Source organism: Salvia splendens, chromosome 1 (assembly GCF_004379255.2).
Source record: "Salvia splendens isolate huo1 chromosome 1, SspV2, whole genome shotgun sequence".
Classification (NCBI taxonomy): domain Eukaryota; kingdom Viridiplantae; phylum Streptophyta; class Magnoliopsida; order Lamiales; family Lamiaceae; genus Salvia; species Salvia splendens.
Genome location: NC_056032.1, coordinates 3776529 through 3920707, shown reverse-complemented (window position 1 = coordinate 3920707; position 144179 = coordinate 3776529). Strand labels below are relative to the sequence as shown.

At 35.7% G+C, this 144179-nt stretch overlaps 11 protein-coding genes, 1 long non-coding RNA gene and 1 other non-coding gene across 17 annotated transcripts in view; 7 read left to right on the top strand and 6 right to left on the bottom strand.

Annotated features, from left to right (window-relative positions):
• Positions 1 to 519, top strand: part of LOC121803975 (ethylene-responsive transcription factor 13-like) — an 893-nt gene extending 374 nt beyond the window's left edge. Inside the window, exon 1 of the mRNA XM_042203538.1 lies at positions 1 to 519. This exon is cut by the window's left edge and continues 374 nt beyond it. Within this exon, the coding sequence (XP_042059472.1) occupies positions 1 to 331 (331 nt within the window). The 3' untranslated portion in view covers positions 332 to 519.
• A 25066-nt stretch (positions 520 to 25585) lies between these two features.
• Positions 25586 to 26299, top strand: LOC121804809 (ethylene-responsive transcription factor 13-like). The gene has a single exon (XM_042204493.1). The coding sequence runs from the start codon at positions 25613 to 25615 to the stop codon at positions 26117 to 26119; it is 507 nt and encodes a 168-aa protein (XP_042060427.1). The 5' UTR covers positions 25586 to 25612; the 3' UTR covers positions 26120 to 26299.
• Positions 26300 to 43506: 17207 nt separating this feature from the next.
• LOC121805011 (ethylene-responsive transcription factor 13-like) lies at positions 43507 to 44165 on the top strand. Its single transcript, XM_042204761.1, has one exon. It carries the CDS (start codon positions 43529 to 43531, stop codon positions 44018 to 44020), a length of 492 nt encoding a protein of 163 aa, XP_042060695.1. The 5' UTR covers positions 43507 to 43528; the 3' UTR covers positions 44021 to 44165.
• Positions 44166 to 58036: 13871 nt separating this feature from the next.
• Positions 58037 to 63305, bottom strand: LOC121808952 (COP9 signalosome complex subunit 7-like). Of its 2 annotated transcripts, none has more exons than XM_042209515.1 (9): positions 62968 to 63305; positions 62028 to 62103; positions 61627 to 61715; positions 61012 to 61101; positions 59665 to 59709; positions 59488 to 59558; positions 59208 to 59346; positions 58726 to 58834; positions 58037 to 58402 (listed from the first exon to the last, which is right to left on the bottom strand). In XM_042209515.1, exons 1-8 carry the CDS (start codon positions 63124 to 63126, stop codon positions 58760 to 58762), a joined length of 744 nt encoding a protein of 247 aa, XP_042065449.1. In that variant the 5' UTR covers positions 63127 to 63305; the 3' UTR covers positions 58037 to 58402; positions 58726 to 58759. The 2 variants fall into 2 exon arrangements, with proteins under 2 accessions (XP_042065449.1, XP_042065443.1); XM_042209509.1 differs by having other exon boundaries at positions 58726 to 58814; positions 62968 to 63301.
• A 187-nt stretch (positions 63306 to 63492) lies between these two features.
• On the top strand, positions 63493 to 73839 carry LOC121808963. The gene is made up of 4 exons (XR_006052236.1): positions 63493 to 63683; positions 63940 to 64068; positions 71604 to 71731; positions 71832 to 73839. It is a non-coding gene; the product is annotated as an uncharacterized LOC121808963 (long non-coding RNA).
• A 2537-nt stretch (positions 73840 to 76376) lies between these two features.
• Positions 76377 to 80430, top strand: LOC121808944 (nitrate regulatory gene2 protein-like). The gene is made up of 4 exons (XM_042209502.1): positions 76377 to 77825; positions 78014 to 78198; positions 78834 to 79057; positions 79418 to 80430. Exons 1-4 carry the CDS (start codon positions 76523 to 76525, stop codon positions 80190 to 80192), a joined length of 2487 nt encoding a protein of 828 aa, XP_042065436.1. The 5' UTR covers positions 76377 to 76522; the 3' UTR covers positions 80193 to 80430.
• Positions 80431 to 84892: 4462 nt separating this feature from the next.
• Positions 84893 to 87748, bottom strand: LOC121808928 (serine/threonine-protein kinase D6PKL2-like). 3 transcript variants are annotated; one of them, XM_042209486.1, is made up of 4 exons: positions 87501 to 87748; positions 86126 to 87108; positions 85806 to 85982; positions 84893 to 85733 (listed from the first exon to the last, which is right to left on the bottom strand). In XM_042209486.1, exons 2-4 carry the CDS (start codon positions 86677 to 86679, stop codon positions 84938 to 84940), a joined length of 1527 nt encoding a protein of 508 aa, XP_042065420.1. In that variant the 5' UTR covers positions 86680 to 87108; positions 87501 to 87748; the 3' UTR covers positions 84893 to 84937. The 3 variants fall into 3 exon arrangements, with proteins under 3 accessions (XP_042065420.1, XP_042065424.1, XP_042065428.1); XM_042209490.1 differs by having other exon boundaries at positions 86126 to 87105; positions 87501 to 87603; XM_042209494.1 differs by lacking the exon at positions 85806 to 85982.
• Positions 87749 to 90642: 2894 nt separating this feature from the next.
• On the top strand, positions 90643 to 99667 carry LOC121808922 (protein VASCULAR ASSOCIATED DEATH 1, chloroplastic-like). Its single transcript, XM_042209481.1, has 18 exons — positions 90643 to 90994; positions 91494 to 91553; positions 92118 to 92168; positions 92313 to 92378; positions 92788 to 92883; positions 92979 to 93080; positions 93747 to 93847; positions 94591 to 94775; positions 94954 to 94994; positions 95106 to 95193; positions 96140 to 96226; positions 96321 to 96375; positions 97426 to 97492; positions 97690 to 97789; positions 98419 to 98480; positions 98577 to 98616; positions 98773 to 99062; positions 99290 to 99667. Exons 1-18 carry the CDS (start codon positions 90815 to 90817, stop codon positions 99515 to 99517), a joined length of 1899 nt encoding a protein of 632 aa, XP_042065415.1. The 5' UTR covers positions 90643 to 90814; the 3' UTR covers positions 99518 to 99667.
• Positions 99668 to 103080: 3413 nt separating this feature from the next.
• On the bottom strand, positions 103081 to 105321 carry LOC121757701. The gene has a single exon (XM_042153208.1). The coding sequence runs from the start codon at positions 105319 to 105321 to the stop codon at positions 103081 to 103083; it is 2241 nt and encodes a 746-aa protein (XP_042009142.1).
• On the top strand, positions 104828 to 104934 carry LOC121757968. Its single transcript, XR_006041286.1, has one exon. It is a non-coding gene; the product is annotated as a small nucleolar RNA R71 (small nucleolar RNA).
• A 5482-nt stretch (positions 105322 to 110803) lies between the features above and the next one.
• LOC121804460 (phospholipase A(1) DAD1, chloroplastic-like) lies at positions 110804 to 112122 on the bottom strand. Its single transcript, XM_042204018.1, has one exon. It carries the CDS (start codon positions 112088 to 112090, stop codon positions 110804 to 110806), a length of 1287 nt encoding a protein of 428 aa, XP_042059952.1. The 5' UTR covers positions 112091 to 112122.
• A 15198-nt stretch (positions 112123 to 127320) lies between these two features.
• Positions 127321 to 128709, bottom strand: LOC121803266 (phospholipase A(1) DAD1, chloroplastic-like). Its single transcript, XM_042202952.1, has one exon. It carries the CDS (start codon positions 128647 to 128649, stop codon positions 127447 to 127449), a length of 1203 nt encoding a protein of 400 aa, XP_042058886.1. The 5' UTR covers positions 128650 to 128709; the 3' UTR covers positions 127321 to 127446.
• Positions 128710 to 130657: 1948 nt separating this feature from the next.
• LOC121794125 (pentatricopeptide repeat-containing protein At5g43790-like) lies at positions 130658 to 133619 on the bottom strand. Of its 2 annotated transcripts, none has more exons than XM_042192164.1 (2): positions 133382 to 133619; positions 130658 to 132625 (listed from the first exon to the last, which is right to left on the bottom strand). In XM_042192164.1, exons 1-2 carry the CDS (start codon positions 133404 to 133406, stop codon positions 130686 to 130688), a joined length of 1965 nt encoding a protein of 654 aa, XP_042048098.1. In that variant the 5' UTR covers positions 133407 to 133619; the 3' UTR covers positions 130658 to 130685. The 2 variants fall into 2 exon arrangements, with proteins under 2 accessions (XP_042048098.1, XP_042048090.1); XM_042192156.1 differs by having other exon boundaries at positions 133495 to 133617.
• Positions 133620 to 144179: the final 10560 nt, after the last annotated feature.

Here is a 144179-nt window from a genome sequence, read left to right as displayed (position 1 = left end):
CGCGGTATCGGAGGCGCCTCGGAGCCTCGGAGCGGCGGCGGAGTGGAAGCGGTACAGAGGCGTGAGGCGGCGGCCATGGGGGAAGTTCGCGGCGGAGATGAGGAATCCGGATAAGAAAGGGTCGAGGATGTGGCTGGGGACGTACGAGACGCCGGAGGAGGCGGCCATGGCTTATGACAGAGCCGCCTTCAAGCTGCGCGGATCCAGGGCTCGGGTCAATTTCCCCCACCTTATCGGGTCGGGCGTTTCGGAGCCGACCCGGATTACGAAGCGGCGTCGTATTCCGACCGATTCGGACTCATTGAAGAAGAAAATTAAAACTGAAGCCTGATTTGGGCCTTTTTTAAATGAATAGTTTTAGGAAATGCTTGTTGTAAGTATTAGATCAAACAAATGTTTGAAAAACGAAATTATGAATCCTTTTTGAACCAGTCTATATCTTTTGGATTGGTTTTACACTTTTGGAGGCTGTACAAAAGCATTTTTCTTATCTAAAATGGCTAATTCTGTAAAAGTAAATGTTTGGAAGAATTTATGATAATCATTGTCTGTTATATAAGGATTTATGATAATCAACGTATGAATAAGTTAATAAATATAAATGAGGTTATGGACATGGTCGCATAACCAAATAAACCGTAGGTCAAATAACATGAATGTCATTTTTAGATCGTTTTAGTTCATAGGGGATAAAACACTAAAATCATTTTACGATCGTTTTAGTTTATAGTGTGATCCTAAGCATTTGTTAACCCACTCGTATAAACTAAACAATCTATAAATAACCCCCGTCTTTTATAAAAACGACATTTATATTTTGATTATTTGGTTATGCATTGCGATTTAGTTATCCAACTTATATAAGATTTTTCCTAGTTAGTTGCATATTAATGAAAGTTTAAGGTAAACATAGCATTGAAACATTTCATTAAAAAAGAAATATTTGTCCAATTAAATAAATCATACTCCAGTATTTACTTAAACCAAAATCAACTAGCTAGGCACAACTCCCTTGAAATAAAAGATTAGGAACCATATATTTTGCGAAGATCCTCATAGATTTTTCACCTTTTCAATGTCACGTTTACAGCCTGTAGAGTTATTTGTGTATGCTATACTCTACTTTATAATTGACAAACAAATACAAATTATAATTCCAATTAATAAGACTAAACTTTTTTTATTCTGTATTAACATGTACTAGAAGTTCGTGACCCACATGGCACAAAATTATCGCTACTTTGTCCTGCGCAAGATGGATCCAAACTCAAATTTTAAAATCAAGTTTAAATAATTAAACAAACAGGACAAAAAACAAACCAATAAATGAAACCTAACGCGATTAACAATAAATTAGGAGTAGTATTCTTTCAAGAAAACAAAAATAGTTTAATAGTATATAATTTTAAAATTTATGCACCCACTCTTACCATATACATCAGAAGACATTTTCTATTACTATAACGCTACTAGCTAATTAATGTATGTATATATAAACATACAAGTACTCAAATATTTTTGATGTTTCTCTGTAGTATATATGTAATTAAAATCTTTAGCTTTTGTCGAATAAGGACTTGATAAATATAATCTATACATATATAAAAGTTGAGTTTTGGGACGTTTTGAATAGCTATTTTATGCAAGGGATGTAAATGCAATTGAGAAAATTATTAAATTTAAAGTCAGTAACTATCATATTTAACATATTAAATAAAATTAAATTACTTACAATCATTGTTTATTGATTAATGGACGTTTTTAAGTTTTGGGGATATTTACATGATTGCCATTTGAATTAAAAATATAATTTAATTTAAATTGATTTTTGTTATTGAAATTATGGATCTTAATCGGACAGTTTCATATATCAACCTTTTCATGCCTAATAAAAATTAATGATGGTAACTGCAATAGACACGTTTTCAACTTTTCATGCCTAATAAAAATTAATAATTTACATGTTTTGGGGATATTTACATGATTGCCATTTTGAATTAAAAATATAATTTAATTTAAATTGATTTTTGTTATTGAAATTATGGATCTTAATCGGACAGTTTCATATATCAACCTTGCCTAATAAAAATTAATGATGGTAACTGCAATAGACACGTTTTCAACTTTTCATGCCTAATAAAAATTAATGATGGTAACTGTAATTTAATTAATCTAATTATAGCCTTTAATAGAGAATTAACCGCTCGCTGTGGCTTTCAATTCAAATCTTGATGGACAATGAATGATTGTTATTAAAACGTATATTATGAAATACGTTTTTTTATAGCTGAGTAGAGTGACAATTTTATAAGATTCTTGTGATAAATGAGGGAAATGAACAGGTTTTGGGAGTCAAAATGTTTTAATATAGGATCATTATAAATATATGGTTTTGATACCTACAAATCGGATCACTCATTATATTGTATTTTATGCAAAATTGTGATGTGGTGTTTCTATTTTTACCATTGGGAGAAGCTTTACATCAGGTCATGATTCTTCGTATTGATTTGCGTTATTCAAAAAAAAGATGAGCTTTAACATTAATCTTCTTAAACAAGGACTTAAAGGGGAAGAAGAAGGAATGTATTGTGAGCTTCAATCTAAATCTTCTTCAACAAGGATTAAGAGAGAAAGAAAAAAGGATGTATTGTGTGTGGTTGCAACAATTGCACCGATAATGGCTAGGAGGCGATTTCTGAGGGGAAAGTTTTTCACCAAGTAAAAAAGATAAAGAGAAGATAGAGAAGCGGTGGCCGACTCATTCGAGAGCACTAACCGTGATGTAATTTGTCTTGCTGCGGAAAGAGGGTTTTTCTCGACTAGATTTATAGTTTGGTTTATTTTATAATTTTGATTGTAATTTCCATTACATTTGGGGTTGTTTTTTTTCTTTGATAACAATAGTTAGAGTACCGCTTGTACATGGTTCAAGAATTTATCCTAATATATCTTACAATTCTTAGAGATGGATAATTGTAACATCCTAAACTTGAAACATGCATAATATTTATCTTCATCTTTACGCAATTTATTATTTTTGTATATTTATAGCGCTATAATTATATTAAGTGGTGTCACACAAAAAATTATTTTTTATCACTTATGATGAATTAATAAGTGGTGCATAATATGTATATTTGCGATGGGATAATTAAACCTATCAAAATCGAGTTGATCGAACAATTAGTTGTTCAAATAAAATAAAATAGTCTATTACCAAATGTTACTTTACTAATAATACTATTGTTGAAATTAGGCTTTAGCACTTAATTATTCAGGGATACAACTGATTTTATATAAAGAATCTAATTATCTTATCTATAGGTGATCATGCGGAGTGAAATATATATTATATTAAGTATATTTTTACAAAAAGAAAATTTGCAGTATTGAGAATTGTAAAGTAGGGTGTATGATATTTTTAAAAATTACTACTACTAATTTTGGAAAGAAAAAGTTATATAGAAAATTTTATTGGTAGCGAATTTTGAGGGCTGATTCTAGCGATGTTTTTCTTATTTATTCACTATATTAATTTAAATTGGGCGCTGATTTAGGGTTGGGATGTATTGATCAATTACTTTAAATATGTTATATGCTTTGTGTAAAATTATGGGGTGATTGAGAAATTATTTAAAGTTTATTGTGCATTGAGTGCAACTTACCGCCTATATTAGTTTTTTAACCATAAAAAATGCGCCCATGAGGCCATGAATATAACTTATGTTCCAATTAGTTATGCTTTACAATACTAATAAAGAACTTGAATTATATTTGATTACTTTTACATATAATATAGTGTATAACAAAGTTTTCCAAAATTTATGGAGTAGTTGATTCCTCTTTTATTTAATTCTTTAATATAATAGGTTTTTATCTCTTAGTATGATTTAATAATAGAATACTGTAGTATGCATTAATTGTTTCATATATATTATTACATTTATTATATACATTTTTGTTTATCATTTTTATAAATAATATTATTTCTAATTATATACAACTTTGAGAATCCATAAGTATTGATGTTTTTAAATATTTCAACCAAGGTTTGAGTGATCAACAAAGTAAAATTGAACAGGGGCGGAGGGAGAATTTTATTGATATTTGGCTCATTTGTTGGTCATGATGAGTATATTTTAAAGTTAAGGGTTTAGGATTTAGGTTTCAAGGTTTGGGTTTTTAGTGTATAGGGTCACTATATTGCAATGAAATGAAGCTCGATTATGAAGTGTCTCACCAGTGCAATCTTAAATTATTGCAACGTAAACTTGCTCCTGCAATTATACCTCAACGGTTAATTCATATTTTCACAGAATTAAAATTCTTTTTAATTTTAAGTCTGGTATTTAAATGTCAACACAAATATGTGTTCAAATTTTAATGTGATCGTATTGACATTTTTAATAAAAGTTAGTATTTAAACGCACTCTCTTGTGACCATGTGGGGTTAATGTGATTGAAAAAGTATAATCATAAGTAAGAGGATGTCGAATATTCTTTTGTTTATCATTTCACAAATTTTATTTCGCATAATGAAATAAATATGAAGAAATTAAAATGACCCGTGCATCGCACGGGCGTGATACTAGTATAGTATAATAGGGGAGTGATCAATTGCTAACTCATCATTTAATTGCTAACTATAACTAATTTAAGACCATAGTATTTTAGAAATCTTGTGGTTTACAATTTGCCATGTGTAATTTTATTTTTCATTTTTTAATATTAAAAAGATAATAGCAACTATCAAATTTAGGATTTAGAAACACAATGTCAGTGTATGAAATACATCAACACAAAGACATGACAATGTCAATACAATTTCATATTGACATTGTACAAACATTGTATTGACATATTATATGTCGTGTATTCATATAGAGCTGTTAATGAAATTTATGAAAAAATTTGAATTTTTTTTCAAATTTTGACATCGGAACATTTGCAAGTGAGATCTCGTTAGAATTCTTATGAAATTATCCTTAATTTGATATATGTTGTGCGAAAAAATAATTTAAATCGAGAAAGTTATATGTGTTTTAAAGTTATGAGATATTTTTCAAAAGTTGGTTACAACTAATTTGTTGTAAATTGACCTTAATATCTTTGTTGACGTGTTTTGTTGGTTGTATTGACATTCTGGGGCTGATGATCTAGGCCCTTGATTTAATCTAATAGCTATTATTTAATTATAGTTAGCAATTAAGTATTGAGTTAGCAATATAACACTCCCCTAGTATAATAAATATCGAAGACTTATTATAAGAAAAATTGTTATAAAAAAAAGAAATAAAGAATTTGTTTGGCCATAATTAAATGCAACCAACTCAAAATTGATGTTGTAATCATTCAATTATCAGAAATTTATAAGTTAATTTTTCTACTATTGGGACTTCCTCCGCATAATATCATGATAGTACAATTTGTTTGGATCGAATTATGCCTGACTTATTTTATTTTCCTTTTTATAATCTATTCCAAACACGTCATACTTAGTAATATAGTAGTATTGTCTACAAAAATAAATTTAGAATGAACCTCATTATCATGCCTAATACTATAAAAAATGCAATTTTACATGCCACATGGTAATTATAAAATTATTGTTGCTAAAGTAGACCGTTAAATGATCGGCGGATTTACCAATTTCTTATCTTTTATTTGATAGTGACACCAAAGTTGTATATTCAGGAAAGATACCTACCCTGGATTATATTTCTAAAATAAGTAATCTATGAATATTGCTAGAATATCAAATATAATGTGACGTCAGTTATTCTATATATGTTTCAGAATTTGAAATCTAGATTATCTTGAATTCAACAATATAGTTTTACAATATTAATTTTGAAATTATTATTTTTATTCTAGTAGTATTATATTTTCCAGTAATGTTTAAGTTCAAATTTTATTTTATTTTGTCATTAAATTTCATAAATAAGTCTTTGGATCCATATCTAGGTAGCTTGGTTAGGAAATTAGGGTTAGAAGTAAAAATAAAACCAATTATTATGATAATAATTTATACCAGTTTTTTATTCATAGTTTCATTAAAGAGAAAAAGATAACCATACCCCCAGATACGCCTGTACTGCACTATATAAAACATAAAGCATTGTTTAAAGAAATGATAAATAAATGGATCAATTATTGAATACCAAATAGTAGTATATATCAAAATCCTTAAAAAAATTTGGACGAGTACATAGATAATTGTATCGTCCCACCAACTATGTGAATATGTGCTTCAGATTAACAAATACAGTTCTAGTATGTGGAGTAGTATATACTACTCCCTACTCCCTCTATCCCAAAAAAATACATAGACTAGTTTTACTATTTCCCAAAATTAGACAAAGTTTAAATATGGAAAGTTTTTAATCAATTACAAACCATTAATAATGTGGATTCCATAATCCACTAACACTACTTCCACTATTTTTTCCCTCTCTCTTTCTTACTTCATCCGTCCCGCAAGAATATACACTTTTGGTTGAGCACATATTTTAATGCATAATTGATACAGTAAGAGAGAAGTAGAAAGAAAAAGTAATTAAATATTATTATTGGAGAATTGGTGGTCCACCTCATTAGAGAGAAAATAGTTTCCAAATTTAGAAAGAGAATATTTTTTTTGGGATGAATGGAGTATTATAAAAGAAAACTTAAAAAAATAAACGTGATAATATATTATAGTAAAATAATACTTGTATATAATGATGGATCTATATCAGTAAAAAAGTCATTGTGAGCGTTAATAGTAAGAGATAATGTGGCGATCTTCACTGATAATAGATGATGAATAACGAATCAAGTAAATTTCAACCCTCTTGATCAGGGGCGGAGCCACGGTGGGGCCAGGGGGGCCCTTGGGCCCCTCAGCCATTTGTGTATTTTCAATATAACATATATATGCAGTAGTAAAGATATATAAAGTTAGCGAAGGTGGACCAAGTTCCAGTCTTCTGTTCATGTGGTGCAGAGGTCGAATCCTTCCGGGCGCATTATTGGAAATTCTGATTCTTCTATTCTCTATTCATTTTTGTTTTATTGGATTTATAATATTATTAGTTTTGTTTAAATAATATAACTTATGGTTATATATAATAAAGAATTATTTAGCTCTACAAATGTAAAAATATGCTTGTAGTAGTATAATATAACTTTAGTAAAATCGATTTTAAAGCTATGCTCGTAGTTCATTTGTGGCTATTCTTATTTTCTCAAATTAGTCATTTTTGTTGATTTTCTCATATTCATTAATGTTTTATGGACTCTCACATTCTTAACTTTTATTAATTTTTTTTAACTAGTAATTTTCATATAAATTTCTAATCATAAGATTGATTTTATAATTGAAGTATAGAATAAAATATATTTTAATGTGATGCTCTATATTATAAAAAATCTAAAATAGAAAATAACTCTTTGATCTAATAAATATGTAAATATATCATATAATATTTGTAAAATTGATGTTATGCTTTAAAAAAAATCTATTCAGACTAGTTAATTTTCTCATCATTTATTTTTTTCACATGTGGCTTTATATATTGCTCATGTCTGCGTTGTTTATGTGTCGTTGGCACTTAAAAAATTCAATGGTAGTTTGGGCCCCCCACTATTAAAATTCTGGCTCCGCCACTGCTCTTGATATTGAAGTAGGGTTATTGCACCATTGAGTCACAGCTTTAAAAGGTCGAGTTTAATTGAGTTCTCTCAATAAATAGAACAAGATTAATCACGAGTGCTTTACATTTTTCTCGAAACTTTGTAAATACAAAGTCAAAGAGCTAGATGATAATAAGTTAATAAGTCCATCCACTATCATACTCCATTTAGGCCTGTCAAATCGGGTACCCGCAGATATTCGATCCGAAAATTTCGGATACTCGATCCCGAATTTCCCAAAATCTAATACCCGATATTCGAACCGAAAATAATTTTCGGGTACCCAGATACCCGACTCGGGTATCCAGTCCCGAAAAATCGGGTATCCAGACCTGATTTTGGATTTTTATTTTTATTTTTATTTTATTTTAATTTTTTTAACAAAATTAACTACAAATTTTAGAAATACAAACATGTAGTGGTTCGAATTTGATACAAACTTGAATTAGTTCGAATTTAAGAGAAAAAAACTACTCCAAATTTTAGAAATAAAAAAATCATAAGTTATAGCATCCATCATTCATCAATAATAAACATCACAATTCACATATTAACCATAAATGTGACTTAATAGTGAAAGATTTTGGGAATACATTTAATTTTTTAATTTTTTAAATAATAGAATAAATACATAATTTATTAAATTAATTTTTTTTAAATCGGGTAATTCGGGTATACCCGATCGGGTATCGGGTTATCCGATACCCGATAATCCAAAAATCCTATACCCGAACCCGATCCCGAAACCCGTAAAATTAGTTATCGGATATCCAATTACCCGATATTTCGGGTTCGGATATCAGGTATCCAATACCCGATATCCATTTTGACACCCCTACTTCCATTGATCACTTTTAGTTTTATCTAAATTTCTCACTTTTATTTATTTTATTTTTTATATGTATGTTTTAATAATATAAGTATAAATTAATATAATTATCTTAGTAAAATAAAAAGTAATAAAATTGAAACACAGCATGTTTTATTAAAGAACATGAAAAACAATGTTTTACCCATTCGAGATTTAGGAGAAGTTTTTTATGAAGATTTTGAATACTGGCGAAATGTTTTTGTACTCTCTACACGGAATATGAAACTGGCGAAACGTTCGATCTAAGTTTGATTATTGGCAGAAGTTTGGTTTCTTCTACGTTCGAGAGTCACTGCTTCCCTATTTTGGAGAGCTTCACGGAAAAATGAACTCTACTCGGTGGCCTAATCACATATATCAATCTACAAATACTGCTTCGTAGAGAATATAATAATAGTAGGTTCCATCAATATGTAGATGTTGTTCACGTTGGAGATATAGTTATAAAAAACACTAATCGGGCGTAATACAACCCGAGAGAAGACAAATAAAACAGAAACGAAAATTACAGTAGAAATTCGAAACTGTAAAGATGAACTTAGCCGAGTCGAGGAAGACCTCTTTCCGCAAGACGAGATACGCCCCGGTAGTGTTCTCGGTTTTGGCGTGTCGTCCTCAAAGATAAAACGGCTACGTCTCGTTCGTTGCAACACCGCAGTTGAAACGAGCTCCGGCGAACTAGAAGTGGAAGAGGGCAGAGCTTCGAAAAAGACTTATGCAGAGAGGAAGTATGCTTGTGATGTTTCTGTGTGTGTAATGCACTGGAATGACTAGCCTATTTATAGGCCAAGCCACCATGCAGGGTCAACCAAGCCATTAAGGCTCATTATGGCTCATTCATAACCGTCGTCGGTTACAAGCTTGTGGCAGGAGTGTGCCTTTCGTGTGTGGAGCGTGTGGATTTCTCACGTGACAGCTTTGACTGTGCCACGCTTGACGATGTGTCAAGCCACTTGGATTGCTGACTCAGCGGTGGTCTAAAAGATTAAGTTTGGCCCAAGCACCAAGATCAGGATCGGGATCGGGCGGGCGGCGGCGGCGCGCGCGTGTGGGCTCTTTCACCCATCTTGATCCACTATAATTATTAAGTAACATAAAGTCACTTAATTTAAACACATTAAAAGATGTGTTACTTCTCCAATGTGGGATAATTAACACTAGTTAATTATTCCATAAGCTCAAACTTCAAGCTTTAATTAAAAGCTAATTATGCCCAACTTTAATTCACTATTTCTCACTCACCGCAAATCGGATTAGAGAAAGTGAATATACTACATTTATCTACCTAAAATGTAGATCGACGCTATATCATTTAATTTCACAAAATTAAATGTCTCGTCACATTTATTGTTTGGTCAAAATCCATTGACCGGGCATGTTTAATCCATGATTTTACAGTTCATTCCTCTACATCTCTAAGTTTATATAGTAATACATATACTCGTATCATAATTTGACAGATTTATAGAAATATATTAGTAGTGCTTAGTTTATACTCCTATATCAAAGTTTATAAACAAAAGAAAATATGTATTGAATTACCAAACAATGCTTAGGAAATAGAATAGGTAAGGATGTAAATAGTCTATCGGTAATTTATAAGAACTCATTTTTTATAATAGTAGTAAATTGGATTATAATTTTAAATTAAATGTAAATGAGGTATTCTAAATTTGTTATCTTTGTATTCGTATACAACTATTTATAATAGAGAAATGTTTTGGAGATGGCAATGCCATAATGAGGGTTAAATAGTAATGTTACATTATATTCTACTTTTAATAAATTTGTATTTTATAAAGTTACTTTTTTGCCCCTACAGCTAGAAAATGGAAAATTTGAATAAGGGGTATTAATTACGTATGATATAAATAAGATGGTTTCATTATGGGAAATATATATGGAAGATATGGATTAATATTCAAATACATTCCTATATAAGTTCGAAGATTATTTGTCTAAGGGAGTAATTTTTATACGTAGTTGATTTTTTTTTAATTTGCTGGAAAAATAAATTAATGAATGTATAAGTAAAAGTTTATCAATTTTTAGCTATTTTTCCATTAATATGAAAAAATAATAAAACAAATAATTTTAAATATAAAAAAACAAAATGCTTTAATAATTTTACAAAAAATATAAATTTAATATTTGCTCTTTCCGACATATTAATTTTGGTCCGTCCACTGCAATTAGTATCCTTTTTATTTGCGGAAATTTGTTCACACTTTTTTTCTCTTTCTCACTCCTACTTTATCTATTAATTTTTGAAACGTTGCATCAAACATTGATAAAAAATAATCATATATTTTTAACCCGTCTGCTTAATATTTTAAAGCTCTAAAGTTAATTGTGTTCTTAGTTCAATCAATATATTAAGAGCTAAATTCAAATTTAAAATATATACTATATTAGTACTGATCGAGTTTATGATTCTGATTTGAATTCTTTACTTTCCAAAATTTTAATTTTTTTAAGGACTTAGTTTTTAGATTGTTAAAGTCGACCCTAGATCAAAAAATAATCACATGTTCTTAACTCATCCATTTAGTAGTATAAAGCTATGCAGTTAGTACTATTTTATCTTTTGTACCAAGATATTAGAGATTTTAGGTCAATTCACTATATATCATGAAACAAATTATAAATTGATATACTACATAATAACACTGATTGTAATGGTTTCGATTTTAAGAATATCATGATTTGTTTTTAATTATTTCCTTTTCAAATTCTTAAATTCTTAATTTTTGGAACGTTACAGTCAAACTTAAACTAAAAAATTATTATGTGATAATTTAAAGCGATATATTTCATACTTTATCTCTTTTGTAATAAAATATTAGTGTTATTAGATCAATTCACTATATCATGAAAAAAAATATAATTTGATAATACTAGTATATTAATACTAATTGAGTTTACGGTATTGATTTTGAGAATTTTATAATTTTATTTTAAATTCTTTACTTTCTAAAATTTAAATTTCTTTAAATTTTTAATTTTTAGAACATTACAATTAAACTTCAACCATAGAAATAAGCACATGTTCCAAACTCATCTATTTTATATTTTAAATTAATATATTAAATATTTTCTCATATGCTTTATAAAATATTAGAGTTCTTAGTTCAATTCATTATGATGAAATAAATTAAAATTTGATATAAGTATGATATATTGGTATAAATTAAGTTTGTGATTTTGATTTTAGGAATTTCATAGATTTTGTTGTAATTCTTTACAATCCCAAATTTAATTTCATTTAATTCTTCATTTTTGAAACGCTATAGTCATATCTTAATACAAAAATATATTCATATCTTATTAACTCATTTATTATTTACTATTTTTTAAATTTAAAAAATTGAGTTATTAACACCATAAGAGCATCCACAACCGTGCTCTTGCCAGCGGCACGGTTGTGGGCCCGGCCCCACTTTTTCTGCCTGCTCTCTGGCAAGAGCACAACACCCACAGCTGTGCTCTTCCGCAAGGACGAGCACAATTAATTTAAAATTCAATTAAACAATAACATTTCCATAATAATAAAATTCATTAAAAAACCTAAATAAAATTACAAATGATAAATAAAATAAAAACGACATAATTAAAAGCCTAAAAATTAAAAATTACATAATTAAAATACTAAAAATTAAAAAAACCACTACTCGTTGCTGAATTTCATCCACATGTGGTTGATTAGGTCTTCTTGTAACTGAATGTGGGTTCGGGTATCGCGCATTGTGTGCCTTGTCTCGATCCTCTGGCCAACCGTCGTATGCTCACCTCGGCGTGGGGGAGTGATAGGAGGGAAAAGATGAGACTATGACTCTGTGTGTGTGTGTCAGCTGGCCAGGAGGGTACCTAGACCTAGCTGTGTCGTTGGGTCTGTGTCTATCTTCCCTATCAACAAAAAAATACCTCAACCCACTTCTACTGGCTAGTATAGTGGAGTAAGGGTCGAATCCCACAGAGATGGATGTAGGCGAGATACACTTGTGATGACATTCTGGGAGCGGTTGGTTAGCTACCACGCTTTTTTGGGGTTGAGTTTTACCTAGTCGGAAAATGAAATGGAACCTATACCCCTCCTGACCAGTAGGTCAGGGTGGGCTCTAAATGCTGCGTGCTAAGAGAAATTAAAGTGCGTGTGTAAATTAGGGTACGAGTGTGTATGTGAGAAGCTACTAGACAAAACTTACTAAAAATGACTAGACAAAAGGTAAACAGAATCAAAGGACATGCTGGCAGACTGCCTCCTGGGTGTGCAGAAAAGCTGAAAAAGTGCAAGTACAAAAGCAAAAAGCAACAAAAGCAACACAAGTGGTCCCATTCTTTGATTGTGACATTATCTTCTTCACCAAGCTAAACAACAAGATCTAAAAAAACTCCATTGATGAATGATCAAGCTTGAAAATTCGTAAATGCAATATTTAACTTGAAATCGAGAACGAAAGCTAAGAAAACTGAGATCTACGCAAACTGGTCAGCGAGACAAGGTGACAGAAGCAAGCAGAAACGATTCCCATGCATTTTTTAGAAACTTAACTCGATTAAAACTTGTAAACACTCCAAGAAAACCTAGATCTAACTAAGCAAAGCAGATTCAAGCACTTAAACCACGGAAATCAACGTAAAACTACCAGATCTAGCTACTTGGCAGAAAGAAATAATAAGCAAGCTGAAACACAAAATAAAACCACAATAAACTTCATTGCATTCAAGATTATCACCCAAAAGATATTCTAACTAAGTAGCTACTGGAATCCAAATCAAAGGCAAGCAAAAACAAGTACTTAAACTAAGAAATCTTAAAAACAAAGCAAGTAAAAGATTGTTTGGCTCATCGGAAACTGAAACTGGAGGAATTTCTGGAACTACGGCGGCTGGAATGAATCAGGCATGATGCTCCTGGCCGGCAGGTGGCCGGAATCTTCAAGTCAGGCTGCTGGATTTAGATGGAACTAAGAGCTAATGGAGCTATTCTCCTCAAAAGTGATGATAAGTCCTAAGGAAAGTGGTGTGTAGCTTCCTCTTTTCTTTATGTTCAGCTCCTATTTATAGGGTGGCTTGCCCTAATTTCTAGGGCTTTCTCTTCATGTGGAATGACAATTTTGCCCTTCTTTAGATAGGTGATTATTCCAAGCAAGTCCTTCCTTCTCGTGTCCAGTTCTGTAGCATCCATCCTGACCAGTTTGCGTATTTTCTGCTCATACTGACCAGTTTGCACACTCTTCGCAGCTTTTTCACTCGAATTCCTTCTGAACCTTCCCTCCTGATTTAGTACTTCAACCTGCACACTTTAACAACTATTTTGCAGATATTATCCAATAAAGCACCTTATACTGACCAGTAACCAAGGCCTAGAATGCGACTTATCAGGGAGACCTCGCTGTTGAGCTTCCGGCTTCATCCTCGTCGTAGAAGCTAGCCGCCCTCGGTCCTTCGTCGGCTATAATCATGTTGTGTAAGATAATACACGTGAACATGATGTCGGCGATATTATTCACGTACCACAGCCGAGCCGGGGCCTTCACAATGTTGAATCGGGCTTGAAGGACCCCGAAGGCTCTTTCGACGTCTTTCCGCGCGGACTCTTGACGCTGCGCAAAAAGAACCCGTCTCGGGTCGTGCGGGTTGTGGAGCGTCTTCACGAACGTCGACCACCTTGGGTAGATACCATCGCCGAGATAGTAACCCATGTGGTATGTATTTCCGTTGATGGTGAAGTCGATCGTCGGTGCTACACCATTCATCACATCATTGAAGAGTAGTGAAAAATATAGCACGTTCAAGTCGTTGTTGGCTCCGGTAACGCCGAAATATGCATGCCAAATCCATAGGCGGTAGTCGGCGACCGCCTCAAGGATAAGTGTTGGGCCGCCGCCTTTGTGACAGCTTAAGTGTTGCCCCCTCCAAGCATTCGGGCAATTCTTCCACCTCCAATGCATGCAGTCAATGCTGCCAAGCATTCCGAGAAAGCCATGGACTGATTCGTGAAGACGAAGCAACCGTTGCCCGTTGGCAATCATCGGTGCTGGGTGCCCGAAGGAATTCATCCCCGAAAGCTGAACGAACACCCTCGCAAAAATTCTTTATACAAAGGATTCCAATGGACTCACCGATATGCAAATACTCGTAGAAGATGTCGGCCGTTTGCCCAGTAGCGAGTTGTCGGATGGCACACGTACACTTCTGCAACGGCGTGATACTTTGCCGACCGGCTGCATCTGGACCTGTTTGGAAGAATTCAACACGTGCGGACAATGTGTTGACAATTCGCATGAACAAGCGCTTTGACATGCGAAAACGGCGCCTGAAGTAATATGCCGGAAACCGCGGCTGGTCGGCAAAGTAGTCGTCAACGAGCCTTTCGTGGGCTCCCTCCCGGTCACGATGGATGTAGCAGCGATTTGATCTAGTTCGTTGAGGAGGAGGAGCGGGGGTATTCACCGCGACATATGCTTCGTAAGCGGCACGATGTTGTTCGTAGTATTCTTGTTCTTCGCGCTCCGCTTCCGCCATAATATGGGTGAAATCCATTTGAGGTTTTGAGTGAGGGATGAATGTGTTGATAGTTTGTATGAGAATTATGAATGAGAGATGAATGAGAGATGATTTGATGTGATAAATGGATGATGAATGTGTGTATTTATAGATGATTTTGGGGAAAAAATAAAAAAAAAATCAAAAAAATTCAAAAAAACGGGCAAAAAAACTGCCATATTTTTGGGATTTGGAAAATAATTTTTTATATTTGTTATCATTATTTAAAATTAATTAACGAATTTTAAAAAAAATTATTCAAAGGCAACGGCTATGCCGTTGCCCAATCGTGTGCCGCCACGTCGACTGCTCGCTGGCACGGACGGCGGCCTTCTTCCCCACCACCGTTGCGGATGCTCTAATGTTCAATTTCAAAGTCAAACATATTATAAAATTAAAATTGTTACTTATTTTATAGCACAATTAAGAAAACATGTCATATTATGTAAAACTAACAATATTATAATCACAAAATAAACAATAAAATACAAAATACGGAGTATATCTTATATCTAAAAATGAATATACAGTGACAAATTGAACTTTCAAATACATACCAACAGATTAAAACAATTAAATAATATAAAAATTAAAATACAAACTAACTAATGGAATATAAAAAGTATAAAAAATATAAAGAAAATCAAACTTATACAAAGCACATTACGAATATAATTAAGATATAAAAAATAATATAGTAATAAAATATACTAGCTTCCTAATACTACTACTTAAAAAAAATATAAAAATCTGCCTAATATTTGTAAAAATAAAGTCTAATCTAATGCACAAATGAAAACGGAATATTACAATTTAGCTAAAATCAATATGGATATATATCTAATTTGATTTGGTATGTATAATTCAATTAGGGTATATTAGTCCATATTTGAATTAATCTTATGTCAAAGAGACATAGGAGTATTATGGCATGGAGACATTATGTCTCTAAATCACTACTCTTTATAATATCATCGGACCTTTTTTTTTGAAGTAACTAAATATCATCATGACTTAATAATGTAGGTCTGAAAAAGTTCAACCAATATATTATAGGGTTAACTAACTTTTAACTTAAAAAGTTAAACCAAAACAACTTAAAGTCATCCGCAACGCTGTTTCTTATCCGTCTCTTTAACCGTCTCATCTCTTAACTATTCACGGGCCTCACTATACTTTTCACCTCATCTCTTAACTAAGAGACAACACTTGCAACCATCCATCTCTTAACCATCTCATCCCTTAACTATTCATTCAATTTCATTTTTTATTTTTATTTTCAACAAATTCAATTAATAAAAACACACTTCATTAAATAAAATAAAATTTCAACTTAAAATTCTAAGAAAATAAAAAACCACATTAATAAAATCCTAAAAAAATAAAAAATACATAATTTAAAATCTTCCTCTCACTCTCTCTAAATTCAAAATCTCAAAACTCAAAGAAGCTGAAGAAGATATCATCAGTTGCGACGTCTTATTCCGTGGGATCAAAGCTCGAGGTAACAAAAATTCGCAGCGATAGACTTGGGGAGGTGAAAGATTTTATTTCGAATTTGGGAGAGAGCTCCGACGAACTTTTAATCTGTGGATTCCAATGATACTTGAAAATTCAGGGCGTTTGATTTTTTTTATTCGACACATTTGCTCAAATGGATCCATGAATAAATTAAATTTGGGAGAAGAATAATGTTTTGAGATGAAGAATGTAGAGTGTTTGAGTGAGAATAGAGAGTTTTTTTTATGGTGAATTAATTTGTGGGAATGATTTGATATTTATAGAAGTGATTGAGGGCTTAAAAAATAAAATAAATAAAAATTTGCAAAAAATGGCTATAAACTGCTAGTATATTTTTTGGGATTTTTTTTTTTAATTTTCAAATTTTTCCTGAATTTTTTAAAAAAATAAAAAAAAAAATCGGATAAAAACGACGCTCACTCGCGGGCCGACGAGTGGGCGTCAGGACGAACCGGAGCTCGCCACGTGGCGCTGGCGCGTGGCGAGCTGTCTCGCCAGCCGTCCCTCCGGGACGAGCCGCTCTCCAAGACGAGACCGAGACGGAAGGCTGCAACGCCGTCTCTTATCCGTCTCGTCTCGCCTCGCTGAGATGAGACCGAAACGGATAAGAGATGCGTTGCGGATACTCTAATTAGCTAGCGAGACGAGACCGGGACGGATAAGAGACGCGTTGCGGATGCTCTAATTAGCCCAAATTTCCTGGAAAGTGAATATTGTGACTGAAGAGATCAACTTTCAGGTATTTCTGAAATTAAGTTTCTAGGATTTTTCCTTTTCAGCCTCACGTTTACAACCTGTGTGTGTGTATTTAGGTTAATAAATAAATAAGGCCACTTATTTTATATATAAACCAGGCTAGAAGTGCGTGCATGACTCATAATGCATATTTAAGTATTTTTCTTTAGATCTTCTTTGGCAATATCTGTCGATAGATACCCAGATTCAATATACTAATCTTGTCCACTTCAAACTCCACGTGATCAACATTTAATTAAGTAACATTCTCCAATGAAGCTTCATCGAAATTAGTTGAAATTATTTAATGTACTATAATTATATAGTTCGAAAAACACAAATTGAATTAACTAAATAATCATGATGAAACTCAATGCGATTAATTAACATCAAATATATATCTCAATGTATCTTTAGATTCTAAATATATTTCTGATATTTCTCTTATGTACACCCATGTATAGAGCAAAAGAAATCGGATACATATACCTCAATCAAATTTAGAAATAATAATTCAATTTGTATCAATTTTTGGTATAAAGTGAGCTCTTCCAATGTCTGGATCGTCCTTTCAGACTGCCCATCCATCTGCGGATGGAATGCAGTACTGAAGTTCAACCGAGTGCCTAGCTCTTACTGCAGGCTTATCCAAAATCTAGAAGTAAACTTTGAATCAGGGTCTGAAGTGATCGTTATCGGTACTCCATGTAAGCGTATGATCTCCTGCACAGAGATCTGGGCTAACTTGTTCGATCCATACGTGATACGGATTGGTATAAAGTGAGCACTTTTGGTGAGGCGATCTATAATCACTCAAATGGCAGTATTCCCTCGTCAGGACTTTGGTAGTGCCGTCATGAAATCCATAGCGAGGTGTTCCCATTTCCATTCTGGAATTTCCAGGGGCTGCAACTTCCTATAGGGTCATTGATGTAGAGCCTTCACTTGCTGGCATGCCAGACATCTTTCTACAAACGATGCTATGCTCCTCTTCATGCCGTCCAACAGAATTGTTTCTTCATTTCCCGATACATCTTTGCGTTCCCATGGTGAGCAGTGTATGGCGTTTCGTGTGCTTCACTCATGATCTCATTTCTGAGTGCCTCGTCATTGGGCACACACAGTCTTCCTTCAAAAGTGAGGGCGTTATCCGCTTCTTCGCGGTAACCTTCTTCCTTCCCCATCCTCACTCTCAAACGGATTTTCCCCAATGCTTCATCACGCCTTTGAGCTTCGACGATCCTGACCCTTAGATCTGGCTCTATCACCAAGGTGACGATCCCACTTTCCACCATTTCAGGTGTCCTTACAACCTCTAACCGCATCTTAGCAAACTCACGTATCAGGTCTTCATTCTGTGTGAGGAAAGTGGCCAATTGGGGTATAGTCTTTCTGCTCAAGGTGTCTGCCACTACATTCGCCTTGCCTGGGTGATAATTTATACCGCAGTCATAATCCTTTACTAATTCGAGCCATCTGCGTTGCCGCATGTTCAAATCTTTCTGCTCAAAGAAGTACTTGAGGCTTTTGTAGTCCGTGAAGATCTCACATCGAACTCCGTAGAGATGGTGTCTCCAAATCTTCAAGGCATGTACCACTGCAGCTAATTCTAGGTCGTGCGTTGGGTAGTTTAACTCGTGCGGCCTGAGTTGGCGTGATGCATACGCAATCACCTTACCATTTTGCATTAGCACGCATCCGAGTCCGACCTTTGATGCATCTGTATACACCACGTAACTTATCCCCGGTTCCGGCACTGCTAGAACTGGTGTTGTGGTCAACTTTTCCTTTAACAGCTGGAAACTTGTTTCACATTCTGGTGTCCAATTGACCTTAATTCCTTTCTTGAGTTGTTGAGTCATTGGCCTTGCTATTTTGGAAAATCCCTCAATAAATCTTCGGTAGTATCCGGCCAATCCTAAGAAACTCCGAATTTCATTGGGTGTCGTTGGTGACTGCTAACGTTGTACTGATTCTACCTTTACAGGTTCCACTCGAATCCCTTCTGCCGTCACTATGTGTCCAAGGAGGTTTACCTCGTTAAGCCAGAACTCACATTTGCTAAACTTAGCATAGAGCTTCTCGGCTCTTAACGTCTCCAAGGTGATCCTCAGATGTTCCTCGTGTCCCTTCTCGTTCTTCGAGTAGATGAGCACATCATTTATAAAGACTAGGATGAACTTGTCCAAGTACGGGTAGAAGACGCGGTTCATTAAGTCCATGAACACAGTTGGGGCATTTGTAAGCCCAAAAGACATTACATTGAACTCGTAATGGCCATATCTGGTGAGGAATGCAGTCTTGGGTATATCATCCAGTCGGACTTTCAGCTGATGATAACCTGATCTCAAGTCCATCTTTGAGAATACTCCGGCTCCTTGAAGCTGATCAAATAGGTCATCAATACTCGGTAGAGGGTACTTGTTCTTGAGTGTTAACTTGTTCAACTCTCGGTAGTCGATACATATTCTCAGTGTCCCATCTTTCTTCTTCACGAAGAGTACTGGTGCGCTCCATGGTGATACACTGGGTTGGATGAAACCCAGGTCCAGTAGTTCCTGCAGTTGTATCTTGAGTTCTTCTAACTCTTTAGGCGTCATTTTGTATGGTGCCTTTGATACTGGGGCTGACCCTGGCTCCAGATCGATTGTGAACTCCAGTTGCCTATCTGGCGGCAGTCCTGGCAATGCTTCGGGAAATACATCGGGAAATTCTCGTACCACTGCTACGTTCTCTATCTTACGATCTTCCTATTCTTCTCCGTTGAGATAGACGAGATATGCAGGACATTCATTCCTCATCATGGTGGTTGCTTGTAGTGCAGAAATTATGGACTTCCGTTGTCTCATGGAGATACTGTGGAAGATTACGAGTTCCATCCCTGGGTATTGCAAAGCTATCTGTCTCTCTTTGGAACGGATAGTAGCATAGTTCTCAGCTAACCAATCCATTCATAATATGATGTCGACGCTCCACATCAACATCACATGTAAATTATGAGCCACTAAGTTCAGATTTCCCATAGTGAATTTTACGTTCGAGCAAGTTCGTGAGATGTCTATAAGGCCTCCTACGAGTGAGGACACCCTCATCTTATTTTCAATGTGATCCGTAGGTAAGTCTAAAGTATCCATGCAAGGTGCTGATATGAAAGAGTGTGATGCACCAGTATCAAACAAAATGGCAATAGGTACGTTGAGGAGAATTCACATACCTGCCAGATTGCCCTGCTCCTGGTTCCCTTGCTCAATCTTAGGCTGCTTCTGCCTTAGTGCAAAAGCTTTGGCCTGAGTAAGAAGCCTCTGGCATAGCTGCCGCTGGTGCTGTGGTGCTTGGGGTGGGGCTGTCTTTCCTCTTGGCTCAGCTTGAATTGCCCGCAGTTGCAGATGCTGCCCCTGATAGTTCTGTCTCCCTCCCGTCCCAGTAATCTTGCTCGGGCATTCCCTAGAGAAATGTACGCTTCTGCCACAGTTGAAACACCTATCAGTCCCAGCCCTACACTCCCCATGATGGTTCTTCGAGCATTTTGCACATGGAGGGGCCTGAGGTCGGTGCTCCATAGTCTGATTTAGGGCCGGTTGTCGCCCACCATTCTGTGGTGGCCTCGGGGTAAACTGTGTTTTCTTAGTCTCAGTTGGGGTACGATCTCCATCCCACTTCCTTTTCTCTCGGAAGTTCTGTTGTTGCTACGGTGGTGGTGCGACAGTAACTGGCACAATCGACTTATCCTTAGGCATGGCTGCCTCGACATCCAGTGCTCGACTCAGTGATTCAGGGTATGTCAATCCTCCATGACTGGCCAAGGTCATCCTTATTTAGTGCCTCAGACTGGCACAAAACTTCTCAGCCATCTTTTCATCAGTATCGACTTGGTCAGGTGCATAGCGGGACATGTCACAAAATATTCTGTCATACTCAGTTACAGACATTCTCCCTTGTTTTAGATTGTAGAACTCTACTTCCTTCGTGCCTCCCACCAGAAATCGGCAGATCCCACCAACTGGAAGGTCACGCAAGTAAGACGCTCTTTGTCATTGCATTGTAGGAAGTTGAAGATGCGCTCTATGGCGCGAACCCAATTCTCAACAGTAGTTGGGTCCCCTAGACCATTAAACACCGGGGGATTTTGCTTTAGGAAGAGTTCTTCCACGCGTCGCTCTTGTGGTGGAGGAGGCGACAGAGGTGGTATCTCGTCCCTTACTCCGTTTCCTAGTGGTACATTTCCAGGTATCTCCGCGTACCTCCTTGGTCGTCCTACGCATCTTCTTGGTGGCATTCTAACCACAGGATAAAAGTTAACAAAAGTATTCATACTTATCATTACGTCACGATTGTATACTTTTGGATTCATTTCGTGCATCACCTTTGTATACATATATATATAGGGAAAATAAGCATAGAAACAACATGTTCGTACAACATCACATGTATTCATGGATTCAAGGAAAATTGCCTCTAAGGAGGACTTAATATTTGGTACATGCGAAGGCAAAATAAGGAAACTCCTACATAGTTCGATACATAAAAGAAGAAAAGCATAACGCTAATCTACTATATCAAACATATCCAAGACCCGTCTGATCAATCCTGCTCGGAATCGCTGCTGATCCACACCGGGTCACCGTATCTAGTCCCCTGGTAGAGTACCTTAATCGAAGACAGCAGCTCCTCGGGGTACTCTGGCACCACAACGGGCTGCGGTGGCTCTGGGGCCGCCACTGGTGCTATGGGAATGTGGGGTCTGGTGACAAAGTCCCTGTCTTCGTGCTCTACAAAGAGATACAACCCCCTATAGAAAACTAGGTCCACGGGGTGGAGGGGCTGTTGTAGCTCCTCGGGGTGGGGCTCCACTGGAGGTGGGGGTATCTCGGGTGAAGGTCTGGCAGGCGGTGGGGGAACAAACTCTATCCCCAGGTCTGTGAGGTCGCCGATCTGTGGCTCCTCCTCATTGGGATCATCCTCTCCCATCATGCAACCCTCCGGATCCTCCTCGGTGTTCTCTCCACTGGAGTCTTCCTCACTAGTCTCATCGTCCTTTGAACCCTCCTCCTCAGGGTCCTCGTCATCATCCCTGTCTCCCGTACCACTCTCCATAGGCTCGGGCTCATCACTCGAGTCGGAAGTGCTCTCCCTCTCCACTCGGCTCCTCTTGCGTGCGGGAGCTCGGGACGACTATCCCCCTCAAAAATCCTGTCTGCACCCCGCATGGGGGCCAAAGGTGGCAACTGTGAAATCTCTCACTTCCGGGTGCCTGCGTGTCTGGTAGGAGCCCATTTCCGAAGTGGAAACACCCCGCTGAGACCGCGCTTAGAAAACCGGGCATGTTCCCCACTTGCTCATAAGTGAGGGGCTGAGGCGAAATGTGCAACTTGGCGGTGGCTGAGATCCAACCCCGTTACTCTTCCAGGAACAAATCAATGAGCCTGACTATGCCCTTGTAGGCCTTCACTCCATACCGGTTGGCCTCATCCCACAACTTCCCATAGTGGGTAACAAACTCTGCTAGTGTGTCCCCATGGCAGCGGCGGTAGGTCTGGAAGTAGCGTATGACTGCCTCGGGATCTGCACCAGCGTGGAGTGGCCTACGGTGAGTATAACATTGGCGTGCCATCTATACGAAAGGATAAGGGTCCTCTGAACTAAACTAGAGAGCTAAGATAAAATAAACTAAAGACGGAAAGTAAAGGATCAGATCCCTCTAATGTGGTGACACATCCTCTATTTATAGGCTCGGCACGACCTCCAGCTGGATAAGGATCTTGGCAGGGAATATTCGCTCACGCTGAGTGTGAGCGACTCATCGATTGCTACGTGCTCTCCTTCTAGAATGACGATGCTTTTCAGTAACAGATTCATGACTCAGCTCCGTCCTTGCGTCTCATATATCAGCACGTGTCCCCTTCTAGAACGTTGTCCTTGCTAACAGAATGATGCGTACCATCCAACTCATCGCCTCGCGTGTCCTTCTTCTGGAAGCCTGTGGTCCCCTCCTTGCCTACTTGGTTACTCCCTTTGATCAACTCCCCGACTTCTGGCCTCTTTTCGCCTATTGTACTTCCTTGATCAGTTTGGCCTTGTTGCCTTGGTCAAGCGGCATTCCTGCACATTTAACACTTGCTTTGCGCGATAAACCGATCAAGTAGCGTACATTTTACCCCTAAACCGATGCATGAAATGAGCCTTATCAAACGTTCACATATTTCATAACATACATTAGTTCGATTATCACTTTAACTTTTGTTTAGCGAACTAGCAATACTAAGCATCGACAAACAGGGTACCAAGTTCCATTTAAAAACAACGACGTAAGGGAGCGACAAAACTCTAGTTCGACATTAGACATTAAACATAACGAAAGAGGGTAATAAAGGGGCTGGTATTACAATCGACTTCCATATTTTCTTCGACAATGAAGCGACATATTTTCTAAAACCAACATGTCAGAGGCTCAAATCATGATGAAGATGAATAGAACCATTAGTAATTCTTTTAAATAAATAGAAAAACTTTCATATTTTCTTCGTGAAATATGTACGTCTATACTGATTGCATTCTATCACATAATCTATCACATAAGTAAACGAAAATACCAACTCAATTGCTAGGGGGAGTGTTTGTAGTCATAACATTTCAGTCCAGCCATTCTCGAAATTCTACTTCAACATTAGAGAAAGTAATTAACTTTATTTTATTTTTTTCTTCTTCAAATAACTAAATTTACACAAGCATGAAATATGAAATGAAGTAATGTACATCTTCTACCAAGTTTCAACCATTATTGTATAAACTTTGATAACTTAGCTTCTTAGGGTAGATAGCTTAGTTGAGTTATTTATCCTAACAAACATGGCCTTAGTATATAAATAATGTCAAAATAATGATATGAGTATTATGTCAATATGTCTTTGTATTGACATTTGTATATTTATATTTAAATGTCTGCACAATGACATAATTGGCATACGCGTGTTATTATATTGATATTTGTTATACACCGAATTGAAGAATTATTACAATTATCATACTATTAAGTTAGTTATCATTTTAACACAATCTTATTGCTAATGAGCTATTGTAAATTTTCTAGTGGCTAAATTGTCAGCTCAATGTGCATTTGTATATCCAAATATAATGTACATTTGATATAAACATCTTCCTCAAGTAAATATTGATTCATGTTTCGTGGAAAGAAACTAAATTTCGAATTTACCTCAGACGTTCCATTTAAACGCCACGTTTATGGCATGCACTGGATGGCACCCACGTGCAGATGAAGACGTTGACGAAATATTCTTGTTTCAATTTGTCGGGAAAATAATTTTCAGTTTCATAGTATTAAAGATTCTTACTATAAATTATTTCGTACCTTTTCACTAATTCATTGATATATAGGACTTGAAAAAACTGTCTTGGTGGGGCTTCTCTACATTACCACTAATAACATTGATTAGAACAATTCAAAATTGATAGTAAATGTTTAGATCTTAAAACCTATTAACAGTATTAAACACTAATTAATCAAACATGAGTTTATTGGACTGACGTAAAATGCTGAAATTTCCAGGAAGTTTTGAGTATTTAATTTAGAATTAAATATACACGTCATACTTGGTTCACTCACTAATATTGAAAATTCAGCTTGATATATACTTGTAAAAATAACAAATTATCGTAAAATCATGAATTTATGTGAAGTTCTTAATTTTTCCATGATATTGGCCAGAAAATTTTTAGCATTCTTATCAATATTTTCAAGGGGTCTAATTTGGACAAAAAAATGAGTTTGATTTAACATCTGATTTTTTTATCAATTGATCACTTATTCATAACTCAATTATGTCATCAATTTTAAACAAAATGAAACCAGATTATTGCAGTGAAAAACGAGAAAACAATGAAAATTTCAAATTTTCACAATGGATCCCAATTTGATCATAACAATTTACTATTGTAAAAACAATTTAAAATTGGATACATATGAATGGAGTATTTAATACACATGGTATGGAGGTACATACTCCTCCATATAATATAGAATTGTTTAAGCAACGAAACGACAAAATGAATTTACATGTGATTAAAACTGAATAAAAATATTATTATACTGTATTTATTCAAAAGACAAGAACCTTCACCGCAACTACTTTGAAATACGTCAGCTTTCTCTCCGATCAGTATATATATTCATATATACATTCTCACTCTCACACACACACTCAACACAATATCTAAACTGCATAATCATCAGCTACATTAATCATGGAACAAATAATTGAATCAAAAAATGCATCAGAATTCGACTGCGATTGGCTCCACGCCATCCAAAACTATCTCCTCAGCGACTCCGATTTCCTCCTTGATTTCGAAGTCAATGCATCCCCGCTCAGCGACGACGACGTTTCTCAAATGGTCGAAGAGCTTCTGTGCGACGACAGCGCCGGAGATGTCGCCGCTCCTCCTCCTCCTCAGCGGCCGGCGGTGGAGTGGAAGCGGTACAAAGGCGTGAGGCGGCGGCCGTGGGGGAAGTTCGCGGCGGAGATAAGGAATCCGGAGAAGAAGGGTTCGAGGCTGTGGCTGGGGACGTACGAGACGCCGGAGGAGGCTGCCGTGGCTTACGATCGAGCCGCGTTCAGGATGCGCGGCTCGCGGGCCCGGGTCAACTTCCCGCACCTTATCGGGTCGGGCATTCCCGACCCGACCCGAGTCACTAAGAGGAAAAACACTGATTTTAATAATGCGTCGCGGAAAAAGATCAATTGTGTATAATCGGATTAGGGTTTTGCTTAATTTAGTGTTAATTCGCTTAATTCGGTCTTGAATCGCTTGAAAAATGTTGCATACCAAAAAATTCACACAATAAACAATCATTTGTTCAATACATGAACAATTTTCAGTACTAGTTCAATTATTAGTGAACTTTCGCATATTTGGAGTGACAAAAATATAGTCAATCTTCTGTACACCTTAATTAATTTACAAAATCTATTCATTAATTAAATAAAGTGTAATATCCTAATACACAAATTTTATGGCTGAGTATTATGAGTATCGTATATACAAGAATGCATATAATTAAGATAACTGCATTATTTGGCATTATTACACAAATATCCTAATTTAGAAGTGAGAGATTGTGAGATCTATCAAGGTATAATTGGTCTCTTAAAAGCTTTAATTCATAGTATATCATATGAATTAATACTATAATAGAGTAAATAATTTACTATTTACATAATTTAAATTAAGTTAACTATTCATCGGACCAAATAATATAATTAAAAATTTGACAAATGACCATGTCAGTTCATTCAATGGTCAAACTCCATCACTCATTCAAGCACATTATTTTAACTTAGTCAATATGCCTTAAAATAAAAGTGAACGCGCTGATCAAAAAGTGTAGTTTAAGATATTTATTTCTTCTTTAATAAATAGCTCTAATCAATAATTCGAAAATTAAACAGAATTTTTGGGCTTGAATCATAGTTTTGCATTGTTTGATTTATTCTATTAAACGTCATACTTGGTTCACTCACTAATATTGAAAATTCAGCTTGATATATACTTGTAAAAATAACAAATTATCGTAAAATCATGAATTTATGTGAAGTTCTTACTTTTTCCATGATATTGGCCTGAAAAATTTAGCATTCTTATCAATATTTTCGAGGGGTCTAAATTTGGACAAAAACAAATGAGTTTGATTTAACATCTGATTTTTTTTTATTATCAATTGATCACTTATTCACAACTCAATTATGTCATCAATTTTAAACACAATAAAACCAGATTATTGCAGTGAAAAACGGGAAAACAATGTTAAAATTTCAAATTTTCACTATCGATCGATCCGAATTCGATCATAACAATTTACTCTTGTAAAAACAATTTAAAATTGGATACATATAAATGGAGTATTTAATACACATGGTATGGAGGTACAATTTAAAAAAAAATAAACATTCATTGTTAAGCTATAGTACTAGTTTATTATAATGATAAAAATTAAACAAATAAATTGCAAAATTAACGCGATAGTGAAATAGGAGTAATAAATACATCATATACAATATTATTAATTAGATTAGTTCGTAATCTCGTACGGCTTTTGGTTTTGTAAATCCCACACCTTTTAGTCAGAATTAACGAGATTAAAAAAACCTGATAAGAAAATTTTATTAATAAAATAACACATGTTTAAATTTACTGTGTATATTTATTGTATGAGAATAGTAATTTTATAGACTAGTCTTGGAAGTTGGATTGAAGATTCTCCCTGTCTAAGACTCAATTTTTTTAATATACAAACCACGTTTTGTATATACGTGTATATAACTGCATATAATTATTTATTTTTTTACATTATCTATGTAGACAAGCCCACCGTCCATACACAGGCCTGAATTATAAGCATAATACATTCCAATATTGTTATTATTTTCACAAATAATTGAACGTAACAGTACATAATTAGAACGTGCTGAATCTACAATAAAATATTGATTACAAGAAGCTCAATCAGAACATTCCTCTATTACATAAGCATAAATTTCTTCATTATATATATATTCTCAATTCATTTTTTATTATGAAGGATGACTTCTTCAATGCATGGCTCATTGTCTAGAATCACCTTCTCGTCGTCACTTCGTCTAAAAAAGAAAAATATTCGTGATGTGAAAATAAATTTAGAAAATGGGATAAATAATCGATTATGTTCCACCAGTAGCGTTTTAACAAAAAAATTTATTCTAAAAATGATTTCATGTAAAATATACCCAATGTTCCAACATAAAATTGACCCTGGATTTAGCAGGAGAGAATGGGATACTCCAAGGAAAGTTTCCGCTAACAAGGATTTTGCTTATACTGGAGAAAAGAGTTGAGTTTTTTTTAAAAATAAATTAGAATGAACAATAGTTTTTCATTTAATCATGTGATGACTCAAACCCCCAATTTATTGATTGGAGAATAAATATTTTAACAACTGAGTTTTGCAGAGGTGCGTTTACACACAATGCTTCCATTAGAATTGTCAACTGGGCCGGACTGACCCAGCCCAACAAGGCTAGGCCAATGCCCTTTAGTAAAACTAAGGGGACCTAAGCTAGGCTCATATGTTGAAATGGGCTAATATTGGGTCATTTTTCAAAAAAGTAGCTCGGGCCCTGGACTACCAGAAACCCAGCCCAAGCCCAAACACAGCCCAACCTAGTCCAGGTCTAGACCCAAATAACACCCACAACTACAAATTCTTTATAATTATTCCTCTTCTAATCTTAACATAATTTTAATTATATTTATTCTAAATATATATACTCTCTCTGTCTCAGGGTAGTAGATGCGTTTATTTTGAACATGAGATATAAGAAATTGATGCTTAAAAGTTTAAATGAGAAGAGAATAAAATAGGAGAGCGAATATGTATGAGAGATAAAATGAGGGTAAAGTAGAAGAGAATATAAAGTTTTTTGTCAATAAAGGAAACGACTCAACTACCATGAGACCATCTAAAAAGGACTACTCCATCTGTCCACGAAAAATAGTCTCATGTTGCTATTTTGGGATGTCCATAAAAAATAATCTCATTTCTTCAAATGGAAAGTTTCTCTTTGATACTTCACTCATTTAATTTGTTCTCATTCTCTCTCTTACTTTATTCATTTTTTCTCTTTCTCTCTTATTTTACTAATTTCTCATTCAAGCTTGTGACGCTCATAAATGAGACTATTTTTTGTGGACGAGGAAGTACAACTCAACTACCTTGGGATGGAGAGAGTTTTAGTTTATACTCCCCATTCCCACAAGAATAAGCATGCTCTTTTTTCTTTTTTTGTCCATCCCACAAGAATATGTACTTTCTAAATTTGGAAACACTTTTCTCTCTAATGAGGTGAAACTCATTATTCACTAATAATACATTAATTACTTTTTCTTTCTACTTCTCTCTAACTTTACCAATTATACATTAAAATTCATGCATATCTTGTGGACGGATGAAGTATATTTTAAAATTGTCTTACATAATTGCAATATGGTAAATTAAATGTAAATATAATTTATAAATATTAAGGTAATATTTCATATAATTCTAACATCATCCAATTAATAGTATATGAATTATACATAAATATATAAAAATATTTTTATATAGTTTAATCCTCTAAATGTAATTATTTTTATTTATAATATCTAATACTACAAAATTTAAAATTACGCAAAAATATTAATAAGTTTGTAAGAAAAAATAATTTTCTACACAACCCGTCCCAGTGCGACCCATTTTGTCGGTGGTCTTGGTCAGGGCCGACCCTGAATTTATAGGAAGAAACCCAGCCCAACCCACTTCGCTGGTGGGTCTGGGTTTGGCCGGCCTAACCCATTTGACAACTATAACCTCCATTAAGTCGGTTGTTGTGCTAAATAATGTTATAAGAACAGGATGAGACGAACACACCGATCCAAAAAAATTTAAGGCATGTTTGATACACAAAATTGAAAATGAATTGAGATTCTATGTAATTAAATTGGAAATAATTGAGTTAGAATTAAATTCAAAACAAGTTGTTTGGTAGAATAAAATACTGGAATTGAAGATGTTTGATAGAATGAAATACTGGAATTGAATTTGAAAAATTATGCGCATATACAATACAGTATACACACATTGGATCTGTTTTAGAAATATTGATTTCTTAAATAGAAAAACTGACCCAAGTTACACTTTGGGTCAAGGGAATTCCATTTATTCAATTAAACGGGAATTGATAAAAGAGAACAAATATTTTTGCCACTAATTATAAAAATACAACCTTATTAATTTATATGTCATCTTGAAATCGAACTTTCTCAAAATGTCATATATACATATGGAACTTCCTAAACAAATTTATTATGAAATTTAGTTCTCTATCTTTCCGATATATTATCCTGTTTCAAATGAAGTTATTTTCTCCAAATAATATGTCAATTCTCAGTAGACCCCACTTGAATCTGATTTAAAGTGTAGTATTAATTTCTTGGATGGAAAAACTTACCCTGAGTTATACACTGAGTCAAGGTAATTAAACTAGGTTTTAAGATGTGATCTAGCTCCATTTATCCAATTAAATAGGATTTGACAAAAGAGAACAAAACTCTTTGCCATTTTTCAAGGATAGTGATAAATTAACAAAAATAATACATACAAAATAGGATATTTTAGGTATTTTACATTGTAATAAATTTATAATGATTCATGAAATTAATACATTACATATTTACCCTTACATGATCATTTAGGAGATTATTAAATTTACAAGTAAAAACTTAGGAAAAAATTAATTACTTCTTACTCATTGTATCTAGACATTAATATAATTACTCAACTAATTTACATGAATGGTGTAGCCGTGCAGGCAACAATATATAATTTCTGCTTCTATTTTTCACTATACACGACCTTTGAAATTATTTATTAATTTATTATTTGGTAATCTTCTCGTTATCTTTATATTTTATGAAACGAAATTAAATACTCCTATATTATGTATAGCAAAAAAAAATTATTTTATTATTAAATAATTATTATGATTAATAAAAATATAAAAATAACAACATGCACATATATACTTTTCTATGTGCTATCCCCAACTAACTAATTATAATAATTAAATCGATCTACTTGTATACTCTATATCTCTACTCCTAAACTGGGACGGAGGGAGTATTATACATTTTCACCATTATTATATAATGTGCTAACGTACATTTTTTAGTGGTTAAATTGTCAGCTCAATGTGTATTTATATATCAACATATGCTACATTTAAATTTAAATATAAACCTATTCCTCTAGTAAATAGCAGTACTACTACTCACTCCATCCACGAAAAATAGGGATATTCCATTTTTATCCATCGTTTTGGAAAAATGATAATAAATAGTTAAAGTGGATAGAAATAAAAGTAAGAGAGAGAATAATATAGAGAAGTCTCTTGTCTATATTATTCTATCTCTTACTTTTCTTTCTCTCCACTTTAACTATTTATTATCATTTTTCCAAAACGATGGATAAAAATGGAATAGTCCTATTTTTCGTGGACGGGAGTATTATACTCCGCATGTTTGGTAGGGTAGATAACTCATCTAGGGATGAAATTCTATAAAAATAGACATTTCTTTTCAGTGTTTGTTTTGAGAAAATAATAAATAGTTAAAGTGGAGAAAGGGTAAAATAAGAGAAAAAATATTATCTCCATTTTAACTATTTATTAATATTATTTTTTTAAAACGAGTAGTTACATAGAGAAATAATATTATCTCCATTATAATAAGTAGTATTATTTTGTCTAAATTGTGCACGTTTTGTAACTATTTATTAGTATTATTTTTCTATAAAAGGAGTGGCTAAATTGAGTGGTTAAATTGTCAGCTCAATGTGCATTTATATACATTTATATATAATACATTTAAATTTCATTATAAACCTATTCCTCTAGTAAATAGTAGTCTACGTATATGGCATGCACCGGATAACACCCACGTGCAGATGAAGCATTGAGTATTTAATAATTTCAAACAGAGACGAAATCTTCACGTTTTACTTTACTGGGAATTAAAATTATGTTTAATTAAAGAATCTAATTAATTCACACTTTCCACTAATTCATTTAAGTAGTGCCATATCTTGTTGCATGTCTTGTTAGGTATTCTCTACATTATCACTAATTACTAATATTAAAAAGAATTAAAATGTCATATTGAACTTCTCACCTAATTACCTAAGTAACTGTTTAGATCTTAATATCAACCGTTAGTTTATTGAACTGACATAGAATGCTGAAATTTCCACGTAATTTTTCGTATTTAATTTAGTACTACTAAATACACATGTCATTCTTGGTTCACTAACTAATATTGAAATTCAACTCTATATTATACTCGTAAAATAGCAAATTATTGTAAAATCATGAATTTGGTGACGCAAAAGACGTATAAGTGATTGTTTGGGAGGTTATCAAAGAAACATAATTCCTTGAAACGTATAAGTGATTGTTTGGGAGGTTATCAAAGAAACCTAATTCCTTGAAACGAAAATACTCACTTCGTCCCAACTAAGATGACATATTTTTATTTTTAGTTTGTCCCAACCAAAATAACACATTCCTATTTTTAGTAACTTTCTCTCTCAAATAAATACACTCAACCACTTTTTTCTATCTCCTATTAAGTATTCAACCTCTTTTTCTCGGCATTTAATACATACACCCGCTCTTTCTCTCTCTAATTAACCACATTAGTCAACAGCTCTTAAATCTCGTGCCGGCTAAGAAATGTGTCATCTTAGCCGAGACGGAGGGAGTAATATTATAAAATAAAAGTGGCAGTCAAAACAAAGACATCCGTTATTTATAAACGTTTAGAAAATCCTAGAAACTTAAAAGGAAATAAAATGATAAACAAGAAATTAAACTCATATAGCCAAAATCCATCGTATGTTAATGTCGTGGTAACTTTGATTTCAAAGCTTGATTAGCAAGTATCATGCGAATTTCAAACCATTCCAACACAAAATGTTTTTGGCACATTTTCGGTGTCGCCGGCGTTCTAATTTGGACAAAAAATGTGTATTTGATTTGGGTTATGAAAAATCCTACATGGACAAGATAAATTATGATGTTCACTATTATCATTTTTTTTCAACAGACTTAGATCACAACTCAACTATTTCAATTTGAAACACTTGAGCTTCACATGAACAACGTATAACAAATAGGAAACCAGATTACTTCTTCATGGAAAATGTGAAAACAATATTAAATTTCATAATTGTTATTGTGAAGAAATTGAGGAACGAATTGAACAATAACAATCTGTTGAAGATTGAGATGAGATGGAAACGGAAATCTTTATTCACTGGAATTCAATCGAGAAGAAAAAGAGTAACAATACAAAACTTCTCATACTAATCGACGCTATTTAAACAGAAAAAACTAACGGCTAGGATAAGATCTATCTAATCCAAAGTGTAAATTATAAAAATGACTACATGTATATATATTTAATTTCTCAGTGTTAGTATCACTCAACTGATTAATGATCACTAATTCGATTTCATTCTATACTCTACATATTCCTCACGCAAAAACCATGAAATGAACTTAGATATGATATACTCCATGACAGTGAAAAAAATAAATTAAATTGACAATAGTCATTCGCGTACAATCATTTTATTTTTAAATAAATCTTAAGATTGTAAATTATAAAAATGACTACTTGTATATGTACTTAATTTCCCATTGCTATTACCATCCAACTAATTAATAATTATTAAGTCGATTTAATTGTGTACTCTACATTTTCACACAAAAAATATGAAATGAAATTATATACTCTATGATATATTATAGTAGAAAAAACAAAATAAACTGATAATAGTCATTCACGTCCAATTATTTTTTAAAAAAATAATATGATGATTGTGCATTGTACATGTATGTATACTCCATTTCACAATACTGGTATTACCCAATTAATTGTCTATCACGAAGTTGATTTCATTATATACTCTACATATTCGTGCATAAGTCATGAAATGCAATTAAATATGATATATAATAGTGAAAAGCAAATTAAATTGATAATAATCATTCGCATCTTATTATTTTAATTTTAAAAAATCTCACGACTGTAAATTATAAGAAGAACTACATGTGTTATATAGTAGTAGTACTACTTAATTTCTCAGTGCCAATTCGATAAAATCGATTGATGATCATTAAGTCGATTACATTGTATATTCAACATTTCATGCCAAAATCATCAAACAAAATTAGGTATGATAATATATAATGGTGAAAACTAAATTAAATTGATAATAGTCATGCACATCTAATTATTTTATTATTAATTAATTTTTAAGATGGAAATTATACATATATATGTACTTTACTTCTTAATACTATCACTCAAATAATTGATAATTATTGAGTCGATTTTTTTGTATACTCTACATCTTCACATATAAGTCTGAAAATAAATTAGATATGATATATACCGGATAAAAAATAAATTAAAATTAAAATTTTTATCCGCATCTAATCATTTAATTTTCAAATAATTATTTTATTTTATATAATTCTTATAATTGTAAATTGTAAAAATGAGTACATGTATATATATAATTTCTCTTTGCCATGGAATAGCTTATTGATGATTGTTAATTCGATTTTCTTGTATCCTCTATATTTTCTCGTGAAAATCATGGAATAAAATTAGATAGTATAATATATTATAAGTAAAAAGCTAAATTAAAATGATAATAGTTAAAAACAAATTTTAGAAATTTAACGGTATCATTCCATTGTTAAATGATAATACTCTCTCTGTCCCAAAAGAATATGCACTTTGGGTTCGACACAGGTTTTAATGTAAATTTGGTAAATTAAGAGAGAGGTAGAGAGAAAAGGTAATTAAAGTATTGTTAGTGGATAATGAGTCTCACCTCATTAGAGAGAAAAACCATTCCAAAATTAGAAAGTACATATTCTTGTAGGACGAACTAAAAAGGAAAGAGTGCATATTCTTGTGGGACGGATACAGTATTAGTTGGATAGAAATTTTAGAAAGTCAAAGAAGTTCAATTTATGAAATTTACTTATATTTTTAAATGATATATTATTAGTCAGACAGAAAATTTAAAAAGTCAATAACTTCAATTTATGAAATTTTCTCAAATAATGGAACTTTTTATTGCCATGATTGTTTATAACTTCGTACCATATATAATTGCTGTAATTTAGTAGTGTTTGACTTTACAAATATAATAAAAGGGTAATTTAGTATAAAAATAATACAGTACTTAATAAAAAAACCGGTTCAAACAAAAATCGGTTTAAAATTTAAAGGCATTTTGTATAAACAAATTTTGTTAATTTATCTTTACTCATTTTTGAAATACAACCTTAATTAATAATTTAGCTATCATCTTGAAAATGAATTTCCCCAAAAATGTCATATATATGGAACTCATTTATTATGGAATTTAATTCTCCATTTCTCCAACTATCATATTTCAAATGCAAACGACAGATTTATTATTTACATAATATAAATGAAGTTATTCCTCCAAATAAGGAGTACGTAAAAGATGACAAATGAGCATCTCGATTCTCGGTAGATCCCACTTGGATGCGATTTTAAGTGTATTAATTTCTTGGATAGAAAAACTTATCCCGCGTAACACAATTTGGTCAGGGGATCGAATTAAACTAGGTGTTAATATGCATATATTAGACAGGAATTGATAAAAGAGAACATTCTTTTTGCCGCTAATTATTGAATTAAAACCTTACTAATTTAAGCTTTCATGCATTTCGAAATAGGATTTCTTCCAAAATGTCACATATATGGAACTCCCTAAACAAATTTGTACTATGAAATTTAATTCTCCATCTTTCCAAGATACTATCATGTTTCTAATGGAAACATCAATATTTATTCTTTACATAATTTAAATGAGTTTATTCCTCCAAATAATATAAGTAAAAGATTGACCAATTCTCGGTAGATCCCACTTAAATCCGATTTTAAGTGTATTAATTTCTTGCATAGAAAACTAACCCAATTTACACTTTGGGTTAGGGTTGACAATTAACTTTAATCCCGACACAAATCCGCACGAAGTTAACCCGACACGAACACGCATGTTTGTGATTTGGGTCCTTATAGAGTCGACCCAATAAGAACCCGAAGATTTCGGGTTGGATTGGTCGGATTTGGGTTTATCCGTTAAGAAAAAATAGTTATTTTAATTATTTGTATTAATTAAAAAATATTAAACTTTTTATCAATAAAACTTACTTTAATTTTATTATTTAGATTTTATTTTACTATACTTTGATTTTATGATTCTGATTTAAAAATAAATATTTTAATTTTATAATATCTTATTTTATCGTGTAATAGCATGTTTTAATCGTTTAGTATCATGTTTTGGTCGTTATCGTGTCGTGTCAAGCTATATTCTATAGTAACTTATTGTCATTAACAAATGGCTACATTTTTTGGATGACATGATAATCCACGCAAATATGTTAGGTTGGGACCCGATAAGAATCCGTTGATTTTGATTGGATTGGGTTTGTCGATAACGGATTGACCCGATAACTACCCAATCCGCACAATTTGACCGCCCTACTTTAGGTTAAGAGAATTAAACTAGGTTCAAATATGCATATAGGTCTATTTATCCAATCAAACACGAATTGATAAAAGAGAACAAAATTATTTTCCGCTAATAATTTGTGAGGCCAAACAATATCCCACATTGAAGAATGAACAAGAGTTACAAGTATATATATATATATATATATATATATATATAGCTACCCCAACTCCAATAGTATGAGGCCTTTTGGGGAGTACCTCAAGATAAAACCGTGAGAGTTTTGCCCAAAGCGGACAATATCATACTAATGTGGAGTTCGGGTGTGCACCGCTGATCTCCAACAGTGGTATCAGAGCCCTGGTTCAGGGGCGTGGCCAGTGTGGCTCGAGGTTCGGTGGATTGCACTTGCAAGTTCTCCAATGTCTCTGTGTGAGCTTGATCAAGACCTGTGGTGACCCGGTGATCTGTAACATGTGTGGTCGATATATGGTCTTGGTCTAGTGGTCTTGGTTTGAGGGGAGGATTGTGAGGGCAAACAATATCCCACAATAGAGAATGAATAAGAGTTACAAGCATATATATATATGCTACCCAACTCCATTAGTATGAGGTATTTTTGGGGAGTACCCCAAGAGAAAAACCGTGAGGACTTTGCCCAAAGCGGACAATATCATGCTAATGTAGAGTTCGGGTATGCACCACGGATCCCCAACATAATTGAAATACAACCTTACTAATTTAGCTATTGATGAGTCCGCGAATTTCTGATGTTAGTAAATGCTGGTAGAGAATACAAATCACGACACAGAGATTTTACGTGGTTCGATTTACTGAAGTAAATCTACGTCCACGGGAAGAAAAGAGGGCAGAGTTGTATTGCTTGATCTGTTTTCTACAGCTTACAAATACAAACTTGCTATTTGATATTTTATCTCTAGAGAGCGAGAGAGAGAGTCCCAGAACTTCCCCCTTTTCTATCTGATCTAAGTTCTATTTATACATTGAACTAAGATCGTGGCTTGCATCACCACTAACTAGGTAGTGGATGTCGTGGAGGTCATGCAATCCTGCATGGGCCCACTATCCTGCCTGAATTAATGACTGCTTGACACCACTAAATAGATCGTGGGTGTAGTGGAGATCGTGGAGGTTCTGACATGAATTGACTATCTCCCAGTTCGGTCAAATACTGAGACCGAACTGCTGAACTATTGCCGAGCAGCTTTTGCCGGTCTGCGAGTAGAGCTTGATTGGTCGGCTTTTATCGAGCTGTAGGCTGGGGCCGAACTCTTTGGTAATGCCGAACTGATTGGTTGGCTTTTACCGAGCTGTAGGCCGGGGCCGAACTCTTTGGTAATGCCGATCTGATACTCTTCTTTGGGCTTTGGGCTGATGGGCCGTCACTGCTGTTGGGCTTGTTTAGTCCGTACTTTCATCAGACCAAAGACGAGTCCGGTCAAAGATGTTTATTTCATCAGACCAAGGACGAGTCCGGTCAAAGATGTTTATTTCATCAGACCAAAGACGAGTCCGGTCAAAGATGTTTATTTCATCCGACCAAAGACGAGTCCGGTCAAAGATGTTTATTTCATCAGACCAAAGACGAGTCCGGTCAAAGATGTTTATTTCATCAGACCAAAGACGAGTCCGGTCAAAGATGTTTATTTCATCAGACCAAAGACGAGTCCGGTCAAAGATGTTTATTTCATCAGACCAAAGACGAGTCCGGTCAAAGATGTTTATTTCATCAGACCAAAGACGAGTCCGGTCAAAGATGTTTATTTCATCCGACCAAAGACGAGTCCGGTCAAAGATGTTTATTTCATCAGACCAAAGACGAGTCCGGTCAAAGATGTTTATTTCATCAGACCAAGGACGAGTCCGGTCAAAGATGTTTATTTCATCCGACCAAAGACGAGTCCGGTCAAAGATGTTTATTTCATCCGACCAAAGACGAGTCCGGTCAAAGATGTTTATTTCATCAGACCAAAGACGAGTCCGGTCAAAGATGTTTATTTCATCAGACCAAAGACGAGTCCGGTCAAAGATGTTTATTTCATCAGACCAAAGACGAGTCCGGTCAAAGATGTTTATTTCATCAGACCAAAGACGAGTCCGGTCAAAGATGTAACCACGTGGTCGTGGGTTCGATTCCCACAGACGGCGCCAGTGATGAGTCCGCGAATTTCTGATGTTAGTAAATGCTGGTAGAGAATACAAATCACGACACAGAGATTTTACGTGGTTCGATTTACTGAAGTAAATCTACGTCCACGGGAAGAAAAGAGGGCAGAGTTGTATTGCTTGATCTGTTTTCTACAGCTTACAAATACAAACTTGCTATTTGATATTTTATCTCTAGAGAGCGAGAGAGAGAGTCCCAGAACTTCCCCCTTTTCTATCTGATCTAAGTTCTATTTATACATTGAACTAAGATCGTGGCTTGCATCACCACTAACTAGGTAGTGGATGTCGTGGAGGTCATGCAATCCTGCATGGGCCCACTATCCTGCCTGAATTAATGACTGCTTGACACCACTAAATAGATCGTGGGTGTAGTGGAGATCGTGGAGGTTCTGACATGAATTGACTATCTCCCAGTTCGGTCAAATACTGAGACCGAACTGCTGAACTATTGCCGAGCAGCTTTTGCCGGTCTGCGAGTAGAGCTTGATTGGTCGGCTTTTATCGAGCTGTAGGCTGGGGCCGAACTCTTTGGTAATGCCGAACTGATTGGTTGGCTTTTACCGAGCTGTAGGCCGGGGCCGAACTCTTTGGTAATGCCGATCTGATACTCTTCTTTGGGCTTTGGGCTGATGGGCCGTCACTGCTGTTGGGCTTGTTTAGTCCGTACTCCATCAGCTATCACCTTGAATCGAAATTCCTCAAAAATGTCATATATAGAATTCCATGAACAAATTTATTATGAAACCAATTATCCATCTTTCCGATATATTGTTCGGTTTCAAATGGAAACGACAATATTTATTATTTACATAATTTAAATGAAGTTATTCCTCCAAATATTATGCTCCCCCTCCCCCCTCCCATTTATTAGACTTTATTTCCTTTTTCTTCGTATCCCATAAAAATAGTCCATACTCCATATCAATTTATAGAAAACTTCTTCTTGTTTTATCGTTTTTGGCTCCTACCATCCATTATAACTATTTCAACAACGTTTTTTTAGTAATTACACATTAAAACTCGTGAGATTAAAACTCGTGAGGTTAATAATGATTTATTTCTATGAGATAAAGGTAGTAAAAATAAAAAAAGTGAGCATGCATTTCAATCGTCAAATTCCATCATCTACTCGGAGTACACATTATCTTTAAAATTGTTAATGCGCCTTAAAATAAAAGTGAACGCGCTATCACATAATGCAGTTATAACATTTCAGTTCAGCAATTCTCAAATATACTGATTGCATTCTATTACATAATGTAGTTATAACATTTTAGTTCAGCCATTCTCAAAATTCTATTTCAACATTTGAGAAAGCAACTTTATTTTATTTTTTTTACTTTTCCAAATAATTATATTAATTTCCACCAACATTGAATGTGAAATGAAGTACTCCCTCTGTCCCAGTTTAAGAGTCATGTTTTGTCATTTCCGTCCGTCTCAGTTTAAGAGTTCCACTTAGAATATATCATATTTGGACATAAAATTTAACCTCATTGTTGATAAAATTTACACTCAAATGTCATTACTTTCATAAAAATAAAACAAAACAAAACAAAACAAAATCCTAAATATACAAAAAGTCAAAATGGTCTCACTTTCTACTACCCCACTTCAATTATTACACACTCCAACAACCACTATCTCAATTCAATTATTACACACTCCAATAATTTCTTCAAACTCGTGCCCGACCTCACTTCAATTATTACACACGCCAGCAATTTCTTAAAACTCGTGCTCTAACTAAATTGCACTCCTAAATTGGGACGGAGGGAGTATTATACATTTCAACCATTATTAAATAATGAGCTAATGCACATTTTTTAGTGGTTAAATTGCCAGCTCAATGTGTATTTATATATCAATATATGTTATATTTAAATTTAAATATAAACCTATTCCTCTAGTAAATAGTACTCCATCTGTCCCAAGTTACTCGAGTCGTATTCCTTTTTGGGTTGTCCCAAGTTACTTGAGTCATTTCTTTTTTTTAGCTAAAAACAAAACATCTAATAATCTCAGAGCATCCGAAGCGGTGTCCTTGCCGACGGACGTGCCCTTGCCGTCGGCAAGGACAAGCCTTGTCCGCCGCTGTGCTCTTGCCGACGGCAGGGCGCTGCTCTATGCATAGAGCACGTCCGTGCCAACGGCAAGAGCACGAGGTGTCGACGTGGCATGCTCCGATTTGCCCGTTGGTTTATCATTTTTTATTATTATTTTTTAAAAAAATAAAAAAAATCTAAAAAAATTCAGATTTAATAAAGAAAATATTTTCCTACTTCCTAATAAAATATATCCATTTTTTCCACACTTTTAATTTATTTTTTCATTATTTTTACCCCAAAATTCATACTTTTATTTATAAATACTCTCATTTCAAACACAAAAATTGACACTATACCAAACAACTCTCTCAATCTCAATTTTTAGGATTTTAATTATGTAATTTTTAATTTTTAGGATTTTCATTATGTAATTTTTTTAATTGTTTTATAATTTGTAATATTATTCCGGGTAAATTTAATGCATTTTAATATTGCAGAAATGTTTTTATTTAAATTGAATAATAGAATGGTGGGACCCTTGAGCTTGTCCTTGCGGAAGAACACAGATGTGGGTGTTGTGCTCTTGCCTAAGAGATGGGAGTAAAAGTGGGTCCGGGCCCACATCCGTGCTCGTTGGCAAGAACACGGATGTGGATGCTCTCACCTACTTTACTCTTTCTTTTACTTTACTCTTTCTTCTTTTTCTTACTTTCTCTCATCTACTTTATTTAATTCACTATACACAACTTTCTTAAATCTCGTGCCGAAAACAAACGCCTAAAGTAACGTGGGACGGAGGGAGTAGTACTACTACTCACTCCGTCCACGAAAAATAGGGCTATTCCATTTTTATCCCCCGTTTTGGAAAAATGATAATAAATAGTTAAAGTGGATAAAAAGAAAAGTAAGAGAGAGAATAATATAGAGAAGCCTCTTGTCTATATTATTCTCTCTCTTACTTTTCTTTATCTCCACTTTAACTATTTATTATCATTTGTAAAAAACGAGGAATAAAAATGGAATAGCCCTATTTTTCGTGGACGGAGGAAGTATTATACTCCGCATGTTTGGTAGGGTAGATAACTCATCTAGGGATGAAATTCTATAAAAATAGACATTTCTTTTCAGTGTTTGTTTTGAAAAAATAATAAATAGTTAAAGTGGAGAAAGAGTAAAATAAGAGAAAAAATATTATCTCCATTTTAACTATTTATTAATATTATTTTTCTAAAATGAGTAGTTGCATAGAGAAAAAAATATATCTCCATTATAATAAGTAGTATTATTTTGTCTGAATTGTGCACGTTTTGTAACTATTTATTAGTATTATTTTTGTAAAACGAGTGGTTAAATTGAGTGGTTAAATTGTCAGCTCAATGTGCATTTATATACATTTATATAATACATTTAAATTTCATTATAAACCTATTCCTCTAGTAAATAGTAGTCTACGTATATGGCATGCACTGGATAACAAACACCCACGTGCAGATGAAGACATTGAGTATTTAATAATTTCATACAGAGACGAAATCTTCACGTTTTATTTCACTGGGAATTAAAATTATGTTTAATTAAAGAATCTAATTATTTCACACTTTCCACTAATTCATTTAAGTACTCCATATCTTGTTGCATGTCTTGTTAGGTATTCTCTACATTATCACTAATTACTAATATTAAAAAGAATTAAAACGTCATATTGAACTTCTCACCTAATTACCTAAGTAACTGTTTCGATCTTAATATCAACCGTGAGTTTATTGAACTGACCTAGAGTGCTGAAATTTCCACGTAATTTTTCGTATTTAATTTAGTACTACTAAATACACATGTCATTCTTGGTTCACTAACTAATATTGAAATTCAACTCTATATTATACTCGTAAAATAGCAAATTATTGTAAAATCATGAATTTGGTGACGCAAAAGACGTATAAGTGATTGTTTGAGAGGTTATCAAAGAAACCTAATTCCTTGAAACGAAAATACTCACTTCGTCCCAACTAAGATGACATATTTTCATTTTTAGTTTGTCCCAACCAAAATAACACATTTCTATTTTTAGTAACTTTCTCTCTCCAATAAATACACCCAACCACTTTTTTCTCTCTCCTATTAAGTATTCAACCTCTTTTTCTCGGCATTTAATACATACACCCGCTCTTTCTCTCTCTAATTAACCACATTAGTCAACAGCTCTTAAAATCTCGTGCCGGCTAAGAAATGCGTCATCTTAGCCGAGACGGAGGGAGTAATATTATAAAATAAAAGTGGCAGTCAAAACAAAGACATCTGTTATTTATAAACGTTTAGAAAATCCTAGAAACTTAAAAGGAAATAAAATGATAAACAAGAAATTAAACTCATATAGCCAAAATCCATCGTATGTTAATGCCGTGGTGACTTTGATTTCTAAGCTTGATTCGCAAGTATCATGCGAATTTTAAATCATTCCAACACAAAATGTTTTTGGCACATTTTCGGTGTCGCCGGCGTTCTAATTTGGACAAAAAATGTGTATTTGATTTGGGTTCTGAAAAATCCTACATGGGCAAGATAAATTATGATGTTCACTATTATCTTTTTTTTCGACAGACTTAGATCACAACTCAACTATTTCAATTTGAAAATAAATTTAAATGTGATCAATACCTAGTTAGCATCATCAAAATCAATAATCAAACGTCAGCTAGCTTTCTCCTCGATCAGTATATATACATATACTCATACACACTTAACACAATATCCAAACTGCACAATCATCTGCTGTATACTACATTAATCATGGAACAAATAATTGAATCAAAAAATGTAGGAGTATCTGAATTCGACTATGATTGGCTCCACGCCATCCAAAACTATCTCCTCAGCGACTCCGATTTTCCCCTCGCCAATGCATCCCCGCTCAGCGACGACGACGTTTTGCAAATGGTTGACGAGCTTCTGTGCGACGTTATCTCCGCGCCTCCTCCTCCTCAGCGGCCGGCGGTGGAGTGGAAGCGGTACAAAGGCGTGAGGCAGCGGCCGTGGGGGAAGTTCGCGGCGGAGATAAGGAATCCGGAGAAGAAGGGTTCGAGGCTGTGGCTGGGGACGTACGAGACGCCGGAGGAGGCCGCCGTGGCTTACGATCGAGCAGCGTTCAGGATGCGCGGCTCGCGGGCCCGGGTCAACTTCCCGCACCTTGTCGGGTCAGGCATTCCCGAGCCGACCCGAGTCACTAAGAGGAAAAACACTGATTTTAATAATGCGTCGCGGAAAAAGATCAATTGTGTATAATCGGATTAGGGTTTTGCTTAATTTAGTGTTAATTCGCTTAATTCGGTCTTGGATCGCTTGAAAAATGTTGCATTCCAAAAAATTAACACAACAAACAATTATTTTGTTCAATACATGAACAATTATCGGTACTAGTACAATTATTAGTGAACTTTCGCATATTTTGTGTGACAAAAATTTAGTCAATCTTCTGTACACCTTAATTAATATACAAAATCTATTCATTAATTAAAAAAGTGTAATATCCTAATACGCAAATTTTATGGCTGAGTATTATGAGTATCGTATATACAAGAGTGCATATAATTAACATAACTGCATTATTTGGCATTATTACACAAATATCCTAATTTAGAAGTGAGAGATTGAAAGATCTATCAAGGGTATAATTGGTCTCTTAGAAGCTTTAATTCATAGTATATCATATGAATTAATAATATAATACAGTAAATAATTTACTTACATAATTTAAATGGATTTAACTATTCATCGGACCAAATAATATAATTAAAAATTTGACAAATGAGCATGTCAATTCATTCAATGGTCAAACTCCATCACCCATTCAAGCACATTATTTTAACTTAGTCTATGTGCCTTAAAATAAAAGTGAACGCGCTGATCAAAAAAGTATAGTTTAAGATATTTATTTCTTCTTTAATAAATAGCTCTAATCAATAATTCGAAAATTAAACAGAATTTTTGGGCTTGAATCATAGTTTTGCATTGTTTGATTTATTCTATTAAACGTCATACTTGGTTCACTCACTAATATTGAAAATTCAGCTTGATATATACTTGTAAAAATAACAAATTATCGTAAAATCATGAATTTATGGGAAGTTCTTAATTTTTCCATGATATTGGCCTGAAAAATTTTAGCATTCTTATCAATATTTTCAAGGGGTCTAATTTGGACAAAAAAAATGAGTTTGATTTAACATCTGATTTTTTATTATCAATTGATCACTTAATTTTTCCATGATATTGGCCTGAAAATTTTAGCATTCTTATCAATATTTTCAAGGGGTCTAATTTGGACAAAAAAATGAGTTTGATTTAACATCTGATTTTTTATTATCAATTGATCACTTATTCACAACTCAATTATGTCATCAATTTTAAACACAATGAAACCAGATTATTGCAGTGAAAAACGGGAAAACAATGTTAAAATTTCAAATTTTCACGATCGATCGATCCGAATTCGATCATAACAATTTACTCTTGTAAAAATAATTTAAAATTGGATACATATAAATGGAGTATTTAATACACATGGTATGGAGGTACAATTTTAAAAAATAAACATTGATTGTTAAGCAATAGTACTAGTTTATTATAATGATAAAAATTAAACAAATAAATTGCAAAATTAACGCGATAGTGAAATAGGAGTAATAAATACATAATGTACTATATTATTAATTAGATTAGTTCGTAATCTCGTACGGCTTTTTGGTTTTGTAAATCCCACACCTTTTAGTCAGAATTAACGAGATTAAAAAAACCTGATAAGAAAATTTTATTAATAAAATAAAATAACACATGTTTAAATTTACTGTATAGATTTATTGTATGAGAATAGTAATTTTATAGACTAGTCTTGGAAGTTGGATTGAAGATTCTCCCTGTCTAAGACTCAATTTTTTTAATATCCAAACCACGTTTTGTATATACGTGTATATAACTGCATATAATTATTTATTTTTTTACATTATCTATGTAGACAAGCCCACCGTCCATACACAAGCCTGAATTATAAGCATAATACATTCCAATATTGTTATTATTTTCACAAATAATTGAACGTAACAGTACATAATTAGAACGTGCTGAATCTACAATAAAATATTGATTACAAGAAGCTCAATCAGAACATTCCTCTATTACATAAGCTGATAAGCATAAATTTCTTCATAATATATATATGGGTGCATTATAATGATAATACATATTTATATGATAGCCCTATAACTAAATTTCCACCACACATTTTTAAAATATATGGTCTAGATTTAATCTAACAAAACTATCATATTTCGGATATATTAAGGGCAAAATTGTCACTCCTAAATCTGCCGTCTTTCAGGTGATTGTTGGAGGCGGAGGTGGTGGCGCCTTTGTTGGAGGTGGTGGCGCTGCAGCTGCCTCTGGTGGTGGTGGTGCTGCGGCTGCTGAGGAACCTGCAGCTGCGAAGGAGGAAGACAAGGATGAAAGTGATGACGACATTGGAATGTCACTCTTTGACGATTAGTTGATTTACTTCTAGTTTTTGCTCTTTAGGATTTTGAGTTTCCTGATGATATCGATCGACTTTACAGTGTTTATCACTTTTAAATGTTTATGTTTGAGTGTTTATCACTTTTAAATGTTTATGTTTGAATCGTTCATTTTTCATCTTTGCCAAGTGAATTGGGCTGAGTTTGTTAAAAAAAGTATCATTGTATCAACTCAGAGTATCATTCTATCCGGCAAAACTATCATTTTATGTACATACCTACAAACGAGTAAAAGTATCATTGTATCAACTAAGAGTATCATTCTATCCGACAAAACTATCATTCTATCCGCCAAAATTATCATTTTATGTACATACCTACAAATCAGTAAAAGTATCATTGTATCAACTCAGAGTATCATTCTATCCACCAAAACTATCATTTTATGTACATACCTACAAACCAGTAAAAGTATCATTGTATCAACTCAGAGTATCATTCTATCCAGAAAAACTATCATTCTATCCGCCAAAACTATCATTTTATGTACATACCTACAAATCAGTAAAAGTATCATTGTATCAACTCAGAGTATCATTCTATCCGCCAAAACTATCATTCTATCCGCCAAAACTATCATTTTATGTACATACCTACAAATCAGTAAAAGTATCATTGTATCAACTCAGAGTATCATTCTATCCGTCAAAATGCCCAAAACTACCATTTTATGCAGTGGGAGTGAAATAATGGAGCGAAATTCAGAAATTAAATGAGGGAAATGACATATTTACCCTCTGTGCCTTTTTTATGAAGTAAATCTAAGTTTGAATCTCAGCCACAAGATTAGAAAATATGTGTGGTCCAGATTTGGTTATAGGGTTATCACACAAATTGAGGGTAATCATATGATCACAACTCTATATATATATGAGAGCGTTATTCTCCTATTCATCCCTTAGATCCTTTATTCTTCTTAATATGGGCCGTTAGATCTCATTCATCAACGGTCCAGATGATCTGCATTATTACACTATAATGGTGCATTATTAGTCGGTGTGCAATATTCAACTGAAAATCTGCATTATTAAATGACACGTGGCACCAATCTAACCGTCGGATGACAAAATCGTGGGGCTGAGATTAAAAAGAACAAAGAACAAAGAACAAAGATACAAAAAGGGATGTATTCATTTCCTTTTTGTATCTTTTGTTCTTTGTTCTTTTTAATCTCTGCCCCACGATTTTGTCATCCGACGGTTAGATTGGTGCCACGTGTCATTTAATAATGCAGATTTTCAGTTGAATAATGCACACCGACTAATAATGCAGATTTTCAGTTGAATAATGCACACCGACTAATAATGCACCAATATAGTGTAATAATGCAGATCATCGTTGATGAATGAGATCTAACGGCCCATATTAAGAAGAATAAAATATCTAAGGGATGAATAGGAGAATAACGCTCCCCTATATAGTGTGTTAAGGTCCTTCGCAGCTTTTCAGTCTAAGCTTCTTCATTTCCTTTTTGTATCTTTTGTTCTATTGTTCTTTTTAATCTCAGCCCCACGATTTTGTCATCCGACGGTTAGATTGATGCCACGTGTCATTTAATAATGCAGATTTTCAGTTGAATAATGCGCACCGGCTAATAATGCACCATTATAGTGTAATAATGTAGATTTTCAGTTGAATAATGCACACCGACTAATAATGCACATTTTTCGTCAAATAATGCAGATCATCACAACCATCGAATTCAAGGATCCAATGGCTGTGATTAAAAAGAACATTGGACTGAAAAGCTGCGAAGGACCTTAACACACCCATATATATAAATATATATATATATATATAGGGATGTGATCATATCCTTTTCCCATCTTTTGTTCTATTTCCTTCTCAATCTCGACCCTCTATTTTCATGATCTGATGGCCGAAATTTAAGCTTGTTTTCATTATTTATATTATTAAATTAATTCGAAAAGGGCATTGTTGGGAGAGTTTTGTTGCGGCGGTTATTTCAATTCCATAATTCTCTCCATTAAGTTTGGTAAGTATATTTTCTAATTTATTTTCCATATTTAATTATTCTCTCATCCATTTTCACCGCTTACATTGCTGCAAATCAGAAAACTCAAATTCAATTCGTCTGCATTAATTTGGAGAAGTTACTATAGATTTTCTTCATAATTTTTGGTGTTTTCAATTAGGGAAGAAGGTATTTTAGTTTGTTTTTATTTCGTATTCCTTCGTAATTTCTCTTTCTTCTCTCACATACTTGACTCGCTTTTCTACGTTGAACACGTATGGTGGTGTAGTTTCTCGCCTAAACACGAATTCTGGAAGTATTCCTCGATTGGTTTCATTTTTTTTAACAATAAGAAAGTAATTTAGTTAATTTCTTCATTGTATTGCAGCAAATAATGTACCAAAAGTATCTAATAATGCGCACGGATCATTGAATAATGCACAGATTTAATAGAATAATGTTGAAAGGAAATTGAATTCAGGCCTTTTGGGTTTAGCAATCTATGGGGCTAGGTTGTAGTACCCACTCACAAACGGAACCATCACAAAGGGAAGAGAGTATAAATCATTCCCCTTGGGTTTAGCAACCCATGGGGCTAGGTTATAGCACCACCACAAGAATTCAATTTTATTTTTTAATGCGTTTACGATTTGGTACGACAAATAATGTACCAAAAGTATCTAATAATGCGCACTGATCATTGAATAATGCACAGATTGAAGAGAATAATGTTGAAAGGAAATTGAATTCTTGCCCTTTGGGTTTAGCAATCTATGGGGCTAGGTTGTAGTACCCACTCACAAACGGAACCATCACAAAGGGAAGAGAGTATGAATCATTCCCCTTGGGTTTAGCAACCCATGGGGCTAGGTTATAGCACCACCACAAGAATTCAATTTTATTTTTTAATGCGTTTACGATTTGGTACGACAAATAATGTACCAAAAGTATCTAATAATGCGCACTGATCATTGAATAATGCACAGATTGAAGAGAATAATGTTGAAAGGAAATTGAATTCTTGCCCTTTGGGTTTAGCAATCTATGGGGCTAGGTTGTAGTACCCACTCACAAACGGAACCATCACAAAGGGAAGAGAGTATGAATCATTCCCCTTGGGTTTAGCAACCCATGGGGCTAGGTTATAGCACCACCACAAGAATTCAATTTTATTTTTTAATGCGTTTAAGATTTGGTACGACAAATAATGTACCAAAAGTATCTAATAATGCGCACGGATCATTGAATAATGCACAGATTGAATCGAATAATGTTGAAAGGAAATTGAATTTCAGGCCCTTTGGGTTTAGCAATCTATGGGGCTAGGTTGTAGTACCCACTCACAAACGGAACCATCACAAAGGGAAGAGAGTATGAATCATTCCCCTTGGGTTTAGCAACCCATGGGGCTAGGTTATAGCGCCACCACAAGAATTCAATTTTATTTTTTAATGCGTTTAAGATTTGGTACGACAAATAATGTACCAAAAGTATCTAATAATGTGCACGGATAATTGAATAATGCACAGATTGAAGAGAATAATGTTGAAAGGAAATTGAATTCTTGCCCTTTGGGTTTTGCAATCCCTGGGGCTAGGTTCACAAACGGAACCTTCACAAATGGAAGAGAGTATGAATCATTCCCCTTGGGTTTAGCAACACATGGGGCTAGGTTACAGCACCACCACAAGAATTCAATTTTATTTTGTAAAACTACTCATACAAATCAGAACAAAAGCGTCTCATACACATATACATTATAGGACACAAATCGGCCATTACTGAGTAAATAAAATCCATTACACTGAAATGTTTCCACATTATGTTAATAAGTTATAACTACTCATAAAATCAGAACAAAAACGTCTCTGAAACATATCCATTACAGGACACATATCGTCCATTACTGGGTGAATAAAATACATTACACATAAATATTGTTACATAATGTCTATTAGTTATAACTACTCCCTAACGTTGATGATATCTAAACCCTAGAGGTATGACTGGAACTCGTGGACTTTGCCGACGGTTGTGTTACTTACTCCATAGTACACCCTAGCCCACGAGATTGCTAAACCCTTGGAGAGTAAATTAAAACATCAACCGTCTTCTCTATGTTCATTCTCAGTTGCTTAGTCCCTGTCATGCAGCAGCAACATGCATCATGAAAAAGAAACATAATTCAAGGATATAGGAAAATAATGCATTCACATATGAACATAATGCAGAGATTATATGAACTAATGAATGTATAAATATTACATTTGTTATCTGACAATTTACAACAACAATGACCATGACGCATTCACATTTTCAAATAATGTAGTCACAATCGCAAATAATGAAGAGATTTTAACAAGTAATGAACAAGCAGATTTTCAATTTACTCTTTCACAATCTATAACCATGCTAACAACATTCATAATGTAATCACATAGGTAAATAATGCATTGATATGTACTTATAATACAAAGAATGTAACACTAAATACCTTTCAGGTTTTTATGTATAACTCAGAATTACACATAATTCAAGGATTTAGGAAAATAATGCATTCAAATATGAACATAACGCAGATATTATATGAAATAATGAATGTATAAATATTACATTTGTTATCTGACAATTTAAAACAGAAATGACCGTAATGCATTAACATGTTACAATAATGTAGTCACATTGGCAAATGATGAAGCGATTTTAACAAGTAATGAACAAGCATATTTTCAATTTACTCTTTCACAATCTATAACCACACTAAAAACATTCATAATGTTATCATATAGGTACATAATGCATTGGTGTACAGTTTTAATACACAACATATTACACTAAATACCTTTCCTCTTTTACTGTATAACACAGAATTACACATAATTAAATGATATAGAAAATAATGCATTCACATATGAACATAATGCAGAGATTATATGAACTAATGAATGCATAAATATTACATTTGTTATCTGACAATTTAAAACAGAGATGACCATAATTCATTCACATGTTAAAAAAATGTAGTCACAATGGCAAATAATGAAGAGATTTTAACAATTACAGAACAAGCAGATTTCAATGTACCCTTTCACAATCTATAACCATGCTAACAACATTCATAATGTAATCATATATGTACATAATGCATTGATGTACAGTTTCAATACACAGAATGTAACACTAAATACCTTTCCTCTTTTACTATAGGCTCACCCTCTTGCTGGATATATATACATGTAACCACTTAACCATCCAAATAATGCAATCACAGAATCAAATAATGAAGATGTTATACCAAGTAATGAACAAACAGATTTACAACAGGATCCAACATAATGCAATCACATTTTCAAATAATGAAATCACATCAGCAAATAATGCAATCACATAGTGGAATAATGCAATCATAAGACAAGCATGCTGCAGCATACATGATATATATATACATGTAACCACTTAACCATCCAAATAATGCAATCATATTTGTTATCTACCAATTTACATCAGAAATGACCATAATGCATTCACATATTAAAATAATGTAGGCACATTTTAAAAATAATGAAGAGATCATGTCTTGTAATGAACAAACACATTTTCAATTTACTTAATCACAATCTAAAACCAAAGCAACAACATTAACAATGTACTCATACAGGAAACATAATGCATTGACATACCAAAATAATGCATAGACCATGTGATTAAATGAATATAAACAAAGTGCATTCGTTATATGCCAATTGAAATCGCATATGCGCAAACTGCATTCACATATTAAAATAATGTAATCACTTTGACAAATAATGCACATTTAATATCAAGTAATGCTGGAACAAGCCAACATTGACTGATTTTATGCACAAAAATTCAAAAACAACACGCATAATGGATACAGTGGACAAATTAATTCACAAAAATTATTAAAATACTGTGCAAATTACGGTAAACCATGTGGGATTACAATCCAAACATACAAAGCAATTACAGTTGAACGCGAAACACAAAAGCTCACCAATCTTGCTGGGATTGCTGCGAATTGGTGGGTCGTCCTCTTTTCGGCATTTTAAGATCTGCGCAGGAATTCAACCAAACAACAGGGAGTTAGATTGTAGTACCAAATCCGGTCGATTGGTGGTAATCGGGTTAATTGTGGTGTGGGTGTTGTGTTCCTATCGATTATTGGAGAAAGGGTTATTCAAACTCGAAAAGTGAAGCAGTTCAATAACATTCGGAAAAACCCTACCTCTGCTTAGAACGCGTTGGAGTAATGTTCGGAACCGACGACAAGCATGGAATTGGACTGAAAAACGGTTTAATCACCGATAACAATGTCCGCGGCGGCTAGGGATTTGCTAGTCGGATGGAATTTGAGAAGGATAGTGGAGAGATAAGGGGAGTAAATGCGGTTTGTGAAGAATGAGGCGGTAGATGGAATTCAGTGGGTGTATCCCGCTAAATTCGCGCCTCCTCGTTTTCTCCAGATTTGATACTATAAAATTACTAATTCACCCTCATAATGCACGAAATAGTCGAAATAATGAACTACGGGGTGCTTAATTACTAATCAAATCCGGGTCGTTCATCTCGTAGATCCAATGATCCAAATCGAATTGGAACTTAAATCTAATGATAGAAAAGGACATTAACATGACCCTATATATATATATATATATATATATATATATATATATATTCTCGATTCATTTTTTATTATGAAGGATGACTTCTTCAATGCATGGCTCATTGTCTAGAATCACCTTCTCGTCGTCACTTGGTCTAAAAAAGAAAAATATTCGTGATGTGAAAATAAATTTAGAAAATGGGATAAATAATCGATTATGTTCCACCAGTAGCGTTTTAACAAAAAAAATTATTCTAAAAATGATTTCATGTAAAATATACTCAATGTTCCAACATAAAATTGACCCTGGATTTAGCAGGAGAGAATGGGATACTCCCAGGAAAGTTTCCGCTACCAAGGATTTTGCTTATACTGGAGAAAAGAGTTGAGTTTTTTTTAAAAATAAATGAGAATGAACAATAGTTTTTCATTTAATTATGTGATGACTCAAACCCCCAATTTATTGATCGGAGAATAAATATTTTAACAACTGAGTTTTGCAGAGGTGCGTTTACACACAATGGTTCCATTAGAATTGTCAACTGGGTCGGGCTGACCCAGCCCAACAAGGCTAGGCCAAGGCCCTTTAGAAAAACTAAGGGGACCTAAGCTAGGCTCATATGTTGAAATGGGCAAAAATTGGGTCATTTTTCAAACTCAAAAGTATCCTGGGCCTCGACTACCAGAAACCCAGCCCAAGCCCAAACACAGCCCAACCTATCCAGGTCTAGACCCAAATAACACCCACAACTACAAATCCTTTATAATTATTCTTCTTCTAATCTTAACATAATTTTAATTATATTTATTCTAAATATATATACTCTCTCTGTCTCATCTCAAGGTAGTTGATGCGTTTATTTTGAATTGAAAATGAATTGAAATTCTATGTAATTGAATTGGAAATAATTGAATTAGAATTAAATTCAAAACAAGTTGTTCGGTAGAATAAAATACTGGAATTGAAGTTGTTTGATAGAATGAAATACTAGAGTTGAATTTGAAAATTATGCACATATACAATACAGTATACACACATTGGATCTGTTTTAGAAAGATTAATTTCTTAAATAGAAAAACTGACCCAAGTTACACTTTGGGTCAAGGGAATTCCATTTATTCAATTAAACGGGAATTGATAAAAGAGAACAAATATTTTTGCTGCTAATTATAAAAATACAACCTTATTAATTTAGATGTAATCTTGAAATCGAACTTTCTCAAAATGTCATATATACATATGGAACTTCCTAATCAAATTTATTATGAAATTTAGTTCTCTATCTTTCCGATATATTATCCTGTTTCAAATGAAGTTATTTTCTCCAAATAATGTCAATTCTCAGTAGACCCCACTTGAATCTGATTTAAAGTGTAGTATTAATTTCTTGGATGGAAAAACTTACCCTGAGTTATACACTGAGTCAAGGTAATTAAACTAGGTTTTAAGATGTGATCTGGCTCCATTTATCCAATTAAATGGGATTTGACAAAAGAGAACAAAACTCTTTGCCATTTTTCAAGGGTAGTGATAAATTAACAAAAATAATACATACAAAATAGGATATTTTAGGTATTTTACATTGTAATAAATTTATAATGATTCATGAAATTAATACATTACATATTTACCCTTACATGATCATTTAGGAGATTATTAAATTTACAAGTACAAACTTAGGAAAAATTTAATTACTTCTTACTCATTGTATCTAGACATTAATATAATTACTCAACTAATTTACATGAATGGTGTAGCCGTGTAGGCAACAATATATAATTTCTGCTTCTATTTTTCACTATACACGACCATTTAAATTATTTATTAATTTATTATTTGGTAATCTTCTCGTTATCTTTATATTTTACGAAACAAAATTAAATACTCCTATACTACGTATAGCAAAAAAAATAATTATTTTATTATTAAATAATTATTATGATTAAAAAAATATAAAAATAACAACATGCATATATATACTTTTCTAAGTGCTATCTCCAACTAACTAATTATAATAATTAAATCGATCTACTTGTATATTCTATATCTCCACTCCTAAACTGGGACGGAGGGAGTATTATACATTTCCACCATTATTATATAATGAGCTAATGTACATTTTTTTAGTGGTTAAATTGTCAGTTCAATGTGTATTTATATATCAATATATGTTACATTTAAATTTAAATATAAACCTATTCCTCTAGTAAATAGTAGTACTACTACTTACTCCGTCCATGAAAAATATGGCTATTCCATTTTTATCCCTCGTTTTGGAAAAATGATAATAAATAGTTAAAGTGGAGAGAAAGAAAAGTAAAAGAGATCTCCGCATGTTTGGTAGGGTAGATAACTTATCTAGGGATGAAATTCTATGAAAATAGACATTTCTTTTCAGTGTTTGTTTTGAGAAAATAATAAATAGTTAAAGTAGAGAAATGGTAAAATAAGAGAAAAAATATTATCTTCATTTTAACTATTTATTAATATTATTTTTCTAAAACGAGTAGTTACATAGAGAAAAAATATTATCTCCATTATAATAACTAATAAGTAGTATTATTTTGTCTAAATTGTGCACGTTTTGTAACTATTTATTAGTATTATTTTTGTAAAACGAGTGGTTAAATTGAGTGGTTAAATTGTCAGCTCAATGTGCATTTATATACATTTATATAATACATTTAAATTTCATTATAAACCTATTCCTCTAGTAAATAGTAGTCTACGTATATGGCATGCACTGGATAACAAACACCCACGTGCAGATGAAGACATTGAGTATTTAATAATTTCATACAGAGACGAAATCTTCACGTTTTACTTCACTGGGAATTAAAATTATGTTTAATTAAAGAATCTAATTATTTCACACTTTCCACTAATTCATTTAAGTAGTGCCATATCTTGTTGCATGTCTTGTTAGGTTCTCTACATTATCACTAATTACTAATATTAAAAAGAATTAAAATGTCATATTGAACTTCTCACCTAATTACCTAAGTAACTGTTTAGATCTTAATATCAACCGTGAGTTTATTGAACTGACATAGAATGCTGAAATTTCCACGTAATTTTTCGTATTTAATTTAGTACTACTAAATACACATGTCATTCTTGGTTCACTAACTAATATTGAAATTCAACTCTATATTATACTCATAAAATAGCAAATTATTGTAAAATCATGAATTTGGTGACGCAAAAGACGTATAAGTGATTGTTTGGGAGGTTATCAAAGAAACCTAATTCCTTGAAACGTATAAGTGATTGTTTGTGAGGTTATCAAAGAAACCTAATTCCTTGAAATGAAAATACTCGCTTCATCCCAACTAAGAAGTCATATTTTCATTTTTAGTTTCTCCCAACCAAAATGACACATTTTTATTTTTTGTAACTTTCTCTCTTCAATAAATACACTAAACCACTTTTTTTTCTCTCCTATTAAATATTCAACCTCTTTTTCTCGGCATTTAATACATACACTCACTCTTTCTCTCTCCAATTAACCATATTAGTCAACGGCTCCTAAAATCTCGTGTCAGCTAAGAAATGCGTCATCTTAGCCGAAACGGAGGGAGTAATATTATAAAATAAAAGTGGCAGTCAAAACAAAGACATCCGTTATTTATAAACGTTTAGAAAACCCTAGAAACTTAAAAGGAAATAAAATGGTAAACAAAAAATTAAACTCATATAGCCAAAATCCATCGTTTGTTAATGCCGTGGTGACTTTGATTTCTAAGCTCTATTCGCAAGTATCATGCGAATTTCAAATCATTCCAACACAAAACGTTTTTGGCACGTTTTCGGTTTCGCCGGTGTTCTAATTTGGACAAAAAATGTGTATTTGATTTGGGTTCTGAAAAATCCTACATGGACAAGATAAATTATGATTTTCACTATTATCATTTTTTTCAACAGACTTAGATCACAACTCAACTATTTCAATTTGAAACACTTGAGCTTCACATGAACAACGTATAACAAATAGGAAACCAGATTACTTCTCCATGGAAAATGTGAAAACAATATTAAATTTCATAATTGTTATGACCAATTTTAAAAATTACATGACTAATTAGAATTAGACCAAAATTATTGTTATCCCGACAATTACTCTTATAAGTAACACAAATTTGATGACTGAGTATTGTTAAATTCAACGTTATTATGAGTATTGTATGCATACATAAATTTACTGTATATATATACACATATGTATTGCATGGGAATACTAATTTTCTAGACTAGTATTTCTTGGAAGTTGGATTGAAGATTCTTTCTGTCTAATACTCTTTTTTTTTAATATCCTAATCACGTTTGTTTATACGTGTATATGTAATTTTTACCTTATCTATGTAGACAAGCCCACCGTCCATGCACAGGCGAATTATAAGCATAAGTTGCCTAACACATTCCAATAATCAGGCCCGGTCCTGAGTTTTTATTGGCCCGGGGCGGAACTAAAAGAGGGGCCCCATAATCATTTTACGTGAGGCTTATTAGCTTGTATTTAGGCTTTAGCGCTGCCTGCCTTTGCGGCTCTCTGCTGTGGGCTCTTGTTTCTTGCTTGGACCTGGCCCAGTAGCATGTATATACTCATGTATGTATTTGGATTTTGGAGGCCCCAACGTTTTGGGGGCCCGGGGCGGGGGCACTGCTCGACCCCCCCCCCAGGGCCGGGCCTGCCAATAATAGTATCATTTTCACAATTAATTGAACGTAACAGTATATAATTAGAACGCGCTTGATCTACAATAAAATATTCTCTCCATTTCCTAAAAATAGAAATTTTTTCACTGATCAAACAATACACTAACACTGCCAATTTTTTAAAGTTCCAATTTTTAAGAAACTGAGGGAATATTGATTACAAGAAGCTGGATCAGAAACTCCTTTATTACATCTTGTGCGTTAATTTCTTCATTACATACATTCTCGAAAAAAACAGGTTCATTTTATTTATGAAGATTGAAGGTTGTTTTCTTTAATGCATGGCTTATTGTCCATACTCATCTTCTCGTCGGTCTAAAAAAAGTAATATCCCTATCAGTCTAGCGTTTTAACAAAAGTATCACATGAGAAGGACTCGATCACTAAAAATAGACTATTTTTTGTGGACGGATCAAAGTTAAAAACTAAACATTATTAATTTTGGAGGGGGGTATCAAATACAGAGATGAACACACTAAATCGATTCACCTGAGCAGCATCTCGAAAGTCAAACTATTTTCATAGGTTTGTTGAGTACAAAAACCGATATAAGTTTTCAGCCGCATGACAAAACTAGAACTGCATCTCATTATATAAACAGAAAATTCGCTGAGGCGATAGGAGCTAACACTGTAAATTTTGGAGTCTATATTTGGCCCATTATAAATGGAGCAGGAATGTCGTTCATCAAAATGCCATGTATCCAAAAACTGGCAGGGCATGTGACCAATTCAGCCTGGGATAGCCATTAACCATACCACCTCAACCTATCGGATGTCGTCTCCTGCAAACAATAAACCCATATAAGGCATATAACCAGAAATCACATCGAGCAATGCAAGAGATTCTCTGAGGAAGGTGATGATCAGAAACCGTATTACTCGCCATAATGCCAACTAATCCCATGCTTGCTTATTGCTACTTGATAAATATAACAGGGATTCTGATGATGCAACATGTTTGGTATTTGCACATTATGCCAATATACATGTTTGTGGAGATGTGGAGTTTAATTGAGCTAAGGATTATTTGCACATTATGCCAGTATACACGTTTGCGAATTTCATAGGTGAACCCTAAAGACGAAGTATGGATTCCAACAGGTACCTCTTCGGGCGGCTACGATCTTCCTCGAAGTCCATCACTCCACCATGTTCAGAAAAGATCTCTTCATGCCCTCGGAAGTCAATGTCGGCCTGCTTACAATGGGTAACTTCTGCCACATCGTAAGACACGTCGACCAACAAATACAGAGACTGTATATAAACTAGTTCTTACACAGATAAAAGTAAGATTTAAAATTAACATCAAACATATAAGTGAGATGGATACCAGAGTAACCTAACACATACATGTCACTGTTAATTGTCAGCTTAAGAAAATAAACTAATCTGATAAGCGGCATAAGCCCAATGTATGTATGCACATATCTGATTAATCAAAGTTTCCGTTGGAACAGTTGATTGTCTCATATATAGGGAGCTTTTATGTGTGCATCATGATAACCAAGCATCAGAACGCACACAGCATGCAACAAAAAACAATAGTAAGCAGTACAAGTAAAATGATAAAGTTCATTACAGACTGACCCTTAAAGATAGTGTTTTCTTCACTTCCTCAGCACGCTCTTCTACTTCCTTTGCGTGCTTCTTGTCTATCTCACTCATAGCATCTCCCCATTTTATCTTCTCTTGAATTGAAACCAGAAGATTTTCTGACGTAGACAGCCTATGAATAGCAAAAACAAGATATAATAGAATTCTAAGAAGCTAAATAGTCAATAAGAAAATTCATATTCATACACCTTCTGCTGAGTCAAAAATATAAATCAAACAAGAAAATTCGATGCTTTAAAGATAAATCATTCACCAGTTTGATAATGTTTGGATCATCCCACCCAATTGTCCAGGTCTAAGATCCCTGCCTGCTGCAAATTGCACCTATAAATCCACCAACAATCAGATTAAAAAATGAATTATAAGTCAGATAAGAATCTGAGCGACATTACAGTTTAACCGCACAAGTATGGAACTATGGAAGGAATACCTCAAAGCATCTTCTCAACTGATCCAGCTTTCCTCTGACTATGCCCTGTCCATATACCAGCAACAGGTTAAAGATTATCTTCATAATTTCTTATATCTGACTAGGCCAGTTATTAACTCATAGTATAAGAAATTCAGGTATTTAAAACCCGTTGATGGGTGGGTGAGTGTTGGGAGGGGGCAGTAATAAGTCTGGACAAAACAGAAAATGATATGCTGTCAAGCTAGCATTTTTATTCAGCGACTCCATCAATATAAGTAGAACAAATTTGAATTTATGGTGAATTTTGGAAACAAGTTTCTTTAGAAAGGAACCTTCCTTTTTGCATTTTGTAATAGGTAAAAATGCCAATGGTATTGGCGTGTTAAAAAACGCCAATGTCATTGTTTCGGGGTACCTTTGTTTTGTTTAAAAATGCCCCGGGTTCGATCCCCAGAGACAACATTTACCTTTGTTTAGGGGTACCTTTGCTTTGGTTTGATTTTATATGTGTTTTTTTTTTACTTTTTAAAAATGATATATCCAGTTTTTCTTATTACTTTATCACTATAACAAAACAAGGGAGTATTTTTTTAATATTATTTCAGTTTTTCAATTGTTTTATTTTTATTATTATTATTATTAAATGTTATTCAGAAATACATAGTTAATGGAGTATTAAGGATTAATATATTTACTATAACTAAATAAATAACTATGGGTGAACAGTTGAAAATTATCAAATTTTATAATATAAAAAATAGTATAGACAAATAAATATTACTAATAAGTATTCTATTTTTAAAAGTGAATATAATTAAAAAATGTAGATAAACGGAAATGTTGCAGCGGGGATCGAACTCGGGTCGCCATTATGCATAAATGGCATGACACCACTAAGAGACAAACTTGAATTGTTCAATTTCGGCACAGGAAATATATCTTGAGAACCGCCAATGCTATTACCGTGTTTAATCACGCCGACGTGGCGTGTTTTTTAGAAAGCAAAAGAAAATATTCCCTTCAAGGGGATCTTTTTTCCATACCCACCCCAAATTCAAAATTTTCCTTACAAGTAACTGGTACTCCCTCCTCCCGCAATAGAAGTCTTATTTGGTTATGACATGGGTTTTAAGAAATGTAAAAAAAAGTTGATTGAATAAATTAGTGGAATATGAGTCCCAATTATATATATTAGTTTTATAATAAAATGTGAGTGGAATAAATTGATGGAATGTAGGGCTTACTTACCATTTATGGTAAAAGTGAAATAGGACTCTTATTGTGGAACGGACCGAAATGGAAAAATATGACTCTTATTGTGGAACGAACGGAGGGATAATAAAGTATAAACAAAAAAAAACTTACCACATACATACAGTCGTTAATGAGAAAGTCTTCTAACTGGCGAACATTGGCAACGTCCAACTCCTGCATCAACGTATCATATGGCAATACCTAGACAAAGGTCAACAAAAATACTCAAGAACCATATCATTAGGAAAAGGAAGAAATAAAAAATTCATAGCCAAGGATAACACTGACATGATTTAAATAAGAAACTTTTTTGAAAATCATCAAACTGGCTTATTAACAGAATCCATATTATATCTATTTCTATCATACAAACTATCATTCTACTCTATAGAGCTAAAGAATAATACAATAGGCAAGTTGAGGAAATTGCACCCTTACACAACACAATATGAACTAGAATTGCAAGTTTTGATGATAGCAACGAGGAGCCAAAGCATAATAGAAGGAAACAGCCAGGCAGATACATATGGCCCCTCTCATAATTGAGAAATCATTCTAATTTCAATCACTAAATTTGTGGAGCCCTTTGTATGCCAAACCATCTTGCCCTGTCCATATTCTACCATTAAAAATATCCCTTTCCAATTTAAGAGGAGATGCTCACATTTGCAAACATATATCTAATATTTTATATTAACAAGCACTTGCAGAATACTGGAAGTATACCTTGTTAGTCTCCGCCAGAGTAAGTACAGTCAGCTGCTTCAATTTGAGGACTTGATCAGGTTTCAATTGTGGAAGACGACTTGCAGTAACTGTCCCACAATAGAGTGCATAATGTTCATTCAGGGCAAGATAACAACTCCATAACCCCATGTGAGACTGAGACTATATATCATATAGTAATAGAAGGGAGGGAAGCCCACACTATCCTTCATGTGCAAGACAACAAATTACTTGAATCATTCGGAGAGCTTTTAACAAGGTTTAAATAGATTGCTAAGTGAAAATATATAATGCTGGCTCTAGTCAGTAGTTCACCCACCGTGTCAACTTTGAATCAAATTAGTCAGCTAGGAGAAGAATGATGATAGCTAATACAATTATACAGAGGACTGTAAGCTTACTCTTATATTCACTCCATGTACCATATGCAAACATGCGAAGCACGTCAAGGAAGGCGCTATTCTCAGTCCCTTCTAGCTGCAGACAACTCCACACATGTGAGAATGGGGCGAAAAAGATACGCACCAAACATATATGCATACATACATAACTATCCCAGAAAAGTTAGCAATACTACCATGTTGAAAAAATCAACCAATTGATGTAAATATTTTCAAATTCGGGATATCAATTTATAAAGCTGAAAGAGAGTGATAAACGGCAGTTGTTTAAAAATAATCATTCCCATGTTCTTTCTCTCATGAAAACTTCATTTCAACATCTCTTATAACAAAATCATATATTTTGACACCATATCCCTGGTAGAGAAAAACAAACAAGAAACAGTTGATTAAAAGAAAACACTGAAAACTGAAATGTAACACATACAAATAGTGATAATACAAAAGGCTCATAAGCATCATCATGATTTCAAGCAGATTTAGATATGAATCTAAAATGCAGCATAAGATACTCAGCAACAATAATGTGAAGCATTTGTCCCTTTTTAAAGACGCTAAGTGTGATAATCATCACTCTACCTCAATATTTTGTAGGAGTATTTATTTGCTATGCATTCTATCATGGTTCGAAAGCATGATCGCAAAAAGAATTTTCCAAAAATGTGAATTATACAGAGATTATTAGCGAAAAATGTAAACCAGGATGGTTTGCGCCTCTTCTTATACAGTCTATACTGACAAGACCCACTGGACAAGCTCCATAAAGCACGGTTGCATTATCAAAATATAATTAAAGGATAGTGCAAAAGAATGCAAAAAAATCCCCTCACAGTGATAGTCTGAGGCCATATCTAAATGGAAACCCTAAGAATACAACACCTACTATTTACTGTCAAAATACCCAGAACGTTAATATAACAGTAAGAAGTATGATTTGTACCTCTATGACGTTAGGGGCGGCGAGAATCTCGGAAAAGGCAAAGAGGGAAGGATGGGAAGTTGCCTCTACGATGAGGCTCGATAGCGCCGAGCCCTGCAGAATCGATGCCTTCTTCAAGAAGTAGTCAATGTGCTCCGCTTGCTGTTGCTCAATGTCCATATTCACAGCGCCAAATTTCTACTGATGCGCAGAAAATTGAGAAATCGCATAAAACTGCTTGTAGTAATCGCCTTTGCTTGTATAAATAAAGTTGCCACCGTATATGATAGCTGAATGGAAATTCAGTGTTTAATTGATCGCGATTAGGGTTTAGGAATTTAGAGAAAAATTTTCCCCTTTCTTCATAAAAAAGAAATCATCGGAAGAGGTTTGAGACGGAGGAGTTTTTCCTAGGAAATGCCAATTCGGCCCCTTAACTATGAGAAATTATCACTTACGTCCTTCAACAATTGTTACGTGAAATAGCACCATTGTTTGGGCTATTTATAAATATATAGTGTAAGGCCCAAATAATAAGCAGGCCCGTATAAATAGTGTTTTCCCCCGTATAAATAGTGTTTATTTTTTCTGTAAATGTCATTCAATTTTAATGAAACCGCCAAAAAAACGTACTCACCTTTTTTCGCATTCCCTCTCAAAATCCTTTGTTCAAATACGACGGCGACAACCGTACCGGCGCTCCCGTCAAAGACCACTGCTCCGTCAGCTGGATCAATGTATGATTTTCTTCTCGATTTACTATCAGTTGTATGTAAATTTTAAGATCAATGCGAATTAGAGTATTTGGGATCTATCATTGAAAAATATAATTGCATTAGACTGTTTGTTACAATGTCTCTGAAGAGATAACCAGTAGTTAATTTGTGGTGTGATCTAGAATTTTAGAGGTTTTATTCAGCTAATTGGATTCCATTGTGTAACATATAGTATTACTCATATTTTGTTGTTGTTGTTTTGCTTTGCCTGCCATAGGTGAACAGTATTTTCATTGTTTCAGAGGCATGTGGCGTCTCAGAAGGTTATGGTATCAGTTTCATGACCTCAGCTCAACATTGAATGAGAAAGGCAAATATTGTGGCAGGACTCGGGAGACAGCTCCAGGTTCGATACTCTTCGTGTTCCAGGGCTTATTGTTCGTTTTAGTTATGATTAGTATGTGTGCATTTGGCTCGAACTTGTTTGTGTGATTGTTGAGAGTCTATTGATCATTCATGTGCATTTCATGTTGCGATACAACTCATCAAAATATTCAACTACCAGTTATTAGAGCGGCCTAGTGTTTTTTGTTGCAGATATAGAGAAGTCCTCTACCTGAGGAACTATTGTAGGAAATAGTTGAATCTGAAATGGCAAAAAATGTTATTGCAAAATGTATGTCAATTCAGAACTAGGTTCTTCTACCTGTATGTTTCTGTGTATGTTTGTGGTCGTATAAACTAGTAATATCCATGTGCGAGCTAGTTTTAGGTTATATAGTGTTCTATGATTCTCTCAATGGATAGATAAATTAAACTACTTTGTTTCTGGTTGAGTATGACATGATTTATTCTCATGTGTTATTATCACAACATTGAGCAGAATGTTAAGATCCTATATTTTTTTTCTTGTAGTGCTATCCTCTTATCTAATGATGTTCGATTTCGCAGGGCCAGAAACTACCAATGCTTTTATTAGTTTTCAGTTTGATTATTAGCATTTTATTTTTATTTCCCAATTTTATTAGCTATCTGTTGGAGTATAATCTCACAATCACCGTTGGATGCAGCAAGCTAAAATCAATGTCATTCTCAACAGCTGCAGATTTGTTAGAGGTTGAGCTCGTTCAAGATTTTATTGAGCTCGGCATTTTATTGAGCTCGGCATTTTATTGAGCTCGGCATTTTATTGAGCTCGGCATCATGCAGCACTTCGGCATGTTGATGCAAACCAAGAAACGGGAAGTAGCCGTTGGAACAGTTATAACTGGTTTGTTAACTAACATCTCAATAGAGCCGTTGGAGGATGAAGGGACTGATATAAAGCAGACGAAGGCTGCATCTGAAAAAGTTAATCAGCTACTTCGATATTCAAGAAAAGAGTCTCCAAACTATCACTTGATTAGTTCTTGGTTTAGAATTAGATTAGAGGTGTTGAGTTCTTGGAGAGAGTTCTTGAGTAATTGTAAATCTCTGCATATTTCTCAATATACTGAATCATATTGCCTTTGGCCGTGGACGTAGATCTTACGATCGAACCACGTAAAACTCTAGTGTTCTTTCTTTCGCCGCATGGTTGTTGTTATCATCGATCTTTTGCATACTTTCATAACAAGTGGCGCCGTCTGTGGGAAACGCAATCGGAGTTGATATCGATGGCGACGACGAGGTTCGAAGCGGAGAAATTCTCGGGGAAGAATGACTTTGGTCTGTGGCAGATCAAGATGAAGGCTCTGTTGATCCAGCAAGGGCTCGATGAAGCGATCGAGCCAATTGATCCGAAGGGGAAAGAAAAAGAAGATCTCGATGAGAAGAGCGTGAGGAAGAAGGCTGAGATTGCCAAGAAAGCCCATAGCGCCATTATTCTCAATCTCACGGACAAGGTGTTGCGCGAGGTTGCGAAGGAAACCACGGCGCATGGGGTATGGACGAAGCTCGAAGCGCTGTACATGACCAAGTCGCTTGCTAATCGCCTATACATGAAGCAGCGCCTCTTTTCATACAAGATTCTTGAAGACCGACCCTTCGCAGAGCAGATTGATGATTTCAGCAAGAATCTGGATGATTTGGAGAATGTAGATGGCCCCATGAAGAATGAAGACAAGGCCATCTTGCTCTTGAATGCTCTTCCCAAAACATTCCAGCATCTTAAAGATGCAATGCTGTTTGGCCGGAATGCAGAATCTGGCATCACATATGAAGAAGTTCAGTGTGCTCTTCGATCAAAGGAGCTGGAAAAGAACTCTTCGACGACAAATGAAGGAAGTGGCAGTCAAGCCTTGAATGTAAAGGCTTTCAAAGGCAAGAAAAAAAAATTCAATCAGAATCAAAAGCCTAAGTATCAGAAGCAAAATGAGGAGAAGCGAAGCTGTCATTACTGCAAGAAACCTGGGCATCTCAAAAGGGATTGCTACTCGTGGATAAGGAAGCAAAACGAAGAGAAGGCTACCCAAAATCAGGCTGATCTTGCAGAAGACACAGATCCACCCCAGATCATGAATGTGGTGAGTGGTGGGATAGAGAGTTCTTGGATAATGGACTCCGGGTGCAGCTTCCATATTTGTTCCAACAAAGCTTGGTTTGAAAACTTTTCTGAGGCAACCGGGTCAGTAATGTTGGGGAATGATCAGATGTGCTACATCAAAGGCATTGGAGATATCAGATTGAGAGCTCATGATGGATCAACAAAACTGCTTACTCAAGTCAGGTACATTCCTGAGATTAAGAGGAATTTGATTTCACTTGGCATGCTTGAATCTAGAGGTTTCAGGTTTTCTTCTGAGAAAGGCTATATGAATGTCTCACTTAATGGAAAAATCTTGCTGATTGCTGAGAGAAGAAACAGTTTATACTATCTAGTAGCAGAAACTGTTGTTGCTTCAGTGAATCTTGCAGAGGACTCTGATATGAGTCTGTGGCACAAGAGGCTCGGCCATCTTGGAGAAAGTGGGATGAGAGAACTGATCCAGAAAGGGGTCATTCCGGCTGGAAGTGATCAGAGGTTCAAGGAATGTGAACACTGTGCTCTGGGAAAGAGCAAGAAGCTACCATACAAGGCTGGTAAACACACCTCCAAATTACCTCTTGACTATGCGCATTGTGATTTATGGGGTCCAGCTCAGCCTGCTTCTATGGGAGGAGGCAGGTATTTCATGTCGATAATAGATGATTATAGCAGAAAAGTCTGGATATACATCCTAAAGCAGAAGTCACAAGCATTTGAAAAATTCAGAGAATGGTGCACAGAGATGAAGCTGAAGAAATCCACCACTCTCAAGTGCTTGAGGACTGATAACGGACTGGAGTTCTTATCTGAAGATTTTGAGTCTTTCTGCAAATCAAATGGGATACAAAGGCATAGGACAGTCCCGGCTAATCCGCAACAAAACGGAGTTGCTGAAAGAATGAACCGAACACTCCTCGATAGAGTCAGATGCATGCTTTTATCATCAGGCTTGCCAAAGATGTTCTGGGGGGAGGCAGTGTGTACTGCTGCGGTGCTAATTAACAGTTCTCCATCATCAGCTATAGGAAATGAAATCCCAGATGTCAGATGGTATGGTGGAGATAGAGAGTACAATCAGTTCAAGGTGTTCGGTTGTAGAGCATATGCTCACTGCAAGCAGGGAAAGCTTGATGCAAGGGCTCAGAAATGTGTGATGGTTGGGTACCAACATGGAGTAAAAGGGTACAGGTTGTGGTGCACTGAAGAGGGGAACAAGAAGATAATTGTGAGCCGAGATGTGGTCTTCCATGAGCATCATATGCCATTCTTGAAGACTGAGGATCAGATGGGTGAAAGAGTATCTATTGATCAAGAAGTTCAGCATGGCCAGCCACCACCTAGTGATCCAGATGATCAGAATGGAGGTGGAGCTTCAAGTTCCCATAAAGCTTCAAGTCCACAGCAACCCCAGCAACGAGATCAGATTGATGATGATCAGAGATCACATATTATAGCCAGGGACAGAAACAGAAGAGAGATCAGAAAGCCAGCCAGGTTCAGTGATTATGAGATGAGTTTTTTTGCTCTCTGTGTTGCTGAGGTATTGGAGTGCTTAGAGCCATCCACCTATGCTGAAGCTATGTCGAGTAAGGAAAAGGAGAAATGGCTTGCAGCTATGAGAGAAGAGATCCAGTCACTACTCAAAAACCATACTTGGATTTTGGTGAAGAACCCAGGGACCCAAAAGCTTATTAGCTGCAAATGGATCTTCAAGATGAAGATTGAAGTTGGTGAAGTTGAGAGTGTCAGATTTAAGGCACGGCTTGTTGCTAGAGGATTCACTCAAGAAGAGGGGATTGATTATAATGATGTGTTCTCTCCGGTTGTAAAACACAGTTCCATCAGGATATTGCTTGCTCTTGTTGCAAAGTATGATTGGGAGTTACACCAACTCGATGTCAAGACAGCCTTCTTGCATGGTGAACTTGAAGAAACAATATATATGCATCAACCCGAGGGGTTCATGGAGGCTGGGAATGAAGACAAAGTGTGTTTGCTCAAGAGAAGTTTGTATGGATTGAAGCAAAGTAGTAGGCAGTGGTATCTCAAGTTTGATGAGCATATGATGAGTATTGGTTTCAGAAAATCGCAGTATGATAGCTGTGTTTACATCAGAGAAAGGAATGGTGTACCAATTGCTTTTCTACTTTTGTATGTTGATGATATGCTTGTGGCAGGAGCAGATCTGGGAGTGATTGAGAGAATCAAGGCTGAACTGGAATCCAAGTTTGAAATGAAGGATCTTGGAAATGCAAGGAGAATCCTTGGCATGGATATACTGAGGGATAGGCCAAAGAGAGAGCTCAGGTTGTTGCAGAGGAATTACATCCAGAGAGTTTTGAAGAAATTTCAGGCTGATGACTTCAAACCTGTCTCTACACCATTGGCTGCTCACTTTAAGTTGAGCATGGATCAGAAACCAAAGAATGACTCAGAGAGGAAAGAGCTGAGCAAGATACCTTATGCAAACATCATAGGAAGCATAATGTACACAATGCTATGCACAAGACCAGATTTGGCTCAGGCTATAAGTGTTACTAGCCGATTTATGTCAGACCATGGGAGAGAGCATTGGATAGCATTGAAGTGGTTGCTCAGATACTTGAAGGGTGCTTCAGATTATGGTCTGTTGTACAAGGCAGATTGTAAGGATCAAGGTGGAGCACTGGTGGGGTTTTGCGATTCTGATTATGCATCAAATAGAGATAATAGGAGATCTCAAACTGGATATGTGTTCACCCTAAATGGCACTGCTATAAGCTGGAAATCTGGATTACAACATGTGGTTGCTTTATCTACTACGGAAGCTGAGTACATGGCAATGACAGAGGCTGTGAAAGAAGCAATATGGCTGAAGGGAATCCTAGAAGATTTTGGGGAGAAGCAAGACACAGTGGAGATAAACTGTGACAGCAGCAGCGCCTTATGCCTTGCCAAACACCAAGTGTTTCACGAAAGAAGTAAGCACATAGATGTGCGGATGCACTTCATAAGGGATGAAATACAGAGAGGTGAAGTCAAGATGGTGAAAATATCTACTGAGCATAATGCGGCTGATATGTTGACAAAGCCGTTGCCAGCCATGAAGTTTAAATACTGCTTGGGGCTGGTGGGACTTGTGGAGTGATGAGTTTGAGGTTTTGTCAGAGGATTATGATTCATTGTTGATTCTGAGATTAAGGTGGAGTTTGTTGGAGTATAATCTCACAATCACCGTTGGATGCAGCAAGCTAAAATCAATGTCATTCTCAACAGCTGCAGATTTGTTAGAGGTTGAGCTCGTTCAAGATTTTATTGAGCTCGGCATTTTATTGAGCTCGGCATTTTATTGAGCTCGGCATTTTATTGAGCTCGGCATCATGCAGCACTTCGGCATGTTGATGCAAACCAAGAAACGGGAAGTAGCCGTTGGAACAGTTATAACTGGTTTGTTAACTAACATCTCAAGAGAGCCGTTGGAGGATGAAGGGACTGATATAAAGCAGACGAAGGCTGCATCTGAAAAAGTTAATCAGCTACTTCGATATTCAAGAAAAGAGTCTCCAAACTATCACTTGATTAGTTCTTGGTTTAGAATTAGATTAGAGGTGTTGAGTTCTTGGAGAGAGTTCTTGAGTAATTGTAAATCTCTGCATATTTCTCAATATACTGAATCATATTGTCTTTGGCCGTGGACGTAGATCTTACGATCGAACCACGTAAAACTCTAGTGTTCTTTCTTTCGCCGCATGGTTGTTGTTATCATCGATCTTTTGCATACTTTCATAACACTATCAAAATAAGTCATTTATGAATTGTTTTTGTTCTTCAAAGTTACTTATCAGTAAGCTAAATCAAAAGTAGAGAACAAGAAGGAAAGAAGAAAGTACATACTTACTAGGTAAATAACGAAGAGGCTCGCTTGCAGTCGAAATCAAAGATAAATTGCGAAATTGGGAATCAAAAAGGTTATTGAAATGAACATATAAGTGCAGAAAGGTAATTCTTAAATTTCACAAATTTTGTTGCAATGGGGCAAGAAGAGTCTGCTCTTCTAGATCCCTGGTATAGTTGTTTTGATCTGTACACAGATTCATGGCTAGGAATCCTAAAATAGGCCTCACATGATTTTTGGCTCCAGGTTTCTCTGATCAAGAACACTCCATGTTTTTATTTCAAGCTCATATTCTAAAAGACTTTGGTGGCAGCTTATTTAATTTATGTTCCACCTCTCATTCCCCATTACTTCTTTCCATAAAGGACCTACTGCTCCAACAATTTCATACTATTTGATACTCTCCATCCCATAGCAATATGTTGAATATCCTTTTTCATCCGTCCCATAGCAATATGTTGAATATCCTTTTTCATCCGTCCCATAGAAATAGTCAATATTCATTTATGGAAACTTTTTCTCCTTTTTACTTTATCATTTATATGCCCTACCATCCACTATACTATTTAAACTATTTTTTCTTCTTCTCTCATACTTGACCAATTAGGTATTAAAATATGTGGCATCTCCAATTAGCCTATTTCTATAGGACGGAAGGAGTATTTACAGGCATCTCAAAAACTATAATTCTCTTACAAGGAATGAATTTGTGTTATTTTGTGATCTATAGGACTTTGACAAATGGTAGTGTAACGAAAAGTAGAATGGCTAATATGATAGATAATCCTGCTCTAGACATGCCAGAATTTTTGCCTGGCCCAGTGAATAACTGCAACAGTAAGTTTCATTGATCAACTATGTCCAATGAAAGAAACTTTTGGGATTCTAAGACTTTGTAATTAACTTCTTAGGTCTATCCTGGTATGAGTACGCAATGGAGGTGACGAATAGTTCCATCTAAAAGAGTTGTAAGTTGATGTTGTAAAAACTTCTTGTAGACTTGGAACTATGCAATACCCACTTTTGTAGAGTTTCACTTAATTGTGGGGATTCCAATTCCATGTATATCTAGTGGCATAAGGACAACATCTTGTTTTGATTCCATGTTACAAGGAAGTATCTTTGCTGAAGCCCTAGTGGTTATTTTGCATTCTTATATCTTCCTTTTGTTATTCATCTCTTATTCGGATGCGAATAAGCATTAATGCTAGTTAAGTTCAAAGAATGCTACATGATGCAACAAATATATGTTTTGCTTTTCCCCTAAACAGAAGCAATTTTTTTTTTATATCATTTTTTACCTATCTGAGGCAAAACTATCTTTTGAATAGTATACTTTGCTACTGTTTGGCATAGGATGTCAGTGTCTTCAGTAGAAGATTGCTAACCAAAAATCAAGGCTCGAAGAGCTTACAATAACGCCAAGGAAAATAGTTGAATCAGCCAGGGATGGTAGTCAGAACCAAGCCCTGCACAACTTTGTTTTTTGTTAGAAAATTGAGTGAGATATTCTGATTTGTGGGGTCTGCTGCTAATCTCATCTACACATTTTCTATTTCAGCCTTGGATCCGTTTCTCGTTACACACGAGAAATATGTAAGAAGAGAGATCCATGTTGATACTTGAGAATAGAAAGAGATATATAGGTACTATAATGCAATGAAGGCCGAAGCACGTGAAGCAACTATGGTGGGGCTACTGTCTGTGAACCGTTTTCGTTAGTCTTTATGTGTGGGATTACGTACCGTAGTTTGACTCTAATAATAAGATCATTTCCCTTTTTTGCTAGCTGGTTTGCAAATACAACGTGGTAGGGACCCTTAATTTAGAGCACAGGAAAGTTTGTGTGGAATCCTCCATTTCCAGTTTAAGAGGTATGTCTCCATTCTCTCTTTCCTCAACAACCCTTTGATTGGTAGATGAGGCTATTTATTGTCATCACTGTACAGATTGCCTTGAGTTCAAGAGAGATGGATTAATATCAATTTATATCTCAATCTTTTGTCACTTTTAAAAACTTGCGGATTTTGTCATGACCTTTTTAATATAGTACGTATTAATTCCGTCATGGAAACAAAAGAATAAATTTTGAATCTTCAAATTAATTGAGGGCTTTTGAAGTTTCTGGCTTGCATTCTACACTTGATGTCGAAATATTCAAAAGCCCTTAATCACTTTTGAATTTCAAAAGACTTTCTATTGTTTTATGATGGAATTGATACACGTTAAAAAACTTGAGATATCCAAGGCTGAGATATGAACTAAAAATGATGGAAGGGGGGCTACAGTTGTATACTACATAATCTTAGGTGTGATTGGCAAATTAAATATGTGGGGGGCTGGGCCCTTTCTTGCAATAAGTGGCAGCTGTGCCAATTGGCAACAAAATTAATGCTGACAAAAGAATTTATTTTAGAGGTGGGGGCTGTAGCACTTCCATCTTTTTAGGTTGGATAAATAAGAGTTAGTTCCATCATTTTTCCTTTGGATTGGAGCCTGTGTCATCTTCTACACCCCTACTGTTTTTGTTTCTACTCTTGTAGACTAAAATGCTAATAGCAATTCCACTAAGTTGGGCGAGATAGAATTATAAAATAAATGAAACATACGAAGATTATTGCAGCTTTTTAGGTTTGGGTCAGAAATTATTTGGAGGGTTTCTGGCCTCTCTGTTTTGAATACAGTTTCTCTTCAGTGTAGTTTGCAGGTTTTATTATGTGTAGAGTAGTATAGGTTTGGTGGTTATGTGAAATCTTTTTGTCTTAATTAATGGGTACACTGGGCTGTACTTAGCTGATCAGAGGGATCAAAAGCTGAATCTAGATCTCCATAAACAAATTGTATACTTTGGAATGGCTTTCCATGTTTAAGTAAAAGCTTAGGGTAGTACTCATATTTTTTATTTTGCTGCACTGTAAAATATACTGGATCCAGTGTATTGTGATTTAGGGTTTAGTACAAAAAAATAGTTAAGTGTTTGAATTGTTTGGATGAGTACCGAGGATGTATAATTTGGATTATAAAAATACTAAGATCCAATATATTCTCTCTATTTCCATTAATTGGCTTGATTTGACTCTATTCGACTCAGGTTTTAAGAAATACTATAATGAAACGTGAATAGAAAAAAGTTTGTTAAATGTGGATTCTAAATTATAGTAGTAAAAAAATATGAATGAAATAATATTAGTTGAATTTAAGATTAATTATTATAAATAATAGTGAAACGTAATGAGTAATTATTCGTGGATAGACGAAAATAAATTGAGCCAATCAATGGCTGATAGAGGCAGTGTTGTCAAAATGTCGTTCGGGTTGTTCGGGTCGCCTGGGTCGAGACCATCACCGCCCCAACATGGGTGGGTAGATCGAGATATAGGGTCGCCGTTGGGTCGCCCGGGTCGAGTGTGTCGGCTGGGTTGCCCAAACACATGCTGCGCAGTCATGTTTTAAGATAAATCCCTAAATCTTTTTTATGTAAATCTTTCCTTCGATGCTGATTTGTTTTTACTAAAATAAACATAATATAAAAGTAAAACTTACCTAAAATCTGATCTCTCTTATTTTCTCAAATATATTACACGTTTTCTGACTTTCTCAATCTCAATTCTCTATATATATGTATGCACCACATCAAACTTTTCAAACCTACTTTCTACACTTTAGAATTCGGTTCAAAGATCTTTTGTTGCCACCCTTCATATATTCCTTTCTTTTGATATTTTCAGACAATGGTTTCAATTATTTATTTTGTGTTATGACTTATGAATTGTTTTGATATTTTTGATAATTTCTATTTTCCATTTTATCTCTATTCACATGAATTACATCTACATTTATATTATTTGATATATTATAAACGTTAGAGCAATATATTATTTGATTTAATATTAAAAGGCAAAAAAAATAAGCCTAGATTCGTGGGTCTCTCGACCGCGTCGACTCATCGACCCGCGACCTGAACTTTCACCTCATCGACCCGGTGCGCCCCGCGACCCTAACATCACTGGATAGAGGGAATAACTTATGGTGGTGTTCGGTTTACTAGATAAAATAGTACCAAGATATAATCTAGGATTAAGTTGTAAGATTATTTTAGTTGATAGATTGACTATGACTAATTATCACATGATTGGCGATCTAGAATTGAGTTGTGAGATTCAATCTCATGAATCAAACACAATGTATATTTAATCTCAATATACATTCTTACAAATCGAACAACCCATATATGGATTGGTGGTATAAGATTTGAGGGTTTATTAATTTAATCATGTTTTACAGAATTTTTCTTGCTATGATTAACTAGTTAATGTAAAAGTCTTTGAGGATATACTACGTTTAGAGAATCCACTACGCGTCCCGCGCGCGGGACGCGTTGCAACGTTCGTCACGTCCCGTAGCCCGTATCCGCGAGACAAGGGACGCGCCGGCCCGTCACGCGCCCGGGCGACGTGTTGCGCCCCCGATGCATGCGTGACGCCCACTCGCTGGCCCGCGCACATTTGGCGGAGAAGATTAAATTGTATCATTTTTATTTTTTTAAAATTTTAATTATGTCTTTTTTTCTTTTTTTTTTAAGTTTAAGTTGTAATGTTGTTTTCATTTTAATGAATTGTGTTGTTTAAATTGAATTGGGTTGGGAAAAAAAATAAAAAATAAAATTGAATGAATAGTAATTAAGGGACGGAATAAGGGACGGAGCGTTGCAGGTTCCGTCCCTTAGTTAAGGGATGGAGAAAAAAGGACAGTGGGACCCTCAAATAGTGATCAAATAGTAGTTAAGGACGGTATAGAGACAGCTTAGTGGATGACCTTATATTGTGAATTACATAATTTTCCTCGCTATGATTAACTAATTAATGTAAAAGTCTAGGGGTATACTACATTTATACTGTGTTTTACAGAATTTTCCTTGCTATAATTAACTAATTAAAATGTGTTACAGTTCAGAATTGCGGTGAAACTAATCCAATTAGTTTTTTGAGTTGCAATAATTATTTGATCTGATTTGATTTGATTTGATTTATTGAACTTGGATAATCTGAAATTCAATATTTTTTGTCGTGAGTATAACGTAAGATGTGGCCAGTTAGGTTAAAATAACCAGAAAAGGAGACACAGCGTTTTTGATTGATGATAATTGGTAAGTTACAAATATTGATTGGGATTTAAATAAAGAATAAAATAAAACGCTAATGGAAGAATGAAATGATATACATGGATCATAGGGTATAGGTGGAAAAACTTTAACTCACAAATTTCAACCTATGTTCCTATCAATTCCTTTTTCCTACAAAATAATAATTTTTAAATAAAGGGAATTCACCCAATATCAACATTCAAAAGTGGGCATATCCACTTTTTTGGGCTTTATGTTTCAAAACTGGAGGACTTTTTGAGAATTTTAATAACACCCAAAAGAAAAAAATTGAAAGAAAAATGTGATGAAAGGGGGAATATAGCAAAGCCTTTTAGAATCTTAAGAAAGGGAAATTTAACTCTCGTTTCAATGCGTAGATTTAGGTTTATGTAAAAATGCATTAATCATCTCTTGAGAAAAGAATATATATTTGTATTTGGCATTTCGAAGTACTGCTGTCACAAATTCATAGTAGAACATGTTAGAGAATAGAAAATCATTTAATGCGAAAAGCACATTTTTCATACAAAGCATATATCTGGACCGACATTACTCACAAATAAGCTATTATAGAAATCATATTTCAGCTGCCAATACACTTATCGACATATTCTGTGGTAGAAAAGAAATAAGTATACTGTATATTAGTATAAATATATATTCTTGTTTTCCTCTTTTGATTTCTTGGAATTTTACCACTTGAACCTCTTTTTGACCTCTAGCTGTCAACATATTGAAAATAAAAAAAAACTAAAAAAATAAGAAAAAGGGGAAAGGAATTTACCATTTAAGGCCACCCACTCCCACCCATCCACCAAAAATCTATCGTTACTGTGGAACTTTGTCGCCAACTTTCACTTTTTTTACAGATGCCTTTGCACTTAAATTCAAGTTTTATAATTACTTTACTCTTTTTTCCATTGACGAAATATAGCATCTTAAATATAATTATCAGAAAGACAATTGGAACTGGTATTTATTATAATAGTAGTATCACATCATAATAATTAATTACTTACAAATCCACAAAATTCATCATAATACAAAACAATCTTGAGCATACATCATCACTACGCATACATATTTCTCCTGATTTTGATAATAATTTTTTTTTCCAGACACTGTAAATGAAGAAAATTAGAAAACAGAAAAATGATTCTCCTCTCCTTTAAGTAGTGGTGTACTAGAGTAAAGTAGTGTGTGAACTGTGTGGAAAGAAAAAAAGCACACACGGATGGGAAATCAACTGTCCATCGTCTCAATCTTCCCTCCGCCACCGCTACTCTCTCCATAATCGCCGCCTCTCTCCGCCTTCCCCTCCCTTCGGAACAAAAAAAATGGGTTGCACGGCGTCGAAGCTGGACAACGAGGACACGGTACGGCGGTGTAAGGAGCGGCGCCGCCTGATGAAAGAGGCCGTCCACGCCCGCCACCACCTCGCCGCCGCCCACGCAGACTACTGCCGTTCCCTCCGCATCATCGGCTCCGCCCTCGTCACTTTCGCCTCCGGCGAGCCACTCGCCGTGTCCCAGCACGCCCCCGCCGTCTTCCTCCGCACCCCCTCCTCCTCCTCCACCGCCGCCGCCGCCAAACCTAGGCCGCCGCCCCCTCCTCATCGCAGCCCCTCTCTCCACCCCCCTCCGCCCCCGCCCCCTATGTCCACCGCTTCCTCCCACCGCCAAGAAAAACAACCACCGCCGCCGATGCGGCGGAAGAAGCCTAAAGTTCCCCACATCCTCTCTGACTCCAGCTTCACTTCTTCCCCACCACACGACTTCAATTACAACGCGAGAGCTCACTCAACCTACTCCACCACACCCTCCCAGACCTCCTCCGTGTGGAATTGGGACAATTTCTACCCCCCTCCCTCTCCCCCGAGCTCCGAGCACTTCGAGCAGCTCCGCAACGCCAAGCACCACGCCGCCAATTCCGACGACGATCGCTACACCGACAACGAAATCGACGACAGAGCTTCCAGCTTCACATCTTACTCAAACGTGAGGGATCACGACGATCGCTACCAGAGCCACCCCGATCAGGGCCAGCATTTCGACGACAGGGCCTCCAACTACTCCTCGATTTCGCGCTACCCCAACAACAGGGGCCCCCCGCCGATGCAGAAGAAAGGGCAGAGCTTGAAACGGTGGGAGAGTGAGGAGGAGGAAGAAACCGAGAGAGAGGAGGTGCAGTGCAGTGAATGGGGAGATCACGATCACGATCATTACAGTAGCACCAGCAGTTCATCTGGTGAAGAAGAAGAAGACGACGATGATAATGAGAGGGAGGATTTGAAGTCAAGATCCGATTTTGGAACTAGGTCCAATCTTGGCTCCGTGAAAAACGAATCCTCTACCGCCGCAGCAGCTGCGGCCCACAATCATAATATAAATTCCAAGTTCTCGAGCAAATCGGAGAAGTTGTACGAGGAGGAAGACGGTAAGTCGTCGACGAGTTGGGGGGATGGGAATCTCAAGGAGGGGAATTTGGACAGGAGGATCGTGGTGAGGCACAAAGACTTGGTGGAGATCGTGGCGGCTATCAGGGAGTATTTCGAGAAGGCCGCAGCTTCCGGGGACCAGGTCTCCGAGATGCTGGAAACTGGCAGGGCTCAGCTAGATCGGAGCTTCAAGCAATTGAAGAGTAAGTATTCAACTTTTTGGATTATTGAATTCAGAATTTGAGTATTGTTTGCTGCTGCTATGTATGGATGGTGTCTTTTCATATTGAATATCTTAGATAAATGGTGATTAGTTAATGCAACATTTGTGATGTGTATAAGATATGATGTGTAGAAAGTTGAGTGTTTGTTTCTTTGGGTGTTGTTGTAGAGACAGTGTATCATTCTAGTGGAATGCTAAGTAACTTGAGCTCTAGCTGGACGTCTAAACCTCCTTTGGCTGTTAAATACCGGTTGGATCCCAGTTCAATCGAGCAGTCGGGTGATTCCAAGAGTCTTTGCTCCACATTGGAACGGCTCTTGGCGTGGGAGAAGAAACTGTATCAAGAAGTGAAGGTATGGATCTAGAATTTTCAACTTTATTATTTTAGTTCTCTTACATGGCCATAGTTGATAATTGTGAGTAAAGATGTGTTTTTTTGTAGTCATTTCGTGATCAAAACTGTTTTTTGAAGATTAGGGGACATTGCATATGCTTGTGAATTGGGCGTTGGTTGCACCTTTCTTCTTTGTTTTGTAAGCTTATTATTTTCTTGGATTCCTTGTACTATTATGGAATGTGTAGAGTTAACTGTTTATGGTGTGGGACAGTTACAGCCTGGAATTTAACTTGGGGTGTCAGCATGTCCCATACTGATAGGTCTTGTCTTCAAAAAATAACTTGTCTTTTGTTCTAGCTGATGTTTTGCTGTCATCTAGAAAGAAAATGATCAATATGCTGTAGCAATATTTCTTTAACTATGTTTCAATAGATTATATTTGTAGGAAGTTACTTTTTTTACTCATACCTCCAGTTGTATGGTTTTTGTACCTTTTTCCGTGTTTATGCGTGCGAACCTATTCTTGAGGGCCTCGGATATTTGGTGTTACTTCGAGTAATGTGAAATTTGGGACGGTAGAGGTTTTCTTGCTGAATGTGGTGCCACAAAATTCTACTGATTCTTTTTTTATGGTGTTGATATGATATTCAGGCAAGAGAAGGGGTAAAAATTGAACACGAAAAGAAATTGTCTACACTTCAGACCCAGGAATACCGGAGTGAAGACCAATCCAATTTGGACAAAACAAAGACATCAATCAATAGGCTTCAGTCTCTAATTGTGGTGACATCTCAGGCGGTGTCAACAACTTCGTCTGCTATTATTGGTCTGAGAGACTCCGACCTTGTCCCACAGCTCGTGGAACTCTGCCATGGGTAAGTCTGATCTCATCTGCTCTGCTTCCATGAAATGTCAGTTCTCAATATGTTTGAAGTTCCTCCCAAAACAACTACTCTAACCAAATTTGTTTTTCCAATCTTGTTTTTAGAATGGTAAAAAGACTACTATAGGTAGATGATTCCATTTTAATCCTATATAGTCTTTTTCGTGTTGATATATATGTGCATTTGCTGCCTTCGAATGAGCATTATCAATCCTTGACGCTGTTTAGAGGAGGTTGAAATTGCTAGGATTATACTATTAATCTCTCTCAGTAGAGATCATTCATCTTGGAAAAATGAAAATACAAATGTGTGGTTTGCCATGATTTGATTGTGACTGAAAATGAAATGCAGGTTTATGTACATGTGGAAATCGATGAATCAGTTCCACGAGGTCCAGAACGACATAGTGCAGCAAGTCCGCGGTCTCGTGAACCAAACAAATATAGGCGAATCAACATCCGATCTGCACAGGCAGGCAACCCGCGATCTTGAGTCAGCTGTATCCGCGTGGCACTCCAGTTTCTGTCGTCTGGTGAAGTTTCAGAGGGATTTTGTCTGCTCCCTCCACGGTTGGTTCAAACTCACCCTCATCCCTGTGCATTCTGAGGCCAGCAACGGGGCTAGAGACCAATCCCAGGTCTTCGCCTTCTGTGATGAGTGGAAACTCGCGCTCGACCGCGTCCCGGACACCGTCGCCTCCGAATCCATCAAGAGCTTCATCAACGTCGTCCACTCCATAACCTCCAAGCAGACGGAGGAACTCAAGATCAAGAAACGGACCGAATCTGCATCCAAGGAGCTCGAGAAGAAGGCCTCCTCCCTCCGGACCATCGAGAAGAAGTACTACCACTCCTACTCCATGGTCGGGATAGGGCTCCCCGACGACAGCGGGCACGCCCTCGACGCGCGTGACCCGCTGTCGGAGAAGAGGTCTGAGCTAGCAGCCTGCCAGCGACGCGTGGAGGATGAGATGATGAAGCACTCTAAGGCCGTGGAGGTGACAAGGGCGATGACGCTGAACAACATCCAAACGGGGCTTCCCGGAGTCTTCCAAGCCATGACCAGTTTCTCTGCTCTGATGACTGAAGCTCTTGAAGCTGTGTGCACAAGATCTTACTCCATTTAGATATGAAAAAGAACCCTACTTTATTAATCAATTGTTTTTCTTGCTCATCTGTTTTGAGTTTTGAGGCAAGTTTTTAGAAATACAAAGGCTGGCAAAGTTATTATTTTTGTTTCACTTTTGATCATTGTTGTTGGTTTCCTGTAATATGTGAATATGTTGGAAATTTTAGCTCATTATCATAATGCTGGTGGGATAAGGAAGGCTTGTGTATCAATAAATTTCATTGCTCTCTCTTGTAGGTGAAATCTTCCATGGATTCAAGAAAACAACCTGAGCAGATTCAAAGTTTGTACAATCATACACCAAATTTCTGACGCACTTAACTCATCAACACAGTAAACTGAGACTTTCTGGTGCTTGCATGTGATGAATCTCAACTATGCCAGCCTCATTTAACACAAAATAAACAAAGATTCTATCACTGCTGGTACAGGAAATAACACATGTAATAATATACATATCCAAATGTGTTGAAGTATCTGTATGGATACAAGAAAGATTTGGTGATGCCCATGTACACAAGTGGTAAAGACAATCCCACAAAAGGAGGGTAAAGACAAGCAAAAGAAGGAAGAAGATGAAGATAGAATAGCAAAGTTGCATTGAAATATGTGACTGCAGTCTCTGTCAGACTGCATGCTGGTTGCCTTTGTCTTCTTGCCCTACAAAATAGGATTGCTACTGATTTCCTTATACTTACACTTAATATTCAAATTAATGCCTCACTAATATCTATTGTTTTCTAACTAATCTTGGATTCTTTTTTAACTGATCTTGGATCTTGGCCCTTCCTGTCTGTCTCTTGCAACACCAAAAACGATGAGATTTTAGTGCTATTTTTCTATCTAGTAATTAACATAATTTTATTCATTAAATTATAAAGGACTAATAGCTTAAAAACACACTAAATATAACTATCTCAAATCCTTACCACCAATTTTAAATGGGGTGAAAAAAATAAAATCATATTCATGTGACATGTTCAATAACAATTTTAAATGACGTGGAGATGACATGACAAAATTAGTGTTGAAATGGAAAGTCAACGAGTCAAAATGATATTGTTATGATTAATTCGGTGGATTTTTTTATATGGAATTTGATATCTTTATGCATCTTTTGGCTCTTAGATGTTATGACATCTACTTCAGACTAATAAGACATCATTTTAGACTATTATGCGATCTTGGATTCTATTAAGTTGGGTGAACTTCAATTTTGCGAAACTTTGCTACACACTAAAAATTCATACTACTATATTTTTCATCACATTCAAATTTAATAGTGAAAATATGAATTGACCTATAATTGGTGTATTTTTCGACTATCAATCCAATTAAAAATATATCAGACTAGCTTTTATGTTTGAGACTTCTGAATAAGTGTTTTCGACCATTAAAAATCAGTACATCAGGAAGTAACAGTTTTACCTTTATTATTATCCCAATCATTAGATAAAAAATTGAGAAAATAAATAATTTAGTAGAATCTTGAATTGGGACACTACTTCAAAAACACTATTCATTTACCAACGGGTTGTAGAGCAGTTGGCAGCGCAGAGCTGTAATGACCTTGAGGTCACGGGTTCAAACCCCAACACTCGCTGGGAGACTTTCGGCCTTAATCCGCAAGTCCGGTCGAGCATGATTAATCCGATTCCGCCGAAGGTGGATTCGGAATACCTATGGTCAAACAAAAAAAAACACTATTCATTTCCAATATAGATCCTTACACAAAATTTTCTAAATGATTCAAACATAAAGTATGATATGTTCCTATCACCAAAAAAAACGCCTTAAAAACCGCTGCTGCTTTTAATTGATTCAGATTATCAATAAAATCATAAAACCTATAATAATGGTTACCTTTAAACTATGTACGTATGTTTGAATCATTTTATGACAAGAGAAAATGATAGATTGTAAAAAGGTATCATGCTTGCTACAATAAGAATTGCATAAAGGCCCATGATAACAATGTAACATAGATAGATGCATGCATGATAAATTATTTTCACATATAATGTAACGTCCGTACTTTTTAAGTACTAATTAAAATATGTCGTGAAGTAACGACGTCTCTTTTAGTTAAATAATAGAGTTTTCTTGGAGACGTGTTTGAAGGACTCGTTGAAAGAATGACGATGAAGTTGCTATTTTTGGCAAGAAGGATGAAATACGTGGAGATGGATATTTTTTTTTTATGGAAGACGACACACGTAAATCGAGGAACGGTCGAAGAAATTATATTTGGAACAACACCAAATATAAGTTGTGACGTTAGACGTTCTTTAATTTTGGAGGCTTGGTTCCTTGAAGAAACGCGATTGACTGCAGTAGATTATCGAAGGGTTCGAATGGAGGAAAGGGGAGAGAAGAAACGTGATTAAGGGGTGGGTGTTGACAAGGAGTAACTGACTGGATTCTCAATCACAACTTAACGCCTAATTATGTGAGTTGCTTAGTTACATCACTAAATTACCCTTAGTGAACAATTATATAGGTAATGTTGACATTATGTATACAATCTATACTAACCGTTGATTATTTCTAATAAATGTGTAGGATTAGAGTTTGCATAGTTTGTATCTTAGGGGGTTTGTAGTTTATCACACCCCTATATATATATATATATATATATATATATATATATATATATAGGATTGTGATCAAGATAGAACCATTCTTAAACGTAGAACCATTCTTAAACGTAGAACAAATGTCAAACGGAGGTCGTTAGATCTTTTAATCCAATGGTGTTGATTTGCACAGCAACTTCCCATTACAACCAAAACTATTATTAATGGGTGAATGCAGATAAGTGAAAAAATAAAGCATGCATGGACTCTTCTTCGTTTCATTCATTCTTCCATCAACATGTGAGTTTTTTCACATGTTGAGTCCGGAATGTCGTGAAAACATAGTCTAATATGTATGATTTTTAATCTTGACCGTCATTTTTTCCTCATCCAATGAATAAAATATGTAGAGTTCTAGGTTCTACACTTAAGAATGGTTCTATCTTTAACGCAACCCTATATATATATATATATATATATATATATATATATAGGAGCGTTATTCTCCTATTCATCCCTTAGATCCTTTATTCTTCTTAATATGGGCCGTTAGATCTCATTCATCAACGGTCCAGATGATCTGCATTATTACACTATAATGGTGCATTATTAGTTGGTGTGCATTATTCAACTGAAAATCTGAATTATTACACTATAATGGTGCATTATTAGTCGATGTGCATTATTCAACTGAAAATCTGCATTATTAAATGACACATGGCACCAATCTAACCGTCGGATGACAAAATCGTGGGACTGAGATTAAAAAGAACAAAGAACAAAAGATACAAAAAGGAAATGAATATATCCCTCTATATATATATATATATATATATATATATAAATGACAGCAGATGGATCCAGTTTTTGAAACGTGTAAGGAAATGTTAATAACAGTAAAAAGAATATATATATATATAAATGACAGCAGATGGATCCAGTTTTTGAAACGTGTAAGGAAATGTTAATAACAGTAAAAAGAATCTACCGAGTGGGATGAATTTGGTATGAACTCAAATTTAGGGGTACGGTATACCTTACCGAAACCACCATACCGTATACCTTAGCGTAAATTCGGTATGCGAAAAAATCATACATTTATCTTACCAAATTTTTTGGTATACCGAACTTCGGTATACCTTATTTTCAGTATGGAGAATTTTCATACCGATATCGTACCTCATTTTCGGTATGCCGTACCAAAGTTCGGTATACCATACTTTTACGGTATACCTTACTTTCAATATCAATGAAAATTGAATATTTGAGTTTTTAGAATACTATTTATATTTTATAGTAATTTAAATAATATATGGGGTATTAAATACTAGTATATTTTATTCATATTATATTATATTTCACAATAAATTTTATAATTTTAAAATATATAAAATACTTTATATATTATTATATTCATATTTTACGGTATATACCGAATTTCGGTATGCCGCGGTATATAAAAATTCATACCTTTACCTTACCGAAATATTTTAGTAAGGTATCATACCGTACCGAAAATTCGGTATTTTTTCGGTACACGATAAGGCCGGTATTTCGGCATTTCGATATTTTTTCCCAGCCCTACTCAAATTTCATTCCTTCAAATCCTATATTTCATGTATGTCTTAATAGTTAGTTTCCTTTCCCATAAATGGAAATTTGCCTTATTGGATTGTCCAAATAAATATACTATATGAACTAGTTTCTGTACTACATATTTTACAGTTTTAACTGATGTGACACATGCCCTTATAGTTGAATTGTGGATTGGCATTTATTCCAACCATATACAAATTTCTTATTTTATCCCTCCAAACTTTGCAATATTTAACAATTGAATATTTCTAAATTTGAAACTGAAAATGGGCTTCACATTTGTACTTTAGCAAAGCCCATTATATAATAAATCAAGGCCCAACTACAAGAGCTACATAAGAATAGAAGAACTAAAACCAGTCAATTTTGAACCAATTTTGCAGCATCTAATGTTTCTTCTTTGATGCATCATCAGCAGATATTAAATAAAAAAAAATTAATTTAGAAGTTATAAAAGATAAAAAAGATGATAATTTATAGGAGAATAATTAATTCCCAGTTTAGTAAAGAGAACTCCAAATTCTAATGCAATTAGAATCAATGCAAATAAAATACTCATGTGACATGCCATCTAAAAGAACTCGAAATCCAGGTATTTACCCTCAGATTTCATGCCTGTCCCCACTCTTTTGTCACCACCGAGGCCGGCACCGACGAATGTGTGCTTCGAGGGGGGTCCAACCTCGACCGGCCTAGGCACCTCTGGAGGCATGCTGCACCTTATCAGAGCCCAATTCACACCTTCAAAGAAAGGGTGCTGCTTGATCTCAGTTGCTCCTCTTTTCACCCCAAGCCGGTTCTGTGGCTCCTTCACGAGCAGGCCACGGATGGTGTTTTGTCCGACAACGTTAAAGAGCGTTGCACGATTCCCTGAACCTTTGAATGGTGTTTTGCCATAGAGCAGCTCATGCAAGAATACACCAAATGTCCACCAGTCCACTGCACTGCCATGGCCTTCGCCCTTGATCATTTCCGGGGCCAAGTATTCGTGTGTCCCTACAAAGGACATTGACCGAGCTGCAACTAGCTCAGGAAAAGCACCGGATGGCTTCATCCCAGGGTCTACTTTCTTGCTCTTTTGATGGAAGATTCGAGGAAGAAAGCATGAGGGTTGGATGCATGCTGATGATGGCTCGATGCAAGCTGGCTGCGCGCAGAATCCGGCCCTTTGTTTGGAAGGATGAGAGTGTAAAGCAGAGGTGGTTATTAGAGAGGGTGAAACTACACATCTAAGGGAAAGGTCAAAGTCTGATAGCATGATGTGGCCATCTTCGCGGACCAGAACATTTTCCGGTTTCAGGTCTCTGTATACGACGCCTAGCATGTGGAGGTATTCAAGCGCCAAAAGAACTTCAGCTGCATAAAACCTTTACAGATATTTGTAGGTTAGTGACAATAGAAATTTGATATTATACCAATTTTACTTTCATAGTATATACCTTAAATTAGGAGGAAAAATATGGCAATGTTGAATAAGGTTAGAATGAGTTTTGTGAGGTTCTGATCCATTAAGTAGATGAAACACCATCATGTCACACATCTCAGAAAAATCATACATCCAAGCTGGAGAGTCAGTGTTGGCAAGAATGTAGGAAGGGAGAGGACTCAATGAAGGCCTTCAAAATAGAATTCAAGATTTTAAAGTAGCATATAACTGGTGATCAATGAGTTACCCTAAATTAACCATATCTTTTACATCTGGAAAGTTAAGCCCTCATATAGGATAAATTGCATTAGCTGTGGGAGATGTACCACGCACCTAGCAGCATACTCGGAGAAAAAGTTTCCCGGCTGTCGTTGCCTCAGGGTATACAGATCTCCCCCGGGACAATATTCCATGACTAAGCATGAAAATCTGTCAGTCTCAAAATGAGTGTACAGTGTTGGCAAGAAAGGATGGTCGAGCAGCTGCAAGATTTCCCGTTCTGTATGTGCCCGGTTCAACTTCTTCCTGCTAGCAAGGGACGCCTTGTCCATCACTTTCAATGCAAAGAGGCATCGGGTTGCGATGAGCTTAGAGAGATATACACTTCCAATATCCCCGCAGCCAAGCCTTTTCAGCAACCTGAACTGGCCCATGCCTAAAACGCCATCCCTCGCTCGAACAGAGAGTATAGCCTTCCATCTGGGATCATTTCCCTTGTGAGGCTTATTTGCGCTGCCACTAGTGTAACTCCAGTTACTATCATCACTAAGGCCACTGCTATCACTTGCTCGGCTCAGGCTAGTTTTGGTACTCTCAAGAGAGCCCCCTCGAGTGCTTCCTTTTATGCTATCATAGTTTCTGTCATCACTCATCATCCCATCCCACATACACTCTTTTCCCTCTGATACAGAAGCTAAATCATCGAGCTCTTCAGCCTAGCTTCCAGCAGGTGAAAGTATTGATGGGCTCGGTTCGATACTTGGTACCCTGATCGAAAGATCCTTAAGAAAAGGGCTCGTAATCAAATATCTCCCATCCACATTATTTTGTCCAATTGGTACATAGACTGGCCTCATTATGTCAGTATCAACTGGCTCAGCGGGGTGGCTAGCCCCACGAAATGAAGTGGGGCCGGCTTCCTCATCAGAGGAATCATCGCTGGCTGTAAACGACATGAGCTCTTCAGCCTCCTGCAAGAAGTTATGAGCAAGTAATAGTTGCCTAGAAAGTGACTGAGTTTCAGGGATTCTCTCCATATCCAATCACCTTTTGTCATCACAGTTCACAGAGTTATCTGTCTTGATTGGGCTACTCTGCTAATGAAGAAAAAAGAAATAATCAAGGCCAGTTTTTTATCCAAAGGTGCTTAAAACCCAATCCAACAGAAACTTTTATGGATCAGAATGAACCAATCAAGAACTAATCCCCAATCCATGATATGTCTTGATCTCGATATCAAGCAGAAAAGGCAACACATCAAATCCACGACAGGGTGCAAACTACTCATAACAAAACTTGACAATCATAGCTGGAAAACACAGAATTCTCTGCGAATTAAATGCTAGAGTAGAACAAGAACTAATTCAACTTGTATTAGACACATGGTAATAAAGTAGGTGAGACATAAAAAAGTTTAAGAATAAAGGGGCAATGAAAACTAGACATGAAGAAGAAAGAGGTGCAGATTTGAAGATAGAGAAGTGTATACCTCCGCAGAAAGAAGAAAAGCATCAGCAGTCTGTGGTCCGAGCTAAAACGGGAGTGCAACTGGAGGTGTTCCATGGAAAAAGTACAAGTGTTGGAAATGGTGGGAATATGATTATCAGGCGAAAAGAAGAAGAAGAGGTAGGGAATAATGAGATTTGTTGTGCTTTTCTCTCATGTTTATATTTGCCTGTTATGCTGCGAGAGAGAGAGAGAGATGAGAGGGAAAAGCATGGATAAATAAATACTCTTTTTTCCAAGAGAAAAGGGATTATAGGTCATTAAATTTAATATATGAAGAATGAATAACTCGCTAGTTCTAAAATAATATAGAGAGAATCTGTCTTTTAAGGGTGTCCACAATGGTGGTCCTTGAAGGCCACCCACCAAATGTGGCTCGGCCACTATTCGTGGCTCTCTTGTGGCTCGCTCTCTGCAATGGTAATTAACAAAATTTAACAAAAACAACAAGGGCCACCAAATGTGGCCCTCTCAAAAAAAAATAATTTGTTCACTTTTTTAATGTTATTTTTAATTTAACTATATTAAATTTTATTAGACTTTAAATTTATGATATTTATAAATTTAATTAAAATAAAATAATTTGGATCGTCATGCGGGAAGGAAATATTGGAAAGATTGGAAGAAAATGGATCGCCGCATCTTCCGCCTCGTCGGCTTCACGTTGCACCGCTGCAACAAGGTTTTGGAACTCCAGATCTACCGCTTGTTGGAATTGTTCATCGTCGGAATCCATAGTTGCAAGGTTGAATTGAAATTGGAAGGAAATATTGGAAAGATTTGAGGAAAATGGAAGTAAAATAGAGTTGGAAAAATGGAATGGAAGTGTAGTACTCCCTCCGTCCCGGGCTACTCGTCCCTTTCCTTTTCGGCACGGAGATTAAGGAATGAGTGTATAGGAAAGTAAAAAATTACGGCTGCAGGTGAAAATTTTTACTAAAAATGGAAAGAGTGCAAGTAACTTGGGACGCCCAAAAAGGAAATAAGTGCGAGTAGTGCGGGACGGAGGGAGTATTTTATAAAGAATTTTCGAAATTTACAAAAAAAAAAATTAAAATCTGCGGCCCAGCCGCGAAACGCGGCCCGCTGCAATGGAGGGCCGCGGCTCACACGGCTCAGCCGCGTGGCGGCCGCTGCTCGCCCTCGGCTCTCGGCCCTGCGCCCCGCCTCTCGGCTCTCTGCAATGGGGGGCCGCGCACCGAGCCGCGGGCCGCAGCTCCCCCATTGTGGACACTCTAAATGACATGAAAATTAAGAAGAAATCACATGTTAATACATGTAACTAGTGTTAGTAACTTTTAATTTCGCTCTAATTAGATCCAGAAATTTAGGCAGCATTGTATTGTGTATTGATTTTTCTTCGTCATGTCATTTTTGTTTAAGCGACATGATAAGTCTTTATAAACCGAAAAGTTTGATAATTTACTTGGTGACGGTAGTTAATGACTTAATGAAATGGAGTACTGTACTCATTTTAGGTTGTCAATAAAGAAATTGCACTTTAGTTAACTTAGGTCACATGAGAATCATTATACTACTCTACGAGTACATAATTGTTAAAATAAAATATTTTATGGGATCTTCGGTTTGAGTAAAAATTCAATTGTCCGAACATAATAGTATGCGGTGTGTTGAATTAATCAAGATTGGAGAAATCATTTTTCTCTTAAGTATAATACTTACTTAAATTGTGATTGGTTGGACACAAGAAGTGAAAACATACACAAACCATTGAAATTTTTATTCATTCAATTTGATGGATTAAATAAAATTGTACTATCTTACAAATGTTATCCATGTGAGTTGATACCTAATATCGAGACAATGTCACGTATGATTAATCTTGACTCTTGACATAAGAGTTTCGAACTTCCTTATGCGACAATATTAATCTGGATAATCCCGAACCAATTAAACGGCGTGTACTATCTGGACAGTTTGATTTTGAGTAATTGAATATTTTAATAGAAATTTATTAATTTCATGCACATAAGAAATTTGTTATACGGTGCAGGTATCATGTGTACCAAATAATTCACAGACTTTTTAACTATCAATGGCCCATATGGATCAATTGTCGATTGGGAATCCAATCAAATAAATCTTCAAGAATCATATTTAGTGATTATAATGATTTGGCAATACCAATATATAACTAATCGACCAACAATAAATGAAATCATATTGTATAATAACATGTCATCTTGAAGCTTTTGCAATGTTTTAAGGGGTTGGTGTTTGGAATCAGCACCAAGGGGTTATGGCCAACTAATTTAGTGCCTTAGTTGTGAGGCTATTATTAATCTATTACAGTATAACTTATACATCCACTAATAAATGAGGGGTTGAATTTAATTATGAGGTTGTTGACTTATTTTAGGGATATTGGGTATTGGTTGGGTCATTAATCACTTTTATATAAGGCTATCATTTGGTTTTATTGCTGCATCTATAGCTATATTAGTTTCTACAGCCGCAACACAGAATAATCAGTCTTTATAGATGGTAGTATTATTTTCGAAACAAAATAGTAGACCAAATATATTATCATTTGGTATTTCTAAATTCTAACCAATCACAATTACATATATAATCGTGAATCATGAAAATATAAAATCATAACACAAGTGATAGTTTCGACGCAGACACCACTGGCTGCAATGAGCCTGGGTTCGAATCCCACTGCTGTCGTGTAGTTGCTTTCATCTCTCAGACACAAGTGTGAGGCCTTGGGAGATGGACTTCTGGCAGCCAGTGGGTTAAGGCCTTCCCCTGTCGTACCCTGATTGAACTCCCCCTTAACGAGCTACTGCGTACCCTGATTGAACTCCCTCACATGATGTCTCACTAGAGTGTGGAGGCCGCTCACGAGAGTGTGGGGTCACATGATGTCTCACTAGAGTGTGGGGTCACATGATGTCTCACTAGAGTGTGGAGGCCGCTCACGAGAGTGTGGGGTCACATGATGTCTCACTAACTCCCTCACATGATGTCTCACTAGAATATGGAGGTCGCTCACGAGAGTGTGGGGTCACATGATGTCTCACTAGAGTGTGGATCGCCATTTTGCTGCAATAAAATATAAAGTCTATATAGTCGGTATAACAAAGCAAGTGAGACTTCGCTGTCAAAAAAAAACGACTTGGCTAATGAGCAAATTCCAAAACTCACCAAAAAAAAGCGATCAAAAAGCTTAAGCAACCGACACTCTCACTAACCGTTTTCGACGCAGACACCACCAAACGCCCTTAGATTCTCCGTCGTCGACCGCCGCGCACGCTAGCACCCTAGACGGCTATGATGGCGGCTATGATGTCGGAGAAGATGGTGGACCCCACCCCAACCCCCGCCCCCTCAATCACTCGCAATTCTTCCCAACAGTTTTCCGGCGAGTCTCCAGCAGGTTCGCCCTCGCCGGAAGCACCTGATCGCTCGTCCTCCTCCACTCCCAGTCCTTCCAGGCAGCTCGATCTTCAGGTAATTGTCGAATTTGAATTGATTTTTTTTAAGTGAAAAACTCAATCGTAATTGAACTTATGTTATGTGAAATTGTCTGCGGTGGAAGATAGGGAAACTGTGCTAATTGTTTTGGAGTTGATATTGAGACATTGATTGATTGTGAGAAAATTCGAGTATCTTCAATTTGATTTTATTGGAGCGTAATCGCTTTAAAACACATTTCTGTTTTGCGTGGATGAATTCGTTATGCACAGTTACTTTAGAGACGATTGTATTTGCCGACTATACTTGCATTGGATGGTCTTAACTGGTTGGGATGTGATTAATTGACGATGAATGGGGATAAGAGGTCTATTAGTAAAAACAGGAGGGCTCATATTGAGTTTTCAGGCTATTAGCTCATCCTGTCTCCACTATCCTTTTCTCATCGATGGAGACAACTGTGACTCGTGTACTGTTCCCAGTTATTATTAATTGAGCTGATTAGCTGATGGGTAATTATTATGTTTTCTTACAGGGTCAACCGCCTACGAGAGTTGAAGAGTATCGGCAGCTGTTTCGTCTTCCACCTGATGAAGTAACTAACTACTCTATATATTGTTTTATTATTGAATCTGTTTGACAAATTTGGAGGAATTGTATATGTTTGGTCTTGCTGGGGCTGTGTGAGATGAGAGACGATTGGAAACAACATATGAGCTGTATAACTTCACGAAATAGTACACCTCTATGTTTCCATTGCTTATTGTAATAGAAAATTGAAAGTAGCTTGTGGGAGGTTTAAATCATTTAGTTGAGTAGAGTGCACATTCATATGCTGCATTATCATTTCCAGCACTGCAATATTTCAGCATTTCTTATCTGATAGACTTATAAGTGTTACATGTAACTGTTCGGTTGCTTATAACTTTTTTGTGGCATGCTGCCTAATTATCTAAATCATTTTTTCATTAATTTTGATGAGCATTTCCTGTTATGAGGAGCGAATGGGTTTATTTTGATATAGGTAGACATGGATCAGGCAGCAACAGCTTGCTTTTCAATTTTCAAATACTAATGTTTTTGGTCGTGGCAGATGGTTGAATTTATATATGTATTAGACTTTGTACATCATTTACTTCATTTTCCTGAAACCTTTCAGGTTCTCATCCAAGATTTTAACTGTGCCTTACAAGAGAATTTTCTTCTTCAGGTAACCCTTTATATTCTAAATAGATAATATTCAGTGTCTGTTCTACCATGGATTTGAACCAACCTTATTTTATTTGTTATTTCACAAGGTTTAAAGCCAACTGATATTCCACTTCACTAATAGATTTATTTTTTCTCCTTGCAGGGTCATATGTACCTTTTCGGTCACTATATCTGCTTCTATTCCAATCTATTTGGATTTGAGACAAAGGTCTGTTCTAGAGTTTGTGGTTTTCTTTCTTCTTTAACTTCTTAGTTATAAGTTTGGGTACCATCAATATTGTGGCTATACTGATAATCTGCAATAGTATTATATGTTCAATGACCATGATGAATTTATAATTTCTTTCTTCTTGAAACTTCTATCTAAGTTTGAGTAGAATATGCTGTGGCTATACTGATTCATGCAGTATTTCAATAATTTAGAAACAGTATCGTATATTCCATGTTTAGTTCTTGATGTATTCTTGACTCCTCTTCTTCCTAGAATAAATATACTCCTCAAAGAAAAATGTGATACTCAACTGCTCGAGGCTGCTAAATTCACTATGCTATGCACAAATGGTACTCAATACCTTTTTATTTTGAATGTTTAAACTTCAATTGACTTGGAATTTCAGAAAATTATTCCATTTACTGAAATCACATCAATACGAAGAGCAAATGCGGTAGCTGTTTTTCCAACTGCTATAGAAATAATAGCTGGTGGCAAGAAGGTATCAGTCTATTTGCATACAGCTTTGTTGTTCAATAGAACATTGTTTTCACATACAATTTAGGGTATGTTATATATGTTTTTCTTTTCATGCAGTACTTCTTTACCTCTTTGTTATTCCGTGACGAAGCATATAAGCTTATCAATGAAGGTTGGCTGCACCATGGTGGTGGATCTAAGGAAATTACAGATCAACAGGTTACTTAATGTGTTCATGATTAAACTTGTGCTCTGTTTCCAAACATGGACTACTAGCTTGTTTAAGTTGCATCATATCTTTTCAGTATTTGTCTTCCAAGTTTCTCATGCATTTGACCTTTTACTTTTTCTTCGATTCGTTTTTATCAACTTGATGCCATTTTCTGGAACTGAATTAGTGGTTTGGCATAGAGCTTAGCATTAGCTTGACTTGATGCTACGTATTTCACAGTCTTAGTAATATCTGTTATTTCTGGAACCATGAGATCTAATCTTGTGAATGAGGGGATATAAGCTTTTGATGTCTTCTTGTTATTGTTCTATTATTAATATTATTATTATTATTATTATTATTATTATTATTATCATATTATGAAGTTGGGGCTGTTTCTTGTTCTCTGTATGTACGTATATACACATACGTGTGTGTGTTGATAGATATGATGAAAATTCAAAAAGGTAGATGTTGGCATAAAATCGTACTTTATTATCATGAATTGTTTTTTAGATTTTATTGTGCTTGTTAATTTTACAAGTTTGTCATCTCAATGAAGCTTGTGTTGGCATAAAATCTTGTGGGTTATTATTGCTCATAGCTGCACATATTTGGGTGATTATTTCTCTTGGCCTCACTGTATTGTACTTTCTTGTTCTTGTCCAATTTAGGAGCCAAAGCTTGATGCATCAAGCCAGGAAAACGGAAGCTATATAGTTGAAAAATCTATTAGCACCAGACAATCATTGGATGAGTCAGATATCATTGGAAGGTAACCATAATATGGTTCTGAAATTTAGTGAGGCAAATGAAGTGGTGGTTTTAGAGCCAGTTTTGTTGTAACACTGTGATTTTCATTGAATTTATGATACCTGGGATCTGTTTCTAAATGGGCAACATGTGTAACAAACAAATAACAGAAAATACTGCTAAAAAGGTGAAATTAGACCATCCTCTTTAGAAGAGATATGGAAATTTGAAGCAACTGATATTTTGATGTTTGTGATGTTAGGGTTTATGAGTTTCATAAGTCCATTTACAAAGAGATGAAAGACTGAAAGTATTAGACTCCTATTTACATGATATTTTAATTTCACAATATGTTGATAAAGCCTTAGAAATTATATACTATATGGTTTCTTAATAAATTGGGGTAATCGACAGTCGACATGAGCCTTAATTTAAAGGGTTTGCTCATAAGAATGTCCACAGATTTGATCAACGACTCTACTTGCTTTGTCTGCAGATACAAATATATGTATGCCTAAGGCGCGTACTTTTGTTTTTTTCTTGTTTAGCAGCATAAGGTTCTCTCCTACCAATGAATCATAAGTACCTCTCGATATAGTTTTTGGTCAGCAGTAAACACATTATCATGTAGCAATACCTATTTTTCATTTGAGTTTCCAACTGGACTGCTAGGAGTTTAGTACCTTTTGAGATAAGAATGATACCCTGGGAATGTAGTGCGTCAAAATTTCATTTAAATATGAAAGGGTGTTGCTCTGTGCACAGTGATAACAATCACCTCATATCGGAGGAATCCAAACATTTAGCCGATGGTGAGCCTGAAATTATCCCAACATCTTCAGTCATAGAAGTTAAGGAAGAACCAAATGCACTGCCTGCTCCTGTTACCGAGTGTTCATCACCAGAAAATTCTTTTACATGGGAACCTGAGCCTACTGATGCACCTGGAGGTTAGCCAATATTATATCAACTTGGGCTTCCGTATATTGTGAGTTAGATCTTAAGAGGTTGTATGTTGTACCAGGTTTCTAGATTTTCATGTGTGAACATATTGATTGGAGAATTTCTTTCTTCAATTTCCACTGCATCTTCAAACCTTTATCCTGATTTTGGGTTTATGTGATGCAGTTCCTGAAGGCTACACCAGGGTTGCAGAGTCAAAGTTTCCGGTAGTACTACTAATTCATATGTAATGTTGATTTTAGGATGTAATCTTTATGACTGAGTTGGTTATGAGCAAGCTTCATCCAATTATTGAGCTTCCTTTTATTTTGATGCAGGTACGAGCAGAGGAGTTCTTTAATATATTCTTCTCTGATGATAGTGTTAATTTCCATGAGTCATTTCATGCGAAGTGTGGTGATAAAGGTGATGTGTGAAGGCATTTGATGGCTTGTTATATCCTTATAGTGTCTTGTCCTTTGTTACTGGTGATCTTTTATGGGGTTCATTACAAACTAATCTTGAGTTATATCCTGTATACAGAAAATCTCCACAATGTTTGTGAAATTCTAACAGTGATTGAGTAAAGACCTGTTTTAAAGAAAATTTTAAGAAAAATTCTAACATTTTAAAATTGCAGATGCCCATTTGTCTTTGTTTCTACTTATAAAATTGCCACAGTAAGGGAATTTGTAGACAAAAGAAAATCTTAAGATGGCATTTGCACTAATGCAAGAGTACATTTTTCATTCAAACGCATAACTTGGTTACCCCCTCCGTCCATGATCAAGTGTCCTAAGTTCACTTGGTACGTGTTTTAAGAAATGTAATAGAAAGTGGGTAGAAAAAGTTAGTGGAGTGTGAGTCCTACTTTTGTACTCCCTCCGTCCCTCTGAAGCTGAGTCGTATTCCTTTTTTGGTTGTCCCACTGTAGCTGAGTTATTTCCTATTTTGGCAAAAAGCACCAGCTTTTCTTTTCTCTTACTTTACTCTCTCTTAATTTATTCTCTCTTCCTCTCTCTACCTTTTTCCTTTCCTACTTTATTCTCTCTTCACTTAACTCACTTTTAACACAATTTCTTAAATCCCCTTCCGAAAAGAAACTCATCTACTACAGAGGGACGGAGGGAGTATATTAGTTTTAAAATAAAATATGTGTAGAATGAGTTAGTGGAATGTGGAATCCATTACCAAGTAGTTAAAAGTAAATGAGACAATTGTGGACGGACGAAAGAGGAAACTTGAGACACTTAATCATGGACGGAGGGAGTATTTTCTATAATGGCAAACGTCGGGGTTAATATATGTAGCTGATCATATTTATATGTTATTTAACCACCGTGCTTGACGTTATTTACTGTTCCCCTGACAGATTTCAAGTGTTCATCATGGCAACCTCATGAAAAATTTGGGCATACCCGTGATGTATCATTTCAGCATCCAATTAAAATTTATTTTGGTATGCCTTGGTCAAGTCATGTTCATGTTAGAAATGTTGTTTCCTGCCTTAAGTGATGCTTGGGAGCTTATTCTCTAACGTTCATGCATGTCAGGCGCAAGATTCGGTAGCTGTCAAGAGGTTCAGAATTATAGAGTTTATAGGAACTGGCAAGTTTCATTATTATATATACTCCAGTATTACTTTGTTGTTCACGATGGTGATTGTTATTACTTGTGAAAATGTGTTATAGATAATAAATAGAAGTACATTCATTATATATCTTTATGATTAAATGACTACAAATGAGTTATAATTTTACTAGATTTAGGGACTTTTGTTTCAACTCTCTCCTACATATAGCAAAATATTATGCTGAGTCCTTTGGCATTAACCAAGTTAAAGGATGAGGTTTTCTTGGACTGTCAACAACAAAATAGGACTTGGTTAGTGTATCCAGAGGTTTGGTTTTCAGTTAGGTCCTACCAGAAAGATGTGCAAGTAAATAATGATAAGAAAATAGGATATTTTGCGGATATCTCTTGCTAGTTGCTATATGATAAATTGATTGGAACCGATGTTTTGCTCCGGTCATAGCTTAGCAAATGGGGAATGCTCAGATGACAAGGTTAGCAAATGAACATTTTCATTCTCAGACATTGATCTAGTCAAATTTGTGGAGGATATTAGCTGTCAGAAGAATTATTTGTAATTTTTTCATCTTCGTTATATCTGATAAAAGAATATAACCTGCACCTCTCTAGAAATTGAGCAGTGCTACTTTATATGCTTAACAAATTATCGTTCTGGTGTGACTTACTGCTCATAATATAGGGTAAACTAGTAGGTTGTCCCTATGTACAAAATAGTCCATATGACCCTTCCAAATTTATTTCTTTGCAAGTTCATGTGCTGTTTTTTGTTGAGGGGTAAATTCATGTTCGTCAATCTGAAAACCGCGAAGGGGTAGTTATAGCATGTTATTATACGTGATATAATAATACTTCCTTTCTTAGTCAGTCAAAAACCTAGGCTACCTATTAACCATAAAAATATATTTACTGAAATGTACGAGCTCAAATGACGTTGATTGATACTTTTTGGTCAATGCAAGCAGCGAGATTTTCCATTCTAGTATAAGATTTCAGTGGTGGTTGCATAATATTTGTCTGCTGGTTGAAAACTATTATCTTCCTTACCATCTCAACTTTATCATGCAGCCATTTGATCATTGATACTTCTCAAAATATTAGTGATGTTCCATACGGCGACTACTTTGCTGTTGAGGTATTGATTTCTTACATACTGCTGAAACACTTCTAGCTAGTTTTGATTGATTCTGTTAGGAGCATACCTGATTTATTTTTCTAGTCATCCTTCTTGCTCTATCTTCCCTCCTCTATGTCATCTTGGTCACCTCCATCATTGATTTGGAGTACTAGGGAGAGGGATCTTATTCTGCTTTTTTTTATTGTCCTTATAAGGGACGCTGGGATGTCGAGCAAGTGGGAAATGATTCAACACCTTCTTGCACTTTGAGGGTTTACACCAACGTCGCCTTTTCAAAGAAAACGATGTGGAAAGGTTTGTCTTCAAACATATACATTCTATGGCAAATTCTTGCCCATGAAGAAGAAAGAATATTATCTTTACATATATAACTTTACATGACAAATTGGGTCCAGAAAACTGTTCGTGGAATGATATTATATTGCAAATATAAAAGTATGATACAGTATTACTTGATCTGAACTGTTAAGTTGCTGTTGCACCCTAGGCTAGATAGATGCTATCGTTAGATGCTGTGCAAGAGGATATTATTGATACTTTAGATTCCTAAGGCACCCATCAAATACAAATACATAAGACATCTTTCCATGTATTTTTTGTCTGTATCTTCCAGAGTCCAAACACAGCTTATAAATAGATAAAACATTCTAACTGAAGGAAATAATATCAGGGAGGTAGTGGATTCATAACAATCTATTAAAGTCATGTCTTCACTCTGTACGGATGCATAAACTTCTCTTATCTGCCCTGACGTTCTGTCTGCATACTTACTTTTTAGCAGCCCGACCTAGTTGGCTCTGTTCCATCTTTTCTCAGACTAGTGTGTGCTTTTTGGACTTTGAGGATTTGCAGCAACTCTGTAAATAAGTGAAAGAGCTTCACAGAAATATTTGTTTGAGTGCTGATTGGACGCTAATTTGCAGGCAAAATAGTACAGTCTACAGTGGAAGAGTGCCGAGAAGCTTATGCAATTTGGATAGACTTGGTATCCTCCCATTCTTGAACCGACAATTGATTTTTCTATTTTGCCTTTTTCGTTGAATACATCTGGCGCAGTTGATCTAATTGACTGATAATTCAGGCACATGAGGTGTTGAAGCAGAAGAACTTGGAGAAAGGAGGTATTCCTGTTGTTTATATGTGCCGGACATGGAAATACTAGTTCTTATTTTGTTATGGATTTTTTTTTGTTAACTTTGTATATTTTTCTCATTCTATCACAAAAAAACCTGGTCGGTACTAGCTATTTGATTCTACAAATCTCATCTAATTCATAGGGGTTTCTGCTTCCAACATGAATAAAAATATAGTTCAACCAGAAGAGCAAGCAAACAGTCTGCAACACCTGGAAGCAAAGGCGAGTGATCCTGGAATACCAACTACCTTACCTGATATGACGGATATGAACCAACAAGTCACTTATATTTCACAAGGAAATGCCAGCCCGGCATTGACTGGATCTCTGTTTAAAGATACCCTTGCCAACTTCTGTACATCAATAAAACATATGAGCACTCCATCCCTACTTCTGGTCGTTACTATTGCTGTAATTCTTGTTTTAATGCAGGTAAACTTGCCAACTGATTACATGGTTCAAAATTTCTACTATGCATAATTTTGGCAGCAAGGATAGGAGAACCATTGAGCAACTAGCATATAGTCGGAAAATTAGAATCTTCTTTATTTATGACCTGAAAGTGATCTCCCGGGATCACTCAAGAGATCACTGTGCGCCATATTAGGAGTAACAGATTATGCAACTGCATTGAGCCTTTGTTTGTTTGATTTCTACAGCTAAGCATCCTCGTCTTACTAAGTAGACCCCAGCGGATCCATGTGATCCCTCAGGCAGGCTGCACGAAAGGCATGGGAAATAGAGGGGACGCAGTCGCCTCAGTTGGTAGACAAATCAAGTATCTGAAGGAGGAGATGCATTTAGTGGAGACTTTGCTGGAGAAGATGCAAGATGAGCATGCTCAACTAAAAGAAAAATTGAGAGAATTAGAGCTGTTCAGGAACTGAGATAAAGGTGTTTTGTATACATGCTGTGGCATTCTTTTATTTTAGGTGAAAGCTTGTCTTGTCTAACCGAGTTTAATTGTACATCTGTAAAGAAGGATTTCTGTATTTTTGATGACTATGTCTATATGTGATAGTGCAATTGATGGTTTAGCGTTTCGGGGCTGAAGTCCTAATTTTAAAAATTTGAAAATTATTTTTGATTTTTGTAAAAATATAAAAATAATGTCTATGCCTGTTAATTAGTACTCCCTCCGTCCCCGAATAAGAGTCGCTAATTTTCATTTTGGGTCGTCCCCCATTAAGAATCACTCTTCATTTTTACCATAAATGGTAGTAGGCCCCGCATTCCACTAACTCACTCCACTCACATTTTATTATAAAACTAATATAAAAATGTGGGTTCCACGTTCCACTAACTTTTTCAATCAACATTTCTCTACATTTCTTAAAACTCGTGCCCGGTCAAAGAGCGACTCCTATTAGGAGACGGAGGGAGTACTAGTGTTTCCGTGTTTAAATATGGGGAATGGGGTATTTGATACTACTTTATTAAGTGATTCATAGTATTTCTTTTTAAGACATCTATTTTTAGCAAAAATCATTTTTTTTTTCTTCATTTTACTAACTAAATGTAACTGATGCGATATTTTAGAGTTCTTAATCAAAGCATAAAGATTATCAAGTTTAATTATTTTAACTCTAATAATACTACACTACTGCAAGAATACAGTATCGTAGTAGTATTTCAAGTGTCGATCCACAGGGAGGCGAGATTGCTTACGCTTAATAAGACTACACAAAGCATAAAAATATTTTGTTTTGATTTTGAGATGGTTAACTAACTTAAACTATTGAAACGAGATTTTTAATACGAGAAAGACAAGTCACTCCAAGTTGCTCACTAAGCTTGCGTTGTTTTACACCATTTACAACGAAACATACGACGGGATTATAATTATCAACCTAATCGCGTGCACTGAACATGTCTACGACGTATAGTTCACAGTCAGCTGAACACTTGTTCCATGAACCAACTTTCAACGACATTTAATTCCTGCGGATGCGCGGGAATAAATGTCGTCTACTATAATCACTTACCTAATCCACTATCAATTTATCCCCTGAACAGTTCTAAATCGAAAGCATACCAACAAACGATCAATCCTAAGCTATGTTAAAGAGACAATAGTTAAGATTTAACAACACTACATCATTAGCCAAAAACGTAGCATTTTAATTATCAAACACATTGTTGGTATCAAACATACGATTCAAGGTGTTAAAACAAATACACAAGCCTAGATTACAACTCGGAGCAACAAAGAGAGCCTAGCCTATACACATGGTAGAATGTAGAAATAAAACCATAGGTGTGATGCTCTCGTCGAGTGGAGTCGGGATTCGGGAATGGATGGTCGGAATAATGGCCGGAATGCCTTCCTTCTCTTCTTCCTCTCCTCCTTTCTCTCTATATTTTTCCCTCTATCTGTCGTTCCCCTTCCATATAAATCCGTCTCCCAGCCTCTTTGATCCATCAACCGCTGGGTCAACTGCAAAATCGCAGTTACGCGACTAAAACGCCCGACCGGGCGAATTCAAAGGAGGTAATCGCCCGACCGGGCGAAAGGCTACTGCATGGCCTCGCGGGAAACGCCCGACCGGGCGTTTAGTTGAAATCAGAACGCCCGACCGGGCGAACTTTCTGGACTCCGCATGCACAATATGGAAACGCCCGACCGGGCGTTTAGCGACATCAAAACGCCCGACCGGGCGAACTCTCTGGAATCTCAGCTATGCATTTCCGATGAACTTCCAGCTTCTAACACCCGAAACTACACTCAAAGCACGACTTGGTGAGTTATAATTAACATGAAATCCGGGGTAAAGAATAGGAAATAAGCTTCGCATCAAATACCCCCAAACTTAAGCTCTTGCTCGCCCCGAGCAAGGTACATTTTTTTTTTTTTAGCACAAAAACTCAACGCAAGTCTACCCCGCAGAGAAATTTTCATCACAAAGAATCATGTAGGGACGTGAGTGACAAAATCTAAACCCCCAACATTTCCAATCAAGATTTCCCACTCTCAAGAACAATCACTCATCCCCCTAGAACGTCAAGTTAAGGTGCACTTCAAAATAAGTCCAAGCATGCGATCAAACAACTCAAACCATCATCATTGACTCATTAAGCAATACTAACCACATAGACTCACAGATTTCAAATCGAACCTCTTTAACTCTACCAAGTTCTTTACACAACATCCACAAGCATCAACGATAAGGTCCAAGGTCTTATTTCAAGGTTGTAATGGGGCTAGGGACGAGGTAGGATAAGTATGGATAGTGAGCTCAAAGGCTACACATTTGAGTGCCAAAATCTTCCCTCCTACAACTTCCTTCCAAAGATTAACCAATGAAAAAATACAACCAAACCCACACTCCCCCAAACTTGAGATCTATTCCAGACGAGATTACACAAACAAACATAGAAGCTCTATCTTTATTTCATCAACTTATTTCTTTTTTTTTTTTTTGTAAAGACCTCGACTTTTGTGAATTTGGAGGTCGTCTTTTTCTTTTTCTTGTTTTTTTTTTCTTAGAACTTCATTCTTTTCACCTTCTATCAAGTCTAGAAATGTCTACTCTTTACAATTCACCACCCACACTCAAACTCAAACCACAAAGCTCAACTTGTATTTAGCACCCAAATAGTAGCAAGGTCTATCGATGAGGCTAAAATTAGGCTTATTTCAGTGGCTAAGTGTTTGGCTAAGTGTTTACACAAAGAATAAGAAATTAAGCTCAAGGTGGCTTCTAGGGGATCATTTGATGGACTAGGCATGTGATCATTTGGCCATGGAGTTCATCCTAGTGCCTTATCCTCCCAAATCGTTAACACAAACGAACGCAAGCATTTCACTCGATAAAGCAAATCAATCCAAAATAATTTCCACAAGTCATGCGATTTTCATACTCTCCTCAACTTAAGAAATCGGATGTAATCACGACATGCTTTTTCAAATAGATTCATGCACCCATTCTATTCATCCTAGGCTTCAAAGTTCAAGTAAAATTAAGCAAGATTTCCCAACCAGAAAGCCGAAGATAAAGCATGCACCCGTCAACTACGTAGATTCAAAACATCTTTATCACGCAAAACACCCAAAAAACATACATCACAAATCATTCATAACCCCCCAAACTTGAATGCATCATTGTCCTCAATGCATGCAAAGAAGACAAATAAAGTAAAGGGAAAGGAAACTCCCCCAAACTTGGCATGACGTCCATAGTGCATTCGGGTGGGAGGGTGGGTGTAAAAATCCTTTGCAGGTGTGCTTCCTCCTAAGCTCCAATCCTAACTCCCAGTTGCTCCTACAAAAAAAACAAAAACTACAAAAAGAACACTCAATTCAAAATAAATGTTGGAGGAAAGAATTGAGCAAACAAAACCTCCAACATATGAAACCAAAAAAAAAAAAAAACAAAAAAACTTGGGTTGCCTCCCAATCAGCGCCTTTGTTTATAGTCGTTGGCTCGACCTTCTTCATCCTTGTCTACCTCTATCCAGGCTCCAATAGGCGCTTCCCCGCCTTCTCTTGCTTGATCACCACATTCTCTCCATCTACTCGAAACATGACCGTATTTGTCTTGGTCTCTATCACAACATCACCGGTTGCTAAAAATGGCCTACCAAATAAGATAGGCATATCCTTGTCCTCTTCCATCTCTAGGACAATGAAGTCAACCGGGAGTACAAATCTATCAACCTTCACCAAGACATCCTCGATGATACCTTTTGGTTTCACAATTGAATGATCCGCCAATTGTAGGTCAATGTCGATTGGTTCAATCCTTGCTTCTAGACCGATTGACCGTGCGGTTTTCAGAGCCATCAATGATATTCCCGAGCCTTGATCAAGTAGGCACTTTGGGAACTCCTTATCTCCCATCTCACATGGGATCACACAGCTTCCAGGGTCTCTTCTCTTTGCCGGCATCTTTCCCTTCACAAATTGTGAGCAAAATGCGCTCAATATCACCACACCATCGTCTTGTATCTTCTCCTTTTTCGCAATAAGATCCTTAAAAAACTTGGAGAATTTAGGAAAGTGTAGGAACAAATCCACCAGGGACACATCTACATTAACTTTCCTGATAATGTTCATCATCCAATCGAGTCCTTTCTCTTGAATTATTTTCCTACCCTTCTTCTTATTCTCGACTGGGAAAGGTGGTGGCGAGATAAAATCTGGAAAATTAAATGGACACTTCGGGTCCATTGCCGGACTTAGTGGATTCTTCTTGTGGATATCACTCATGGTTGACTCTTCTTTTTCTTGTTGACATTCCCTAGCTTCGGTAGTAGCCCACTCAATCCCCTCGTCCGCCCCTGCGTGCGAGGTTTGTGAGCCAAACAACTTGTCCGCCCCTGCGTGCAAGATGTTCGAGCCATTTTGTGCATCTAGCATGATTGGAGACTCAAGATCCTTCCCACTTCTTAACTTAACTGCCTTGCACTGTTCAAAACCTTTAGGATTGGGCACCGTATCACTCGGGATAGCATTAGGAATTCTTGTGTGAGATGCTGTAGCAATCTGCCCAATTTGAGTCTCGAGATTCCTCAATGTAGCCTCCATCTGACCAAACTTCTCTACCGTCCTTTCTTTGAAGCTCTCATTCTCCTTTTGACTCTTGGTCATGAAGGAGAGTATCTGTCCCAATTGATCTTCTACCGATGGCTTCTTCTCATAACCCGGGGGTTGAGTGTTTGTCCTCCATTGGTTCCCCGAGTTGTTGCTAGGACCACTTTGATTCCAGTTCGATTGCTGAGGCCTCCAATTCTGCTGATTGCTATATTGGTTGCCTTGGTTAAACCCTTGGCCATTGTTGCCAATGTAGTTCACATCCTCGATTGGTGGTCCTTGAAGACTAGAACATTGATCAGTATGATGCCCTCCTTGACACAATCCACATCTCATCACTGCCACTGCTTTGGGTTGAGGAGTCAGTTGCAGCGATTTCACTGCCTTTGTCATCGACGACATCTGGGTGCTTATATCTGCCAATTGAGCTTCAATTGCAGATACTCTCTCTGCATCCTTTGTAGCACCGAATGTGTCTCCTCCTTTCTCCGCTGCTCTCCTTGGGTTGTGCCAGTTCCGTTGATTGTTAGCCAACCTTTGGAATAAGGCTCTCACCTCCTCATGCGTTAAGTCATCCAGGTTTCCATTAGAGCCTGCAGTAACTAGTCCCGTGCCTTCATTGTTGAGTCCCTTGTAGAATTTCAAAAGGTCATGCCCCGGAGCTAGACCATGGCTCGGGCATTTCCTTATCAATTCCGTGAATCTCTTCCATGCTTCCGCGAAGGACTCGTCATACTTTTGTCGGAAAGAGGTGATCTCCTCTCTCAACTTCTCGATCTTCATAGGAGAATTGTATTCCAAGAGGAACAACGTCTTCAACTCTTGGAACGTTGCTATGTTGTAGCCCGGGATAGAGTCATACCAAGCTCTTGCTTTCTCCCTCAGAGAGAATGGGAATAAGACCCTCTTGATTAGATTGTGTTCCACATTCGGGGGTCTGTGAGAGTTCGTCAACTCGTAGAAGGCATTGAGGTGGCTCACCGGGTCCTCATCATCCCGTCCATGGAAAAGATTCCCCCCATTCACCAAACTAATATAGTGAGGTGGAATGTTGATGTTGTTGTTCGCATAAGCAAACTCTCCGGGGTACTCAATTCCCGATCTCAGTGTATCGCCAAACCTCACAACAGGTGGTGGTATCTCATTGTTATCTGCCATCTCACTTTCTGATTCTGAATCTCTTTCTGTACTCGGCTCGCTGAACAAGTTGCCTCTGATTGGACTCGGATAGTCCGGGAAGATTTCAGTAGGCGATCCTCTAACTCTTCTTCTTTGATAACAGAGCAACCCAAACGGTGGTGTACCCTGTGATCGCGTGTGCATTCACTTTTTTATTTTTATCTACACAACAGAAAATACACCAAGCACAAGCACAATATATTTCCTAATTACCGAAAGCGAGACCTCTCGACAACTTCGGGGTAAGTACTATAAAAAGTGTGTGCTAGTGTGCAAACAAAACTACCTAAAACTAAACTAAGAGTTAGGTAAAAATTACCTAAAATAATACACTCCTTCGTCTTCAAGTCCGGACGTGGTAGATGGCTATCACACCGTAGAACACGAACAATGTACCTAAAAAACTCAAAAAGAAAAATCAAACAAAACGAAATAAAAACTAGAACACTTAAGCATAAACAAGCTATTGCCTCCCCGGCAACGGCGCCAAAACTTGATGCGATATTTTAGAGTTCTTAATCAAAGCATAAAGATTATCAAGTTTAATTATTTTAACTCTAATAATACTACACTACTGCAAGAATACAGTATCGTAGTAGTATTTCAAGTGTCGATCCACAGGGAGGCGAGATTGCTTACGCTTAATAAGACTACACAAAGCATAAAAATATTTTGTTTTGATTTTGAGATGGTTAACTAACTTAAACTATTGAAACGAGATTTTTAATACGAGAAAGACAAGTCACTCCAAGTTGCTCACTAAGCTTGCGTTGTTTTACACCATTTACAACGAAACATACGACGGGATTATAATTATCAACCTAATCGCGTGCACTGAACATGTCTACGACGTATAGTTCACAGTCAGCTGAACACTTGTTCCATGAACCAACTTTCAACGACATTTAATTCCTGCGGATGCGCGGGAATAAATGTCGTCTACTATAATCACTTACCTAATCCACTATCAATTTATCCCCTGAACAGTTCTAAATCGAAAGCATACCAACAAACGATCAATCCTAAGCTATGTTAAAGAGACAATAGTTAAGATTTAACAACACTACATCATTAGCCAAAAACGTAGCATTTTAATTATCAAACACATTGTTGGTATCAAACATACGATTCAAGGTGTTAAAACAAATACACAAGCCTAGATTACAACTCGGAGCAACAAAGAGAGCCTAGCCTATACACATGGTAGAATGTAGAAATAAAACCATAGGTGTGATGCTCTCGTCGAGTGGAGTCGGGATTCGGGAATGGATGGTCGGAATAATGGCCGGAATGCCTTCCTTCTCTTCTTCCTCTCCTCCTTTCTCTCTATATTTTTCCCTCTATCTGTCGTTCCCCTTCCATATAAATCCGTCTCCCAGCCTCTTTGATCCATCAACCGCTGGGTCAACTGCAAAATCGCAGTTACGCGACTAAAACGCCCGACCGGGCGAATTCAAAGGAGGTAATCGCCCGACCGGGCGAAAGGCTACTGCATGGCCTCGCGGGAAACGCCCGACCGGGCGTTTAGTTGAAATCAGAACGCCCGACCGGGCGAACTTTCTGGACTCCGCATGCACAATATGGAAACGCCCGACCGGGCGTTTAGCGACATCAAAACGCCCGACCGGGCGAACTCTCTGGAATCTCAGCTATGCATTTCCGATGAACTTCCAGCTTCTAACACCCGAAACTACACTCAAAGCACGACTTGGTGAGTTATAATTAACATGAAATCCGGGGTAAAGAATAGGAAATAAGCTTCGCATCAGTAACTTTTTAAAATCCCGAGTTATTTAAGTTTTTAATTGAGCCAAAATCACTCTGACCTTCAATTTTAAAAGTTACATTAATTTTTGGCAAAAAAAAAATGGATCAATTCATAAAGCAAATAAAAGTTTTTCTTGTTGGAGAAAAAGTAGTATTTGGATGCATATGGATAATCGAATTTGAATCTTGATCTAAAAAATTCAAATGCGAAAGAATAAAAAACAGATAATGATATTTCACAAATCACATCCCTACACGATGCTAATTAAAGATGAGTTAGTTGATTAACTGTGAATATTCAGAGTAAGTTTCATGTGAAGACAAAAATTAACCATGACAAGATCCGATTTGATGCACTTAATACACTTTCCTTTATAAACTATTTTTGTTTGAAAATTATGAACTTTCTAATTTAAAATATTTAACTAACATATTATCTTTACACACTATTTTATTTACAAGTTTTATCATTACAATCCAATTAAATATTGTACTAGTAATAAAGATGTGGACTCTATATCCACTAACACTATTTCTACTATATTTCTCTGCATCACTCTTATTTTATCTATTTTTCATTATAACTCGTGTTCCACCAAAAGTTTCTTCATAATTATAAAGGACGGATGGAGTATTTTTTTATAAGAATATCAATCACTTTTGTAACAATCACTTTTAATTATAAGTATCATTTATTGACATTGGCGGACCCACATGTAAAGGGGAAGGGCTTTAGCCCCTAATGAATCTAATTTTTCAATATTTTTCTATTATAAAATTTTACTCGTAACATTTATTCATATTTTGAGCATATTGGTATATAAAAGCCCCTAATGAAAATTTAATTTTTATTTAGCCCCTACTCATGTTTATTTCTGCGTCCACCCATGTTTGTTGACACACTATAACTTTTGTTCATAATAAAAAATAATCACTTTTAATCATTATAACAATTTATTTGAAAAAGTAACTTTTAACTATAAAAATTACTCCCTACGTTCCATAGTAGTGGAATCATTTTGCCATTTTGATACATTCTATAGTAGTGTAGTCATTTCCATTTTTAGTAAAGTCAACACATATCTTCTCACTCACTTTTCTCCCTCTCTTACTTTATTATCTCTACTTTTTTCTCTCTTTTACTTAATTATTTACTTTTTTCTCTCTTTTATTTTATTATCTTTTTATTTAATACATTGTACATCATTTTCTTAATATTTGTGCCGGAAAGAAATATCTTCACTGCTGTGGAACGGATGGAGGAGTAGTTTTATATACATATGAAAACACTCTATGCACAAGTTTTTGCCGTCTACAGTTCAAGATGTGACATTTCAACTACTTGGAAACTGATTCAAGTTGATTTAGTTTTAGCCATATATTCGTAAAACTCATGATTCCATAAATCACTTATGGCTGAAAAGCCTCAAATATCTATAAAAGTTTAGATATGAAAAGCACATTATCTTATAGTATATCAAAGTAAATAATATTCTTTCCATACACAAAAAGTCCATTATAATTTTCGGTACGATCTATTCATGAAAATTTTGCCACTTTTCATTAGTAAAAATAGGGTTCGCACAACTCATTACATTTACCACGCATTAAAGGTGAAATTCTTATCCTACTTAGACACTAGTACCAACGATTCTATTCAAATCTACTCGTTTCGTTCATGAAAAATAATTTTAATAGTAGACTATACGCGTTTTTATGCATATTAATAAAACAATAGAGAAGAATTAATTAATGTATTTATTAATAAAAAATAGACATTAATTTAGTGGATACCAATAGAGTATCTTATATAAGTAACTCATAAAATTCAGGCATGTGACTGTGACTGTGACTGTGACTGTGAGGATCGAATGAGAGGATGGGAAGATCTGAGAAACTGCAATCAAAAGCGCTTTTTAAATAAATCACATATTGAACGTGGAGTGCGTGAGAATCACGTGTTACTAATATTTAATGATGTACACGTCAATTGAAGTTGTGATTCCATGTGATAAGATATAAAATTATTTCAATGCACGTGTGTTTTAACCGTCAGAACACAATGCACAATACCCAAACCCAAAATATATCCTATCAGGATCTCAAAATTTGATTTCAATGATATAAGAATATTGAAGCACAAATACGTAGCATTAACATTGGCGTTTTCCACATTATTCTACTCAATCCATCCCTGAAAAGTATAAACATTTGATTTGATACGGGTTTTAATGCATAATTGGTATGGTAAGAGAGAGTAGATTTTTTTAAAAGTATTGTTAGTGGAGAATGAGTCTCACCTTATTAGAGAGAAGAATTTTCAAAATTATAATGTTCATACTTTTCACGAACAGGCTAAAAAGGAAAGAGTTAATACTTTTCAAGGACATAGGGAGTATATATTTTTTATGTATTCTATATAGTACTATTCCTTCCGTCCACCAATAATAAGTTCATTTTGACTTGGCTCGGGTTTAAGAAATGTAATGAAAAGTGAATAGAATAAGTTAATGTAAGATGAATCCTACTCTTATATATTAATCTTATAGGATTAATAAAATGTGAGTGAGATAAAGTTAGTATATAATGTGAGGTCCATTACTAAAATTAATAATCATTCAGAACTGACAGAGTATTACTCCCTTTGTTCCATAGTAGTGGAGACGTTTCTTTTCAGCACGGAGATTAAGAAAAATTATGTTTGGTGGGGTAAGTAAAGAAAGAATATGGTATGAAATAAAAAGGTTAGAGATGAAGAGAGAATAAAGTACTCGTGGGAAGAAATGTCTTGACTTTTATTAAAAGGGAAAATGACTCTACTACTATGGAACGTACTAAAATAGCAAAATGACTCTACTACTATGGAAAGGAGGAAGTATAATGCCATGCATTTCATCTGGGAGAATATTTTTTAACCAAATTTTACTGTGATAAAAATCAAACAAATCAAAAGCCAGTTTATCTGAAATACAAATATCAAGTGCAAAAATAAAAAATGCTCAAAATGATTGTATTTATACTCTAATAAGAAAGTAGTACTTCGTGTATCAGATAAACCTAAAATCAACAGATTAATAAATTCAGATTTGTCGATAAAACATTGTTCCCTTTTAAATAAGCAAGTAATTAAACATATCAAAAGCCAGTTTATCTGACATGAATTATCGGACCGATCAATGAAATTTTACTACTGCACGCATGGACGGGACTTACCGTCGGGTCACTCGACTGCGACCCCACCCGACCTCACCTCCATCCGTTACTCTTATTGGCTATGCTTCAATGTATTTGCTTTACTTTATCCCCGATACTATAGTCGTGGAATTCATGCAAATCTATAAATAACTGCATGACTAATTTCGAGCTAGATAGCTAATTTCAAGATTGTTGTCAAGACATATATTTTCATTTTCAGAATATATTTTACACAGATCACAAATTATATCGAGTTATTCTGGTTACCAATATTAGTAAAAAAATGACATTTCATGCAAAAATTTGGTTACCAACTAAGTATTTTCATTCAGTTCTAAAAAAAAAGCCTCCATCTTCGATTAATCAGATAGGGCTGCGGGAGCCAAAATATTTAGTCTCCTCCCATCATAAAGAATGATGAATGCATGCCTAATTACATATCCACACAAATAATTATGAATCATTCAAAAACTGATCCACAAAGAACTTGTTGCTTCTCCTATTGAGCTCTTTCTAGCACCATCTTTGCCGTTGCTCTTAGTGGGCAATTCGAGCTCACAAAATTATCCACCAAATGTAGATACGTCTTCAAATCATGACACGTGGCGACGCTCCCGTTGCTCAGATCCGGGCAGTCCCGGCTGCTCAGCCTCAACTCCTTCCCGATCTCCGCGTACACCCATTGCGTCTCCTCCACTCGCTTCTGCAGCCAATTTAGTACTCCCGCCGCTTTTTGTGCGTCCCTATTTAGCGATGCACTGGCCTCGTCCTCATTCAGGACGAAGCCGGGCACTTTAGTGATGGGATCGTCAGAGTTGACGATTCTCAGCACTTTAGTGCCACTCTTTTCGAGGAGGCTCCTGAAGCTCCTGTTCCCAACCCTAGGCCCCCCGAACGACACCACCGTCACGAGGGGCGCGTGCTTGAACGTCGCCGCTACGTCGTGCGCCGTTAACGTCGCCAGGGCCGCGCCGAGGCTGTGCCCCGTCACGGTGATGCTCAGCGGCTCGTCCGCGTATTTTCGGAGGATTTTTTCGATCTCGTCTCGTATCGAGGCCTGCAGGCTTTCTCGGGCGCAGGTGCCCGAGGTGTACAGGCTTAGGAAGCCACTCTGCACCATCGAGTCCCTGTCGCTGTCGTGCCCCGCCATGTCATCTGGGAGACTGGTGAGGTTGACGCGGAGATTCTCGAGCCACTCGAGGCACGTGGCAGTGCCTCGGTAGGCGATGACTACGTCGCGGCGGCCGAGCCTGGCGATTTCGTCCTTGTGCTCGCAGACCGCGACGTAGCCAATCCAGCTGGACTGGGCAGATGCCCATTCTGGGGCCCGCTGCCCGGCCCAGCTGGGGAGCTGGACTCCGCACGTGGCGTGAAGGCTCTTGGTGACTCTATATCCGGACCCTGCCAGCATGGCGGTCTCCGGGAACTGACACGTGGCGTAGGAGGGGGAGGAGGTGTCGAAGTCGAAGCATTTGTAGGCGGCGTCGACGAACTCGCCGTAGCGGAGAATCTCGCGGCGGAGGTCGTCGTCGAGGGGGTCAAGCAAGCCTTCCCAATTCTTGATCCCTTGAAACTCCATCCATTTATCTCTCACTTTCTTGGCTCGGGAAACCAGAGATTCGTTTGAGTTCAACGACATATTTCCTTTGGGATTCCAAGAATTAACGTTTTTGATCTTCAAACTACATTTCTGCGGCAGTGATTGTGATTGTGATTGAGAGTGGCTTGAGCTCATCATTGCCACATTCAGATTGGATTGCCTCGAAATCCCAAAGCCAAGTTTCATGCTAGTAGTAGTATTTATAAGAGAGAGAGAGAGGGGGGGGAGAGATTTTTAAGGTGGTTGTTTTTTGTCGTAGGTAGTGAGAGTGAATTTATAAGGAAGGGGAGAGAAGAAGGGGAGAGGAAAGAGGAGATTTTAAGCTGCGGAAAAGGGGGAAAGAGTTTAGTTAGATGAGTTTCCTATAATGGGTATGTGGGGACTCTTACAAATTTTTGGGTTGAAAAACGTTTTATGATATAGGGGATCTGCTTACGCGTCATTCAAATTTTAAGTTAGCAATTGACGTGAGTTTTTTTTCAAAGCCTACCATCATTAGTCATATGGTCCACCTCATACTCGTCACGTATTCATATTTCGTACACGGAAATAAAATTAACAATACATTCATTTTTCTCAACCACTCCCTCCGTCCCCCAAATATATATTTTCACAATTTGACCAGATACGAGTTTTAAGAAATGTAATAGAAAGTAAGTTGAAAAAATTGATAGGATTTGGATCTTACTTTTAAAGTATTAATTTCATAATAAAATTAGTTCAATTCAATTTTAAATCCTATGTTTGGTAAAGTGAAGAGTAATTGATATAAAATTGAATTTGTGTGCACACACGTACGCACACTTTACACAAAATACATACTCGCTATGTTCCATAGTGGTGGAGTCATTTTACTATTTTGGTACATTCCATAGTAGTGGAGTCATTTATCCATTTTTAGTAAAAGTCAACACATTTCTTCTCACTTACTTTACTATCTCTTATTTTATTCTTTCTCCATCTCTCTACCTTTCGGATTTTTAATGCTTAATTACAACAAGTAAATGGAGCAGCTTATGATTAAATTTTGCATGATGTATAATTTGAGAGTTTATCATTACATTGCCATACACACTTTGAGAGTGAGTAATACACACAATTCAAAACACTTGTGAGTGCATGTTTTCAAGGTGATCAAGGAGCTAGTAATGAAACTTTACTAAAAATCCTGCTTGATATGATTGTAGGTTTGTTATGCTCAATTTATTTATCCATGCGTCTGAGGAAACTAGGAAGTCTAGTCCCTCGCATCCGTGTTTCTTATTTAGTTTCTCTTTTGTATTGTTCGAGAGCAAGCAAATAGTTAAGTGTGATAAGTTAATAAACACGGATTTTGCATGCTTTTAAGTGTAATATTTGTATTATTTGGTGTTTTGACTTGTTTTGTGGAAATGTACAAAATAGACTTAGAAAAGGGCATAAAAAGGTCAAAATTGAAGTTCAGAGGTATTGGACCATCACAGTGGTCCGCTGAGCCGAAGTTAGCCCTTGCCGGGCGTCTCGGTCGATGAAGTTCCATCGGCCCTTTGCAGAAATCAAGTCTTATCAGCTACCACCAGCGTCGTTAATTTCCTAGGGTAAGGAACTTGCGGACTAAAACTGCTACCTTTTGCGATAGGTAGCTAAAACATTATAAGGTTTTGAAATATTATTTCTCTTATACAAAGAACTGACTCAGTCATCTTATGTGAACGTCGTTCACGACCAATATACTATAAAAAAAATTAGACTTGCTTGCTTCTTATACATTGAAAAGTTTAAGAAACATCTTATAAATGCATAATCAGACACAATGTGACAAAATTGCTTCTTCTTGTCTTAGGTTAAAAGTGGATTTTAATAGATAGAATTGTTATTCAAGTATCATGCTATTGCTTATCGCGAAAAACTTAAATGCAAATTGAATGTTTCAGATAGAGATTTCAAAGAAGGGAGCCTTCAAGTGTGAAGTATTTCCTATGAGATCAATATCATATGATACCTCGGAGACTTTGATATACATTCCCTTAGCAAAAGGCAATCTAATTACAATATTCTTGAGAATTGTATTTCCAACTAAGAACAATACAAATATACACTTCACCTGTTCACTTTCAATGGAGCCGAGGAATGCGGAGAAAATAACTAAAATGGATAAGGAAATAGGACGTTTGTAAGGGCACTAGTGACACGACTAATTGAGTTGATATTAAAACTATAAAATTTAACTTTCGAATTAATTATGAATGGGGTCCCTCAAAATAGGTAAGTAGGGTACTATATAGGGTGTGAGAAATGAACAATATCAATAGAATGTCACGATTTTATATGTAAATGAACAAGATTGAATGCATGTAAAAATCCTCCGTCCAAACAAATATATTTAATCCAATAAATAGTGTCAACATCAAAAGTAAGTGGAGTGATGGTGTTTGACCGGGCCCCACTAAATCAGAAACTTCTCACTCCGACCATATAAATCCATACATTCCGGCACGTGACCTTCACGGACGCGTCACTCCACTTATCACTCTCATTTCCCTACTTCCCTATTTTCTTATCTATTCTTCTTTTTTATTTTATATGAGAGTTGTCATTATCAAATTATCAACAATATACTAACGGGTCGCAGCGCAGTTGGCAGTGCGGAGCTGTGGTAATCTTGAGGTCACAGGTTCAAACTAAGGTCACGGGTTCAAACCCCGTCACCCACTGTGAGACTTTCGGCCTTAATCCGCAAGCCCGGTCGAGCAGGATTAGTCGGATTCCGCCAAAAGGCGGATTCAGTACATCTGTGGTTAAACCAAAAAAAAAAACTTATCAAGAGTATTCAAAAATAACTCCGACCACGAATTCCATATTTTTTAAAACAAAATAATTTTAAGATACTTAAAATTTAACTTATACTATATGATCTATAATTGCCGTAAAGAAAATCATTACAACATACTAAAATTTTAATTTATATGATCTATAATTATCTATAAAATGTAATTATATCAAGGTAAATTATTAATGTAGTAGAATACTTTTCATACTATATTAAATTTTCTTTACTATGGAAACGATTACTTTTTCTATTGATTTTGCTCTTTAGCTTTTGTTTTCCTTTTTTAGTGTGTTTTTGAAGTCGCCTTAGTTTTAATTGATGTTTTGATTTATCATTTTTTGGACTCGAGTTTGTGGTAAATAAATTTGTACCTACAAATCCTACCAAGGTTTTATTCATGTTGTGTACACATGATTTACATCCGATTGTGTAAACCGATTTTACTTAAAGCATTTTACTATAAACTGTGGATTCATTTCTGATTAATCACACGTGGAAACATATAAATAGTCAACTTTAAGATTTTTAGTGTTAAATATGACCATTAAATAGTACTCCATGGAGTATACTTTTAGGACAAATAATAATGAGATAAACATTGATGCATCAAATACTTTTATTTCTGAAGAAGTTTAATTAATTGTTGGATTTTTTTAAGGTTTCTTGTTTTTTTTTTTATATTTGCGGTTATCAAATTCTCCATGTTCTCTCATTGATTATTTCCATGTGTTTTCAAACAAAAACGTACACATCTACAAAATGCAATGCAAACTTGTGATGGTAGATCCAGTGGTTTCAGAAGCCTCATTTTGTCTCATTTTCTTAGCCGCTTATCAAGCCACTAATATTATTCAAATCTTTTATTGGAATATTAAGTTGTTAAATGTATGTTAGTAACTATACATATGTTGTACACGTATTTTACCTTTCTGCAATTTACCTTTTTAATTAAGTTTCTAAAATACTACTCCATTAATTATAAAAATCAATGCTTGCATTTTTCCGCATTAAAAATACTAGTGTGAATTTTGGGTCGGTTGGTCAATAACTCACCATGGACTATTTTTCCTTATTAAGGTGCGTTACGTAGATAATTATATTTGATTAAAAAAATGAAATAAGGATAGTTGAGTGATAGATCTTTGAAGATCAATTGGACGTGTACAAGTAATGACTATGATTATTCTTATCAAAGATGCCTAATAAAGGGAGATTTCAGAATTAATGAATACTACTATTATTTGTTGGATTTGAGAATCCAATAATAATTCCTTTAACAAACTGTTGCAACTTGTGTAAATTAGGTGCCGCCACAAAGCTTGTTCAACTGTTGTCACTTTCCATCTACTAATTTCCCGAATTTTATTTTTATTATATTATAAATATTCATAATTCCCATGCATATAACATATATACTGCCTAGGATATTTTTCATTTCAAATTGATATTAACTGCTCTCAAGCATATAAATATTTATATACCTTTGAAAATAAAATACTTCATTTGTCCCTCTATATACAGCTGAGTGAGTAATATTCTTTTTGGTTGCCTTATTCTAGTTGAGTTATTTTCTTTTTCTAACCAAGAACAACACATCTCCTCTCCTTTATTTTATTCTATTTTTATCTATCTACTTTATTTTCTCTCAAACTTACTTCATTTAACACAGTTTTTCTTTAATTTCATGTCCAAATAAAATGTCTATACCAGCAAGTACCTAATTAAGATAAATTATATAATCTTAATGGTCAACATTATATTTCCCCATGAAAACCATTACCCACAAACACAGTCTAGATCATGGCTGCTGGAATTCCACATTCAGTCTCAGAAAAATTAGCTAGGTTCAGAGTATTTGAATTCAAAAAATAATAATAAAAAATTTACCTTTTTCTACCATTTATTTTTCAACCTTTTGGTTATCACTTAGTTTTATTTTGGAAAAAAAAAATCGTTCTTTGTTTTGGAGTGGTGGAATTTCTTTAGTGGACTCCCCTGGCCAACTAGTTTTCTTTGAATCCACCGACCAATTTTATTCAGATTGGTCATGATCTTGTAATCTAATAACAATTTGAAAAGTTATTAGATTAGAATAGTATTTAAAAGTTATTACTTTTAAAATAATATTCTGGCTAGAAAAGTTAGAATAGTTGCAAAGGCAAAGAGCTGCGAAGTTTTTGCGGTGATGGTGATCAATGTATTTAACTTAGTATAATTAATAATTATCTCAACTGATTTACAGAATATGTTCTCCATAATGAACTTATAATTGTTATAAAGCCAAAATACATTCTTAGGTCCTTATACTTTTATCATAATTTTTATTAGAACTTTCGTAAAATTTATTCATTTTAGTAGGTCCTTATATTTTTATCTCCTTGTATAATTTTATCTAGGATAACATACAATCCCTATTTAATGAAATTTAAGGGACTTTTTAATTTTTCACTATTTAACTTAGCCTAGTCTATAAAGATATCATCTTTGTTACCTAATAATCTCGATAAGTTGGAGAAAATATTAGTAAAAAATCGAAGTTTTTGGAGAAGTACTACGTGATTTTCAATCGATGATTTATATTTTAAAATATATATAGTATAATAGCATTAATTTATATGGAAGTATAAATTACGTTGAATATTTATAATCATAGGCTAATTTAATAATGGAAAATAAAAAGCTTATTAGGTTTCTTTAAATAGAGATTGTATGGTATTCAACATAAAAGTAAAATGATTTACTAAACCGAAAAAATATATGAGGATCTAATGAAAATATAATAAAATTATAAAGATCAATTAAAACGAAAAAAATGTACACAAATTCTAATGCAGATTACAATAAAATTATGAAGACCCAAGAATGTGTTTTTGCCTTATTATAAATACAATTAGTAGCTATTTTTAACTTTATGTATATTATTTAGGGATGTGATCAATTGCTAACTTTCTTAAGTTGCTAACTTGATAACTCATCAACGCAATATATTAAAAATGTCAACACAATGACATTAAAATGTCAGCACATGATTTTGTTGAACTTCAATATAATGTGTTGATATTATGTGTTGACATTTTAATGTCACCGTGTTGACATTTTTAATACACTGCATTGATGAGTTAGCAGAGTTGGCAACTTAAATAGTTAGCAATATAACGCACCCCTATTATTTATCTATAACTATAAAAATACAGTATCGTTAAATAATTTTTTATATGTAAAGAATGATTTCTATATTACTAAAAGTTTCTAATAGATACTATCATTCTCCGGTAAGATATTATAATAAAATAGAACATCGATCGTCATCAACTAATCAAGTAGTTGTATTGCAAATAGAAACAAGTGCTTTAATTATTTTAATATGATATCGTCAATTAATGAAGTAGTACTCCGTATTTTGGATGGAAGTTTCTTATTTTTTTAATAGTGATAGATGCACCTCAATCATATTATAATAAAATATGAACAATTATCCTCGTATATATTCCGATGGCTATAGCACAAAAAACACCTTTTTTGGAGCCTAACAATTTTGTTAATTGGGGGTCCTTCAAATCAACTAATCAAATTCACTTTTGTCAATATATTGTTCAAATATGTACCTTGCTTGGTAATTAAATTAATTAACTATGTATTGTGATGATTATTAATTAGTACTCCTACATTATCAATTTATCATTCGAATTCGACTCATGCATGTATTAACTCGTTGATCCATAATTAGTTTGATAGAATCCCATATCAATTTCTTTTTATCTATTTTTAAGGTTGTCAACTATTATAGTAGGAATTATAATCTTTATTCTCAGCTCAAATTTTCAGTGATCCTTTAATGATTCAAAGGAAGATATATCAAGGTTAAGTTCATCAATTAATCCTTGGTGATATATTTCTTGCGCCGAAAGAGTAAGAAAAGGAAATTTCAATTGTTAATTCCACAGAATAAAATCTTGTTTGGTATACAAAGATTGACTTGATTACTTAGGTATAATTCCCTCGAAATCTTGGGAATAATAAACCAAAATTGACTCAAGAAATTAACTTGACCAACCAGTATTCTAGTCTGTAACATTCAATACGACTTCTCTCACGTATAAATTTCATCGTGGAGTATTTATAAGCAGGTGGCCAGTAAATGAGAAATATGTATATTAGAGCATCTCCAGTGGGCGGATGTCCCACTCGGACATCCATTAGGACTTCCCAAAAACACCTCCTGCCACGTCACTCGGACTTCCCATCCCACTGCCACGTCACTAGGACATCCCCTTCACAATCCGCCCTTCACATCGCCCTTCCCACTAGGACTTCCCGCAATAAAAAAAAATCACAAATTCACAAATATACGTAACGGAATTATAATTTTGACACGGAATACGGAAAAATTACAAATGCTTCATTAAAAAAATTACATTAAAAAAAGAAAAAAAATTACATAATAAAAAAGAAAAAATTACATAATAAAATTTTTGACTCGGCTCACTCCTCGTCGTCCGTGCCGCCCTCGCCCGTGCCGCCTTCGCCGTCGCCGGTGCCGCCCCCGTCGTCCCCGCCGCTAATCTCGGCGCCATTTTCTCATTTGGGGTGGCATCCCCAAATCGCGCCGACATCCATCGATGACATCCTTCAACATCCTTTTGTATGCAGGATCTGTCGTGCTATGCCACCTATGCATGGTCCGGACCAAGCTAGTCGTTATCTGCCCGCGGGCGAGACGGTCGTACTCTTCTGGGGGAGCATGGGCCTCCGATTGGACCTCGAACGACCCGCTGCTGCTTCCCCTAGCCTTCCACTGCGCAGCCTTTTGCCCAATCGGGCGACGACGCCGGCGGGAGTCTGATTGAGGTAGCGGGAACACTTCCGAATGAAATGCAGTTCAATGAGTCGTATATATAGAGTTTTTTTATAAAAAAAAAATTAATACCGGACGTCCGACCCACGCCACAATGGCGGACGTCCGCCCGCCCGAGGACATCCGACGTCCTTACGGGACGTCCGTATCCGACTTGCCACGCCACAATGGCGGACGTCCTGGTCGCCCGTCGCGGATGTCCGACCGGACGTCCGCCATTGGAGATGCTCGTAAGATTTTTTTCCAGTGCAAGTTTAATTTAATTACGGATTTTAGAATGGATTTGAATGAAATGCTATATCCTGCTAATTAGAAAGAGGCGTGGGAACTCTGATTTAATTTAATTAATAATTTAAATGATTAACTATTCAATAATTAAATAAACTTCAACCAACAACATAAAAATCAATATACTTATAATAAGTACATTATCTCTCAAACCAATATTATTTGGAGACGATTTTAGACTTGTTGATTTAAATTTTGTACATCTTAGTGACAAACGAGCCATTATAAAATAGAAGAAATTTACTTGGTCCTATAAATAAAATGCATGAAAAGTGTGAACAAACTTTTTTTTTGTTATTTTTTATTTTTTATTATTTTTTTCTTTTTTTAACAAACTTGTCTCGTGTTGTTTTACGCTATCCAAATTAGTTGTAGGCTTAATAGATGGCCTTGTGTAAAAACGGCCCTACCAATTTTCCGGCGGCAAGTGGAATCAATCCTTCCATTTCAATAGGTGGAGAATGGAGAATCATTACTCCATCATTTATTTCAGAATTACTTAAAAAACGTCATGTCAAATACAGTTAGTTGATTTTGATTGGAATCTTACTTCTCTCTCATAATTACTCAAATGGACTTTTTTATAAATCGATCGATACGACTATATTTTAATTTTTAATATCCTGAATTTGTACTTTCTCCTAGAATTGATATGTTAAACTAGAATATTTTTTTCAAATAAAGCATCAACATTTTATTTGCTTCAATCGGTTAAATATTACACAATTTAGATGCTAGATTATGTGCTAAATATCTAGCAATAGAGTAAAGTATGATTCTTTTCTATCCACTTTTATTCCGGTTAATTTGTTTGCATGTGTATCGAGATGGTAGTGGAGTAATTTAGTACTCCTAAAATAAATTTTACAATAAAACTACATTATGTCTTGTCACACAATATTACTTTAAAAAACATTTAAAAATAATAATGAATTAATAATTCTAATTTTAAATACTTTTACATACTAGCCATCTTCCACCGGGTCTAGGTAGAAAATTTGACTTTTATTTTATTTTATTCAATTAATTTCCACTAAAATTATTTGGATGTAATAACTACATTTAAAATCTAAAATATAGTACTTAATTGCTTTCAGTTTTTATTTATATTTTATTGATTAAAGATGTATGCATATTTATAATGTGATTGTTTAACTTTCGTGTGACTCTAAAACTTAATGCTAAGGTTGCCTTAACTTTTTAATTACAAAGCATACGTTGTAAATGTGATTAGGATTTAGCATCGATTTCGTATTTTAACGAGACTTATAATTAATTTAAACAAGTTTTGTTAATTAAAATTTGGATAATATTCCAAATCTATAAACTTTTTTGTTTACGTGTCCCTTAATCGAAACTGTAAAACTATTAGTAGAATTTTATAGTTGTAACATAACAACAATATTTTAACGCCCACATACAGATATTTAAGGTTATTTGGTGACTTAAACTCTTAATTTGTTGTAGGGTTGAAATTGTTTTACCAACTAATTTGCATTTGATGCTAAGGAGTACAACACACAATCTTAATGTTTATACTTTCAAGTCACGGAACTTTGATACGACATCATGGCTTGACGTTTCAATGGGGAAATTCAAAAGAAGTTTTCCCAATTTTGAATATGAATTTTGTTGTAGGTAAACTTTTGGGAAACAGCTGAAAGGTTAGAGGTGAAATAATTAAAGGGGAAAGTTTGGCCAAAATATTGTGCCTAAGAACAATGAATTTTGACAAAGTTGTGGAATCAAATATATTATACAGTAGTAGGTGAGTCTTAAAAAAAGTTGTTTTCGTTTGAAGTTTAAGAGAGAAAAAATACTTTAGGGAAAAAACAAAGTTGCTTTGAAAATTGGAAGAACATTTTGAGTGTTCAATATAAATGTAATAAAACATTGACTATTACTTTGAAAGTCAATAACATATTTGTATCTCATATTTTAGTGAAGGAGTAGTACGTATCTGTATTTAGAAATTAATCAAATTAAATTTCATATTATGTACTCGATGGCTAATTTTTTATATATGGAGTAATACTTCAAACATTTGTATCCTCTAAAATAATGATTTTGTATATATCCCTGACTTGGGGTCTATTTGTTATTGGAAATTTGGATATTATAGTTTAAATTTTGTTTAGCGTACTGAGTTTTATCATTCGTTAAAATATATAAAATGACGAGAAATGATATGTTGTATATGCCACCACCACTCTTTATAATGTAATTTATTTATTTTTACTTTAATTTGATTTTAATATATTAAAAATAATATTGACATTTTAAACTTACAGTTTTCATAAAAACAAAACACAATTTGCTTGTATTATCTACAAGGCTATAACTTCAAATAAATAAATAAAATTAAATGATAATGACTTTGATTTTTGTGAAAATTGTAAAATAAAAAATGTCAATCACAATTTTTAATATATTAAAATCAAACTAAATGAGTAAAACAAAATAAATAACGCTAAACGTGCATAAAATGAGAGTGATGCTTACGGATGGTACATACCTTGTTCTATGCAAGAATATAATTAGTTAGCTATAACTAATTTGTTGAAATTTAAATATTATTTCAGTATCATATCATTGCAAAAATAAAACTTTTTTGGGCCAAAGTTTTTTCATAACAAGTTGAATGAGTGTTGGATACTTACTCCATATAGCTAAACTATATTATTATTTATGTTGGGCCCATGGTGGTCAAGCTGCGCAGGCCCAAATGGTTGAATTTAAATTAGTAAGATGCTTTAATTTACTTAAAAAATTGTGGACCCACAAAATGAACTCTCTACAAAAATAACGTAACCAATTCTCCTTTAAAAATTCATCCTCTGAAAAGTATTCATGTATCGTTGATGAAACAAATAGCGTATTTATGTATGTCAACCCAACATCAACTGTTGACATTGTGTTGACATTTTTTGTTGCTATTATTTGATTATATGTTGACATTTTTTAACGGTCCAGATCATAGTTTGATGTTTGTACAATATTTAGAGTTTGTATTTGATCACATTTCACGGCACACGTCATAATGGGATTGGTTTTACAGTACTGTTGGAGGTATTATTCTACTACATTTTAGGTTTTGCAGTACTGTTGTAGATGGTCTAACAACACCAAATATAGTGTTACTGCAAAAAATTTGTGAGACAAAAACTCTAAAAATGTATAAATTTGTATTTGGTGTCAATGGTTGGAGTAAAACTACTTTTTGACCTCAAAAATGGGTTTTAGTTTGGTGTAAATGGTTAAAGATGACCTAAGACCTTATAAGAAGATATGAATGACTCATTTTAATATGATATTAGAACAGATCCAAGTTGATGGAAATCTCTTTATCTATAACTTTCTTGCTTGTATGGAAGTCTAATGTGTATTGCAGCCCACATGTGCACATGTTAAAAATTTTATTCTTATCCCGCATCGAATTAATAATAATTATGTCACATCTATTTAATCTTGAAAATATATATGTAAATGATGCAAAAAAGTAATCCATAGAAGCACGGGTCGAAATCATATGATCCACGATGTTTTGGGTTCACATTGGTGCCCAATCTACTCATGATTGGTATTTGAGTATATAATAATTATAGTTTGACCAAAAAATTAAAATCCTTACGAAAGTCCAACTTTCCGTCACGACTGCGACTTATATCTAATTAGCACAGTAATTTTCTTTTTGGAGTTTATCACATTTTGAAGCCGGGATGTCTTTCTCAGGGGTGGGACTGTTGGGCGATTTTCAAAATCTATGTTATTTATCCTTTCTTTTCAATTACCGATATTCATATGTATGTTCAAATAAAAATGCTTAGGTATTGTAAAATTAGAGAATAATGTTAAGTAGTTAATTAATCGCGAAGATCGGGTGAGTATATTGTTTTGTTGGATGCTTTAGATTGACTCGTATGAGGTGACAACAATTTCAAATTTCCTCTCATGAAAACCAACCCCCATGTATTATGCTCTCTCGTTCTAAAAAAATAGACAAAATTATAAATGACACGAGTTCTAATGTGCAATCAGAGAGATCGGAAAAAGTAAGAGAGAGGGGGGGAAGGTAGTAGAAATAGTGTTAGTGGATTGTGGATCCACATTATTAATATATGGTGAGTAATTATTTAAAAACATTTCATATTTAGACTTGTCTAATTTTGGGGTGGTCAAAAATGGTAAATTAGTCTATATTTTTAGTACTACTGTAAATTAATTTTTAATGAGAATGCTGCTGCTCTGAACGTGTAGAGTCATTGCAATAGTGAACTTAACTACAATCAGAGTAATTGAAATTTTTGGCTTATAATATTATTTGAACTTAGGTACTGCATTATATTCATTTGCATATATTGTAAATCTTCATCAATCAGAGTAATTGAAATTTTTGGCTTATAATATTATTTGAACTTAGGTACTGCATTATATTCATTTGCATATATTGTAAATCTTCATAATCGAGAAGGATTGAAAATGAGAATTCAAATTTAAAATAACAAAGTATCCGGCGATAATGAATGGTTGATGTGATTATCGATAGAAAGTTTAGGAGATCAAAAGTGGTCATAGTAGAGCCGGCTATTGAGTTGGTCTAATTTTGGTTAATAAATGAAGGAGAGATACTAAAAGAAATTATTGAACGGAGAAGGATGAAAAACACAAAAATAAACATGACATGTATATCGTTAAGTCGAAATCCGCATAAACTATCAAAGCTATATACATTTGATAAAATATGTGTAAGTGGGCTTGATTTGGTACTATACATGCATAATTCTTATTTATGTGACATTCTTAATTAATTGTCGCCAATATTTATCATTTTCAATCTTTCTCCTAGATTTCAGAAATTGGATGGTCGTAGGAGACAAATTTCTTTTAAAATTATGTAAGGTCATCCACGTCTCTGTCTCAACACCGTCTCATCCCTTAATTATTCATGGGCCCCACTACACGTTTTATCACATCTCTTAACTAAAAGACAACACCTGCAATCCTCCATCTTTTAACCATTTTATCCCTTAACTATTCGTTCAATTTCATTTTTTATATTTATTTCCAACAATTCAATTAATATTTCATTGAAATATTAAATTAATACTAATAATTCATAAAATCATTAAAAACCACGAAAATTACAACATCCGAAAATACGAAAAATACATAATTGAAATCCTAATATTATAATTTGAATGAGAATAGAGAGTTTTTTTATGGTGGATAATTTGTGGGAATGATTTGATATTTATAGAAGTGATTGAGGGCTTTAAAAAATAGGAAAAAATTAAAATATTGGAAAAAACTGCTATAAAAGACTAGTATTTTTGGGGGAATTTTTTTTTCAGAATTCTTAAAAAAAATTATTTTTTTTTTCAAATGATATAAACGACGCCCACTCGCGGGCCCGCGAGTGGGCGTCACGGCCGCACGGGAGCTCGCCAGTCTCCTCTCGGCACCGGGCTACGCGACGCGACGAATGTTTGCAGCGTTGGCTCGATACTGGCTCGTCTCAGCGAGACGAGATCGAGCAGGCAACAAGCCAGCATTGTGGATGCTCTAACATTTGCAGTGTTACAAATGATAATATATTGATAACAATCATTACATATTGAAAATTTTGGACTGTGAAAAGTACGTAGTTTACTTGGGACGTAACTAGATTGAAGTGGACATCAGATTCTTTGATAATTACAGCTTGTAGGTTGTGAGCCGATATGCATATTTCTTAGTCCAATTTGACCACCGACCAGGGCCACTTATTCATGTGGCCAATTAAGTGAATTGATAATAAAAACGTTATTTTATGCTTAATACTTACTCCCTTTATTCAGAATTATAGCTTCCATTTCACTCAGCATGAGTTTTAGAAATATAGAGAATTAAAAATATAAAGAAGAATACTTACTTTATATACTGCATTTGTCTAAAAAAATTAATTCACTATTTTTAGAAGAATACTTACTTTATATACTGCATTTGTCTTCAAAAATTAATTTTAATAGTGAATGATACTAGTTTAAATGCAAAATTAATAAAGTAAAAAAGATGGAAATAAGAGTTAATTGAAGTATTATTAGTTGCTGAAAGAAAAATAAATTTATTTTTGTAGATGAAAATAATATTATATTTATAATAAAAATGTAAGTGAATTGGGTTATTAGATTACGAGGTTCACTTACTTAACATAATAAAATTGAAATAAGATATTTAACATTAAATATTTCATACTAAATAATAATATAAAACATTTAATGTTGGTTGGAGAGAGTATACAAATGCTACAAATTCGAAAGGAATAATAATTACTTCCTCGCCAGTGAATATAAGTCTCATTTCTTTTTTGTACGGGTTTTAAGAAATGTTAAGAAAAATGGATAGAAATTAAAAAATGGTTGTGGTATATAGTTTAAATGAAATGTGAGTGGAATGAGTTAATAGAATATGAGAACCTAATATTATTTATAGTAAAAAAATGAATTGAGACTCCTATTCATAGACGTACCGAAATAGAAAAACGGACCTCCTATTCGTGAGTATTTGGTAAAGCAATTACAGTAGTATAAAAATAAGCCTTAATTTCGAACATCTGGGCGGTGAAGAAATTTTGGGGATATTTCCTTTAAATGTGCAGGCATTAATTAGTTTCACATTTTTTTGCATTATATATTTGTTCAAATGATAATATCCCAACAACTCTAACAAGTGTATACACAACTTTTGATCGAAAAACTATTGACAGAATCGAAACAGATGACATTCTAGCGATACATTTATATATGAAGCCGTTTTTATATATATAAAAAAAGATTACTAATTTAATGCATAACGAAATTATAAGTATCGAATGATATAACAAATTTTAACTTATAAGAGAGTCATACCCTGGTGTTGTTATTTTCAAGTAACCTTGTGTTGTATTCTACGTATTTGTTTTTATTACAAACTAAAATCACATAATTAAATACTAAAAATAAATCTCGTAGCGAACCGGTCGGTGGCGTTTGAATTTGTATTTGGACGGCGTTTCCGGCTCGATGGTAGGTGTACACCTCTCTACTAATCATTGTTATCACTCTTTTTCCCAAATAAACTAAAATAAAACCTTTTCCGCAAAGATCACTCCATTAACTTCACAAATTTTGGGATTTTTAAGCATTTAGCTAAAAGTAAAAAAAGGGAAATTGTCGAAAGTTCAGTTAAATTCTTATCTATAGTATCACAACATTAAAAAATCAACCGCCGGATAATTCATGAAGCATGGATTTATTCACAATGACCCAAGCAAATTTATTTGCCGAAATTGTATGTTGGAATCGTACGTGATATGACATCCACATAGTAAGTTCACCTTACTGCTGCTTGTTGGTGAGTTAAACATCACTCTTATCACTTAATTACGAAGAAAACGATATCGTTTAGTTGAAAAAAACTTTAATTAATATAGTAATACGAGTACTGTACATTAGCAGTCAGACTGACATTTTCGCAAAAAGATAATTGTGAACAAATCCAAACTTAATGATTAACTACTAATTTTTCGCGGGAGAAACCATAATTTGACGAAACTTCATGTTAGTATTTAATTTATTGAGCAAAGGTTTTGTTGATCATTTTTCTAGCGGTGGCGCGGAAGGGGCAGTTGGAGCCGTTGACGAGACGCAGGTACGTCTTGAGCTCGTGGCAGGCGGCGATGTTGATCCCGTTGAGCCCGGGCGCGTCGCGGCTGCTCAGGCGCAGTTCGCACCCGACGTCCGCGTACACCCACTGCACCTTCCGCACCCACCCGGCCGATAACTCGTCGCCGTCGACCACGAATCCGGGCACCTTCGTGATCACATCGTCGGAGTTGACGATGCGCAGCACCTTCGTCCCCTGCTCCTCGAGGCGGCACCGGAAGCTCCAGTTCCCCACGCGCGGCCCGGCGAATGACATCACCGTCACCATCGGCGCCGCGTCCGCGAACGTCTCTTTGACGTCGTAAGCCGCCAGCGTTGCCAGCGCAGCGCCGAGGGAGTGGCCGGTGATAGTCAGGCTGAGGCGCTCCCCGCCGTATTTCTGCATGATTTTTGAAATCCCCTCTCTCACTAGGGTTTGCAAGCTGGGTTTGTTGCCGGATGCTGACGTGTACAAGCTCAGGAAACCGCTTTCCACCATCGCCTCGTTTTCGCCGTCGCCATTAGTTAACGGCGTTAGAGTGGCTCTCATGTTCTCCAGCCACTCTAGGCCGGTGGCGGTGCCGCGGAGGGCGATGACGACGTCGCGGCGGCCTAGGCGGGCGATCTCGCGGCGGTCGTGGCAGACAGCGATGTAGCCTATCCAGCTGGACCGCGTGGTCATCCAGGTGGGGGCCCAGCCTGGCAGGTGGATCCCTGACGTGGCGGTGAGATTCTTTGTGACGCGGTAGCCAGTGGCAGGAAAGCCAGACTGGGATAGGATTTTTGATTTGGGGAAGCGACAGGAGGCGTAGGGGGTGGAGGGGGAGGGGTGGAAGTTGCATGAGCAGTAGGCGGCTTCGACGAAGTTTCCATACCGGATGATCTCGAGGCGTAGGGTGTCGTCGAGGGGGTCGAGGAGACCCTTCCAGTTGTCGACACCTTGGTAGTACTCCCAGTTGTGGCTCAGCTTGGGCAGCGACGACGATGACGACGGCGACGATGATATTTTATTTGGAGATTGGGGTTTGAAGGTGATAGTAGTGGTGGGATTAGTGATGGTGCCTACATTTTGTAGTGTGGGAATGGATGCTTGATTGCATGGCCGTACACATTTTGTAATTGGGAAACTCATGTTCTTTCTATGATTTATTGATGGATTTTTGGGAGCAACTCTAGCTATTGGAGGGGTGGAGAAGGCTAGTTTTCACTCTAATTGGAGAGTGTTGAGTTGGGCCTTTTATAAGCGAGAAGTGAGTGTGTAGAGTGTAGTATAAAGTGTGCATGTGGTTGGTCAAGATTGTGGAGCACCTAGCTAGATATCAATGTAACTAAAGTCATACGTCCATAAATGATACTCCATCCTTCTCATAAAAATTATGTGCATTTAAAATAACACGAGAATTAATGCACAATTGATAAAGTAAGAAATAATGGTAATTAAAGTACTATTAGAGGATATTGAGACTCGCATTATCATATAGTGCATAAACAACCAATGATGGGTTTAGAAAATACTTAGAATATGTGGAGTCATACACATTGAAGAAGGACGTTATTGGTTTTGGGCAGTTGTCACTTATGATCAATGGCGGACAAAGAAAGGCTGAGCGTACGTAGCTGACAGACTGTAGGGCGGACCAGAATTGCAAAATGTCTAATTTATGTATCTTTCCAATCATCGTGGACTGACGACGGATTAGGTTGAATCCTACCACAACTGAATCAGTCATTATCAGCAACTAATAAACAATTCAAAAATAATATGAATATATAGGAATACTATGTGGCACAATTTAGACCTCACAAACTATATACTCCCTCCGTCCGCAAATAGGAGTCCCGTTTTTCCATTTAGTCCATCCCCGAATAGGAGTCCCAGTTTCCTTTTACCATTAATAGTAATAGGGTACCACCTTCGACTAACTCATGTCACTCACATTTCATTTAAAACTAATATATACAAGTGAGACTTATATTACACAAACTTTTTTCCACTCACTTTTCTTAATATTTCTTAAAACCCGTGCCGTCAAGAAATGAGACTTCTAATGGTGGGAGAGAGTATATGGAGTATGTGATATGCTAGGGCTGGTGGGTAGAATAGTTGTACATAACCGGAAAAAACAGAAACCGCTTGTGCTGTTGGATCAGAAGGCAAAATGGGGATCAACGGCCCACATTCAATCTGCTGGACGGAGAGATGTTGACACTAAGTCAATTTCATTTGTTTTAATTATTAATTATTGACGGCAGGAAACATGGGCCACGTGACGTGACCCTCGGTCATAGTTTCTATTTTAATAGGACATGAATACGGGGAGATTTTAAGTACATTTTTAAGAAATTGTCAGCCCAAAGCATTCACCAATTAAATAATGGTGCCTGATATTTTTACGAAAAAATTATTTCCTCTGTATCCATAAATGTGTCACGTTTTTTGGAGTGTTTTTCATTGTTATTTTATTTTATTTTATTTTTTATTATATTATTTGTGGTAAATAGGTCAGACATTTCATTATTCAATTTACTCAAACATACTATTATTTTTGCAAGTCACAGTGGTATGCATAGACGGAGGAAGTATTTCTCTGCAAATATTTTTTTTTAATGGAGAACAAAACTAATTTAAAATATAAAGTTGTAAGGAGTACTAGTCTCTAAAAATCAAATTCCGATTATAATTTATATATAGAGATATAGTACTCCCCCTCCCCCGTCTTATGAAAATAGGGATTTACGAATTTTAACGCAAAATTGATAAAGTATGAGTTGAAGTACTGTTAGTAAATAATGAAATCCAGAGAAAAAACTTGTCAAAAACATAATTGGACTAATTTTGTGGGACATTCTAAAATGTCACAAATTACAATATTTGGTTTTGATAAGATATGTTTCTTTTACCGCTCGCACGCATTAACATTACCTAAATATTTTACGTCTTCAAATATATTAAATACTCCCGTAAATTCTGCTTTGGTATTTATTTAGTAGAAATACGTTCGAAGTATAAAATTTATAGTAGTAAATTACTCTGTTTTGTAGTTTCAACTATAGGAGTAATAATTGATGAATTGGTTACGACTAATTTATAAAAATGGATGTTTGTGGTTAAAATATATTTAAGTTTGAATCTCACGAACAACACCAAATAAGTAAAAAGATTAATTTCTACCAGTAGTCCAAACAAGAGCAGCTGCCATTGTTGAAGTGGTGGAACCTAGTTCTATCTCTAACTATAATCTCTCTCCCATATATGCGAGATAAAAGCTTAGTACTAGAATGACAATCCACACATACCCGGAGGTTCTTTATGATCCTCACCGGCGTGCAAGAATCTGTCGCGATGAGTGCGAACGCGATTGCTAGCCTCTCGCTGTGGTAAGAAAGAGCTTCTTCCTTTTCTTCCTCCTCGATGTCAAACAACACTTCTCGAGTTCTTGCACGATGCCCGTGCTCCTGCAGCTTCGCGTTCATATCCTCCAGTTTTAAATACACTTCTCTAGCCCGAGGATGGCTCTTGTCACCAGCAAGAAACTCGTGCATTGAACCATCAACTTCAACTAAACTGCTCCCGGGCATTTTCTCCACGCCCCGCTCTTTCATCAACTGCCTTACTCTTTTGGCGTCGTCCCATTTCTTCTTGCACGAATACATGTTCGACAAAAGCACATAATTCCCACTAGTCTCCGGCTCCAGCTCTACTAGCTTCTTTAGTGCAACTTCACCTGTCTCGAGATCTCCATGAACTCGAGCTGCCCCAAGTAAACACCGCCACAAAACCGCATTAGGCTTCATTGGAATTGTCAGAATCCTTTCCTCAGCTTCCTTAACCAGCCCAGCTCGACCCAAAAGATCCACCAGGCAACAATAGTGCTCAATTTTAGGCTTAAGTCCGTAGATACTGGTCATCAACTCAAAATATCTGCGCCCTTCATCCACCAATCCCACATGTGAGCAAGCACACATTACAGCCAGCATTGTCACATTATCGGGGGTGAGACCCTTATGCTTCATTGTCTCAAATAAATCAAGAGCCTCGCATCCACGGCCATGGATTGCAAGACCTCTAATCATGGCATTGAAACAGAATATATCTGTATGAGGCAGCTGGTAGAACAATTGACTAGCAAATCCAAGACGGCCACAATTTGTGTAGAGGGTAATTAGTGCTGTGCCGATATAGTGATTGAGGCTAAGTGCATTCTTGATTATATAAACATGCGCCCAGATGCCTTGGCCAAGGGCGCCTAATTCGGCACATGCAGTAATTATGGCGACTAATGTCACTTCACTTGGCTCTGCCCCAGACTTCTGCATGTGGCCGAACAGATTTAAAACCTCCAGAGATGAACTCGTGTTCTCATCCAAAAGGCGAGGGTCGCCTGATAAGCTAACACTAGAGTTCCGTGCATAAGCAGATAATATAGAGTTCCATGTTGCTAAGTCTGGTTCCATTATCTGATCAAAGAAATATCTAGCAATATCCACTCTTCCACATCTTGAATAAAAATTAAGCAATGATGCTTGAACAAAATTGTCGCGAAGAGGGTAAATGAATTTTAGGATGTGCACATGTAGGGCTTGGCCGTGTTTGAACCATTGTTGGGCTGCAAATGCCTTAAATAGAGATGGGTATGTATAATTATTGGGTCTGAGATTGGGGTCAGCAAGCATCTGGTCATAAAGAGAAAGGGCAAGTTTCACTTGATTGTTTACAGTGAGGCGTGAGATGAGGGTGTTGTAAAGAAATATGCTTGGGTTGGGGGCACGGCTGAATATTGCCAACGTATAGGGTAATGGAGACAGTGAAGAAGATATGAGGAGAATACGGCTGATAGGGTAGGTGTGGAGAATGAGGCCAGTTGTGATCATTTGAGCATGTACTTGTTTCAAAGTATTGAAAGTCTTGCATTTTTGCAAGAGGTGGAGGATTGGACAGTTGAGTGTTGGGCTTACTGCTCTCATCATGTCGGAGTTGATCTTGCGACACCAAGAAGCCCATCTTGTATCCCTTATCCCTTTAGCATTCAGTACGTGGACTACAAGACAGGTCTTTTGCTTCAGAGATTCGTTTTGTGCATTCAAGTAGCTGCACTCTGGAATGGAATCTGGAAAGTGATCAAGAAAAATATAAGTAGTTACAAACATATAGCTCCAACAAGAAGTTGTTACCAGATAGAGTCCATTCCTCAAATCACAAATTCTTATGTAAATTTAGGATGAAAAGTGGCACTGCACTCCACGTAGTATTAGCAATCAAGTCCAACCGACTACATGCTATGAACAAGCAGATTTATAATTTAGTGAAGTAATGCATGAGAGATTGTTAGGAAGCTTAGGAATCAACGAATTTGTTCTCACTAGACCGATAATTATTCACCATAACCAAGCCATACACAATGGCTAACTCAAATTTTGAAGTTCTACCTTAATCAAGCTACGAGTAGATTCACAGGTAATTCCAACTAATTAAGGTCTGTCACCATAGTCTACTATTACTTCCTCTCCACTAACAAATGAAATTCATCAGTATCATTACTAGCAGGATTTGCTTACAAGAAAAGCCTTTTAGGAATATGAACCTTAAATCAGAGCAACACATGAATTGCATAAGCATCAAATTTCATCGAGACTACGGTATCTAACACCTTACCTTACTTACACATTCATGAAAAGCGTGCTGGAGAACAATACAGGAAAAAAAATGAAGCTACAATTACATTATACTACTCCAAAAAAATCAGGATTTCTCAAATTGCTCTTAAGCTTTCTAATTTAACCAATCATTTCAAATTTCAATCAAGACCCAGTTAATACAGAAATTATCTCTTACACACAATAGCAAATTGAAATAGCATTTTTACCAGAACTAATTGCAGCAAATGTCATTCAGCAATATTATCAAACAGATAGACTGCGCACAAGCTGCCGCATTAACAAAATTCACCATCAATATCAAACGCGGAGAAACATGTACCAAAACACCGGTATCTTGCTTCTACCCTCAATTCGCTAACCAACAACATCAATACATATATAACTGAGCGATTTCCATACTTTTCTACTTTATCTTCTGCTGCCCTGGCTTGGGAAATTTTGCAGTTTTATATTTAGTGATAGCATTTACTTACTGTACAAATTTCTACTCATAAAAGAAATTGATACAAATTATATTGGGCCGAATTATAATGTTGAAGTCTGTGGGCTTTTCTTAAATGGGGTATCTTTTTTGGGTCATTAATCATAAATGAAGATGGATCATGGATGGATGCATTTGGTAAAGTATATGTTACTTATACTGAAGAAGGGCAGCTTTGTCATTTTAAGCATGACTGTAAAAGTATTCAAGATCGGAAAAGGATGTGTCAAAAGACCAAAAAACCAGACAGTAGGAATGATGACGATGATAGTACTAAAATCAGGTTTCTGTGTGTACAAATTATTGGGACAAGATCTTGTCAAGATACTTCAAAATCAACAGAAATATCGTAAGTAGACTAGTATGCAATTCACACCTTCGATTCAAAAAAACCATTTGAGTACTAGAGGAAGTTTATTACTTTTATTATTAAATAATGGGCAGCATAGCTTTTTTTTTCAAAATTATACTACTAGTAAGTAAGATTGGAAAAGTTAGATGCATTTTGATAATTTCATTAGTATTTCTCCCAAAGTTCCTGATTACCCTCTTCGTCGGTAACAAGTTTATCGACTTTGCAGTTATCTCCCTTATGCCATGTCTCATTATCAACCTCTTGCATCTTATTATTGACAGCGCCACCGTTGTTTCCCATACACTTTTCTATCGACATTCATCATATGTATGATGTATCTCTAGCTTCTCTCTCACAGAATCCGCTATTGCTTTTACCGACGCCCGATGCTAAGATATATCCCGCAGCGATTAACGATGGCAAAGACCAGATTTTCTACTTTGGCACTGTGCCAAAATTCTCGTTTCGCCAATAATTGAATTAGTAATCATTTTAGATTAAGTATACTATATTGTGTACTAGGTCGGCATTAAGACGAGACCGCTCGTCCCGGAGGGAGAGCTGGCGAGCGCTGGCGCGACTCCCACTCACCGGTCCGCGAGTGGGCATCGTCATGCTGACGCAATAAATAATTTTTTTAAATAAATTCGATTTTCAGAAGAAAAAATTTTTAAAAAACGGTAATATTACCGTTGAACGTTAAAAAAATTTATTTTTTTCTTTTTTTATTCTATATATATTCCTCTTTCATTCTCATTCTACACACAAACACACATCTATTCTTCTCAAATCATCTCTCTTTCCTCTCCGATTTCTGTCAAAATGTCCGGCGACGAAAACTCTGGCGGCTCCGGCGGCTATACTTGAACACGTTTGGCGACTGGGGGGCATGTACAATGTCTTGGGTGCTTCCGGTTCCGGTTCGTCGACGCCGGTCACCCAAGTCTCGTCGACGCCGGCGGCATACCAAACACCATATTTTGATGTGGATGCATACTCTCGTCCCTCCGCCCCGAGGTATGGGCAATCGCAGGGATTATCCCAAATTAGGGAGAATTTTCCGGATGAACCCACTCCAGAAGGAGCACGAGGCAGTGGAAGCTCCGGGGATCGCGCATTCGACGCCGAGGAGGAGGAGGATTTAGGCCGTCATCCATACAGCCGCAAGGATACGATGACTCTGTTCAACGCTTGGGTTAGCGTCTCGTAGGATCCCATCATCGGGAATCAACAAACTCGCAAGTGTTTTTGGGAAAAGATCACCGACGCCTACAACGAGAATAAGCCAAAGGGGGCCGCCGCCGCACCTTGAAGATGCTCCGCAGTCATTTTGATCGAGTCGACAGAGATGTCAAAAAATTTTGCGGGATCTATAAGAATGAAGCGGCGAATTACCAATGTGGAGCCAGTGGAGCCGACATTCTGAGAGCGGCTTTGCGAGTCTTTAAAGACGACAACAATAAAGAATTCAAACATGTCGATGTTTGGGGGTCGGTCAAAGACGTTGAAAGGTGGGCTGGCGGTGTCCAGTCCAGCACGGGCTCGAGCTCAAAACGCACGAAGCACACGGCGAGTGGCCAATACTCGTCTAGTGAGGGCGGGTCAGGCAACGCCTCACAAGAGGTTGAGGGCACGACCACCGATGCAGGGGGCTCTCCCGTTCACTCCGTCGGCCGTAAGGGACCAAAGCGGCGAAGCTGGCTAGAGGGAGGAGGGGCCGAGGCGAATCAAGCCAAACGGGCTCGGGCTCGAACACCCTAATGTCCATGTACTTGGTCGCCACGATGGCTGACACTTCCCGCATGACGCCTCCTCAATATCAAGTCCATCTTGCCGGAATTGAGTATATGGCAAGACAAATTGGTATTCCGCCTCCAAGTAGCTTGAGTGCACCGCCACCGCCTTCGGGGGATGATTAGCGGGCGGAGTAGTTTTTATAAATTATATAAAATTGTATTTTATATTATGTATTTTAAATTTTTTAGGATTTTAATTATGTGTTTTTTTTAGGATTTTAAATTTTAATTTTATTTTATTTTATTTAATTTAATTTAATGAAGTGTGTTTTTATTAATTGAATTTGTTGGAAATAAAATAAAAAAATGAAATTGAATGAATAGTTAAGGGATGAGATGGTTAAGAGATGGAGGGATGCATGTGTTGTCTCTTAGTTAAGAGATTGAATGAAAAGTACAGTGGGCCCATGAATAGTGAAGAGATTAGACGGTTATGAGACACGGACGCGGATGGCCAAAGGTCTTTTTAACTCATGTCTATGACTTTTTTTTCCCTTTCCTATTTTTTACTATCTAAAAAGGCTGTAACAAAGCTAAAAAGCCATCATTTGGTTTTGCTCATACTATCACGAGCGCAAGAAGGTTGGGTAGAGTGATGATGCAGGCTGTGTGTAGTAATTAAAAACTTTATTTTCTGAGTGAAGTGAGCCCAACTTTCTGCATATAATTTAATGCGTCAAAAATTAATTCACTTATATTGTAGGAGTAACTTTGTTAATAAAGTGGTAATTTGTGAATAAATATCTCCACGCTCGTTATTAAGAGTCTCATTTCATGGCAGCACGGTAAGGGTTTAAGATATGCTAAGAAAAGTGGATAGAAAAAAGTTTGTGAAATATGAATCCACTTATATATACTCCCTTCGTCCCGTGTTATAAGTTCTATTTAGTTATGACACGAGTTTTAAGAAATGTAAATAAAAATGAGTTGAATAAGTTAGTGGAATACGAGTCTCACTTATATATATTAATTTTATAACAAAGTGTGAGCGGAATAAGTTAGTGAAATGTGGAGTTCAAGACTCTTATTGTGGGATGGAACGAAATGACAAAACAAAACTTTTACTGTGGGACGGATGGAGTATTAGTTTTTAAATGAAATGTACTAATTAAAATCGAGTTTTTGGAATACAGGATATCCTATTACCATTTATAATAAAAATAATATGAGACTCCTATTTACGGATGAACTAAAACAGAAAACTGAAATTCCTATTCTTGGACGGATGGAGTATTATCGACGGAGGTTAAAGGTTCTGTTTTAAGTGGATGGATTCTCCAAGTAAATAGTAATATTCAAATAGCGTGTCAAAGAACTGAAAAAAATATCATAAACTCTTTTAATTTTGATGATTTAATTGATTAAAATTTCCATTGCTAGTCAATGATGTGGTAACAAATTGTTCCTAGTGATGAAAAAATTCCAATGATATGAACAAACATGCGTTTCTATTTTGTTATCATTTTTCTAAAATATATGCCAAAAATTAATCAATCATTTAAGCTGGGCGGAACGAAAAAATATATAAGAATTAGTATAAATATTAATATATCGATTCGAAACATCCCTAGTTTCTGACATAATAAAATTCTAAATAAATTTTTAAGTGTTTTTGTAGAGTGTTTTTGTAGAGACAAAAAGTGAAAGTGAATTGAGGTGGATCGAAGTTAAATTAACATTTGCACGCGTGTAGCTAAACAACCATTGTAAATCTCGAAACTTCTCAATAGAATAACCAAAATTGAGGGTTTTATACATAATTATCAAAATTGATGATCAGGTAGAATTTCACAATCTTTGATTAAATTATAGGAGTACTAATATTATATACTTACCATCCAATTTTATTCTCCTTTTTCATAGCTTCGGTACAGTTGAACTGTTATTCTTTTCATTGAACATTCTGAATAGCAATGCTCTAGTCACAATCCAGCCATTTAACTACACCCCACCCTAAAATTCCTTCTGCCATATTATCATGTCCTTCTCACAGCCTAGCCAATGTCCTATTTCTCACAGCCCAGCCAACAGCCTTCCCAAAAGCCAATGTTTTAAACCGGGCCGGCAAGTGAACCGGCGTCGTTACTGGTTCACTGGTTCAACCGGTTCACTGGTCGAACCATTGGTTGAACCGGAATACTGTTTATATATATATCACAATCCTATATATATATATATATATTTATTTATTTATTTAGTAGTAAATAATAAAATCTAATTAAACGTTTTATCAATAAATATTATAGTATTATACATTTAATAGTATTATTATAGAAAACAAGTCTTGTACTAGTATATTAGAATATTTAATGATGTTAAGATTAAATACAATAATAAATTATAATACACAATATTAAAAACTAGTATTAAACTCTATGTATAATTATAAACTCATATATTGTAAAATATTAGTGATTGTAAATTATAATTAAAATATAAGAAATATATTATAATTAACAATTTCTTAAAAGAATATAAAATTAAAATGAATTATTAGTTTCGGTGGAAAAAGAATTTCAGATTTAATGTATAAGGATAATTAATGTTCATAATATTTCAAAATGACCATGTGGTAGAGTGGTAAAGGAGTAAGTATTTAGAGATGAGGTCATGTGTTCAAGTCCTAGCAACAACAAATTTCAAAAAAATATTTTGAAAAAGTGAAAAACCAGTTTCCGGTTCACGGCAGTCCGATTTTTAAAACACTGCCAAAAGCCCTCCGATTTAACATACATTTTAATGGTTGGTGTTTATCAAATATAAAAAAAATGAAGTGCAATGAATTGTATATATAGAGTAAAAATAAAAAATATAAAAAAATGAAAAATCGGCTCGGCGCACGATAAACGTCGTCCCACTGCCAGCCGCTCTCGGGCACTCTCCCCTTCCCTCTCGGCTCATCTCCTGCAATAGATGTCCCATCCACCACAGTCCCGCTAGGCGGTGGCTAGGACGTCTATTGCTAATACTCTTATAATCGATCTCTATTATTCCCTCCCTATGTGGAAGAGTAGACATTTTTTTGCACAAATATTAACAAATAAATATTTATTGTTGAATGGAAAGACATAAAATAGTAGTAGTAGGAAAAAAATAAGGTAAGAAAAATAATGTGTTAATTTTTGGTAAAAATAGGACTTTAATTTGATGGAATGCCCCTAAATAAAAAAAATAATACTCCCTCCGTCCCTGAAAAATTGTCACTTATTTCCATTTTCGTCATTCCCTAAAAATTTGTCAACTTTCACTTTTATCATTTTTGGTAGTGGACTCACATTCCACTAACTCATTCTCACTCACATTTTATTATAAAACTAATATATAAAAATAGGATCTACATGCCACTAACTTTTTCAACTCACTTTCTATTACATTTCTTAAAACATGTGCTGAGTCAAATGGTGACAAATTATGGGGGACGGAGGGAGTAATTCAATTATTATGAAACAAGGTAAGTATGTTTTTTGTAATCAAGATTATTTTGTGATCAAGTTTCCCTTGATAGATTCGATGACTTTTCTTTTCGCTGATTTATAGATAATTCGAAAAAGAAACAATTGATCATAGAATTTAGAGCATTAGCAATGGTGGTCTATCTCCGGAGCTCATCTCAGAGCCTATCTCCATTTTTTCTGCCACGTCACCAGGTCCATCTCAGAGCTTATCTCCCTGCAATGAGAGCCCATCCCAGAGCCTATCTAAGAGCCCATCTCATTTCCACATCATCATTAGTTTTAATATTTCACTTTTAATTGTTTGTGTAATTAAAAGACAATGTATATACGGCCAAAAAAATTCATTTAAACACAAAATAAAACATCATACATTAAAAAAACAAAAAAAAGATAAAGATAGAAAACATAATAAAAAAACACGAAAGCACGGCCTCAGAAGCACTCGAGTTCCGATTCGTCCTCCCCTACATGACCCATTAACCATATGAATTTGGGGCAATCCTTCAGTTGTAGATATATTTCCCAGTACTTGAACCCTCTCGCATTGCCATCGTAGAAATCGTGAAATTTAGCACACTCATACACCAGGCGTTTCCAATGCTTGCGTAGATCATCGAGCTGGTGTGTCGGGGCCCCTGCGGGCTTTACTTGTTCGTATCTTTTCGTGATACGCTCCCAGAAACTGCCCACGCAATTGTTGGCTACAATCGGGTTCTCAGAGATCTCTGTCCAACAATGAGCAAGAACAATCGACTCCTCTATGGAGTAGGTACTCATCGTCCACCCAGCTTCAGACGCCTCCCCGACTGTCTCCTTCTTCTTCTTCCCCTTCATGTCGGGCACCTTGTTGCTGAAGTTCATATCACCGTAGAGAGAAGTAATAAAATTGAAATTGAGATTAGAAAGGGATGAATGTTAATTGATGGAGAATGGGGTAAATATAATGGATTAAAAATTGAATTAATTTTTTTTAAAAAAAATAAAAAAAGGGTATATCGGCTCCATCATCGCTCCGAGCCCCCGCAATGGAGGTCTATCACGAGGCCGATGCGGAGACGATATGCCATCGGCTGGGGCGATCACTCGGCGCAGGGGCGGAGGCGTTGGGGGTGGAGATGGGCTCCCTCCCCATAAAGGTGACCTATCCAAGCTGATAGGGGGGCTGATCGCTCGGCCCCAATGCTGGTGCTCTTAGGGCTTCTATTATCCATCCTTGTAATAATGGGCTAACATGCACTACTATTTACTGTTGTCAATATTGTGACAACTACTACACCTCCACCAAACATACTATTTTCCTCTAATAATTGCTTGTTCTTCATTTGTGTACCTCTCTGCGCCATAATTTCTCTTCCATACTAAATGCACAATCATCATTTAATTTTGAAAATTTAAAGAGTTTTATGCCTAAGTAGCCTCATCAAAACCTAGCTCGTGAAAGGAGTACGTAGTTGGTATCATTGACAAACAAATGCATCATTTTGTACTCACATTTGTTCAAAGCATATAAAGTCATTCGTTTCATTAGAGAACGCAGTGTCACATTCTCGGAGTAAGCTCTCTTAAACATATTTACAAATTTACAAATGAGGATAGCTACCAAAATAGCATGGCAAGCTTTGACCAACTCAATGTTTTAATTATAATTTTGTTTGTTTTGTTCTTATTCGGAGAAGGAGTGATCGAACAATGCAGTTTGAAGAAAGACTTTATTGCTTACATATTGAAGTGTGCACTCGCTCGAACTCTCCCTTCTTTGTATAAAGAGTGAATTACATAAAAAAGTCTATGATATTACAGTATTTTTGGACTTTTCATCCAAATATGAAATAACCCCTCCCCCTCTCTAAAAAATTGACGACATTTGAAATAGTACGTGTTTTAATACACAATTGGTAAAGTAAGAGAGGGATAAAATGAAAAAGTGATTGGAGTTAGAGATGCCCACCGGTTTCGGTTCCGAACCGGAATCGTGTCAATTTTTTCGAACCGGAACCGTCGCATTTGGAACCGCAGTCCGGTTCCGGTTCAAGATTTTTCGAACCGGAACCGTCACCGAACCGCCTGTTCCGGATGGGTCGGAACCGCCGGTTTCACGGTTCCAGTGAGAAAACCGAGGCGGCAGCGGGGGCCGGTTTTGTCGGCCAAGACCGGCGGTTTTCGGTTCCGGTGCGGAACACGAGGCAGACGGTTTGTTGACCGAACCGGTGGTTTTGGCGGTGAAACCAGCGGTTCCGACGGTTTTCCGCCAAAACCGCCGGTTTTCCGAAATTCAATTTTTTTTAATTTTGATTTTGAATTCAAATTCATCCATTATCCCCTCATTTCATGTTTTTTTTTACGTTACAACGACACTTGTAAATTATATTACATTGTTGTATGTTGTATACTTGTATATGTATTGTAAATTGTAATGTATAGTTGTCCGTTACAACTCAAATTCAATAAAATTGATATCATTTTCACCTTTTTCGTCTTATTTCAATTTAAATTATCCGTTGTCTTGTTCCAATTTATTGTATAAGTCCAAATTTCAAATTACATATAAAAAAAAACGAACCGTGAAACCGCCGGTTTTCGAACCGGGACCGTATAAACCGTCCGAAAATCGGCGGTTCCGAACCGGAACCGAAACCGTGAAATAGCCTCACGGTCCGGTTCCGAATTCCTATAAACCGGAACCGCCGGTTTTGGAACCGTGGGCAACACTAATTGGAGTATTATTAGTTGATAATGAGACTCACCTCATTATAGAAAAAAAGTTTCCTTAAATAGAATTGATCTATTTTTAAGGGACATCTCAAAATGGCAAATGTGGTCTATTTTTAGGGGACGGATGAGTATGATATTTTTCTGGACTTTCAATCCATATACATACTCCCTCCGTCCTTTAAATTTTGTTACACTTTGACCGGGCACGAGTTTTAAGAAATGTAATGTAAAGTGAGTTGAAAAAGTTAGTTTTATAATAAAATTTGAATTGGAATGAGTTATGGAAATATGGAGACTGGAGTCCACTATCAAAAATGGTAAAAAGTGAAATGTGACAAATTTTGTGGGACGAACAAAATGGAAAAATGTGACAAAATTTAAGGGACGGAGGGAGTATTACTTACTATATTTTTCTTATTTATGGATACTTGATATTTCAAATTTATGTTGTAAATTTATCCAAAATAAATAAATAAAGTATTAACCTTTCCTTTTATTTTATACTCCATCTGTACCATCATAAGTGGAGCATTTCTTTTACGGCACGAGATTTTATGTAGTGTTGCTATGTGAGCTAAGTAAAGAGAAGATAAAATAAGAGTGAGAACAAAGTAGAGAGAGTGATATTTCTAATTTAATAAGTGTAATTTAGGGTATGACATCTCAAAGGAAAATGTGCCATGCTTAGAGTGAGACGGATGAAGTATTTAGATGGTAACATGCCTTGAGAGTATTTTGAGCTGAAAAATTGACATAAGTACCACGAATGTGATTACTGGATGCCAAAAATGCTATAAAAATTATTCAATAACTATCTATATTCATTACTGAAACATCAAAAATTATTTATGTAATTCACATATAAAATCGGTTTTCTATGGGAATATTTAATACAGGAAAATCTACTTTGTACATTGAGTTTTGACACGTTACACTGCCAAAGAGAGATGTTGGTGACAATTTTGAAGCGGAATTCTCCTCTTCAAAAGAAAATGAATTACTCCCTTTATTTTCAAAAGAGTTTATTATCTCTAATTAAGTGTTTTATTTTAGATTTTTTAAAGATGGTGTTAAACTGCCAAATTTAATACTAGCAGTTTCAATTTCTAATACATATTTACATTCCTTGTAAATTTGGGGGTCAAATGAAAAAAACCTAGTGTATCACTATATATATATATATTTTTTTATATTAGTGTATCACTATATTTGACGGCTGATCATTTATTTTGGGGGATAAAGTATTATTGATAGAATAATGTTATGCACATCATCTGATCTGTCTCCAAACCCAAACAAAAAACAACCCATTTTTTGAGAAATTGGGTGCTGCAATTCATATTGGGCCCCACCTCCCACGCACTACTTAGGGTTGTCAATTTTCTTTTATTATTAAATTTGGTCTTCATTTTGGGAAACGCAACTCCTAAAATGCCCCACTACTATCAAATATCCTTTTCTTTTGTCCACTACCATTGAATATATATGATTTATTTTATTTTATTTTATTTTATTTTATTTTATTTTATGGGCAGCTAATCTAGAAAAAAAACAAATCCGAACTCATAAATAAAACAAATATTGTGACTACGCCCAACTCAAGTGTCCACTGATGATTCCGCGAATTTTTGATGATGATAAATGCTCGTAAAAATAAATTACGACACAGAGAATTTTACGTGGTTCGATTTACTGAGGTAAATCTACGTCCACGGGGAGAAATGGGGGCAGGTTTGTATTGCTTGATCTGCGAATTACAGCTTACAACACAGACTTGCTATATGATTATTTCTCTAGAGAGATTCTAACCCTTTTCTATCAGATCTAAGTTCTATTTATACGTTGAACTAAGATCGTGGCTTACATCATCACTCTAGGTCGTGGAGGTCGTGTAGGTCATGGCCTAAGATCGTGGCCTGAGTTGACGCCACGTGGTAGTGGGTGTGTTGGAAGTTGTGGAAATCCTGCATGGGTCCACTAACTCCTTGTTCGGTCGAATACTGAGACCGAACTGCTTTGGTTGCCGATCTGAGAGTAGAGCTTGATTGGTTGGCTTTTACCGAGCTGTAGGCTGAGGCCGAACTCTTTGGTAATGCCGAACTCCTCCGAACTCTTTGGTAATGCCGAACTCATACTCTTCCTTGGGCTTTGGGCTGATGGGCCGTCACTGCTGTTGGGCTTGTTTAGTTCGTACCCCATCACTAC

What these genes read in the sequence shown, in the direction of transcription:
- LOC121794125 (XM_042192156.1), bottom strand. Translation starts at nt 133,543, where the DNA reads ATGTTGTTGGTTAGCGAATTGAGGGTAGAAGCAAGATACCGGTGTTTT. An exon ending in AGCAAGATACCGGTGTTTTG is followed by an intron (nt 132,626 to 133,494) that starts GTACATGTTTCT and finishes ATCACTTTCCAG; the next exon opens with ATTCCATTCCAGAGTGCAGC.
- LOC121808922 (XM_042209481.1), top strand. Translation starts at nt 90,815, where the DNA reads ATGATGGCGGCTATGATGTCGGAGAAGATGGTGGACCCCACCCCAACC. An exon ending in GCGACTACTTTGCTGTTGAG is followed by an intron (nt 97,493 to 97,689) that starts GTATTGATTTCT and finishes TGTCCTTATAAG; the next exon opens with GGACGCTGGGATGTCGAGCA. An exon ending in AAAGAAAACGATGTGGAAAG is followed by an intron (nt 97,790 to 98,418) that starts GTTTGTCTTCAA and finishes GCTAATTTGCAG; the next exon opens with GCAAAATAGTACAGTCTACA.
- LOC121804460 (XM_042204018.1), bottom strand. Translation starts at nt 112,090, where the DNA reads ATGAAACTTGGCTTTGGGATTTCGAGGCAATCCAATCTGAATGTGGCA.
- LOC121804809 (XM_042204493.1), top strand. Translation starts at nt 25,613, where the DNA reads ATGGAACAAATAATTGAATCAAAAAATGCATCAGAATTCGACTGCGAT.
- LOC121808952 (XM_042209509.1), bottom strand. Translation starts at nt 63,126, where the DNA reads ATGGACATTGAGCAACAGCAAGCGGAGCACATTGACTACTTCTTGAAG. An exon ending in CCGCCCCTAACGTCATAGAG is followed by an intron (nt 62,104 to 62,967) that starts GTACAAATCATA and finishes AGTTGTCTGCAG; the next exon opens with CTAGAAGGGACTGAGAATAG. An exon ending in GATCGTAGCCGCCCGAAGAG is followed by an intron (nt 58,403 to 58,725) that starts GTACCTGTTGGA and finishes TATTGTTTGCAG; the next exon opens with GAGACGACATCCGATAGGTT.
- LOC121808928 (XM_042209486.1), bottom strand. Translation starts at nt 86,679, where the DNA reads ATGTGGGATGGGATGATGAGTGATGACAGAAACTATGATAGCATAAAA. An exon ending in TTCTCCGAGTATGCTGCTAG is followed by an intron (nt 85,983 to 86,125) that starts GTGCGTGGTACA and finishes TCTATTTTGAAG; the next exon opens with GCCTTCATTGAGTCCTCTCC. An exon ending in ATTTTTCCTCCTAATTTAAG is followed by an intron (nt 85,734 to 85,805) that starts GTATATACTATG and finishes ATATCTGTAAAG; the next exon opens with GTTTTATGCAGCTGAAGTTC.
- LOC121757701 (XM_042153208.1), bottom strand. Translation starts at nt 105,321, where the DNA reads ATGGCAGATAACAATGAGATACCACCACCTGTTGTGAGGTTTGGCGAT.
- LOC121808944 (XM_042209502.1), top strand. Translation starts at nt 76,523, where the DNA reads ATGGGTTGCACGGCGTCGAAGCTGGACAACGAGGACACGGTACGGCGG. An exon ending in AACTGTATCAAGAAGTGAAG is followed by an intron (nt 78,199 to 78,833) that starts GTATGGATCTAG and finishes TATGATATTCAG; the next exon opens with GCAAGAGAAGGGGTAAAAAT. An exon ending in CTCGTGGAACTCTGCCATGG is followed by an intron (nt 79,058 to 79,417) that starts GTAAGTCTGATC and finishes AATGAAATGCAG; the next exon opens with GTTTATGTACATGTGGAAAT.
- LOC121805011 (XM_042204761.1), top strand. Translation starts at nt 43,529, where the DNA reads ATGGAACAAATAATTGAATCAAAAAATGTAGGAGTATCTGAATTCGAC.
- LOC121803266 (XM_042202952.1), bottom strand. Translation starts at nt 128,649, where the DNA reads ATGAGTTTCCCAATTACAAAATGTGTACGGCCATGCAATCAAGCATCC.